Below are 114,477 nucleotides of genomic sequence, written 5' to 3' on the forward strand. Positions count from 1 at the left end.
TATCTCCAGTTTTCAGCATACAATGATTCCCATTGGGCTCTTAACGTTTAACAAACCCCACCCCACAACGTGCCTGCAGTGCAAATGCCTCCCAAACAAAAACTGGGGGACAAAAGAAAAAGGACAAAAAGATTAAGCAACGTTCAAAAGGTCATAAAACATCTAGAGTACCGTTTGGTACACAGAAATGCAGGCTCCTGCCCCCCAGGAGGCTCAACCTCAGCCAAAAGCAGCTACCAAAGAGAAACTTCCACTAATGGTGTGCTCCAAAGTGTTCAGTCCAGGTTTGGGCATCAAACTCTTGCAGCTAAGAAAAGGACATGCTACAGCACAGAAGCACCCAAGGGTGGAGGCTGCTGGGTGCATGCTTTGCCCCCTGGTGAACAAGAGACCTTACAGGTGAAATTAATCCAAAACTAGAGAAAATTCTTCATTAAAAAAACAAAGCTAAATTAAAACCAATCACCTGTTTGCAGTCACTGTAAGCAATCACACTGGCAGGAGCCCTCTTCCAATATCCAAGCCTGCAAGCTCTCATGCTCCTGCTGATGCTCAGAACACAGCTTTTGCACAGAACAGCCAAGGGAAACGGAAAGAGAAATTCACTGATGCTACTCAAGTGCTTGCAGAGAAGGTCAGGTTGCACTCACAGTGCAGAACAGACAAGCACAGGGACAGGCTTCACAGTGAGATTCAAGGAACTGAAAATTGATCAAAGGTGGACCCCAACACGAAGCCTACCAGGTTCAAACTGAGTGCCCACCTCTGCAGGTCTGGGCCCATCCTCCAGGTCATGTTCACGCAGCACCAAGCTCTCACAAGAGGCATGGACTCATAACAGAGCCCAAGTGGCTCTTCCATACTACCTTTAGCCACATACACCCAGGAAAAAAAACAAAGAAGTCTTATTCTTAACAGCCAAATACTGAGCTGTGCACTATTTCTCCTAGCTCCAAGGCAGGAAAACCAGCTATGAACCACTGCTGCCATCAGCATAGCTGTGGTACTGGGCAACTCTGCAGGAACCAGTAGGTTTCTCCAGCAGGTTTTGCTTGCTGGCACCAACTGCCCTGCTGTTAGAGTGACACTGCAAGCAACAGCCAGCCCAGCCACACTGCAGCTATTCCCAGTCTATTTACCCAGACTAAAAAGGAGCCTAAGCACATACTTTGGTGTCCCCAGGCTTTCAAATGTCTCCATGCACTACACGGAGCAGCAATATTCCATTAGACCTCAAGACAGTTCTCCTACTCAGCTCAGCTCATCTACTTCTTTGCAGCAATGACCCCACTGGAACGTTTTTTAACTTGCATTGTGGCATTTTGGCAGCTGCCTCTAGATAATAATGCTTCTCATTGAAGCCAGATTAGCAGAGTCCAACACATTCATCCAGCCCAAACGAGGGACACCCCACAGGGGTAGGAGGCGTCCCCAGTGGTTCGGTTCAGCTACACAATTATGTCCTTATTGCCAACAGGTTTTGAACCACGGGGGGGGTGGGGGAAAGAGAGAGAGAAAGAAGGGGGGGGGGGGAAGAGAGAGAAAGAAAAAGAGAAAGAAAAAGAGAAAGGGGGGGAAGAGAGAGAGAAAGAAAGAAAGGGAGGGAGAAGAGAGTAAGAAAGAAAGGGGGGGAGGAGAAGAGAGAGACAAAGAAAGAAAGGGGAGGGAAGAGAGAGAAAGAAAAAGAGAAAGGGGGGGAAGAGAGAAAAAGCAAAAGAGAAAGGGGGGGAGAAGAGAGAAAGAAAGGGGGGGAAGAGAGAGAGAGAAAGAAAGAAAGGGGGGGGAAGAGAGAGAGAGAAAGAAGGAAAGGGGGGAAGAGAGAGAGAAAGAAAGAAAAGGGGGGGGAAGAGAGAGAGAGAAAGAAAGAAAAGGGGGGGGGTAGAGAGAGAGAAAAAGAAAGAAGGGGGGGGGGGGATGGGGGAAAGAGAGAGAGAGAAAGAAGGGGGGGGAAGAAATAAGAAATAAAGAAAAGCCTTGAGACTAGCAGAAAACGCTCTCCTGCCTGGCTCAGCTCCGAGCTGTCACAGGAGGGCTGCAGCCGAGACCAGAATGCCGCTCCCCACGGGAGACGCCAGGTCGTGCAGGAGGAGCAGCGGTTTAGTGCCGCTACAGCATCCCGAGCAATAGGCACCCCACACCCTGAGCACCGCCATCCCTCCCGCGGCCAGCATCAGCCTTACCTGGCCAGCGGAGTGCCGCGGGCACCAGCCGAGAGCAGACGGCGAAGCGAGGCAGGAGCTCCCTCGCCTCGACTCACGCCGCGCCCGCCCGCGCTCAACCCCACCGAGCTCCCAGCAGCCGCCCCCGGGCTTGAGAGGAACCCCAGAGCCGCAAACGGCGCCTGGCTTGGATTGCCGAGAGTCACCCCCCTGCAGGCGGGGCGAGCCGAAGCGCTCCCGACCCTCCGCTCGGCGCAGGCGGGAGGCGAGGGCCGGCCTGGGTGTGGGGCGGGGGCACAGCCGCCGCCGGGCCGGGGGCTCTCGCTGCGCGGACTCGGGGGAAGGCGGGACCGGGACCGGAACCGGGCAGATACCAGCCGGGGCTGCTGCCCGAGCTCGGCCCCGGTAACAGCAGCTGTGGCTTGCTCCTTAGCAGCAGCCTTAGCCAGCCACCCCCGCCCACTGGCAGCTGGAGGAATAACGGGGGTGTCCCCGAAGGAGAGGTACCGCGGGTCACCCCAGCCCCGGAGAGAATTCCTCGGCAAACAGCTGAGGAACAGCAAATATCATTTTTTAATTTCCCTTTCTAAATAAAGGAGCTGCAAAAATCAAGACGTGGACAAACAAGTTTTATTTAAGAGCACACTGCTCTGGACAAATATTTGGACACGAAGGGTTTAGAGGCTGAGGAGGGCAAGACAAGCAAGCACAAACCAGGCAAGCTGCAGTGCTAGTGCAGGTCAGTGTGATGGTTTCACAATCCCTCCCCAAGCATAGACCCCACAGTCACTTCACCTCAGGAGCAGGAAAACATTGGCAATGTGCCCTTTGGGATGCAACTTCTTACTTCAGCTCCTCTTAAAAAGAGTTTGTTGAATGCATGCACCCACACCAGGAGCACATAGCTGTTCCACTCACATCCCAACGACTGGATAAAGCCTTAAGCCACAAAACTGGCTCAGCCCCCTAACTTCCTTCTGGTTCCACCAACTGGTTAAATCAAGTCGTAAGGAGTGCCACTCTGGGCTGTACTTTAATTCAATCTAGGCAATGCTGCAGGCTTGGGGCAGAGCAGCTGGAAAACTGGCTGGCAAAAGAGGACCTGTGGGTGCTGGTGGACAACTGGCTGAACATAAGCCACTAGTGTGCCCAGGTGGCTAAGAAGGCCAACAACATCCTGGCCTGCATCAGAAACAGTGTGGCCAGCAGGTCTAGGGATGTGATTGTCCCTTGTATGGGCACTGGGGAGGCTGCAGCTTGAGTACACTGTCTGCTTTGTGGCCCTGGACAGAAATGAAGAGAATGAATCCTTAGCATCTGCTGAACTCCTTAATTATTTCTTGTTCATTGGAGGTAGGCTCATTACATTAGCTAGACCTGAGTGTTGGGAGAGTGGTTTCCCTCTTTGAGAGCTGACAGGTTGGAGGTCAAAAAAGGGCTAATGGCAGTGTGGGTAAAATAATCCCTGGGCTGTGCTTCATCAAAGCTCCAGCAAGAAATGCTACAGGGAGCTACTGCCTGGATCTTACTCGCATGAAACCAAAGGTTAGTGCTGGTGAACAGAGGGTACTGCTGGTGCCAGGGTAGGGTTTGGTCCTTACGAGACAGGAACTCACCCCTCTGTAAAGTGGGAGGGGAGCAGAGCACACAGCCAGGCACTGGACAAGAGGCTAGCTGCTGTTGCCCATTTAACATCTAGCCAGGCATTGCTGTTCCCTCAGGAAGTAGCTGTGGTGACCTAGGGTTGTGTGGATTTCATCTTGACCAGGTTTCCATTTCAGAGACTTGGCCTCCCTCTGGCACACTGCAAGAGCTCTCTCTGATGCCACGTGGGACTGCTTCTAACAGTGGTGGGACTGCCCGCTTTATTTCCACCCTGAGGTGGTTCTCCAAGCTTCATCACCGTTTCAGCCTCCTCCCCAAGACTGAAGCTGGGCTCTCCAGCCCCAGGGAGCCCAGGATTTTCACAGCTTTTTCACCCAGAAAAGCAAACAGCTGAGACATGTGGAGAGGCAAAGAGGACTGCAGCAGCTGGATCCTCAGGATATTAGAGATCTGGAGCAAATGGCAGACAACGGTGCAGGTGAAAGAAGAAAGCATGCTGAACAACAGCTGGTGAAGAAAAGGTACATGGTATCAGCCACATACACCAACAGTTTCTATATGCAGTTGAATTAAATGTCTTACTTAAAGAGGATCAGGCAGCGATTTTCCCTGCTTCAGCTGCAGTTCTCAAGGAGTTTGAATGTGTGTGTATAGATAAAGACACATTTAAAGAGCACACAAACAATGGTTGTCTGGGACAGCTTGCTACTATCTGCATCTTGGAGTCATTCCAAACAGGGATGACAACCACACACCCCACCCCATCTCTTGTTAGTCCTTAACCAAGCTTTCTCTAACCCAAGAGACCAAAGAACTAGGCAGAGGTGAAAAACGACATCAGAGCTGAAGCACAAAAGCAGCAGAACTACAAAGAGGCAACCTGGTGACGCTACTCACCATCACCACACCACAGAAAGTGGTCTGGGGGGAATATCTTCTCTTCTGCCTCTGAAGCCAGTGCTTTGTGATCACAGCAAAAAGACTTTGCTTTTGGCTTTGGGGATTTGAGCTCAGATAAGCAGGTTTGGGACTCAGTGTTTTCCCAGATCCCCTGGATTGTGTCTCCTCTTGCATTCCTATACTGGAGGTCTCATTCTGGCTTTCCTCCTCTGATGAACCACCATCAAAGTTAGAGTCAGAGTCAGGCTGATCAGAAATTTGTTTCTTCATTTCTTCTGCACTGGGCATCTGTGCTAGAAATAGAATTTAAAAGAGCATGTAAAATAACCTGTATGGGACATTTTCTTCCTGGCTGTGACCTTGGTGTGCTCCATCTAGGAGTCAAGCAAACTTTTTCCTGAATCAATTTCACCTGAAATAAAGCTAAACCTAGCTAAGCCTCTACAAGTGTTTGATTTCAGCCATTTAGCTCTTAATCAGCAACCATATATAAAGCAGGAGCTGAAACACCTTCTTCCCCCTTTTCCTCGGTGCTTGTGTCTGCTGTGAGGTAGCATGAAAGAAGTAGATGTGACTGAATTTGTTTGTTATTAGAAAGTGCCAGTTTCTTTTTCTCCTTTAAGAGTAATTGAGGAAGAACTTTGATGCTATTTTTAGGACAGCAGGAAGCCATCATAATATCAGTCAGGGTTGGAAAGGACCACAAGGATCATTTAGTTCCAACCCACCTGCCATGGGCAGGGACACCCCACACTAGATCAGCCTGGCCAGAGCCTCATCCAGCCTGGTCTTAAACATCTCCAGGGCTGGGGCCTCACCCACCTCCCTGGACAACCCATTCCAGGGCTTCACCACTCTCATGGGGAAGAACTTCCTCCTCTATCACCTCAAGTTGTTCCAGTGGAGGTTTTGGTTGAACATTAGGAACAATTTTTTTTTCCTGGACTGGGGTGTCAAGCCCTGGAATAGGCTGCCCAGAGTAGTGGTGGAGTCCCCCTCCCTGGAGAGGTTTTGAAGCTGTGTAGATGTGGGTGCTGATGGACATGGTATAGTGATGACCTATCAGTGCTGGGTTAATGATGACCTTAATCTCTTCCAACCTGAAAAAACATCTATGATTGTAAGAAAAGCTGCATGGCTTTTTGACCCTTCATGCAGCAGTAACAAAACTTGGCCTGAGCAGCTGTGATAGCTGAGGAGCTATCAGTGTGCCTAGGAAAGGAAGAGTGAGATTGAACTGTTCTGCTTCAGTCCAGTTGTGATTGTTTTTTTTCCCAGTAAAACCTTTAGTAGAGCTAATAACAATCACTACAAGGCCAGAAATGGTGAAGGTATAATCTGAAAACCTCTTCCAAAGCCTCAAGAGATTCTGGTTAATTATTCTGCCCAGGCTGACACTGAAGTGTAAGTGCATGGCACAGCTGCTCTTTACCTGTGCCAAATAGATACTTAATTCTGATCTTCAGGATAAAATCAGCACTAAGCCAGGCCTGTGCTGCTTAGGGTAGCTTGTACTATTGTCACAGTCTCTTACAACCTTCAGGTTTTAATTACTCTTCTTGGTTACTCACTAGAGTGCACTTGAGTGTGTGGAGGGAAGACACTTTACTAAGGAAGCAGGCAGAGGCTGTTCTGAGCATCAGTTGTGTGCTCAGCCTGTCAGATGGGAGCTGAAAGTGTGTGTGGGGGGAAGTCAGCATGTATAGACATGCAGGACAGGAACAGAGGAAGGAGCACAGGCTTTGCTGGGGTTGTCTCCTGTTCCTCTGCTGTCTGTGGGTATTGTGTCATTGCTGCTGTTCCTACAGGACCTACTACAGGACAGGCTGCACAAGCTTCCATATGAGTAAGTAAAAACAAAGGGCACCAAACAGAAGTTGCTGAAGCAACTTTTTGTTCTTATTTTCCTTCCTATAGCTGTTCTGCAGAAGCTTCTGAAGTTAGGATTGATTCCTCAGCCAGGATTGCAAGGCTTTATCCTCCTGAGTACATCAACAAGCCTATTATTAGCCTAACTCTAAGCCTGCTATCAGTTACTGACAGGTTAGAAATAAGAATCAGTGATGGGTTGGAAAGAGGAGCAAAATGCACAAGTGAAAAGGCATGTCCTACTCCCTTCAAAAAGTCAGCATTGAGGAAAGAATCCCCTAACAGGCCCCCCCCCCCCAGTTACACCCCCAACTCCCCAGATAAGGAGAGGTGCAAGAGAGCTATAATGCCAGAGTTTGAGAGTGTACAAAATGACAGGGTTAAGTTTGCTCTTCCTTTCAGTTCTCTTTGTTGGCTTTTGTTTAACAGAAATATACAAAAGTTACTTTGCCTTTCTTAGATGAAATTACCCCTGAGGAAAAGGAAGAAGGGCAGACAGCTTGCGAGCTTGTCTGCTTGTGAATACTTTAAACAGAAAAGGATAATAATTGGAGTTTAGTTTTCCATATGCTCTCAACAGTACTAAAACCCCTTTATTTTCCTTCTGTGACCAGTGACATCAACCCAAAATTAGCTAGCAGAGTGCTTTAAAGATGAAGCTGCTGGACAAAGCCTTTGTGCAGGAGCATTTGATCTGATCAGCTGCAGAACTTACCTTCATCAAGCAGAAGCTGTAGCCAGATAATCGTCACGATCAACAGCATTACAAATGGCAAACAAAACCAGAAGAAAAGAAGAGGAAAGGTCAGCTCAGTCACCAAAGGGACCAGAGGATACTTCATGGCTTGCTTCAGGTTACACTAAGTTTAGAACAGCTTGCCTGCTCTGCTTTACTGCCTACCTTTTAATAACTCTCATTGCATCACTCTGTTAATCACCAGAAGTCGGCTGATTACCTCAGCAGGGGCAGCAGATGGGACAGTCCTGTGCTGGCCAAGGAGGGAATAATAAGGATTAAATAAGGGATAAGAACAACTGGTAAAATGTCTGATTTGATTGTCCTTCCTTCAGCTGCTGTTTAAAGGATAAATACAAGTTAGGAAGCGTTCAAAGCTTCTGGTAAAACAATAGTTAAAGGTATGGTCACGTCCTTAGATACAGGGGAGATAGCCAAGCACTTCATCCCCTTTGAAAGTGGGCAGTCAAGTTGCCTTTGAGAAGTCAGTAAACCAGGAGAGTGGAGGATGAATAGCTAAAAATTGCTTTTCCCAGGCTCTCTTGTTTGACAATGGAGCTTAAAAATGCCCCATATCAACATGGACTCTACTCTTTTTTTCCCACCTATTAATAAATCCATTGGGAAACCAAACCTTTGTATTGTAGTTGCCTTTCTATCTCACTTCCCTCCAAGAAAGGCAAGCTAGCATGGTTCAGGGCATATGTATCTAGAAATGTGTTACTTAGGAGTAAAGGAGTGACCAAAGTAAGAACAGATACCTGGCTTGATACTCATCTCCTTGTGTGGTTCTTTCTCAACAGAATAAACCCATTATCTGTCACTTGCCTCACAGTGGGGTGGCTGGCTAAATTGTTCTGCAGCTCTCGCTAAACCTTGACGGAGAGCAGTGCACTTTATGAATGATTGCAGGCACTTAACTTTCTTGCTCCTGTGCGTGTGTTTGTTTAAAGGTAGTAGCGGCCCCTTGAAAAGAGCTTTTTTAATCCCGAGCTCTAAACGAGTCGTGCACGTTCTTATTAATTGGCATTACTAAACCCCCCTGCGTGATAAAAGCAAGCTATTAGCCCTCCTTTGTGCATTGGGTAAACAAGTGAGAAAAGCCATTAACAACGCTAAATATTTGCGGTCCCCACTGCACGCAGCAGGGGGGGCAGGTTGGTGGCGTTTCTGAAGATCAGGCTCTTAGTGGTGTGTCTGCAGATGCAGTGACAAGAGTGACAGAAAGGAGCAGGATCCGTGATCTCTTCAGTTTGAATGGTTGTTTCCTTCAGTCGCTGGGACCTCTCAGGGTCCACCTCCTTTTACAACTACCTGAAGGGAGGGTGTAGCCAGGAGGGGGTTGGTCTCTTCTCCCAGGCAATCAGCACCAGGACAAGAGGACACAGTCTCAAACTGCACCAGGGGAGGTTTAGGCTCGAGGTGAGGAGGAAGTTCTTCACACAGAGAGTTGTTAGCTGTTGGAATGTGCTGCCCAGGGAGGTGGTGGAGTCACCGTCCCTGGAGGTGTTCAAAAAGGGATTCCTCTTGTCCTGTCGCTTCTTTCTTGGTAGAAGAGGCTAAACCCCACCTCATTCCAACCTCCTTCCAGGGAGTTGCACAAGTGGTACAGAACCCCTCAGCCCTGCATCTCCTCGGAGTCTGTCACCACGTACAGAAGGAAGCTGCCATCAAGTGTGGTGAACGTGATGCTCTTAGTCCTGAGGTAGCTTTAGGCGGGAGGCAGCTGGACTTGATGATCCCTAAGCATCCCTTCCAACTGGAGAGATTCCGTGCCCCCCGCCCGCCGTGCCCGGAACGTCTGTGGATGCCCGCAGCGTGTGTCCGTGCCCGGAACGTGTGTGGATGCCCACAGCGTGTGTCCGTGCCCGGAACGTGTGTGGATGCCCGCAGCGTGTGCCCGTGCCCGGAACGTGTGTCCGTGCCCGGAACGTGTGTCGGTGCCCGCAGCGTGTGCCCGTGCCCGGAACGTGTGTGGATGCCTGCAGCGTGAGCGTGTGCCCGTGCCCGGAACGTGTGTGGATGCCCGCAGCGTGTGTCCGTGCCCGGAACGTGTGTGGATGCCCGCAGCGTGTGTCCGTGCCCGGAACGTGTGTGGATGCCCGCAGCGTGTGTCCGTGCCCGGAACGTGTGTGGATGCCCGCAGCGTGTGTCCGTGCCCGGAACGTGTGTCGGTGCCCGCAGCGTGTGTCCGTGCCCGGAACGTGTGTGGATGCCCGCAGCGTGTGTCCGTGCCCGGAACGTGTGTCGGTGCCCGCGTTCCCGGCCGGAGAGAGCAGGGGCGGACCCGACATGGCGGCGGCCTCGCGGGTGTTCGCTTTCCGTGACGCTCGCTGGGCGCCGGACCCGGTGCTGGAGCCGAGCGCGGCCGTGCGCACGCCGCAGCCGGTGCCGCTGGTGATCGATAACGGCTCCTTCCAGACGCGGGCGGGCTGGGCCTGCGCCGACCCTGCCGTCCCCGCGGAGCCCCTGCTCCGGTTCCGCTCGCTGGCGGCGCGCAGTCGCGGGGCCCGCGGCGGGGCCGGCGCCGAGACGCAGGTGGGCAACGACCTGGGGAGCCCCGAGCCGCTGCGCTGGCTGCTCCGCTCGCCCTTCGACCGCAACGTGCCCGTCCAGCTGGAGCTGCAGGAGCTGCTCTTCGACCACGTCTTCCAGCGCCTTGGCGTCTCCTCGCAGGTACCGCCGGGCCGGGGCTGGGGGACCCTGGGCTGGCGTGAGGCTCAAAGCCGCCGGTGAAATCAGAGCCGGCCCTGTGAGGAGGAGGTTGTGGCTGGTGAGAATAGGTCCAGCATCAACCCGGTTGTCCTGGGAGGCAGTGCTGTCCCCCACCTCGCAGATACTCACGGCCTGGAGGTACGGACCCAGAGTGACTTGCTGTGGGGAGCCAGGCTCAGGCAGGTGCTCCCTAGGGGGTGTCTCCTGAACCCACTGTTCTCTGAATTTCTGGTAGTTCTGTGGTAAAAGGAAAGTGAGAGGCTACAGCTGCAGAGTGAGAGGTTTGGACCACAGCATCTTGTCAGGCTGTGGCTAAGAACCAGCACTCAGGGTCAGTTTTTTTCAGAGGGGCATTAAACATTATTAGTTCTGTGCAGTGCTCAGTGCCTACTGGTTCTGTACACCCAGCTGAGTTGAGTTACACCTCAGGACATGAAGACTTTTGCCTGTGTGACAGCACCAGTTTGGAAAGCTTTGCCTAGTGCTGAACCACCACCAGTTTTCACTCATTCTTCTCCTCATTGTCTGGATTCTGGTTGCTTAGTTTGTGTGTGCTTTAAAACCTAAATTAATCCATCTTCAGTCCACCCTCAGGAGTTTATTGCTGTAGACAAGACTTCTTTTTCACCCCTTTAAGCACCAGATATCATTTGACTGACATGATCAATAGCCTGCACGTACTTGGAGGAGTTCTTGCTGATGTTCAAAAGAAGCAATGATTAAGTGTCTCTGGATTTGCCCATCATACCTTTATTATTTTTCTCTTCCAGGGATGTGTTGATCACCCAATTGTTTTGACAGAAGCAGTGTGCAATCCTCTGTACTCAAGACAAATGATGTCAGAGCTCCTCTTCGAATGCTACCAAGTGCCAAAAGTCTCCTATGGTGTCGACAGCTTGTACAGCTTTTACCACAACAGAAAGCAGAGCTGGCCCTGCAGTGGCTTGGTCATATCTTCAGGCTATCAGTGTACCCACATCTTGCCAGTCTTAGAAGGCAGGTGAGTTCTTGGTGGTTTAAGTGTTGTGCAGCCTCTCTTTGTCAGTCATTGGCAGAGAGGCTTCTTAGTCTCAGAAAGCCTCGTTGACTTTTTAGTGATGCACATACCCATTCCTCCAGCATTCAGTATCCCAGCTGCTGCAGCATAAACTCTGATCAGGCCTTAATTTATACTGAGTTAAAACTAGGTCTGCAGATTTTAATGAAATCATAGAATCAGTGAGGTTGGAAAAGACCTCAGAGATCATGAAGTCCAACCTATTACCTAACACCTCATGACTAACTAAGCCATGGCTTCAAGTGCCACATCCAATCCTGTTTTTGAACACCTTCCAGGGAGGGTGACTCCACCACTTCCCTGGGCAGCACATTCCAATGGCCAATTACTCTTTCTGTGACGAGCTTTCTCCTCACCTGGAGCCTGAACTTCCCCTGGCACTTAACCACAACAGCATCACAAAATTGCTTCAGTTGGAAGAGACCTTTAAGATCATCCAGTCCAACCATCCTCTAACTCTGCCAAGTCTGGTGCTAAAACATGTCCCTCAGCACCACATCTCTGGGTCTTCTAAACACCTCAAAGGAGGGGCATTCAACCACCCTCCCTGGAGGACCTATTCCAGTGTTGGAGAACCCTTCAACTGAAGAAGTTTCTTCTAAAGCCCAACCTAAACCTCCCCTGGTGCAACTTGAGGTCATTTCCTCTTGTCCTGTCACAGAATCACCAAGGTTGGAAGAGACCTCAAAGATCATCAAATCCAGCCTGTCACCACAGACCTCACGACTGAACCATGGCACCAAGTGCCACCTCCAGTCCCCTCTTGAACACCTCCAGGGATGGGGACTCCGCCACCTCCCTGGGCAGCACATTCCAATGGCTAATGACTCTCTCAGTGAAGAACTTTCTCCTCACTTTGAGCCTAAACCTCCCCTGGTGCAACTTGAGGCCATTTCCTCTTGTCCTGTCACTTGTTATTTGGGGAGGAAAAAGTCCAACCCCCACCTGGCTGCGACCTTCTTTCAGGGAGTTGTAGAGAGCCAGAAGGTCTCCCCTCAGCCTGCGTTTCTCCAGACTGAACACCCTCAGCTGCTCCTTGTTAAGACCTGTTGTCCAAAAAGTCACTAATCCTGGGGAAAGCAGGTGGTCTGTTTTGTGCTGATCTCTCCAGTCTCAGTTGTGTCTCTCTGCATTTTCAGGCTGGATGCTAAAAACTGCAAGCGCATTAACCTCGGGGGGTGCCAGGCAGCTGTGTACCTGCAGCGCCTGCTCCAGCTGAAGTACCCAGGGCACTTTGCTGCCATCACCCTCAGTCGCATGGAGGAGATACTGCATGAGCACAGCTACATGGCAGAGGACTACATAGAAGGTAAAAGCAGCTGTAATTTCCCTCCAGGCAGCATTCATCTAAGCTTGCTTTTCTCTTCTGTACCGCTTGTGCTCACGGTGGCTGGGGCTAGGCCAGGAGTATTCTCCTGTTCTGCTTTATTTCATAGAATCAATAAGGTTGGAAAAGACCTCAGAGATCATCAAGTCCAACCTGTCACCCAAGACCCCATGACTAAACCATGGCTTCAAGTGCCACATCCAATCCCTTTTTGAACACCCCCAGAGATGGTGACTCCACCACCTCCCTGGGCAGCACATTCCAATGGCCAATAATTCTTTCTGTGAAGAACTGCTTCCTAACATCCAGCCTAAACCTTCCCTGACACAGCTTGAGACTGTGTCCTCTTGTTCTGGTGCTGGTTGCCTGGGAGAAGAGACCAACCCCCACCTGGAGCTACAACCTCCCTTCAGGTAGTTGTAGACAGCAAGAGACATCAGTGTGCACTTCCTTCTTGTTAGTGCAGTGTGCCTCTTGCATGCTGGAGATCAGAGCACTGAGAAGCACGTGCACTGAGGATGTGACTGGCAGGTAGTGCTCTGAACAGGGGAGCAGCTGCCAAGAGGTGGCAGAGTCATAGAGAATCACTAAGGTTGGAAAAGACCTCAGAGATCATCAAGTCCAACCTGTCACCCAACACCTGGGCTGGCCTGTTGTTCCCCTCTGTCTTCTATGTCTGACCTCGGTGTGGAGCGTGTACAGCATAGAAACCGTGGTTTGCAGCCTGGCCAAACAGTTCTCTCGCTTTCCAACACTCAGAGCTACAGAAGTGGCGATCCCCAGAGTACTATGAGAACAACATGCACAAGATGCAGCTGCCTTTCTCTAACAAGCTGCTGGGCAGCACTCTGACATCAGAGGAGAAGCAGGAGAAGAGGCAGCAGCAGCTGCGTCGCCTTCAAGAGCTCAACGCGCGTCGCCGAGAGGAGAAGCTGCAGCTCGACCAGGAGAGGCTGGACAGGTTGCTCTATGTACAGGTAATCAGGGCAAGGTTTTCTGTGTGCTCCTCTGGGAGAGGGAGGGCAAGCTGCCCTCAGGGCTTTGTCAGCAGGTTGTGCATTGCTGTAAAGAAGCTGCAGCTGCCCTGTGTGTTTGTTTTAGGAGCTTTCGCAGGTTGCTTGCAAGATAAAAGGGAGAGGTTGTTGGTGCAGAGGAGGCTTCCAGCTTCTGAACAGTCTTTCTTTTGTGAAATACTTTTGAGTGCTGCCAAAGCCTGCACACCACAGTACCTAGAAATGATGGCAAAGTGTTTGTACACACCCCATTGACAGAGAGTTGACTGCCCTGTCTCACTCCTCACGGCTAACTCTGCTCTGCCTACAGGAGCTCCTGGAAGATGGTCAAATGGATCAATTCCACAAAGCTTTGGTGGAGCTGAACATGGATTCTGCAGAAGAGCTTCAGTCTTACATCAACAAGCTGAGTCTGTCTGTTGAGCAAACGAAGCAGAAAATCCTCCAGGCAGAAGTCAATGTTGAAGTAGATGTTGTGGACAGCAAGCCAGAGGTGTGGTGTTTCTACCAAGTTAATGCTGCCCTTATCTCTGAGGGAATTAAGTTTCTTGCTTGAAAACGTGCCACTTGGGACTTCTATTGATGAGCTGAGCTTTTCTTATAACACACAGCAACTCCTTGATTTGACAGCTGCTGCTCTCTTCCAGGTTCTCTGTGAAGCTCCAGAAAGTGACAGTTTTGACTACGTAGCACATGCCTGAAAGATGTTGAGATGATGCTGGAAGGTGTCCAGAGAAGGGCAACAAAGCTGGGGAGGGGTCTGGGGCACAGCCCTGTGAGGAGAGGCTGAGGGAGCTGGGCTTGCTTAGCCTGGAGAAGAGGAGGCTCAGGAGAGACCTTCTTGCTCTCTACCACTACCTGAAGGGAGGTTGTAGCCAGGTGGGGGTTGGTCTCTTCTGGGTGGCCAGCACCAGAACAAGAGGACACAGTCTCAAGCTGTGCCAGGGGAGGTTTAGGCTGTATGTTAGGAAGAGATTCTTCACAGCAAGAGAGATTGGCCATTGGAATGTGCTGCCCAGGGAGGTGGTGGAGTCACCATCCCTGGAGGTGTTTAGGAAGAGACTGGATGGGGCACTTGGTGCCATGGTTTAGTTGCTTAGATGGTGTTGGATGATAGGTTGGACTTGATCTCAAAGGTCTTTCCCAACCTGGTTCATTCTGTACTGTGTAAAAGTGCTTTTGGTGTATCCAGTGTGCAGATGTTGGCAGCTGAAACCACCAGGAATTGTGTGGTGGCTTTGTAGGTAGCAAATATTTGTTTTCCACTCCCACACAACCCAGGCAGGGAATGTCATGGTAATTACAGAACAGTTAGAGGTGCTGGGAGTACACCAAGCTTTAACCAAGTTCAGAAGCTGTTTCATTCAGAATGTGTTGTTATATTTAGGACATGGCTGGCTAGACCCTGGCAGTCAGCCTCTTGACAAAGACCGTTCAGTTCTGGGCTGCCTTCACAATACATTTATTGAGATTTGTTTGGGTTTTATGCTCTGAGTCCATTTTAATGTCTGTTTCCTGGGTTGTTCCCCACTTGGGCATCTGGGAACAGCCAGCATTTTGGGCTTCAGGCATGTCAAAAGCTGAGATGTGAGGAGATGGATGTTGAAGTCAGAGCTGTGCCCAGCACACCCTGTAACTAAGTCACCATCTCACACCTCTTCTGTTTCCAGACTCCTGACTTGGATACATTGGGCAGTGAGCAGTCACTGGAGGATGTGGAGAGCATCAATGAGTTTGAACCTTTATTTGCTGAGGAGCAGCCTGAAGTTGAGAAGCCTGCTGCTGCAGTGCAGGTTTGATTTTTGTACCTATCCCTTGTGCCAGAGGTTTTCCAGCCCCCCAGTTGTCCAGCCAGTCTGCTGACATTCCTCTAAACATCTTGGAAAAGATGCTTAAACTAACTGACCAGGACACTGAGAGAGGAAGTCCTTCCAGTGTCAGCTGGTGGTGTAGAACATGAGCATGCCCACTTGGCTCACTCTGCAGGCAGTGCCTGGTCTAGCAGGGCCATGCTGTTAGGGGAAATATGTCCTGCTCAGTATTCTTTTGGTGTAACTTAATACCACATCCCAGTGGACAAAGCTTTCAGCTTGTGAGGTGGAGCCTTGGAAATGTGTGGCACCACACAGTATAGGACCCATCCCTGCAGATATTCAAGGTCTGAGCAACCTCTGATCTAGGGGAGCAGCCTCTGATCTAGGGGAGCAGCCTCTGATCTAGGGGAGCAGCCTCTGATCTAGTGGAACATGTCCCTGCTTACTGCAAGGGAGTTGGGCTAGATGACTTTGAGAGGTCCTTTCCAACCCAGACTATTCTATGCTTCTATATTCTATGTTGGCCTTTTGGAGCCTCTTACAGCTTGGCCTTTTCTCTGAGAGCACTGCAGCCTAGTTTTTTGTACAAGTGTTTGGGATATTGCTGTTCTTCAATGTCATTTTCCTGTACCTTCCATCTCCTCTCTGTAAAGCCTGTGTTTAACCTGGCAGAGTACCACCAGCTCTTTCTTGGCACTGAACGAATCAGAGCTCCAGAGATTGTCTTCCAGCCCTCCCTGATAGGAGAAGAGCAGGCTGGTATAGCAGAAACCATGCAGTTTGTCCTTGAGAGGTGAGTTTACAGAGCTGCTTGGTGCTTACTCCAAGCAGGCTGGCCTGGTTTTGGTGTCAGCTCCTGCCAGCCTGGGTGCTGAACAGTGCTTTGAGAGAATGTGTTTGGATGGTTAATTTGGGGGTGCTGAGGAGTGCAGGCTGCAGATGGCTTCCTGTTCTGAAAGCCACACATAACTCTGCTTGTAGTAAGCCAATGGTCTCTTTTCAGTGGGGCCCTGCGACAGGGCAAGGGGCAGCAGGCACAAGCTGGAACCCAGGAGGTTCTTGGTTTATGTGGTGTGGTGCACAGAGTACTTCAAGGATTTTTCTCCAGCCACCCTCTGAATTTCCAGAAAACAAATGAAAAGCTTTTCATGCTGGTGAGGTGAAGGAAACTTCCTAAAGTGAATCCTGAATCACATTGAAAGGAACCTTCAAGAGTCACTTAGTCCAATCCCTCTTCATCTGCCACTAGACCAGGTGGTTCCAAGCCCCAAACAACCTGACCTAGAATGGTTCCAGGGATAGGGCATCAACCACCCCTGTGAGCAGCCTGTTCTCAGACTGCTTAAACCCAGGTTATCCTCATTCCTCACCACTGTTCAGTTCACAGGATAGGTGTCCTTGAGGAAGGCTGAAGCTGCCTTCTCTTCCTTGCAGGTACCCAAAGGAACAACAAGCTGTTCTTGTCCAGAATGTTTTCCTCACTGGTGGAAATACAATGTACCCTGGACTGAAAGCCCGAGTCCAGAAGGAGCTCCTTGAAATGAGGCCCTTCCAGTCATCTTTTCAGGTAGGTGCATTGCCAAGGTGTTTGTGTTCAGCTGGTCAGAGGAGCTCAGGCTGGGAGAGGTGCAGAGCAGGTGTACTTGGAGCATGGGAGTGGAGAGTGGGTTGTGATGAGACCCTGAAACAGCTTTTTTTTGATCTGAGAAGATGGAGGTGAAAGCAAGGGCAGAGTTTCCCTTTCTGAAGGCATTAGAGTAAGGTGGATGCCTTGGAAAAGGCAAACCTGCTTCAGCTAAAGGCCTGTGCACACACAGGCAGGTTTGGCTGCAGATGTGCAGATTGCTTTGGCTGCAGATGTGCAGATTGCTTTGGCTGCAGATGTGCAGATTACTTTCTAGGACTGGGACATGGGGCAGTTCCTATCTGGAGCAAGTGAGCCTTGGTAGGATTAGTTGCTGGGGCAAAAACTGCTCCCTTCAAAATGAGATTGCATGTTCAGCTTGTGACATGTAATGACCCTCTGGGACAGCAGCTGAAGACATCCAGTGAGCATCTTGTGGGCCTGGGATCCTTTGTAACTGTAGCAAGCACAGTGCAAGCTGGGCAAGTCCCAGCCTTTGCTGTGCAAGAGTCTCCCTTGCTGTTCTGAAACCACCTTGTCTCCTCAGACGCAGGAGGTTGAAGGGGAATTGGACAAGGAGACCTTTAAAGGTCCTTCCCATAATTCTATGAAAGCTCTACCATCTTGGTAGATAGAAAATCAGCTTATAAAGTAAGGGGAGGGAAAAACCAATCAGCCTTGTGATTCCACAGCTCTCCTTGCTCTGAGCCAGGTGGGACAGGCTTCTAGATACAGCTATGTACTTGGGAGTGTTAGGAAGGATATTGCTTGCTAAGCTCTGCTTGTAACTTGTGTCTGCAGGAAGAAAATGAGGCTGGGTTTGTCTGCTTGTAATGTCACTGATTGTAACTGAGGAGGGCTTCCCTCTTCCCATTCAAATATGGTCCACAGTGTGCAGACATCCATCAGTTCCCAAACCTCTCACCTGGGATTTACACAGTGTCTGGTCTGGCACAGCTGAGCCAGGAGAGCAGTTCATGCTGCAGCCTCAGCAAGAGCACATGTGGGGCTGCTTGGCCTGCTACTTCAAGCAGGAAGAAAGTTTTGCTGGGGCACTTGATGCTTGCTTTGCTGTACCCCCAGCCCTTCCAGCTGTCAGGGCTGTTGGTTGTGAGCATGCTATGCTCAAGTGCTTTCTCAGCCTGTAGAAACAGAGCAGGCTCATAGAGAGTGGACCTCAAGTTGAAGGCACACTTGAAACCTGTTCCAAACACTGCTCTTCCCCCAAGGTACTTGGAGTAATCATAGAATCACAGAATCAATAAGGTTGGAAAAGACCACAGAGATCATCAAGTCCAACCTGTCACCCAACACCTCATGACTACTAAACCATGGCACCAAGTGCCACATCCAGTCCTCTCTTGAACACCTCCAGGGATGGGGACTCCACCACCTCCCTGGGCAGCACATCCCAATGGCTGACAGCTCTGTGAAGAGCTTTCTCCTCACCTCCAGCCTAATCAGCTCAACCTTCTGAAAGTCAGGGGTTTGTGTTACAGACCATAATAACCAGGGTCCAAAGGGCTTTTGTCTCCAGTGTTGAACTGATGTGGCTGTTGTGCTTTCCTCCCATCCAGGTTCACCTTGCTTCCAGCCCTGTTTTAGACGCCTGGTATGGGGCCAGGGATTGGGCAGTGGAATACATGAGCCGGGAGGAAGGCTGGATAACCAGGAAAGACTATGAAGAAAAAGGGGGAGAATACCTCAAGGAGCACTGTGCCTCAAATGTCTATGTCCCCATTCGTCTTCCCAAGCAGGCTCCAAGGACAGCAGAGGCACCCAGCAGAGCTCTGGCATCCAGCGCTGCCAACCCCTGCGAGCAGGCCTAGCACTGAGCCCTGGGCATGGCCCCGGGGCTGGAGACAGCAGGGCAGAGAGAAGAGGAGATACTGTTGTGTGCAGAGCAGACCTCAGCTGGCTGCTCAGCATGAAACATCTCACCCAGGACCAGCCTTGCTGGGGCAGCAGCTGGCACTGCTGCACTGCTGCACTGCACTTCGGCTCACGGTGCTGCCCGTGCAGGGCACAGCGCTGTGCATCAGCGAGGAGGAACACCACAGCAGGGCCTTCCAGGGGGAAATAACATCTCACAGACATTGCTAGGGAGGCTCAGGGGGTATGAAGAGTGTGTGTTTTATTTAATGCAAACATCCTGGGTTTGTACTGCTTGCCCTGGGTGATCCAGAAGCTGGAGCAAGGCTTGCACCGAGCGAGTCAGCCCAGCAGGCGGCCCCCTCGCTCCTCCCAGCCAGCCTCGGCCAGGACGTGTTCTGCTGTTGTGGAAGGGCTGATCTGTGCCTTTCCTCCTGAGGCCTCCTGTATTCACCTCTTGTTTGATTTCCTTCCTGCTGTATTTTGCTAAACCACCTCTGAACACACAGTGGGACTTCAGATACCTTTTTTACTTCATTTGTGAGAGCAGTCTCAATGTCTTGGTTGAGAGCTGGTCACATAAAGCACTGCTCAGCTATAAAACCACAACCTCCATAAAGTACATTCCAAGGACTGACAAATCCTGTGCAGCCCTGAAGTGCTGCTGCAGGACAAGTGGCCACTCCTGAGAGGAACTTTTTTTATCCAAAAGCTCTTTTAGCAATAAAGGAAACTCTTTGCTTTACCATGCCCTTATGTTTCAGTGAGCTGACCTCTTTAAAGAGAGCAGTAAGGATGTGCTTGACTCTGCCTTGCTGAGAAATGCAGGTTTGCAGCCAGGCTCCTGTGCTGCTGCTTGAATCTGAGTGAGGGCTCAGTGCTTGTGCTGAGCAGCTCACTGTTGCTCTCCCACAGGAGTGGTGGATATGAAATGCTGAACTGAAAGCTAAGCAGACCCTTGCAGTTTGGCAAGAGCTGTGAACTGTGAGGCTGAGAAAGGTGAGAAGAACTTCTTCAGGAAGAACTTTCTTCTTTAGGAAGAAGTTCTTCCCCATGAGGGTGGTGAGATGCTGGCACAGGTTGCCCAGGGAGGTGGTGGAAGCCTCGTGCCTGGAGGTTTTTGCAGCCAGGCTGGATGTGGCTGTGAGCAACCTGCTGTAGTGTGAGGGGTCCCTGCCCGTGGCAGGGGGGTTGGAACTGGATGATCTTTGAGGTCCCTTCCAACCCTGACAATTCTATGATTCTGTGATGGGGAAAACATCCAGGTCATAACTGGCATAAAGGTCAGGTGCTGGCTTACTGTCCCCAAGCTGTCATCTGGCAGATTCAAAGCCTGCAGGGGTTCTTGGTGCTGAAATGAGGAGTTTGCTGCCACAGGATGTGCTGGAGGTGTTTCTGGACACAAAAAGGATTGCTCAGACTTATGATCTAAACCAAAGCTCTGCTATCAAAGCCAGAGTCTGGCCTGTGTGTAGGAGGTCCTGCAGCCAGCAAGTGTGTGTGGGGAGTGTTGTCACAGACCTGCTCCCTTTACACTGTTTGGGTGGCATTCAGCTTTTGCTGGACCTTTACCCTGCCCCTAACAGCCTGTTGGGCAGGGGAGGAGGAGGAGGAGGGAGCCTGTTAGCTTCAGGTCATCTCAAGTTTGGACTGCTGATCCTTTCCTTAGCTGCCTGGAGGCCAGGCTGATTTTTTTTCAGGACTATTCAGACAATTCTATGAGTTGCAAAGAATGTGTTAAAAAATGTGCTGTGCTGAAACACCCCAGTTAGAGCCCAAGGATCTCAGCTCCTACCAGTGACCCGGAGCAGAGTCTATGATGTGTCATTCCTAGGTGATCCCTTTTGGATTCAACTTCAGCTGTTGTGGTAGAGCCAGCTGCTCAAGACACAGAAATCTGTTCCCAACCTGGATGTTGGTTGCTGAAATGAGAAGAGGATGCTGGGAATGAAACCTGCAGAACTAATCCAGATGCCTGAAGGGCACCTGCAGTGGATGGTTGTATTGCTTTAAACTGGCCAAATTGTGCCAGCCACTTAGCTTGCATTAATTGTGAGCAGAGCTGCCTCACTCTGTGCAGAGGTGCTGGGTCAGCTGCTCCAACAGCTCCAAGGAAGCATAGTTTCATAATCTCCTCGATATTAGCTGTTAATTTGTCACTTTATCCCCACCTGGGGGAAGTAATGAACGTGGACAACGTGATCCCAGTCACAGGCTGTGCTGAACGTGCTGCTGGGCACTCAGGTTGCTTGGAGAGCACCATGGAAAGCCTGAACGTTGCCAAATGAGATTCATTTTGCCTTCTTAAGTTCAGTTCCCTGCCAAAATTTGCTGCAGTGCTAGGTGAGCATTGTGCTGGCAGGAGACAAGCAGGAGGAGTGTGCAGTGCTAAGGGCAGGAGGCCCAAGGCTGTTACCTTGGGCTGCTGTTGGTTGAAGGCCTCCTGGAGCAAGGTTTTCTCATACCCCTGTACACACCTGGGTTGTTCTTCACATCATTGGTGCAGGGCTTACCAGAGAGGAGGAGCTGTGGAATACTTCTGCTGGGCCTTGGCCTCTCACAGAGTCCCAGCATGGTGGAGGTTGGAAGTGACCTGTGGGAATCACCCAATCCAACTCCCCTGCTCAAGCAGGGCCACCCACAGCAGCTTGCCCAGGATCACAATGGCCAGGCTGGTTGGGAATCTCTCCAGACAAGGAGACTCCACAACCTCTCTGGGCAGCCTGCCCCAGGGCTCCAGCATGCTCACAGCAAAGAATTTCCTCCTTATGTTCAGATGGAACCTCTTGGGTTCCAGTTTGTGCCAACTGCCCTATGTCCTGACCCTGAGCATCGCACCACTGGCAAAAGTCTGGCCCCATTCTGTTGCCTCCCCACCCTTTAGCTCTTGCTGAGCATTGCTCAGAGCCCCTCTGGGGCTGCTCTTCTCCAGGCTCAGCAGCCCCAGGGCTCTCAAGTCTTTCCCCCTCACAGAACTGCTCCAGGCCCCTCAGCATCTTTGTGGCCTCTGCTGGACTCTCTCCAGTAGTCCCCTCTTGAACTGCCACCTGAGAGGGGAGCAGGCCAGCCAGGCACCTGCTTGGCTCCTTTTTAATGAGCCTCCTGTTTGTGTGAGGAGCAGGGGGAGGGATTGTTAGGCTGACAAGACCACTCGCTGGGAGAGGGAAAAAGAAGATCATTCTGTGGACAGGAAACTTGAAGTGACACTGTGAGGACCTTTGCCAAGTGATCACAGAGCTGCTGTTGAGTGAGTTTGCTGTGCGAGCAGCCTTGCAATCTGTGCCGTGTTTATCCTGGCAGGTGTCCTGCCAGCTGACAAAGTGCAATTGCCAGCTCAGAGGTGGTCAAGTGGTTGCCGTTTGGTCCTCGGCAGATTAAGTTCAAAGCAACCTGTAACCCTGTTACACAATTCAGTGAGCGCCTAATTCAGGTCAGGGAACACAAAAGCAGAGCCGCAGCGCTGTGCTCGGCAGGCGTGGCCGGGGCAGCCGGGGCTCCTTAGCCCTAAAAGGCAGCTCCCGACTGGGGTCCCCCTTCCGCGCAGGGTCCCAAAGACCTGCGGAGAGAGGCAGCACCGCGGCGCTCAGCAGCCCTGCAGGCTAAACGCAGCCCGTGGGCTCCACCTCCCAGATTTCTGTGGGAGCTGCCTGCGAGCCTTGCTTTTGGTCTCCAAGGCTTCTTCGGTTTCCTGTGCCACAGCCACTTCAAACGGCAGCCGCTGCCTGCCAAAGCTCCGCTAGGACACCCAGATTAGAACTCTTTGCTCCGGTTATTAATCTCCAAGACACTTAATGTGCTGTGTAAGACAGCACTTCAGAAGAAAAGAGATAGATGCCCATGAACTGTCTCTGAGAATGTAGGATTATCCCTCCAGAGACAGCCTGCCACGATCCCCCAGCAGCCAGGCAGAAGCCAGAAGTTTGGGAGCTTTGTGTGGGATGAGCAGGGGAGGGGAGAACGCTGCAGTGGATTTAACATTATCCCCCAAGTCAGATGGGGGATTTCCACCAGGCACACAGCAGCTGTGCTCACTCCCACTGCTCTGTGCAGAGAGTGAGCCTGTTCCCCAGCAGCAGCTTCAGCAAAACTTCCCCTTTTCAGGGACTCAAATCCTGGCAAGCTTTGCCAAGAGTTCCTCAGGCTCCTCTCACTCCCTTTTGCTCAGGTGCTCACAGTCCTGTGTTTACCTGGCCAACACCTTGTGCATCCCAGGAGCCCAGCCCTACCTCTCAGGGCATTAAAGTGCCAGAATCTGAAGTGTGTTGGTTTGGGGTTTCATTGTATTGCATTTTTTGGTTTGGTTTGGTTTGGGGATTTTTTGAGATCCTTATGGATTGTCTTTCTCTCTTTCTCAGAGCAGAGGGCTTGATTTTCATGTCCTAATGCAGCAGAGGCTGTGATGAGAACGCTGCAGTGAACCTGGAGCCCTGCATTTTCATGTGTGTTTGCTCAGGACAATCTGTGGCTGTTTGCTCTGACCTCAGCTCTGTGCCTTGGCGTCTCTAACAGCAAAGCTCCCCTGAGAACGGTGCTAGCAGCAGGTTTCCCAGGGTGCACAATTACTGTAGAGGTCAGTAAGGTGGTGGAAGGCTGGAAAAGGGATGGTGAGGAAGGAGGGGAGGTCAGGTAAAATCGTGGAGAACAGGTCTGTGCTGTGCTTAATGCACGAGGGGGCAAGTGGAAGGTGTTCAAGCCACTCGATGCCTGGAGGTGGGGGAAGGATGTGGTGTGGTGGGAATCCCCCCGTGCAGGTATGCTCTTGTCCTTAACTAGCTCTTGACCACTGCCAGTCAGGAGGTGAAGCAAGCTGAGTTCATGGTCAGAGTCAAAAGCCTTTTAGCTCTTAACATTCCTGTGCTGGAGCAGGACAGTCTGGTGTCAGCTTTTTGTGTGTGTTTCAGGACTGAGGTGAAATACAGAGCAGCTTCTTCCTTCACCTGTTGATGGGGCAAGCACCTTTTGTGTGTTGCCAGTGGGATTCTGTGAAGGCATCCAGGCTCCTGCACTTCCAGTAGCCATAGCTGGGCTGCTGCTTCAGGAGGAAGCTCATCCCCAGAGAAGCTGAGTGCCCTGCCCTGGGTAGGTCTGGCTGGACAAACAAGCTTTAAAGCCTACAAGGGGAAAGTGTGGCTTCATTCATACCCACCCCATATGAATTCCAGAGGGAAGAGACCTTTGTATGGCATCTAAGATCATGTGTGAACTGCTTGGGAACCTGAGGGGTGAGAGAGTGTTGGACACAGAGAGACCATGGTGCATTTGGCTGCCTGCCTTACTTAGAGGAAGGGCCAGGGAGTGTGGTGAGCCTCCAGGTGGGAGAAGTTTTAAGGGGTAATGGCAACCTGCAGCCCTAAAGGCCTCATGACTGCTGTGGTGGTCTGTGGGGGTGGCACACAGGGCTGCTGTGTAGGCACGTTCCCAAGTGCCCTGATGCTCAGGAGGGGTGGGAGGCTGTTGGCATCAGCTGAGGCTGATGTTCCTCCTACCTAAAAGGCTTCCCTCTTTCTGCACCTTCCTGGAGCATCCTCCAAGCTCCTCAGTGGCTCTGTGCACATGCTGAGGAGACTGTCCTGGAGGAACAAGGCAGGCTGGGGGCTCACTGCCTCTCCTCAGACTTGCTTGGAGGTGAGTTTGAGGCTGTGAGAACAACTTTGGGGCAGTCTTATCATTCCACTGTAGATTTTGATGTGGAGATTTTGTTCTCCAGGCTGCTCTTGTGCTCTTCAAAGGCAAGCAGTCCTCAGTAAGAGCTCTAGCCTGTGTCACTGGCACTGCTTTCTGCATGTCAGCAGCAGCCCAGCTGCACCCAGATAAGAAACAGCTCTGCTGGGCTTATCTTCCTCTTATGCTTTGAGACTGTCAGGACTTTCACAGGGCTTCTCCACATGATTTTACAAACAACTTCAGCTGCTTCTTGACTGTCCAGATGCCCCCTGGGGTATGCATGCCCCCGTTCCTTGGGGGTCTCCTCCCCTGTCACCTCTCTCATCTTGAGCACCAGTGCTTTGTCTGCTTTGCTTAGATAAATCCACCCTATTTAGAGCCCAGCAGCTGGCATGCTGTGAGTGCTACAAAGTGCCTCAAGAAGGTCCCAAACTGCTTCCCTGGGTGCATCCACAACGACGTGCCCCTGGGATCCCACCATGCCCAGAGGAAGGAGGTCACAAGGCAGATGCCATCTGCTAGTGCTGGGTTGGAGCTGTCAGCAGGCTTCTGGCATAACACCTTGCAGAGCTCATCCAGGACTGGGCAAAGAGTCTCTGCTGGCTGACTGGGGCAAGGGTGGGTTCTGTCTTCTTTCAACTTGGTTTTGTGTCCCTTGGCTGAGGCCTTGTGAGGGTTACCCACGTGCAGTAACCCAGTGCTCCTGCCTGATGTTGCAGCTCAGCTCTGGGAAAGAAATTTCAGATCCTGAGCCTCAGATCACTACTTTTTTATTTGTTTTTAGTATTTTGTTGTGTGTCACCCTGCAGCTTGGTTAAAATATACCCCACTCCTCCTCCTCACCCCAGATTCCTGCCACATACCTGGCATTCCTTCATCCTTAATGAGATGAAGGAGTGGGGGATTTCACCCCCCTGGAATTTTAGAGGAATACTAAGTGGATCTCTCATGAAAAGTCCTATTTAGGGTACAAATCTCCCCAAAAGATAGTCCCTGCCTGGCAAACCTTGCTTGTGCTGCTCATGGGGAGCAGAGAATAGAATAGAATTAACCAGGTTGGAAAAGACCTTTGAGATCATCAAGTCCAGTCTATCACCCAACACCATCTAATCAATTAAACCATGGCACCAAGCACCCCATCCAGTCTCTTCCTAAGCACCTCCAGTGATGGTGACTCCACCACCTCCCTGGGCAGCACATCCCAATGGCCAGTCTCTCTCTCTGTGTAGAACTTCTTCCTAACATCCAGCCTAAACTTCCCCTGGTGCAGCTTGAGACTGTGTCCTCTTGTTCTAGTGCTGGTTGCCTGGGAGAAGAGACCAACCTCTTCCTGGCTACAACCTCCCTTCAGGGAGTTGTAGAGAGCAATAAGGTCTCCCCTGAGCCTCCTCTTCTCCAGGCTAAGCAGCCCCAGCTCCCTCAGCCTCTCCTCACAGGGCTGTGCTCCAGACCCCTCCCCAGCTTTGTTGCCCTTCTCTGGACACCTTCCAGCCAGAAGCAGCAAGCTTTCAGTTCCTTGTCCAGCAGGTATTTTCTGCATAGGTTTTGTTGGGAGTATTGCCTTTGGTGGAGACCACACTGGAGCAAGCTCCTGGCGTTGTGGATGAAGCAGAGGAGACTTGAGTCCTTGCAAGGTTGCCCAGGAAAGTTGTGGAGGCTCCAGCCCTGGAAGGATCCTTGAGCAACCTGGTATAGAAGAAGGTCACACTGCCCAGGTCAAAGGGGTTGAAAGTAGAAGATCTTTAAGGTCCACTCCAACACACCCCTCTCTCTGACTCTCAGAGCTCTGCAAGGACAGAGATTTTTGAAGTAGCAACATCACACTGGACTGTGGAGGTCCACTTTGGAGGCACTGTGCTGCCTTGTGGACGTTCAAAGCTGCTGTGATGGCCCCAAGCTGTGCTGCAGCACTGAAGGGCTGGGGCAGGACCTTGCATCTGGCCGGCAAGCCCGGCTCTGCCTCCTGCTTTGGGAGAGGGAGAGCTTTTACTGCAGCTCCACAGCACAGGCAAAGGCAGCCAGAGCCCTGGGTCCTGTTGTGTGGGGTCCTTGGGTCGCTTTCATCCAGCTCCCTGGTGGCAGAGGGCCATGGGCTGCTCTCACCACTGAGGAAACAATGGAGAGGAAAGCTTTGATTTCAGCAGTGATGGACACCCTCCTGCTCCAGGGTGGTGCAGATGGAAGGAACTGGGGGCCAGGGGCTCTTGTTTTTTCTTTGCTTTTATCCTTTGTTAACCACTGGTAACTTCTGGTTGTGGGGACTGCTGTGAGCTCTCTTTAGGTTTTGTTTGTGTGCTTGGCTGACATTGTTCACAGCAGCCCTTTGATATTCAGCCCCAGGAGTGTCCTCTGGCCTGGGAACAGGAGAGTTGGGCCCAGCTCCTCGCAGGATCAGCCAGGGAAGGAGACAGCCACACAGGAATCACAGAGTCACAGAATACCTCCAATTGGAAGAGACCTCAAAGATCATCCAGCCCAACCCTCAAGCCAGCGCTGAAGGGTCAACACTAAACCACATCCCTGAGCACCATGCACTGCTTAAGCACCTCCAGGGGTGGTGACTCCACCACTGCCACACAGCCAGGGACCTTTCCATCACCTGAAGAAGGCAGATGAGTCCCACACTGTCATGGGCTGCCCCACGTTGATGACTTGTGCCCAGCATCTGCCCTCTTCAGCCACAGCAGCAGCAGCTAAAGCAGGAGCTCTTGCTCAGGCAGGAGCAGCTGCTGGTGCTGCACTGCTGGCCGCTGGAGAAGGTGCCAAGAGGAATCTGGCATTTGTGGGACTCTGGTCTGTTTCTGTAGGAAGAGAAGAGCTAGGAGGCTGCAGAGCTTTTGCACTAGGTCCAAGCTGCAGGTTCACACCTGGAAGAGCTGGGGGATACCCAGCAAGTGTCATCGTGGGGAGCTTTGCTCAGCCCTCCTGCTCGCAGTGTCCTGGGGGTGTGTGGCTGCTCCACCAACCCGCTGGTCAGGAGAGAGCTGGAGCTGGAAGGGCTGATTTCCCAGCTCCTCCCCAATGTGCTGCAGAACACACACATCCTTACCTTTTGTGATAATCCCTGCTCACAGGAGGCTTGCTTCCTGCTCCTCACTGCCTAGAAACCTTTGTCTGGGTCTTGAGCAGCCCCAGCTTTTAGTCTGAGGCAAAGACAGAGAGAACAATTCACCTTTATGCTACCCCTGAGCCCCTTCTCCTGAAAGCACTTTAAACCCCTCAGTGAACACCATTCATCACAGCACAACACACTCTCCAGGCAGCACAGATGGCAGTTCCCAGGAGCCATAAACTCCTTGAGCAAGTTTCCCCAACTCAAACTGCACTTCATGAGATGCCATCACCCACAGCCTCCTCTGCTAGTTTCCATGCTGGGCTCTCAGCTCTGTGCAAGCTCTGGTCGTGGTGTCTGCCTGCCAGAGAGTGTGGAAATGGTTCTCCAGCTGCAGGTGTGGCATGCTATGGGTGGCAGCTCCTCTGAGCAGTTGTCATTTCTGCCCCTGGAGGCGAGCAGTCCCCAACAGCTGATGTTATCAGGTATCAAAGTCCAGCCTTACCTTCTGGGAACAAGGCTCATTGAGAGGGAGTTTCTGTCTAGCTCCAGAGGAAGGTTTAAGTAGGTGGTCACCCTATCAAGGATGGCCTGACCTGGAATGGTTCCAGGGATGGGGCATCTACCATCTCCCAGGGCAACCTGGGCCAGGGCCTCGCCACCCTCAGTGTAAAGCATTTCTTCCTTCTCTCTAGTCTAGGTCTCCCTCTTTTAGTCTCAAACCATCACCCCTAGCCCTCAAGTATGGGAGCATTCCTTCCACATTCCTGCTGGGAATTCAGCACTAATGGCTTCAAGCAGGAGCAGAGTGACACAGCTGGGAGGTGCCTTATTCCTGACCCCACGGTGGTGCCTCCACATTCCTGCTTCACTTCCAAGCTCTTAGCCACCAGCCCCAAGTTTTGGTGCAAGGTGAACACATTGGTGCTTTCCCCTCCCATGTCACTGAACACTGACAGCCACTTGCTCACCTCTCTGGAGGGAAAGGCCACTTTTACACCAGCATTTCACCCTCAGGAGAAGACAGCTGAGCAGGCTGTCATCAAGAGGGTGTTGAAACAACTCGTGCTCCAGAATGCAACCTGCACATTATGTGCTTGAGCTTCTGAATGCAGAGGGAGGAGAGTGTTCTTAGAGCTACCTGCTTCTGCAGGGCTGGAAGAAGGAATCAGTGTGGATTCCTGCTTGAGCCTGCTCCCTAGGCTGATTCCCCAGGAGCACTTTGGTTTGGAGTATCCCTCCCAGATCTCTGCTGGCATCATGAGCGATAATGGTCAGTTAGGTGGGAGCAGGAGGGAAGGGAGAGCCATGAACAGAGATGCCCATTTTAGCACTAGCAGGACAAAAGGAGATGATTGTTTGCTGAGCAGAAGGGATTTAGGAGCCTAGCAGGGAAGGGAGGAGAAGGAAAAACTGTAAACCTTTAGAGCAAGGAGTACAGAAGCTGCTGAAGGCTGCTTCTCAGGGCTTGCCAGAGAGGCAGGAGGCAGTGGAGCACTTTCACCTGCTGGCTCACGGGGCCTGGACCTTCGAGTCAGGTTATATAATGTGTTTGGCAGCCCAGGTTTTAAGCAGAGCCCGAAGGTAAGTGGATCCTGGGGGCCTCTGCATTGTGGAGGAGAGGAATGTGGGTTTGTGCTCTTGATAGAGGTGGAAATTTGCAGCAGATCAGGTCTGGGCTGCTGAGGGATTAGGTCAGTATCAGCTCTCAGTGCTGCCTTAAGGCAAATTGAATTTTTCAGAGAAGAAGGAAAGATGAAGAGAAAAACCCCTTCAACTTAACTAATCACCTGCCCCTAAATACAGCAGCCTGAGCCCTTCACCACCTCCACCTGGCTTCAAACATTGCTGCAGTAATTACATGGCACATGTGACCTGAGCCCTGCTAATCCTGGCAGAATAAAAGGGATTCTGCCCAGCTGAGGCTCTGCTGCTGGCTCTCAGGTTGCTGTGGTGGGACTGGGTTCTTGGTGGTGGGCTCAGTTAGAGGCTGAGGTGTGGCTAGGCAGAAGGTGAGCTCAGGGGATGGGGTTTAGCATGGGGAGCATGAGCCTGTGGGGTGTCCAGCTGGGATCACAGCTCTGGCTCCCAGGGGTTTTGTTCTCAGCTATGCCATTTCAGAATTGCTCTGGTCTGATGCTTCCTATCTGCTGATGGCTGCTGTTGGAGAGGTAGGAAACAGGATGCCTCATCAAATCCCAGCGTGGCTGGGGGTGGGATGGGACCTTCAAAGATCATCCAGTCCAATCTCCCTGCTAAAACAGGCTCCCCCACAGCAGCTTGCCCAGGGCCACAATGTCCAGGCAGGTTTGGAATCTCTGCAGGGAAGGAGACTCCCCAAGCTCTCTGGGCAGCCTGCTCCAGGGCTCCAGCACCCTCACAGCAAAGAAGTTTTTCCTCAGCTGACACAGCTACTGCTCCTCTTTGTCACTTGTTGCCCTGCCTTCTCTACTGGGCTGGCCCCAGCAACATCCCACCCCAGGTGCTCACAAGATGTGCTCTAATCAACCCCTGGCTCAAATCCCTGCTTGGCTTAAACTTAGTGGAGTAAGTGACTGCAGAGGGTGAGATTGGAAAGCTGCTTTTGCTGGGCAGGTGCCTCTGGCCTCTGTCCCCTGCTGAGCAGAGCTGCTTGAAGAAGGCCTGCAATGATCACAGACTGCTTTGCCTGAAGGAGGCTCACTCTAGACAGAAGATGTTTCCAGGCAGAAAGCACCAGGAGAGAAAGCTGCAGAGAGGCCTGAACCGATGTTCTGGCAACTGTGGAATTAAGAGAAGGCTTAATGATGACTCTCAGACAGCATTTCCTACTGCAGCTCCTCAGAGAGGAGCTCCCAGGAGAGGGGAAGCATCTCACCAGAGATCACCAGCATCAGAACAAGCATCTGCTTCCCTAGCTCCCAGCTGCCTGAAAATAATATGCAGCAGAGAGTCTCCTGTGTGGTGCTTTGCTCTTCCTGCTCCTCAGGCTGTCAATCCTCAGCTCTGGATCCCCTCCCATGCCTCTGCTGTAGCTGTTCATGGCCAGGCTGAACACCGAGGCAGTTAGGGGTAATAAAACAAGAGAAAAGCCAGGGAACAGCTGTGGCTTTGCTTTCTGCCCTTGCTTTGACACCTGTCACAGTGTGGACAACAGCCTGCTGGCCCCACAGGGTGTGAACACCTCTATTGCCACAGCCTCAGCAGTGCTGCTGAACTCCCTGATGAAACCTGTGCCTGCTTCTCATGGGCTTGGTGCCAAGCTGTGCTAGGAGGTCAGGGACCTGCCTGGTGGCTGTGGTGTGCGCATGGTAAGGCTTGGCTTCAAGCTGGACAAGTTTAGCCAGGTGTGCCAGTGACCTGAGCCCTCACTGCCCCACCAGTTCTGCTGGTGACTCTGAACCACAGCTTGGCAGTGGCCACGCTGGCCACCACTGCTGCAGGAAAGCCTCTTGGATGTGTGTGAGGGGAGGACACTGCAGAGGGCACAGATGAGCTATTCAAGCTGGGTTTCTGCTAGTGGTGCCTTGTGTGACCTGGAATAGGTGATCCTGCTTTGGTGGGGGGGTTGGGCTAGATGATCTCTTGAGGTCATTCTGTGTTCTGGGAGCTGCATTGATCTACACCAACATGTCTGGTCACAGACATTTTTGATGTGCCTCACAAATCTGAGCTGATGGCCTTGGCACATCGTGGAAGCCAGGAGCTGGTAGGACTTTAAGCAGAGGAGAAGAGCTGGAAGGATGTTGGCTGAGTTCTTGAGGGATTTGTGCTGCTGGTGTGGGTAGTGATGGAGCACTTTGAGTCTGGAACAGGAGGCCTCTTGGTTGTGTTAATTTTACAGCAAACAGAGGTCTCCTGTAGCACTCAGCTGGGGTGGCCAGAAGTGAAATGAGGCTGTGAGCCAGGGCGAGCCTGGGGCCACCTGGGTGCAGACCTGCAGTGTGTATCCACCTGGGATTTCTGTGATTCACTGTGGTGTTCCCTCAGCCTCTCCAGGCAGGGGCAGGTCTCCTGCCTGTCCAGTGGTACTGCCAGAGCTCTTGATGATCTCTGAGCTGAGCATCCCTCAGGCCATGGTGCTGCTTCCCATGCATACGTGAGAGCTAACCTTTCTCTTCAGTGCTGCTATGTGCCCACGTCAAGCAGAGAGAGAGAAAGCATCAGCTTTCCAGTAATGAGTTTATAGCAAACCATTAACTCCAGTTCTTGCCTTCAGAAAAGAAACAAAAGCTGCCTGCTTGAATTAGTTAAAAGGAGCAGGAGAGGATTTTTCTGTATCCTGCCTTACAGCTCCTGGCTTCCAATAGCACAGCTCAGCTCTGCAGCCTTTGTGCTCTCAGAGGAGCACTGCAGCATCTCCCCAGCCTTGGCCAGGCTCAGCAAGGTGGCTTCTGGGGATCACCAGCATCAGAGTAAGTGATTATTGCCCTAGGTGGCTTCCAGGGCTTTGTCCCTGTCCTGGGGCATGATGCAGCCAAGCCTGGAGGCATGCCAAAGCTTGGCTTCAAAGTGACTCTCAATATCCCTGCATCCATGAGAGCTGCAGTGACTTTGGGTTGGATGTTAGGAACAATTTCTTTACTGGGCATGGGAACAGGCTGCCCAGGGAGGTGGTGGAGTCCCCATCCCTGCAGGGGTTCAAAAGATGTGCAGACATGGCACCTGGGGACATGGTTTGGTGGGCACGGGGGTGTTGGGTTGAGAGTTGGACTCAGTGATCTTAGAGGTGTTTTCCAACCTCAATGATTCGATGATTCTGTCTTTTTAAAGCCAGAGTGCACCAGAGTTTCAGGTTTGTGGGTGTCTGTGTGCTTTTGTAGGTAGATATAAAACCAGGACTGAAAATCCACCCCACACACAGCAAAAGGCAAGATGTTGCCCCCTGACTCAGCAAAGTTAGGGCATTAGCAGGGGATTTGTCAGAGCTCAGCCTGATTCCAAGGCAAGGCTTCTGCTGCTCTCCATGGGGGCAGGCTTAAGCCAGGACTCATCACTTTTGGAAGTCTTATTTCTTCCTGCTTCAGTTCAGATATTTCCCTCCCCCCTCCTCCTTCTTGGTCAGGGCTGGCAATATCTCCTTGACACAAGGTACCAATATTGTAGCATCAGGCTGCTGTAGTCCAGGTGTCACCATCACTTCTTGAAGAGTGATTTGATGCACAGCCAAGGAAATCATTTTTTTTCTCCTGAGGCTGCTCCCCACTGCTGGGCATAAATCTGCAGTCCTGGTGACTTCACTGATGGCTTTCCTTCCAGGTGCCTCTAAAATAACCATCACCAAGAAAATTTGAACCCTTCCCAAGGAAGCTTGGCTCCAGCATCCTGGGTGATACATTATTCAGCATCCTGAAATGCTGAGTCAGGGCTTCTGAGGAAGAGCTGGGCAGATCAATCCCCCACACCTGAAGGCTTCAGTGGCTGGGTTTTTTCAAGCCTTCATCCCAAGCCAGCAAACCTGGGTGTAGAGCTCTGTCAGCAGGAGGCAGGGCAGAGATCTCTCCCTGTGAGTGCTGCAGGTGCTCCTTGGGAATAACTTCACCTGGGTGCCAGAGCAGCTTCTCAAGCTGAGGAGCACCTTGCTCACACTCCAGCCTGCTGGGATCCAGCCAGGGAGATAGCAGCCTCAAGACCTTCCTGAACTTGAAGCAGAGCATCTGCAGAGCTGTTTTCCCCTTGTGAGTATACAAACATTGCAACTCCTGAAGAAATTAAGGCTCCTCAGGTTAAACAGCAATCAAGACAGTGGCTGGAAGAAGAAAAGTGCTGATGACAACACACACTGTGCCACAGTGTTTGCAGCAAGGAACAGTGTTCCTAATCAATAGTAATTGGAAGTTTCCTGCTCTGGGAGCTCAAGTGCTTCAGAGTCTGCTTCCCCTTTGGTACCTGCTAGCTGGATAACAGACATTACTCTCCTTCAGAGTTTGTCTTTTGATTCTCTTTTGATTCAAGGTTGAACTTGTAAGAAAAATAAATGCTAGGGGGAAAAGGAACAAACAGCAAAATGATTCCCTGGATGAGCTTCCTTCACATACTGCTCCTTGAATATCTGCAGGGAAGGAGCCTCCAACACCTCCCTGGGCAACCTGTTCCAGTGTTCCACCACCCTCATAGTAAAGATCTTGTTCCTCACACCCAATCTAAATCTGCTCTTCCCTAGTTTGAAGCCATTGTCCCTTGTCCTGTCCCTGCAGGTCTTTGCAAACAGTCTCTCTCCATCCTTCCTGTAGCCCCCTTCAGGTACTGGCAGGCTGCTCTAAGATCTTCCCAGAGCCTTCTCTTCCCCAGCTGAACATTCCCAGCTCCCTCAGCCTGTCCTTGTAGCAGAGCTGCTCCAACCTCCTGATCATTTTCGTGGCCTTCCTCTGGACCTGCTCCATCACCACCGCTGGAGATGTTTAAGAAGAGCCTGGATGAGGCACTCGGTGCCGTGGGTTAGTTGATTAGATGGTGCTGGGTGATAGGTTGGACCTGATGATCTCAAAGGTCTTTTCCAACCTGGTTAATTCCATTCAAATTCTCTCCTCTTTCCTTCTCCTCCAGAATAATCCTTCTCCATGTGAGCAGGTTTAGGCTTGCAGAGCAGAGAGGGCCAGGCAGGTCCTGCTGCGGGCTGACCCTTTCCGTTCAGGGTGTGCTTCGTGCCACAAGTCCCCAGCTGAAGCTCTGCCGGTAACCAGCACTGAGTCATTAACACCCCGTTAACTCTGCTGGGATGCTGCACGGGGTGTTCAAGAGAGGACTTATTTCAGCAGCTGCTTTATTCCTTTGCCTGTGGGTGGAATTAATAAAAAACCAGAAGAGGAGAAATGAAATGCTAAGCAGTTAACAGGATTTAGAAGTGCCTCACGTGCTCTGCAGTCACTCTGCCCAAAGTCCTGCTCTGTTTCTATAAGGCCAGCTTCCTCTTCACCTCTTTGCTCTGCCCCGGTGGGACCTCCCCTGGGGTGCTGTGTACAGCTCTGGAGTCCTCAGTATAGGAAGGACATGGAGCTGATGGAGAGGGTTCAGAGGAGGCCATAAGAATGACCAGGGGATTGGAGCAGCTCTGCTATGGGGACAGGCTGAGGGAGCTGGGATCATTCAGCCTGGGGAAGAGAAGGCTTTGGGAATATCTCAGAGCAACCTGATCATCAAGTCCAACCTATCACCCAGCACCATCTAATCAACTAACCCACGGCACCGAGTGCCTCATCCAGGCTCTTCTTAAACACCTCCAGCAGTGGTGATGGAGCAGGTCCAGAGGAAGGCCATGAAAATGATCAGGAGGTTGGAGCAGCTCTGCTACAAGGACAGGCTGAGGGAGCTGGGAGTGTTCAGCTGGGGAAGAGAAGGCTCTGGGAAGATCTTAGAGCAGCCTGCCAGTACCTGAAGGGGGCTACAGGAAGGATGGGGAGAGACTGTTTGCAAAGACCTGCAGGGGCAGAACAAGGAGCAATAACTTCAAACTAGAGAAGAGCAGATTTAGATTGGGTGTGAGGAACAAGATCTTTACTATGAGGGTGGTGGAAGACTGGAACAGGTTGCCCAGGGAGGTGTTGGAGGCTCCTTCCCTGCAGATATTCAAGGAGCAGTATGTGAAGGAAGCTCATCCAGGGAATCATTTTGCTGTTTGTTCCTTTTCCCCCTAGCATTTATTTTCCTTACAAGTTCAACCTTGAATCAAAAGATATTCAAAAGACAAACTCTGAAGGAGAGTAATGTCTGTTATCCAGCTAGCAGGTACCAAAGGGGAAGCAGACACTGAAGCACTTGAGCTCCCAGAGCAGGAAACTCCCAATTATTATTGATTAGGAACACTGTTCCTTGCTGCAAACACTGTGGCACAGTGTGTGTTGTCATCAGCACTTTTCTTGTTCCAGCCACTGTCTTGATTGCTGTTTGCTCCTTGGGATCTCTGTGTAAAGATCCTCCCTTGCTGCCTCTCTGGCAGGAACAGAACTGGGGAAACATGTGAAAGCAACTAGAAATATCCTGACCTGCAGCAGCTGCAGAGCCCTGCCTGGCATAGCTGCTGAATCACAGAATGCATTGGCTTAGAAGGGACCCTCAAAGGTCATCCTCTTCCAATGTCCCTGCATTGAGCAGGGGCATCTCCAACCACATCAGATTGCTCAGGGCCCCATCAAGTTTGGCACTGAATGCCTCCAGGAATGGAACCTCAACCACACCTGTGGACAACCTGTTCCGGTATTTCACCACTCTCATTGTGCAGAACTTCCTCCTGGTGTCCGACCTAAATCTACCCTGCTCCAGTTTCAAACCTTTTGCTCTTTGTCCCACTGCTACAAGCCCTTCTAAACCTCCCCAGCCTTCCTGCAGGACCTCTTCAGGCATGGAAATGCTGCTCTAAGGTCTCCCTGGAACCTTTTCTTCTCCAGACTGAACAGACCAAATTTTTTCAGCCTGTCCCCACAGGAGAAGCTCTGCAGCCCTCTGATCACCTTTGTGGCCCTCCTCTGGACTTGCTCCAGCAGGTCCACGTCCTTCTTTGTGTTGGGGACCCTAGAGGAAGCAGAAAACATTCATCTGCTCTGCTAAAAGCTCAGTAAAGGTGAGCAAACCCCCAGGATGCTGTCCCATAACCCCCAAGCTCATGGCAGGAGTGACTTCTGCCTTCCCAGAACTGTTTACACACGAGGTTTGTTCTGCCTGCGTTCTCCTGCTTTGTTAGGTTGTCTTGACACATCATTAAACCAGGACTCAATAGCCTCAGGGAGGGGAAAAGAGGTCCTGGTGTTCCTTTGAGGGCTGTGTGAGTTGTGTAATACTGAATGTACAATGCAGGCTGAAGACCTTCACCTTGAGCCTGCGTTTTCGCTGTCAAACAGCTTTGATAAGAGGCTGAGCCCCTGACGCCTGTGTTGGTGTCACTTGGTTCTTGCTGTTCTAATTGCTGATTATTTGAATGTTAATTTATGGCTTTAAAGAGCAAAGGCATTGTGTCATCCCTGTTTGGAAACACCAGACGTGGGTGACAGGCTGGACTCTGACACCACCCAGAACATAACCCTGGACGTCTGAGTGCTGCTGCAACAGCCTCTTGCGTCCGTGCAGGAACATCACTATCAGGACACCTGTCTGGCAAAGCCTTCTTAGGGAGGAGAAAGTCCTAAGCATGGAATGTCTGTGTTCAGATCCCTGATTCTCACAGCTGGATGTCCAAGCTGAAGCTCTCCTTGCATGTAGCTGCTCAGGCCCTGTGTCCAGCCCTGCTAAAACTAACGGGGGACTTTCATTAACGTTAGAAACAAGATCTGGCCCTGAAAGATGGACAAAGGCTTCTAGCACTCCTGCTCTTGATGAGGCTTTTATACCTTCAGCTATCAAATGTGTCCTCTGCTGAGCAGCATCATTAAAGATGCATGAACTGTCAGGATCTCCGTTTCCCAGCGCAGCAGGCGCGGGTGCTGGCCAGGGCTCTGAGCAGCAGCTCCAGCATTTAAAGTCTCCTTGTGCTCTTTTGCTTCATAGGTGGTCAAAGCTTGGTGAACTTGGAGCATCTTTGAAGTCACACCAGCCAGATACAGCTGTCTGGTACACTGATGCTAGGTTGGATGGGGAGCAACCTGGTCAGGCAGAAGGTGTCACTTGCCTATGCCAGGAAGGGGTGGAACTAGGTCACCTCCAAGGTGATGATTCTGTGATTCACTTGGAGTCAAAGGGGGTGATGCTGGCCATTTATGGGGTGCTCTTTTGGGGTGCTGGTACAAGAAACTAACAGTGTGGGGCCACTCTCAGGAGAGGAAAAAAACCAGACACCAGAGCCATGGGAATGGGTGGAGATAAACTCCCCACTAATAGCTCATCTGCAAAGCAGAAGGATGGAGTTCCTCAGGCAGCAGAACTGGGGGACTGAGCTTGGCTTCAAAACACAGCATGGCTGACTGATCTCAAAGCAGAAGGATGGAGTTCCTCAGGCAGCAGAACTGGGGGACTGAGCTGGCTGCAAAACACAGCATGGCTGGCTGATCTCAAAGCAGAAGGATGGAGTTCCTCAGGCAGCAGAACTGGGGGACTGAGCTGGCTGCAAAACACAGCATGGCTGGCTGATCTCAAAGCAGATGATGGGGTTCCTCAGGCAGCAGAACTGGGGGACTGAGCTGGCTGCAAAACACAGCATGGCTGGCTGATCTCACTCAGGCAGCAGAACTGGGGGACTGAACATGGCTGGCTCATCTCAAGGGTACTGTGATGCAAGTGCCTGCCCAAACCAAGGGGTTTGGTTATGATTCAGGGAACCCATTCCAACATTTCTGTTCCAAAGGGCTTGGAAGGCCAAGCTTCTCTCTGAGACTGGATTCCAAACTGCACTGAATAGCTGTGTATCTAAACAGAAAGGCCAGGCACACCCTGAAATGCTTCAGCTCGTCAAATACCTGAATGCCGCAGAGGATTTTATGGCCAAGCATTCTGTGTGCCCAGTGCAAACCAGATTAGCACCCAGTGTTTGCTTAAACTGGGGGAGAGCTCACAGCCAGAGCACTGGGGAGATTCACGTGCAGTGCACAGCAGATGCTCACATGAATTGCCAGGCAGGGGGTGTCCAACAGCAGGCAGAAAGCCCTTTAAGGGTACCAGTCTGTGACAGCAGGGTGCAAAGTGTTCTGTTTCTCCTCTGGTGGTGCTCAGACCTTCCCTCTAACCATCTCAACCCCTCTGCAGGGGTGCTCTTTGCACTTCCCTCTAGACTTACTGACACTGCTCTGTGCCCATGGTCCAGGGGCAGTGCTGGGTCTGGAGTATTTCCCTGCATTTACTTTTATTAATGGACTAAAGAGACCAGAGGGCAGAGAACTGTGTAGTGCTGCAGGTGTTTGTTAGGGGGGGTGTAGAGCTCAATGGTCAGCTCTGCTCTAGATTTCTGTGCAAGTCTCTGCTCCCTCAAGGTGTAGCCTCCAGGTTGGAGAATGGGACCACAGCAATTCTTCTCCAAATTCCTCTTGGCTTTGTGAAGCATAGATGAAGGACCACCCCTGCTCCTCAGGCAAAGGATGGGCTGGATGGTTTCTTCAAGGGCAGAGAGAGAAATTCAAGGACACCCTCAGGAGCAATGGCTTGTTGCAGTCAAGAGAAGAGAGTGGACAATGTTTCAGATAAAATAGCAGCATCTCAGCTAAAAGCTAAAGCATCCTTCAGCAGTCCAGTGCTGAGATGGTTTCAGAGCATCTTGCTTTGCCTAATGTGATCTCTTCTTTCCAAAGGCCTTCAGCACTGGCCCCAGGGCTGCCCAGAAATGCCTGTTTTCAGGTAGCCAGAGGGTCTTGCTTTTGATTCCAGGTTCACTTGGAGGCTTTTTCATTTGAAATTCCACTCTTCATGACTTGCTGTCACTTTGAAACTCCCTAAGCACCTATGGCTGATAATTTGGTCCAAGGAGCTTGTGCAGTGCCAGCAGCGTGCCAGGCTTTCGTGGCTGGACTGTATTGAGCCCTTCAAATGTCTCCACCTCAAAGCTGCTCACAGGCACAGGTTGAACCAGCTTAATTCTGACCTTCACAATTTTCCAGCCAGATGCAAAGTTTGCACCTTGAGACAATCTTTCTAATTAATCTGCCCAACCTGCTGTGAAGAAGGTAAGGAACAGGCACTAGCTGCCATCCGAGGACTGGGGGGCAGGAAGAAGAGGCAAAGCTGTGATAATGGAAAAGATTTTCAGCCCTCAAATCCTAGGCAGAAAGAAATGCTGTGCTGTCCAGGTGGTGTTCCCCTGGGAGCTGCTGGAAATGGCCCCTGCAACACGTGTGTCTCTGCTTTGCTGCAGCAGGAGGAAGGCCACAGCAGGAGGCTGTAAGCATTAGGAAAGATGCAGGGATTAATTGTGAGGTTAAAGTCACTGCTATTTAAGGTCTGCTGCTGCTCTGCTGGGCTCTGCTCCACTGCAGTGTGGAACCACACAATGCAGGGGGCTGGAAAGGACCCTCAAAGGCCCATCTAGTCCAACCCCTCTGCAGTGAGCAGGGACATCTCCAACAGCATCAGGTTGCTCAGAGCCCCATCGAGTTTGACCTTGAATACCTCCAAGGATGGAGCCTCAACCACACCAGTGGGCAACCTGTTCCAGTATTTCACCACCCTCATTGTGCAGAACTTCCTCCAGGTGTCCAGCCTTCCTACCTGGCTCCAGATTCAACCCCTTGTCCCTCATCCTATCACTACCAGCCCTTGCAAACAGCCTCTCCCCAGCCTTCCTGTAGGTCCCCTTTCAGGTGTTAAAATGCAGTTCTAAGCTTTCCTTGGAGCCTTCTCTTCTCCAGGCTGAACAACCCCAACTCTCTCAGCCTGTCCTCATAGGAGACAATCCTCACTTGTTTGCTTCTCTGTTGTCAGCATGGTGTCTGCATGCAGCTGGGAGGAGGAAACCATCACCAAACCAATTCTCCTCTTCCCTCAGCCCCCAAGAAGCCAGCTCCCCACAGGATTCCATGTCAGGCACTCACCTATGGGCATGCTCACCTGACACAAGGGCCCTGGAAGTGCCTCTAAGGAAAGCTCTTGGTGCAGGCAGCAGTGCTGAGGTGGGGTGAGAGGTGCCCATTCCTCCAGCCAGAGGTGGAGGACAGGGGGAGCAGCGCAGTCCCACGCTCAGTGCTGGGCAGCTGGCCAGCTCCTAACCATAGGGATTTTAACTCCTGGCCTTGCAAGCCATGGATCTTTGCCCACCAGCCTGTAATATTTCTTTCCTGACAAGGCATGAAGTCTTCCACAGGTCAGCCCAGTCCTGGCTCTTTCTGTGTTTGGAGAGGTTTACTCTTCAAACCTGCTCCTGCCTTTTGCATCTGCGAGTGGCCCTTCTGGGACAGGCCTGGATGCTGACACTGCAGCAGTGCTTTGGGTCAGAGCTGGAGCTGGTACTGAATGCTTTGCTTGGAGAGGGCTGGCCTTTGTTCCTGCAGAGCAGAGGAGGAGTGAGTGGCAGCCTTTGATGAGGGTGAGTTGTGCAAATATCGGGGTTGATCAATTCATGTTTCTTCTTCTTTTTGTGTATTTGCAAAGTACAAACTTCCTCTGGCAACATCCCAGCTGCTCTTAATCTTCCTGTGGCAGTGAGGATGCACTTGGGTAACTTGTTGGGAAGTCACTGTGGCAGTTTGCTGGCTCATGCCCAGTTTGATGCAGTCTTTCCTAGTGTGGATGGAGCAATGGTCCCCAAGGTTGGGGCCCCTCCTGCCAGCCTTCACAAAACTATTTTGTACTCATTTGGTGCTTAAATATGAAAGATTAGTTGCTGTTGTAGCACAGCAATTTCCTCTTTCTGCTGTACCACCTTGGAGACAGATCTGTGCACCCTCTCTATTTGATTTCTGGCTTACTCTTCATCTGACTTTTCATTTCCTGTCATGGTCTTCTACTGAATGAAGCCTGAATAGCCCAGATCTACCCCTCCATCTCTTTTAGCCCCACATTTCTGCTACTACTTTGAGCTTTCCATTGATGTCCTCCTGTGTCCTCTCTTCTCTTACTGACTGACTTCCTCTATTTTTCCTTCTAAGTCAGCCTCTGGTTATCCTGTGTGCCCTTCTGTAGGACATTTGAGAGCCTTCCCATGACTTCAGCACTTTTCAAGCCCTTGAATCTGTTGTTTGTTTGCTTGTTGTTTGTTTCTAACAATGAATAACCAATGTCAATGTCCTTGCTCATGTATCTTTCTCCAAGAGAGTGTCTCCTCACTGGTAGCCTGCTGGTTTGAGCATCACTTCCTTTTCTTGTTCCTTATTATTTCCTTCTAAGCAACCCACACACCCCACAGCTGAATCACTCCTCCCCTGCCACCAGCCCACAGTTTCCCCTGCACCTCCTTCCACTCATAGCCCCTTGCTGTCATCATCATGCCTGCAAGATTGTCCATTTCCTTCTGTTTCCCCATCTTCATCTCCCACACCCTCCCAGTGTTCTCTGTACTTCCCCTTCCCAGTTGCCTTTACCTCCTGCTCTGAGCCATCCTAAGTGTTTGAAGCAGCCCAGGTTCACCAGCTGTGACCAACTTCTGCCTTCACTTCTTGTCTTGTGATTTGTTTCATCTCCTCAGCCCTTACTGTGCTGCCAGGTGTTGCCCACGAGCATTGCCCAGCAGTGCAGGGACACCAGGGTGTAGGTGGCTCCTCTGAGAAGGTTGTGCTTAGGATTAGGTATCACAGAATCAGCCAGGTTGGAAGAGACCTCCAAGATCATCAAGTCCAACTGATCACCCAACCCTATCTAATCACCCAGACCATGGCACTGAGTGCCTCATCCAGTTTCTTCTTAAACACCTCTATGGACATGGACCTCACCACCTCCCTGGGCAGCCCATTCCAATGGGCATCACTCTTTCTGTGAAGAACTTCTTTCTAAGATCAAGCCTAAACTTCCCCCTGCACAGCTTGAGACTCTGTCCTCTTGGTCTGTTGCTGATTGCCTGGGAGAAGAGACCAACCCCCAGCCTGGCTGCAACCTCCCTTCAGGTAGTTTGGACAGCAGTAAGGCCTCCCCTGAGCCTCCTCTTCTCCAAAGAGGTATGGGCATGGTCTACCTGCTTGCCATCAGCCTTGCCTCTCAATGGCAGCAGCTCTTAGCTGGCATAAAACACATCCAGGAGACCCTGAGAGATCACAGAAAGAAAGCTTCGCCAGGGAAAGAAAACTGGTGAGATGGAAGCGTAAATTGAAGAGGAGAGGAGGGAGACGGAGCAGCACTCTCAGCTCCTGCATGGTGCTGCGGGCAGAGCTCCTCCTCCGGCGCTCGGCTCCGGTGGCAGCCGACCTACGCTCCGCCGCTTGCTGCTGTGACAAGCTGTCGCCAGGCGAGCGGCCGAGGGAGCAGCAGTCGCAGCCACACGCTCTCCCTGCCTGCAGAGCAGGGATGCCATCTCATTTGTATGTTTTCATTTTGCCTGACTGTCCCCTCCTCTCTATATGTATCATATTTTTGTTTAGCTCCCAGCACAGCCCAAGTCTGGTAGCTCCTTCTCTGCGCCCAGATTGTGGCAATTACAGGATCACAGAATGCGCTGGGTTGGAAAGGAGCCTCAAAGGTCATCTTGTCCAAGCACCCTGCAGTGAGCAGGGACACCTCCAACTAGAGCAGGTTGCTCAGGGCTACATCAGTCTGACCTGAAGTGGGATGGGGCCTCAACCATACCAGTGAGCAACCCACTCCAGTGTTTCACCACCCTTATTCTAAAGAATTTCTTAATGTCCAGCCTCAATCTACCCTGCTCTAGTCTCAAACCATTGCCCCCAGTCCTGTCACTGCAAGCTCTTCGAAACAGTCCCTCCTCAGGCTTCCTGTAGGTCTCCTTCAGATATTGAAATGTTGCTCTAAGGTTTCCCCAGAGCCTTCTCCAGGCTGAACAACCCACAACTCTCTCAGCCTGCCTTTGCAGGAGAGGTGCTCCAGCCCTCTGACCTTGTGGCCTCCTCTGGACCCATTCAAGCAGGTCCATATCCTTCCCATGTTGAGGACTCCAGAGCTGGACACACTGCTCCAGGAGGTGTCTCACCAGTCTGCTCAGTGTTCTTCCATCCCTGCAGCTTCCTGCCTTCTTTCTTAATCCAGAGGGCTCATTTGGTTGCCGTCATCTGGTCTGACTGCTGAGTAACTTCTGTATTACAAAGGCTGCTCTTAGAAGCTGGGTGAAATCTTTCCAGCAAACAGTGGATTTGTGAAAGGATCTTCAGGGACCAAACCTAGCTGTGAAATTGGATTGGGTGCTGGGTGAGGAAGGAGACACCAGGTACCAGCTCTGTGGAAATGCTGGGTGTCCAAGCAGTGCTTTCAATGAAGCTTGGCTTTTGAAATACCTTCTTTCTTAACCTAGATCTCTGTCATCTTTTCAGTTTTGCCCTCAAAACCACAAACAAACAAACAGAACCCCAACAACAAACAAAACCAACCCAAACTTGATGCAGTGGGGTTTGAATGTACGAAGCGGTGGTATACACCATAGAAACTGGACTTCTGTTCTCCCTCCAAATCTTTGTGTTGGCAACTGAAGGAAGAACTTTGATTTGCCAGCAAAAAATACAATGAGGGTGCTGCAGAGGCCCATGGGCTCTGCCTGCTGCCTTCAGCCCCCACTTTGCCCTGAAGATCTCCACCTTCCTGGGCTCTGGGCACAGAAGAGCCTGCTGACGTGGTAGCTGGCCTTATCTTCCCAATTGCAGTGCTCATACCCAAATTTGAACAGAAAATGAGTCTCTCTCCCTTTTTTTTGATCCCCTGACTGCTAAGCTGCATTTCAGCTCCTTGTGCTTACTCACTGGTCTGGCATGGAGCCAGTTTATTTATGTGACTCCCCCTATCATTACCATACGTGCCTCAGAAAGCAGCTGTGCTTACAACACATTTTAAGTCAACAGACAACTGAATTATGGACTTCAGAGGCTGCTCCAAAGTTGCTGGGCTCTCCAGTGCCCTGGGCTAAGGCTCCAGCTGCCAGGCTCTCGCTTTGGAAAGCCTCCTCCACTGCAGGCTGCCCAGGGCAGCCAAGGTCTCCAGCTGGTGAGGATCTAAGTCTAGTCCCAGATCTGTAACTAACCTTTAACTTGGGTTAAAATATTCCCATTCCTCCCATCCTGCACCTACACCTCTGTGGAGCTAGTGAGGAGGGGGGCATGGATGTATTTTCTTCTCAACATCTTTGTTTTCCAGGACAAGTTTATACAGTTCAAGCACATCTCCAGGGGTCGCTTGGTGACTCTTCAAACATGGTTCCGCTGTGTTATGGCAGTAATAGGTTCATTCTGGACAGAGCTCCCAGTTTTGGGTTCCTTACTGCAAGGAGGGCATTGAAGTGCTGGAGTGTGTCTGAAACTGGTGAAGGGCATTGAACACAAGTCTTAAGAGGAATGACTGAGGGAACTGGGGCTGCTTAGTCTGAAGAAGGGAAGGCTGATGGGAGACCTCATTGCTTTTTGCAAGCCTCTGAAAGGAGCAAGGCAGGGGTCAGTCTCTTCTCCCAAGTTACAAGTGGTAGGACAAGAGGCAAAAACCTCAAGCTGTGCCAGCAGAGGTTTAGGTTGGACATTAGGGAGAATTTCTTCACAGAAAAGGTTATCAAGCATTGGAATGGGCTGCACAGCAAGGTGATGAAGACACAATCCCTGGAGGTATTTAAAAGCTGTGTGGATATGGTGCTGAGTGACATGGTTTAGCAGCAGTGGCTTAGCAGTAGGGGTGGGATTGCAAGCTCTAGGCTAACGATTGGCCTTGATGACCTCAAGGGTTTCTTCCAACCTCAACAGTTCTATGATTCCTCAGAGGAGTCTCCTGCCTTCATCAGACCTACACACTCTGGATGCTGTCTCACACACACAGGTACAGCTGCAGAGATCCATGCTGGTTGCCCATAAACCCTTCCACACTCTGGATGCTGTCTCACACACAGGTACAGTGGCAAAGATCCATGCTGGTTGCCCATAAACCCTTACAGACTCTGGATGCTGTCTCACTCACACAGGTACAGCTGCAGAGATCCATGCTGGTTGCCCATAAACCCTTCCACACATGTTGTCCTGTCCAAAGGAGCAAGTCCCACTGCAAACCAGAATGTTTTAACAGAAATCCACAGCACAATGGCCAGAGCTGTGTGCCTGTTGATCTGCTAGCGCTGGGTGGAGGCCCTTTCCCAAGGAGAAACAGGGCTGAGGGTGATTAATCCTTAAACCTTCCGAAACCTATTTCACCCCGGAAAAGGCCACAGGATCCCAGGCACAGCCTCTGACAGCAGCATGAGGAATCCTCTCTGCTCCCCTCCCAGCCCATGCTGGGTTGTGTGTGGGCTCCCCAGTGCCGCTCCCTGGCCCAGGAGGCTTCTTGGCTTCTCTCCCAGCTCCGGTGACTGGTTTTGGCTCCTGGCAAAGACTCTTATCTGCCTCTCTCTGTCTGTCTATCAGACGGGCGTGAGGCACACTTCGGGAATGGCGTTTGTTTGGGGCATGGGGCGCTGCGCTCTCACAGCCTGACCTGAAAGTTACACTGCACTGGGGGTGGCTTTTGGTTTCTCCTCGTCCCTAGCATCGCCTCGCTCTGCAGCAAACAGGAACCTGCTGCCGGGCGCAGCTATTTACACCGAAAAGAGAAGGTCAGAAGGGTTTTTAACCCGGATATCCTCCCCAGCCCAGCCAACACGAGTGCAGGCAGCAGCATCTCCCATCTCAGAAGCCAGGGCAAAATCTTATCTGGGGCTGCAGTCGGCAGCTTCAGGAAGGCCGAGGCGTGGCTGCAGCCTTCCACCGAAACGCCAGGAGCTTTTTTTATCCCAATATTTATTCATCTATTTATTTATGTAATTCAATTACCCTGCTTCCCCAGCCACACCACCCACTCAAATGCAGACGAACCCTTCAGCCTTCCACCAGAATGCCAAGACCTTTTGTTTATCCCCATAGATATTTGTTTAATATCTTATTTATTTTAATTACCATCCCCCCCCCAACCACAGGACCTCCCTGAACACGGACAAACCCCCTCATTTTCCCAACCCCTCAGCCCCTTCCCCAACCCCTCAGCCCCTTCCCCAACCCCTCAGCCTTCTACTGGAATGCTAAGAGCTCTTTTTTTCTTCACCCCAGCACTTGTTTATGTGTTTATTTATGCAATTTATTTTAATTGCACACCCCCCCCCCCAGCCACACCACCCACCCCGACACGGACAACCCCTTACAACGGAACGCCAAGAGCTTTGTTGATTTGTTTATTTATTATTTCATTTATTTTAATTACACTCCCCCCCCCCCCCCCAGCCACACCGCCCACCCGAAGGCGGACAAACCTCTCTTGTTCCCAAGTCCCCCTCCCCCCCCTCCGAGGATGCTCCTGGGCTCGATGCCTTCCACCTGCCGGGGCCGGCGGAGGGGCCGGGCTGTGGATCGCCGGTACCGCGCCTTCCTCCGCGGCCGCGCCCCCTCCGCGGTCCCTCCTCGGGGCGGAGCTGCGGCCGCAGCCGGAGCTGGAGGCGGGCGGGGGCCGGGGCCGGGGCTGCGCGGCGCCGGTGCCTCCTTCCCTGCCTCCTTCTTTCCTTCCCTTCGTGTTTGCCGCCGGCCGGGCCCACTCCTACGGAGCTACCGCGGGTAAGTGCGGGGCTGCGGGGCCGGCCCGGGCAGCGCCCGAACGGGATGCGCCGGGGCTCGTCGCTCTCTTTCCAGAGGAGACTGCGGGGGGCGGGGTGGGCGAACGTGTGTCCTGTGTCCCTCATTCTGTCCCCCGGGGCGTGGGTAGGGCCGCGGAGCGCTCCGCGGGGTCCCCACCGCGGGCAGGGCAGCGGCCGCAATCACGGCGCGGAGTTTGGGTAACTCCATCGCGGTGCGGTCCCAGCGCTTCAGGAGCGCAGCCCCTGTTGGAGCCCCCAGTGAAGCCCCCCAGTAAATTGGGCTGAGCCCGCCCTGAGCGCGTCTGGGGCTGAGGAGGGAATCGCCGCTGCAAGGCAGATGTCACTCCCGCTGGCTTTGGTTTTTCGTCCCTGCCTGTGCCGTGGAGCATCGTGCCGAAGCCAGAGGCACAGGAGGTGCGGATCCCTGGGGTTTGTTGTGTGTCGGGGTTCCTGGTTGTGTTTAGAATTCCTCTCCCCTTCGGCGTGATTGGGGTGTGGAGGGAATATGCTGGAGGCAGCAAAAATGCAAGGAACCGTCATTCCTGCAATGGCACCGGGATTGTCACTGCTGGTTTCTGTGCGAGATGGTGAAGGTCTTTCCCAGAGAGAGTCTCCTTCAGGTACTGGCTCAGCAGGCAAAGTTCACCCTGAACTTCAGCCTCTTCTACAGCTCCAGGGTCTGAGATGTCAGTGGTGGTAGAAGTGCTTTGGGTTGACTCTGTTGACAAGCCAACAAGTTCATGTTTCTCTCCTTGCTTACCTCTCACGAAAAGACCTTTTCTGCACTGTAGTAACTGCTTGAGGAGGATGCTCCAAGCTACAGCAGAAGAGTAGCAGAGAAAGTGGCTTCTCAGAAGCCCCTAAGGAAAGCGGAGGGCTCACAAACGTGGGGAAATCCTCCCCCAAACCTCTTGAGCTCTCCTGTGTCCCTACCATATGCTCCAGGAGCCTCAGGATAAGCGGCTGCCCAAGGTTTCACCTTGACCCAGCCCTCGCTGACCTGCTGCCCTCAGCCCTGCCGTTACAGCTGGGTGCTTTTTCACCGCTGGGAGGGCCAGGTATGGCAGAGGCAGGAGGGTTTCTTCCTGGCTGACACTGAGGTTAGTCTGGAGGGGGGAGATCGTGTTCATTGTGAGAGATGTGGTGTGTTAAATCCTGAACGTGAGGAATGCTCCTTTCTTTCTGTGTGTGTTTGGGTTTTTTGCCCCTTCCTTGTTTAATCTCTGCAACTCTGTGTTGGACCAGAACCTGGGGCTGATCTTGAAAGTCCTCTCACTGCGTTATTTTTGGGGGGGTGGTGGTGGTGGTGGTGGTGGTGTGGAGTTTACTTCATGTCCTGAGATCTCCCAGGAGGTTAAAAAGAAAAGCCAAAACAAAACAGAAAAAAAAGAAAAACAAACAAACCACCACCAGCAACAACAAAAAAAAAGGTGCTTATTTTCCTTCTGAGTGGAAAACAGAAGTGACTACTTCACAAGGAAAATAAGGTCTGAAGCGTTGAGCTTGAGCTGGCCGTGGCGGATGCGATGAACCGCTGAGATACCGCCGGCTGCTCCTTGCCACCCGGGACCACGTGGCCAGGCTGCCCATGCCTAACAATGTCTTCTTGTTGAGCCTCTGGTTGGCAGGAGAACTGACTCTTGTGTGCCTGAGCTGGTACCGATTGTACTGGCTGCTTTGGTGCTACTGCAAGCCACTTTGTTGGGACCTTATTTCCACCACCCCCCCTCCCCTTTGGTTTAATAATTTATGAACCGCCGGTTGCCTCCAGGCACGTTTCATCCAGTAAGAAGAAAAACACCAACCAGTGTTTACTGGTTGTGTAGCCTGAGGTTGACAAATAATGAAGCTTTTGTGGATGAGGGGATGGCTCACTTTCATTTTTTTTTCTTACTCTTATGTAAACTCAGGGAAATGCAGGCTTTGTGCTAGAAAGTCTTCTGGGGATGCTACTCCGTGCTTCTTCCCATCCTTAAAAGGGTCTCTTGCAGGCTGGTGATAAAGTGAGTGTTAGCTGTGACCTTCCCTTAACCTGGTTTTGGGTCTGCTTCTCCTTTCTGCTGTTACCTACATCGGCAGCTTTCAGGTATGTAATGGTTGTGAAGCGAGATGGCAAAGGCAGGTCCTACATCTTCTCAGGCTTCGCTGGCTTGGCGTGAAAGAGGTCAATCTCTTTTTGGGCAATAAATTGCTATCTCGAGTCCCCTGCCAGATACTTATGAACCACTATCATTAACTGCAGCTTGAATCACTCCTTGGGCTGGAGGGGGAAGGTTAGCCTGCAGTTCATCCTGGCTCCTCTGAAACTGCCAAATGATGATTCAGTGACCTCAGTGGGCAAATTATATCACCAGCTAATTGGCCTCAGAAGAAAAACTTGCCTGGTATCAAACAGACTGGCTGCTGCTCTCCTTCCCTCTGAAACCCTCACCTGCCCCAGCTGATCCCTCCAGTTCCAAACACTTATGGGGCTTTGTTGAGGCCACTGGAAATGGGACATGTTAGCTATACCTGGGCATAGTGCCTGCTCCACCTCCAGCAGAGCTCGAAGGTGTTGTCCCTCAAAGTATAAAACCCTTCACATTTCAAGCTTGCCTTCAGCTCTGGAGAGCCCTCTCCTCTTCCTCAGGCAGTGAAACTGCTCGCTGTGGGTAATGTTTTTGGAGGACTCGTCTCTGCTGGGGACCCCAGCAAAGCTGAGTTTAGAAAGGAGGCGCAAATCCTGATGCTCATCACCTTGCTGTTCCCATCCTTGCTTTGGCAAAGCTCTTTTCGGGAGCAACGTGCCTCTCTCCAGCTGTACCTGGGGAGCTCAGCTTCCTGGCCCTGACAGGGGTCAGGATTAGCCCTGCGTGGGCAAGGAGACGTGCTGGGTCAGGCCTGGGGAGAGCAGGCTGGGAGGGCTCAGCCAGCAGTAACGGTCAGCCCGACCTCGCCGCCTGTTTGCTTGTTGAGAATGGTTCAGGGCTGGTGGCTTCTCTGTGAGGAGGGCAGTAATTGCAGGTGAGTGCTGGTGTAGAAGCATCCAGGCATAGCAGACTCAGCCCTGTTTGCTTAAAGAGCTGCAGGAGTGAGCCAGGAGGTGTGAAAGGGGTCAGCTGTTGGCTTTTTGCAAGGCTGTTAGTGGAGTTACACCACCTCCTAGGCTGGCCTTGCCAGCTGGCTCATCCTTTAGGGAAGTTTAAAGAGGCTTATCACAATCTTACTAGAAACCTGTCATCTCCTATCAATCTCCTTGGGGCTCCTCATCTCCTCCCCACATGCTCCTTCGCTCATTCATCCCCACGGCGCCATCCTGCCCGCGCCGCTGCCGCTCGACACCAGCTGTGCCTCTCACCAGGGTCTTGGTTAGGGCACCTTCCGCTGTGGGCTGTCACTTCCAAACTGTCCAGTGGTGGTTTTTCTTGAAAAATGTGTTATTTAGCTAATTTGGGTTGGTTTGAGGGTTTTTTTTTTTGAAGGTGACGCTCCTGAAAGGCCAGCAGAGTCCAGGTGCTTTGCAGGCTGGGGTGGAGGGGTTGGAGGAACGGGAATGGCACTGCCCAGGGAGGTGGTGGAGTCACCATCACTGGAGGTCTTTTAGAAAAGATTGGATGTGACACTTAGTATCACAGTATCATTCAGGGTTGGAAGGGACCACAAGGATCATCTAGTTCCAACCCCCCTGCCATGGGCAGGGACAACCCACACTAGATCAGGCTGGCCAGAGCCTCGTCCAGCCCAGTCTTAAACACCTCCAGGGACGGGGCCTCGACCACCTCCCTGGACAACCCATTCTTGGTGGCATGGTTTAGCTGATGTCATGGTGTTAAGTCATAGGCTGGACTTGATGATCTCAGAGGTCTTTTCCAGCCTCCATAATTCTGTGAGGACCATGGTACCATGGCTCTGAGTAAGCCAAAGCCCACCCCCAGCTGGGTGCTTCTTGGTGACACGCTCAGCGTGGAGCACAGCTTGTCTTACTGCCAGCAGCACGATAAGGGACTGGTAATTGTGGCTGTGAACAGCTGGCTGCCTGCACCTTCCACGCTGGAACTGGGATTGTTCCTGCTTCTTGGGGGCAGCAGTGCACTTGGTGTGAGCAAAGAGCACGGATGAAGGGCAGTGGAAAAAAACTGTCCAGCTTTGGGAGGTGAGAGGAATGAGTGCTACAGCCTGAGTCTCATGGCAAAGTGGGGAAGGGTTCATCAGTGAGAGCTGGTGATGCTGGGCTGAGTCTGAATCCAGTGGCACCTTTGCTAGCTGGGGCAAGTGGCACTTTTAGAGCACTGCAGCTCTTCCTGAGTGCTCTTTTCCTTGCACACCTCACAGCAGCAGTCGGTGCTGGGGTTAAGAGCCACGTAGGCACTAAGGAAAAAAAAACAATAGCCCCAGGAAGGCTCAGCCTTAATACCCATACAAAGCAAACAAATGTTGTATTGTTTGATGTGGATTAGGTGAGTTGCAAGATCTCTGGACCTGGAGGCTCAGGTAGGAAATTCAAAGCCTTTGACAGCAGTGGCTTGGATGTCCCTCCGTCCAGAGGCAGCATCCGTGTGCTGGTGCTACCGGGAGCCACGCATCCGCCTCTCCCCTCCGCTGTCACAGGGATGTGCTTCCTCCTGCACAGCACTCTGTTTGCTATCCCTGAACATTGCTAGCTGACAAGGAAGGAGATTGGTGTGTTTTCCCAGAATAGTCAGCTGATTTCATCCCATGGGAAGTGGTTGAAAAGCATGAGACAGGTGGGCTGGCATTCCTGCTTCGGAGCCATCCCCAGTTCCAGCAGCAGAAGGCCTAGCCTAGGCGTGCGGTTGTTGGCACTTTCCTGTGTTTGCATTCGAAGGAGTGTGATAGGCTGTGATTAATGAGGCTGAATGGGAGCCTGATAAATCCAAATGAACAGAAATGGCTTTGTGAGAAGGCTCTTGGTTGCATGCAAAGTGCAGACTGTGAGCTTCCCTTGGTGCTGTTTGGTTGAGGATTGGCAGGGCGCTGGGTGAGCTGTCCCCATGCCTAGGTGTCCCCCCTCTGCATACCTGCTGGAGGGGTAGCTGCTGTGTGGCAGATCCTGCCTGAGCAGGCTCTGTGCAGACCCTCCTGCCCACAGTTGTTTCTTTCCAGGACTGGGTAAATACCACATTTCCAAACATCCTGCAGCACCCCATGTCCCCATATCCAGGGTCTAATTAAGGCTGCTCTAAAAGCAGTAGGCCAGCTACCATGGCCTTGCAGATCAGAACCACTGGCCCAATCTATTTTTGAAGGGAATTAAACTAGGAAAAGGTACTGCCACTCTAGAATAAGAAGCCACCTGGGGAGTTAACCCAGAATAGTTGTTCTGCTTTGAATTCACACCCTATCTCACTTTCCAAATATGCAGGCTCTGAAAGTACAGAATAGAGGGCATGACTTCAGCAAGAGCACCCAGCAGAGCTAGGAAAACACCCTTTTGTGCCTGAGGTTTTCCCTGTACCTAGCACTGGTGAGGCCACACCTCATACCGTGGTCAGTTTTGGGCCCCTCACTCCAGGAAGGACATTGAAGTGATGGAGCAGATCCAGAGAAGGGCTGGGGAAGGGTTTAGGGCACAAGTCTTGTGAGGAGCAGCTGGGGGATGTGGGAGTTTTTAGTCTGGAGAAAAGAAGGCTTAGGGGAGACCTCCTGGCTCTCTATGACTGCCTTGAAAGGAGGTTGGAGTGAGGTGGGGTCAGTCTCTTCTGCCAAGTAATAAGTGGTAGGAAGAGAGGGAATGGTCTCAAGTTGTACCAGGTCTGCCTGCCTGTCACTGAAAGAGTGGTCAGGCATTGGAACAGGCTGCCTGGGGAGTGGTGGAGTCTTCATCCCTGGAGGTGTTCAGATCATGTGTAGACATGGCACTTTGGGACGTGGTTTAATGGGAACAGTGGTGTCAGGCCAATGGTTGGACTTTTGGTCTTTCCCAGCCAAAACTGTTCTGTGACCCTTTTCTGTGATAAATCTGCCCCATTTCTTGCTCAGTGCCCTGCAGAGATCTGCACTCCTTTCCCCACCCCCAGCCCTGACTGCCAGCTCCCCACATCCCCTCTGCTTGCCTCCCATCCTCTCTCCAGCTGCTGTGCTGCTTGCGCAGAGTGAAACGAGCATCCTGCGGGCTCATCCCCCACAAAGATCTTTTCTTAGGCTGGATGGGACCTTATCACCTTTCTTGGGTGAGTCAGTGTGAGCAGTAGGTAAGCATCAGGTGCCTTTTGCTGAGCTGGGGCTGATAACCTGAGCTGGGCACCGGTGGCAGGCGTAAATTATTTGCAGCGGGCGCCGTGGGTGCTGCTCTCGTGCTGCTCTCATCTTGCGTCGGCCAGGAGGAGGAGTGGAGATGTTTGCATCACGGTGTGAGTTGTGCTGAGACACTCCACTCTTTACACTGCTGCCTGGGGTTTGTCAAGCTCAAGTGAAATGTATGTAATTTTCACATCTCATGATTCTTTGGGGGCTGACTCATGGGTTTTTTGGCCTGAGTGAATCATAGCTCCTGAACTCCACTGCTAAATTCATTATGCAACAATTACAGGGTTGGCAATGCCACCCTAAGTGCACACAAACATGCTGGCAGCACTTTCCCCCCTCCTTTTCCCTCACCCTGTGTTGCCAGGAGACCTCCCTTGTGAGTGTGCTCGCTAGCTCTTGCCTCTCCTCTGTAGGTGAGGGGCTACTTCACACGCCATGGCTTGATGCTCTGCCCTTGAGCTGGAAGGGATGGGAATTGCAGAGGGGTAATTCTGGAACAGAAGAGAGGGGCCAGCCTAGGAGGGAAGCCTGGAGATGCACAGCTTCACTGATTGATGCCAGCTGCCTCCATTGTGTCCCAACTGCTCCACACAACATTGTGTATGGGGAAAACCCCAAGTGCAAGCATTGCTCTGCAGTGGCTCCATGTGGCCATGTTGGACGTTGGCAGCATCTCACAGCCATAAACTCTGCTTGGTTACTTGCTCAGCAGCTCAAAGGTCAAGTACCCATCCAAGGAGAAAGACCAGGCAAGGCTTAAGCCTTGCACTGGCTGTGAAGTGTCCTGTAATAGCCACCACTGTTTTCCCTGCTTGATGGTGCTAAGCTGAGATTTGGGGATTTGTGTAGGACTTGACTTCTTGTTACTGAGGTCTGGAGCATGAGTTCATCTGGTGTGTGAAATTAAGAAAGGGCTTTGTACTGGGTGGGCTTTGCTTGCTGACTTGCCTAGCCCATCAAAGCTGGTGGGAGCTGGTGCTACAGAGCTGTCAGTGGGATGCAGAAGGGCCATCTCCACCATCTGTGGGATCAGAGCAGATTGCTGGCTTTCAGATGCCCCTGCTGCCCAAATTTACCGTTCACTACCAGGACACCATCCAAATAAACCTGCTTGACAGAGCAAATACTCAGCTGAGGTATGTTCTGAATGTCAGGGTGGGGACCTGTGCTGGGGGACACCCTCCAGAAAGTCTTCCTCATGGGCAGCTGTTCTTCCCAGCTAAGTTCTTGACTGTTAAACCTCAGTATCTTTGGGAAGAGTCTCTCCCCTGGGGGAGTCTGGCTGTTTGCATATCCATCCAGACAGGAGAGAAGGAATCATAGAATCAATAAGGTTGGAAAAGACCTCAGAGATCATCAAGCCCAACCTGTCACCCAGTACCTCGTGGCTGACCAAACCATGGCTCCAAGTGCCACATCCAATCCTTTCTTGAACACCTCCAGGGATGGTGACTCCACCACCTCCCTGGGCAGCACATCTCAATGGCCAATTACTCTTTCTGGGAAGAGCTTTCTCTTCACCTCAAGCCTAAACTTCCCCTGGTGCAGCTTGAGACTGTGTCCTCTTGTTCTGGTGCAGGTTGTCTGGGAGAAGAGACCAACCCCCACCTGGCTACAACCTCCCTTCAGGTAGTTTGGCTAAACCTTTTGCTCATGGATGGGTGCAGCAATCCCAGAAATGGCAGAAGCAAAGCAGACTGTGAGGGAGGAGAGCAGCTGCCAGCGATTCTGGCACCCCACTCCCATAGCCCGGTTAACATCAAGTACCCAAAGGCAGGTTTTCAAACTAAGGAGTGGTAAATATTTGATGGCACTGAATGTCAGAGGGAACTGTATTGTCAAGTCAGGCCAACATACCATCTCTGGCTGTGGCCAAGAGGAGATGCAGAAAAACAGAGAAAGTAGGGCAGGGATGGTGACGTGGGGGTTGATAACTGCGCCTAAAAATAAGGTACTTTAGAAACACACAAATCTGCCTCGCAAGCAAGGCAGCGGCAGAGCTGCTCCCAGCCTCTGATTTCAGCTTGAAGCCGGTGGTGTTGGCACTGCAGAGAGCTGTGCTAACGTTTTGGGAGCGTTTTGCTAGCAAAACATTTTGTTGCAGTTGGATGGTTTGTGCCTGAGATAAGGCGAGTTCCTCCGGAGCTGTGCCTGGGTAGAGGCGGAGGCTGTTGGCAGAGATGCTTTCCCCTCAGCCGAGCCCCACCGGCAGCAGCCTGCTTCCCGGGCAGGGTTTGGGCTGATTTGAATTTTAAGGAGCTTTTGTCCCCTTGAAGTGTGATGGTTCAGCTTTCTAGAAGATGTGCTTATAATATTCCTGTGGGCTTCAAGGGAGAACAGTCTGGAGTGCCTGGAGGTAGCAAGATGTGGTGGAGCTGATCGTCGCTGCTGTCGCGAGTGGGCTGATCAGAGAGTCACAGAACGGGTTGAGTTGGAAGAGACCTTTAATGGTCTCCATTACTCCAAGCCTCCTGCAGCCAGCAGGGCCATCGAGGCTCGAGGTGAGAAGAAAGTTCTTCACAGAAAGAGTAATTGGCTATTGGGATGTGCTGCCCAGGGAGGTGGTGGAGTCACCATCCCTGGAGGTGTTTAAGAAGGATTGGATGTGGCACTTGGAGCCATGGTTTAGTTGTCAGGAGGTGTTGGGTGATAGGTAATAGGTTGGGCTTGATGAGCTCTGAGGTCTTTTCTAACCTGGTTGATTCTAAGATCCCCATCTAAAGCAGGTTGCTGAGAGACCCCACCAGCCTGACCTGGAATGGTTTCAGGGCTAGAGCATCTACTACCCCTCTGGGCAGCTGGGGTCAAGGTCTCATCACCCTCAGTGTGTTAAAGGAAATAAAAATTCACCTTCTCTCCACATTAAATATCTCTTTTAGTTTAAAACCATCACCCCTTGTCCTGTCCCAACAGACTGCTACCAGTACCCTATAGCAGCTATAGGATGCTGCTGTCCATGTGCTGCAGGAAGGTCTGAGCTGCTGTGCTGGAGGTTTGCTGGTGTCAAATCACCAGCTTCAGGCCCCCCACTCTTGCATGCTGGTGACTGACCTTGACCTGCTAGGTGGACTGGAAGATGAATTTTTTGGAGTGCTGCCATGCATGGTTTAGCAGTGAAATAATGAAGTTCTTGTGGAGTTCACCAAGGGACAAGAGCCTTGCCTGAGACAGCAAATCCAGATGGTGGAGCTGTATGGAGCAAACATAGGATCACAGAATGACAGGGGTGGAAAGGGATCTCTGGAGGTCATCTAGTCCATCCCACCCTGCCAGAACATCCCACACCACAGTGGGGGTGATTAATTTTTCCCAAAGTCTTAGCTCTTTACCCTCCCAGCAGAGCCTGTTGGTTCCTGGGTGGCAGAGGCAGGTGGGCAACACCAACCTGAGCAGATGTATTTGGCTCCCTGATGGAAGCAGGGTGGCTCAAGGGGCCACCTTTGGTTAAGATCTTCTGAGGACTATTGGGATGGTGGTTGATACACTCAATAATGTCCACAAGCATTAGAGCTGAAAGCATTTTGTCAGCAACAATTAAATACAGCTCTATTTTAAGTGGGTAAATCAGGTTGTTGGGAAGAACATCCTCTCTTAAATTTCCCACAGAATCAATATTCCTCCTGTCAGATGTGCAGCTCTCACAGATCCTGCCAGTGGGATCCCAGCCTACCACAAAGCTGACCCCATCATGCTGACCACAGTGCTGCTTGCCTCTCAGAACCTCTTTCCATGCCATGGAGGGATGTTTGGCTTTGGCACTGGGTGATGATTGTGCCCTGCTGGTGACGTCTGTCCCATGGCTGCAGTCTCAGGCTGCACCAGGGGAGGTTTAGGCTGGAGGTTAGGAGGAAGTTTTACACAGAGAGAGTGATTGCCCATTGGAATGGGCTGCCTGGGGAGGTGGTGAAGTCACCATCACTGGAGGTGTTCAGGAGGAGACTTGATAGGGTGTTTGGTTGCATGGTTTAGTTGATTAGGTGGTGTTGGATGATAGGTTGGACTTGATGATCTTGAAGGTCTCTTCCAAGCTGGTCTGGTCTATTCTATTCTATTCTATTCTATTCTATTCTATTCTATTCTATTCTATTCTATTCTATTCTATTCTATTCTATTCTATTCTATTCTATTCTATTCTATTCTATTCTATTCTATTCTATTCTATTTGCTAGTGCTGGCAGTCTGATGTTTGCTCCTCTGGTCTGGCAGTCTGGGGTCTTCTCTTACCTTCTGCATCAGCTAGTACACCCTGCTAGACTTGACCCTTGATCATGTGTGCCATGCTCTAGGTGTCCAGTTTGGCATTAGATACCTCCTGGCATCAATGCTGGTGTAGCAAATTCCAGTCTGGATGTGCCAGGGACACAAGTCTCATGCACACCAGCATCATCTCACAGCATGAACCCAACATGTGTTGTCCCTCCCAGCATCACACAGGGGTGGCAATGAGAGCAGGTATCCCCTGGGGAAAGGCACAGCCCGGAGAGCAGCCTGCTGAAGCCCTGCTGCTGAAAGGTCCCCTGCTGGCACGGCTCGAGGGGCTGGGGAGCTGGAGATGGAAAATCCAGGCTCTTATCTGGCTTGTTGCTGTGCCAGGATAGGGCTGTTCCCAGGGTTTGGGGTTTTGTTTTTTTTCCAGGGGCCAAAATGTGTGTAAGTGACTGTAAACAATGGAAGGATTCCTGTTAACGAGGCTGGGTGGTGGGTGGCTGGGGCTTTAATTTCTATCTTAGGGGAAGGGTGTGGGCCTCTCATGAGGGTGTTTTTAAGGTTCTGTTGGAAATGAGCTTTGGGTTTGTTTTTCTTGATTATAATTTGGGTGGTTTTTTTTTTCCCCCTCTCCAGTTTTATTTTAAAGCCTCTTTTTTTTTTTTTTTGGGGGGGGGAGCAAATTTGTTGTTGCTTTTTGTTTTGTTTTTCAAATTGCAGGTCTCTACAATGTGGGAGTTGAAAACATGGGCAGGAAAGGGAGATGCAAAGTGGGGAGAGACTCCTCACATCTGAGGAAGTTTTACACATGGAGAGTGATTGCCCATTGGAATGGGCTGCCTGAGGAGGTGGTGGAGTCACCATCACTGGAGGTGTTCAGGAGGAGACTTGATGGGGTGCTTGGTGCCATGGTTTAGTTGATTAGGTGGTGTTGGATGATAGGTTGGACATGATGATCTTGAAGGTCTCTTCCAACCTGGTCTGGTCTGGTCTATTCCTATTCTATTCCTATTCTATTCCTATTCTATTCCTATTCTATTCCTATTCTATTCTAGCAGGACTGATTTAAAAAAAACACTAAAATGGAAGCTTTAACCAGGAAAGAAAGGGGGGGTGGGGGGTGGGGAGAAAAGGGCAGAACAAATAACCAACCAACTAAATAAAAGGAGGTTATATCACTGTCACAGATGGGTTGGGCTGCTTTTCCCTGCAGGTGTCTGCATTGCAACCCACACTCCCCTATAATGTGCCATGGAAAAAACAGAGATGGAGAGCTGAATCGGAGCCTTATGCCCTCAATTAATGTCTGTTCCACATAATGGGAGCTGCTGCATGGCTTTCCTTCAGCAGTGAGCTGCCTGGCTGAGAGGATGGGGCTGCTCTCCTGTGAGGGAAGTTGGGATTCGGTTCATGTTTGCACAGAAATCCCGTTCTGATCTCCCTCTCTTTGCCTAAGGGCAGAGATCCTGCTGCTTCTCTGATGCTGGAGATAAATTTTGTTAGCAGATACTTTTCTCTGGGAGAGCAAAGGGGAGAGGGGTGTGGTGTGTAATGAATTCTTGAAGGAATACATTCTTTTCCCCCTGCCCCCCCTTGTCTTCAAGCAGCATCTTCTCTGGAGTCCTGTGTGCTGCCTGCAGCCTGTCTGCGCTGTTGCGGTGCAGTCGGTGGGGAGCAGAGGGGGAGAGAGCTTTGCTCACAGCTGGATGTATCCAGCCCTCATCTAAGGTGAAAAATAATAACAATAATAAAGAATTTATGCAATTAGTGTCTGCTCTCTGCAGGTTTGCAGGCTGCTGAGTAGTTTCCTCTTTGCACTAAGTGAAAAGGGGTGGCCTGCTTTGGTGTGGGGTTTGAGCCCTGAGCACAGCCTCTGATGTTTGACTTGATTCAAAGTCACAGTGAGGAGAGATTTTGCAAGCTCACACTGACTGAGATGTGCCTCTTCCTTCTTTGGTGAGCTGAAGGCCAGCAGCCTGGGGTGTCTTTTTTTACTGATTCATCATCAACCTGAGAGCAGGAGGAGAACCCAAGGTCCCACCCTGGGAAAGCAAAAAGGGGCTGAGCAGCTTCTGCAGCTCCAGGACACCCTCGAAGGTACACCCAGCCCAGAGCTATGCCTTAAACTGGGGCTGGAAGAGCCTGAGCTGCCTGTGGATGTGGAGGGAGAGGCAGATCCAGCTAGATCAGAGCCTGGTTGATAGGTGGAACATTGGAGAATGAAAATGTAGAGGGGGTGGAACCCCCCAGCCTCATAGTGAACATAAAACCCATCCATGTAAAAGTTGTGGATTTGAAAGTCTGCGTAGGCAAGGACAGTTCAATGTTAGAAGAGTGGCAGCCTTGAGGGAGTTGTGTGGAGCAGGCATCAAAAAGAACATTTGCTCTATGGAGCTTCAAGATTAAGGTTTTCTAAACCTCCTCCAAGTCCTGCTGCCTTATGCAGGGAATAGAGCTTGAGGAGTAGCTCTGCACATGGAGGCAATCAAGCACTGAGCTTCAACACTCTGGCTTGCTCCTAAATCATGTGTGTAAGCCAGGGGAGGTTTAGGCTGGATGTTAGGAAGAAGTTCTTCACAGAAAGAGAGATTGACCATTGGAATGTGCTGCCCAGGGAGGTGGTGGAGTCCTCATCTCTGGAGGTGCTTAGGAAGAGACTGGATGAGGCACTTGGTGCCATGGTTTAGTTGATTAGATGGTGTTGGGTGACAGGTTGGACTTGATGATCTTGAAAATCTTTTCCAACCTGGTTAATTCTATCCTATTCTAAGCTGTGCTGGGGCTTGTGTACCTGCTAAAGCACAGCCCTCTGTGGCTCTGGCCATGTCCAGTGAACCCAGAGACACAGCTCTTGATGGGAGCTTCATGGGCTAGCCACCAGCAGGTTGATTTGAACGGGGACCACCAGCAGGTTGATCTTGCTTGTTGCTGAGGTGCCACTGGGAAGAGCGTCCTGTTTCCAAGCACAGTGGTGTGGGGGAGGACTGCCTGGCACAGAAGGCCTCCACTGAAGCCCACATTGAAATATGGATAGGAAGAAGAAGCTGTATGGTGCTGTGTTGAGAGTTCACAGGAAACATCTACTGAAAATACTGAGGGGCTTTCCTCAAACAACTGCTGGGATTGTGAGGAGTGGAGCAGCTGGGAGGAGAAAAGAATGCGGCACTGGATTGATTGATTGATTGATTTCTTTATTAGCAGCATTGGCTCCAAAGAGAGATTTTTTTTTCCTCTTTCCTTGCTGTTTTGCTTTTCTTCCTTCTTGTTCCTATTTCATTCCCACTGCTAGGAGGGAGCTCACCGGAGTGGGAGAGATTATCTGCAGCTAGAGATAAAGCAGCCAGACCAAAATGCTTTCAGTTCTCTGGGGAAGAATTTAGCTTTAAATTCAGAGCTTTTTCCATAAAGCTTGAAAAATAACTGGTGTTGATTCATCTCCAGCCACCCAATTTCCCCTTGCATCGAGCAGCAATGAACCTTCCTTTGCTGCAGACAGGTAAAAGAGCCTCCTCACTTTAAGAAGGTAATTGGGGCACAGATTAAGTTACTTACTTTGCATACAAGAAACCTGTGGGAAGGCCAAGAATCTCTCCTGAAACTCCCAATTTCTGATGTGATCTCTCACCCAGAAGATTCCTGTCCCTGCTTTTCTTTCTCAGTGCCCCAGGGCAGATAGAGGAGCTGTGTTCCCCGAGGGGTCTTGGGTGAAATTTTTTCTTTAGGCAGGGTTTCCTGCCCCTCTCCCCTTCATTCCTCCAGGAGGAACCATTCACTTGGAAGCACTGAACATCTGCTGCTTCGATTGCTGCAGAAGCCCTGGGTGAGGGAAGGGGCTGCTTGCTACCACGATGCCAGGGAAATTAAATCATGCAGCGACAATTTTCCTCATTTCCACAGCTCCATGTGGTTCACCTGCAGGTGCTGCAAGGCTCCAGCACAGAGCTGGGAGAACCACACGGTGTGTGCAAGAAGAATTTGCTCTTAGAAGCAGCAGCCAGTGCTGCAAGAGTAGCACCCAGGGGTGAGCAGGTTGTCACTGCTGCCTCATGGAGCACAGGACTGGAAGCAGAGCTGTAGACTGCTTTGGGTTGGAAGGGACCTTTTAAATGTTATCTGCCAAACCCTCTGTAGTCAGCAGGGACATCTGCAACTAGAGTAGGCTGCTCAGAGCCCTGAACAACCTGATCTGGAATGGTTTCAGGGATGGGGCAGCTACCACCTTCCTGGGCATCCTGGGTCAGTGTTTCACCACCTGTGTTGCAGTCAGTGCGCAGAGATCCAGGCAAGGGGGATGGCACAACTGGTCTGGCAGAGTGTGATGACTGAAGAGATATAAACTTCAGTTCCAGAAAAGAAAGGAAAGCCTTCAGGAGGTGAACTGCAGCATTTTGAATTGCTTGCTGCTGCTGCAGCCTTTCACCACAGGTGTTCTCTCCTCCTCCTCTCTGGGCTGGGTAGGAGACGTGACTGTCTTGCAGCATTTCAGGGGAGAACAAATGTTTGGGGACTGGAATTCCTCAGAGGCACAAGAGTGTCTCTTGTGATTTGAATTCCCCTTCCCAGTTGCTGTTGGTGTCTGACCCTTTGCCTGTCTCCATTTGAAAACCCAGGGGCTGAGCTCTCCCATTCTAGGTGTGTGAGGGTGTGATGGGTTGGGTGGTAGGGCTCAAGACAATGTCAGTGTTGATGGTGCTCTAAAGAGATGCTTTCCCAAAGGCAGGAGGTGACAGCAGTTATAATAAGGAGAGGAAAAACTTGTTCCATGGTCTTCTCAGCGTGGAAGATCCTCTTGTTTTGATGCACCCTGTGCTAGTGAACCCAAGCTCAACATGAGCCAGCAGTGTGCACTTGCAGCCCAGAAAGCCAATCACATCCTGGGCTGCATCAAGAGAAGCACAGCCAGCAGGTCGAGGGAGGTGATTCTCCCCCTCTGCTCCACTCTGCTGAGACCCCACCTGGAGCACTGTGTCCAGTTCTGGAGCCTCTGTTCCAGGAAGGATCTGGAGGTGCTGGAAGGTGTCCAGAGAAGTGCCATGAGGATGAGCAGAGGGCTGGAGCTGCTCTGCTATGAGCACAGACAGAGAGAGTTGGGGCTGCTCAGTCTGGAGAAGAGAAGGCTCCTGGGAGAACTAATTGTGTTCCGTGCTCGGCAGGGACAGGGCTTAGGAAATGGCTTGGAACACATTCCCCTGCAGAGGGTGGAGTAGGCTGCTGCTGCCCTTCTCACTCTCCTCTGGGCTGTGGGAAGGAAGGGAATGGACCTTGGCTTTTTGTGCAAGGTCAGCCCCATGGCACATCCACGTTTTGGGAAGCTCCACTGCATCCCTTGCCTTGCTCTCCCTTGGGGATGGTTAACTCCTGTGTCTGTCTTTCCCTGCTGCTCCTGCCTGCCCCTCAGTCTGTCACCCCCTCATCTTGGTGCCTTTCTGGCTCTCTCTGAGTTGTGTTATAGCTGCTGGGCTGCCAGTGAGCTTTTCCTCTCAACGAGGAGTGAGTGATGAAGAGCTGCTTTGCTGCTTCCTCCAGACCTTGGGGAGAATGTGGCCAACAGCAGAGGCAGCAGTGCAGAGCATGCATCTTCAGCTGCTTTGGATCTGCTGAGGGGGATGCCCAAAAGAGGAGCTGGAAATTCTTCACTGGTGGTCATTTCTGGAGGGTGGGTTCAGCAGAAGGGCTGTGGTGGGCTTCTTATGTAGCATTTTATGGGGCAGGAGCAGCTTAGATTGTTTTGGCCCCCTTAGGAAGCAGAAGGGGTCAATGTGACAATCCCTCACCTTGGAACCCCACATCCAACAACTTGCAGTGGTGCAGGAGTTGGCTCAATGAAATAAATCAGGCAGCCACCTCCTCTGCAGGCTGCTTATGCACCCAGATCTCTGCTATAGGCTTTTGAGCTTGGTTTCCAATTCCAGCTAAGAGATTAGCTTGGAGTGAGGAGGAGAAGGCTATTTCTGTCATGCCACTGACTTGACTTTGTGCTGCAAACCCAGACACTTCACCTAATTGGCTGGGCCCAGTGCTGCAGGTGATTCTCCACAAGCAATCCAGTGAAGGAGGGCAATCTCCTTGACATCACAAGCAGCTGCTCACAAACCTGGGTCTTGAATTTTACCTTTGCTTGGAAGTTGCACAGCTTAGAAGAATTCTCTAGTTGAAGTATTTCACTTCAAGGTGTCCCATTCGAGGGTTGCTCTTCCCTGCTTTGTGTTTGTTTGTTTTTTAAAGTGGAATAAAACCCAAGCCAATTGATGACACTCCAGTGAAGGACTCTTCAAGTGTTTGTGTTCTGATCTGCTGTCATGCTGTGCTTTAAGTAGTGCCTTGGGGAGATGTGTCAGAGGATTTGCAGGTCTTAGCTCCAGCTTTGCCACTCTGGCAGGGAGGTGAGGAGGCTCTCCACCATCCCTCAGCAGCGTGGCTGCTTTAACAGATCCAGCTCCAACCGCAGCAATCCTGTGGCAAAGTGTCTGCAGGCTGACTGCTTTGTAGGGAGGGCCAGGAGGGGCAGCTCCAAGTGGTGGAACAGGAACAGAAGTGCACTTTCCCTTTCTCCTCTGTGAGTGAAAATGCCTCCCTCTAAATGTGATATGAGAAGTGTGCACTTGGGTCCCTCTCAGGCAGGGTTGATGGTGTGGAGTGGACTGATTCGTGCAGCCACAGCCTTGGGAACCTCTCCCTTCACAGAGTCATCCTTCTCTTCTTGTGCTGCAAGGGATTAAGCAGAGCCCTGGATGTCCTTTTGGGCTTAGTGGGGCTGTTTAGTTTGGAAAAGAAGAGGCTGAGGGGGGAGACCTCATTGCTCCCTACAACTACCTGAAAGGATGCTGTAGAGAGGCTGCTGCTGCTCTCTTCTCTCAGGTCAATAGTGATAGTTTGAGGCCATTCCTTCTTGTTCTACATCTGGGTAGGTTTAGACTGGACATTAGGGACAAAAATTTCACAGCAAGAGTGGTCAGGCACTGGAATGTGCTGCCCTGGGAGGTGGTTGAGTCACCAACCCTGGATGTGCTGAAAGGTGGTTTGGAGGTGGTGCTGGGGGCTATGGTTTAGGGGTGGACTTTGTAGAGCAGGGTTCTGGGTTGGACTTGGTGATCCTGAGGGTCTTTTCCAACCTGAATGTTTCTGTGATTTCTGTGAATCTTGCACTAAGGTGGGACAAAATGTTCAGGAAATGCAATCTCAAAGGCTTCTCTCAGTCAGCATTCACATGCCCTCTGCATGGACTGGTGTCTGACACAGCTGGAGCAGGACTTTCCCTGCTGCAGTGCTGAGAGGACAGCGATGGCCCAAGCACAGTGTAACAGCAGGCAGCTCACCTTGCTTCTGGCCCCTGAACTAGAGGTGCCTCTTGGCCCCACAGGGCTGGGACCTGTGTGTGTGGGGCAGGATGTCCTCAGCACAGTGACAGCAGATCTGCTGAGCTCATGGAAATGCAGCTCTGTCAAACACGAGGAGCAGCATTTTTATACCTTCCCCCCCCCTCCCCCCCCTTCTTTAAATAAAACAAACCCAAATGAGATGCTTCAGAAACCACAGCCACCCACACAGCCAGCTTCTGTGTTGCTTTGCAGGTAAACAAATGCTGGGGCCTGAAACCATGCTATAGTTAGACCCACCAGCTTGTGTCATGAGAAGTCAATGTGCCTTTGGGGGGGTGGGACAGAGAAGAAATGAGGTCACTCCAGGCAGCTGGAGTGATGGAGCCAAAGTCTTTCTGATGCTTTCAGGTCCATGGAAGGTGCTAAAGGACTTGTACCTAAGCTGGGAGAAGTTGAGGGGTGCCCTCTTCATGAACACCTCCGAGGATGACCTCTCTGCTCTTTCAGAAGTTCATTTGCTGGTTGATTTGAGCAGACACTGGTGTCTGGTACTTCAAAAGGTGTCTCTTGGTGCTCCCAGATCGCTGCACTTTGCTTCTGCAGGTCATTCAACTCCCCTTTATGTTTCTGCTGAGAGCAGAAGAGCTGCTGGAGGAGAAGGTGCACGTAGGAGAGCTGAAACACGGGCAAACAGAGCAAGCCATGTTTCTCTCCTTACAGTTTAATGTCCTCCTGCTCTTTCCAAGGTGCAGTCCTAAAACCACCACCAAAGCTTTCTGCTTTTTTTGCAGGGGGGGTAAGCAAGGCAATGCTGAACTAAAGTTTCTTTGCCTCACTAAACCTGCAGAGTTAGGTCCTCCTGATCCCTTCAGGTGTGTTTTGGGAAAATATTTGTTCATCCTTCAGCAAACAATGGCAGAAAATGGCCCGGAGAAAGGAGCAGGGTGGGAGTGGCTGTGTGGTATGCCGAGAGGCATTTCCTGCCCTCGGCTCCCCTCCTTGGAGGTATTGTCAGCAGGGCTTCAGATCTGCAGCCTGCAGTACTGCGGCCGAGATCGCCAGCAAAGATACCTTCCCAGAGCGCCTGCGAGGGGCAGGAGCTGGGCTGCTGCAGCTGGGGTCACCAGCGGTGCTGGGCAGCCTCCAGGCGAGCCTCTGTGCTTGGGAAATGCCTCTGCCTCCTGGGAAAAGCACTTGGGCAGCTGGACTGTGTTTGCACCTCTCTTTCCTGCAGGGTTTCTGGGGGCTGGGCTGAGTCCTGGGGTGCATTAAGAACAGTGTGACCAGCAGGTTGAGGGAGGTTCTTCTTCCTCTCTGCCCCAGTGAGGCCACATCAGGACTATCAGATCCAGCTCTGGGCTCCCCAGTTCAAGAGAGGCAGGGAGCCGCTGGAGAGAGTCCAGATGCTGAGGAGCTTGGAGAATCGCTGTGAGGAGGAAAGGCTGAGATCCCGGGGGCTGTTGAGCCTGGAGAAGAGCAGCCCCAGAGGGGATCTGAGCAATGCTGATCAATAGCTAAAGGATGGGGGCAGGCTCTTTTTACGGAGCTTGGTGACAGGGCACAAACTGGAAACCAGGAGGTTCCATCTGAACAGGAGGAGGAACTTCTTTGAGGGTGCTGGAGCCTTGGTGATGGTTATGCTGGCATGGGCTAAATGGAGAGGTCTCAGTACTTGAATCTCTCCTGAGATGTCTGAATGCTATGGAAGATCTTTGCTCATTAGGACTTTCTTCAGCTCATAGGAGAGCTGTGGATATGAGTAAATTGCACCCTGAAATGCTGCTTAATCAAGAGAGATTTGCCTGGGTGTTTGGAGGGGGTGAAGGATGGAGTCACAAAGGTCTGTAAGAACAACCAAGCAATTGCAGCACAGCTCAGCAAGCTGCCTTCTGAGATGGTAGCTGAGATGGCCTGGTCTTAGTTGCTTGTCTGCAGAAGCTGGACATGAGCAGGCAGGGTGAGCTTGGAGCCCAGAAGGCCAATCACATCCTGGGCTGCATCAAAGGATGTGTTGCCAGCAGATCCAGAGAAGTGATTCTGCCACTTTGCTCTGGTGAGACCTCTTCCAACCTGGTTGATTCTGTGTGTGTGGAATACTGTGTACAGGTCTGGAGTCCTCAATATAGGAAGGACGTGGACCTGATGGGGAGGGACACAAAAATGATCAGGGGGTTGGAGCACCTCTGCTACAAAGACAGGCTGAGGGAGTTGGGGTTGCTCAGCCTGGAGAAGAGGAGGCTCTGGGGAGACCTAATAGCAGCCTGCCAGTACCTGAAGGGGGCTACAGGAAGGAGGGAGAGAGACTGTTTGCCAGGGTCTGTGGTGACAGGACTAGGGGCAATGGCTTCAAACTGGAGCAGAGCAGATGTAGACTGGATATCAGGAAGAACTTGTTCACTATGAGGGTGGTGGAACACTGAAGCAAGTTGCCCAGGGAGGTGGTTGAGGCTCTTTCCCTGGAAATATTCAAGGGGAGGCTTGAGGCAGCCCTGGGCAGCCTGATCTAGTTGAGGATGTCCCTGCTGACTGCAGGGAGGTTGCACTCGATGACCTTTGGAGGTCCCTTCCAGCCTGGACCAGTCTATGATTTGATGATGATGAGACTTGATTCCTCACCCTTCCCTCTCATTTCAGGTCCCCACCATACTCTCCTCAGCCCCTGGGATGGGCCTGCCCCAGCCTGGCCTCAAGATGCTGGAATAGCAGCAGGCGGCGGCGAGCCAGAGGACCTGCGGTGGGACGTTGCTTCCCGCTGGCACATCCTTCGCCCCCTCTCTCTCAGCAGAAGCAATGGATGCCCACGTGGACCTGCTGACCGAGCTGCAGCTGCTGGACAAGGTGCCCACCCTGGAGAGGCTGCGGGCAGCCCAGAAGCGGAGGGCTCAGCAGCTGAAGAAGTGGGCGCAGTATGAGAAGGAGATGCAGCACAAGAAGCGGAAGCACGAGAAGAAGAGGAACGCTGTGAACAGAAAGAAAGTGTCCTTTGAAGCCAGCGTGGCTCTGCTGGAGGCCTCTCTGAGGAACGACTTGGAGGAAGGTACAGCACTTAGCATCATCAAATGCTTTGGGTTGGAAGAGACTCTTTAAAGGTCATCCAGTCCAATCCCTCCCCTGCAGTCAGCAAGGGTGTTGCAACTAGGGCCCCAGATAACCTGAGCTGGAATGATTCCAGGGTTCATTTGTGTCTGTGGTGTGCAGAGGACTACCACGGATATGGTTTTGGTCCCGAGAGCGTTGCCATCTCTGCTGTAGCTGTGGGGACCTCAGAGCACTGTGTGACAGCAGCGTTACCTAGATTGACATCGGGAGTGGGCACAGGAGTGCCAGGATAGAGCGGGAGTCGTGGCCAAGATCTGGGGAGAGGGAGGCAGCCTTCATCTGTCCTTTTCACACTTTCTACTCACAGAAGGTGTGAAATGCTTCTTTGCCTTCTGGGTGTGCCTGGTTTAGTGGTTTTCTGGAAGTCTGTCACAGGGATTTTCATGTCAGTGTAAATCTCCTCAGCTTCCCTGCTTGGGGGGATGGTTTGAAAGCCACACGGATGTATGCATTTCTTTTTCTCTCTTCCAGCTCCTGAAAAGCATAGGCTCTGCTTAGTGCTTCCTACAGGAGAGAACTGCAGGTTGTTCAGAAATTGGTTTAATTGCACATTTCAAAGTGGATCAAAGTGCTTTGGTTTTGCTTCAAAGTCTGATAGGAGGGGGAAAAAAACAACCCAGTTGAAAAGTCAGTCTCCATTAGCCTCAGCACAGCACGGTGGGGGAGAAACCTGTAAGCTCTGGGGAGCTGGAGCTTGCTTCTCAGCAGGAGACCTGAAGCAGCCTTTGGAGTTGCTGCTCTACCAGGTAGCAAAAGTGCTGTCATCTCCTTGGTCCCTTGGCATGGCAGAGACAAAGGGGGTGCTTAGGAGATCTTGCCCACTTGAGTTGCATCTCTGCTGGTGAGCGCTGCTTTGGTGTCCAGCATCTCTTGCAAGAAGCGATATATGCTTCACTGGTAGGGGTGTGGAAGGCAAGGATCTCACCTTGTCTTGTGAGGAATCTACCCAAAGTCCTGTCCTTGTTTCTCAGAAGGCCTTTTGTGCACCATGCCTTGTCCTTGTGCTCCTGATTTGCACCTGTCAGGGAACGCAGTGCTTCGGAGAGCAGCGATGCCTGCCTGGGCTGCGTGTTACAAGCCCTTGCCAAGCCCTGCTGTGTGTCTGTGCCTTTGTGTGTGTTTGTAGCCTCTCTCTAGGAGAGCAGAGCTGTGATAATGCTCTGCAAGCTGCAGGCTTTCATTTGCTTCTTCCCTGCCTTAGAGGTTTAACAGTTGCTTGCAGCTCTTTGCCGCAGTGGACCTGTGCTTCTGTCTAGGAGCTGTCGTAGTCTTCTAGGAGAGCCCCAGTGGTGAAGCCCAGCAGAGCCCCACTGTGAAACTGTGTCTAGTGGTACTGCCTGGGATGACAGAGTTCAGGCTGATATCTGCCTGTGCTGGCAGACTCTTGACAGGGTATAGCTCTGGGGGTTGTACCCCGTGAATCACAGAATCAGCCAGGTTGGAAAAGACCTCAGAGCTCATCAAGTCCAACCTATTACCCAATACCTAACACCTCCTGACAACTAAACCATGGCTCCAAGTGCCACATCCAATCCTCTTTAAACACCTCCAGGGATGGTGACTCCACCACCTCCCTGGGCAGCACATTCCAGTGGCCAATTACTCTTTCTGTGAAGAACTTTCTCCTCACAGTGACAAGTGGCAGGGCTGGGGTGAGTAACAAGTGCTTCATCAGTGCCTCTGGGCAGTGCTTGGGCTGGAGGGTGTGATGGGGCCATCAAGGGTGTAAGAGGCTCAGCCTTGTAGTTTGGCTTTCTGCACTTCTCCTGTCTGGATCTGTGTGGCTTGGAAGGAGGAAAGCTCCTTCCCTGTCTGCCTTTCAGACACTTGCTTATGTTTGTGCAGAAGTGGTGAAGCTGTTTGCAGACATGGCACCAGTGGAGGGGGGTTGTGCACCCTGATGGTGGGGAGCAGGCAGGGCTGGCAGCTCTTCAGGCAGCAGCATTAACATACTGGTGTCTGAGGTCCTGTGGCTGATGGTTTTGCACCACGTGTGGACAGAGATACTTCGTGCTGGGGGTGCAGGAGCTGAGCTTTCAGCTCACAGCTTTGCTCCTTTCATCCTGTAAGGAAAAGCCCTCTGCTGCAGATCTCCTGGTGCTGTAATTGTGGTGACCTCTTTCTATAGCCCAGCCCAGGCTTTAACCATCCTTGCTCTTTCTGATGGGATGCTGGTCACACCAAACACGATGCAGGCACTTCCCTGCTCAGTGGAAAATCAACCTCTCCCCCACCAGACTGGAAAGAGACCCTATCCCTGGTGGCAGAGGTGCTGGACTCCACATCTGGATTCTTCAGATGCCTCAAGCTATTAAATTCAGTTTGGCTTGTGGTCAGTTAAGGCCTCAAAACCAAGTGTGGGCAGCTTCTGCCCCTGGTCTGCCCAATCTGTGCCGTGGGACGAGGGCAGAGGGGAGCAGGGCAGAGTCAAACCCAGATGCCAAAGTGGGAAAGTTCCTTACCAAGTGCCCAAGGCCAAAGTGAGGGAATTCGTGGGCTTTTGGAGGTCCCAGGTGATTATTCCATCTATGAATCATCTTTTGTTTCCACGTGGGAAGTGGAGGGGGAGGTGAAATATAAATGATTAAGCAGCTGAGAAGTTAGCAGGAGGAAGGTTAGAGCTGGGGGTGCAGCTGGCACGTGTCACCTCCCAGCTGCCTCGGAGAGGGTCGGGTGTGCCACTTCCAGCTTTTGATTCTTTTTGGTTGTTTTTCTGCACTTTTGTATTTATTCTTAACGTTCTGACTCCTGGAGTGGGAGAGGGGATGCAGTAGGCGTTGTGCAATGAAACTGGGGTAAAGAGAGCAGAGCTGGGTACTGAGCTGGCTTTGTGTTGGGAAGGAGGTGTCTCGTTGCTGTGATCTAACCTCCTGATGGAGGTGGGTTGAGCACTGTGGGATGGAGTCAGGGGGTGCCAGACCTTGCCCCTGCTCTTCAGGGAGCACTCCCATGTCCCTGAGGACCTGGATGTACCAACTTCATTGTCCATTGCCTGTGCCTTGCCCAGGTGTAGCTGACAGAGCAGCACTTGCTGTGCTCTGTGCCCTGTGGCACCTCCCCTTGTCCCTTTTCCTTCTGCTGTCGATGGCACGGCCCCAGGGCTGAGCCACCCCTCCTTCCCACCCACCCTGTGACCTCTCTGGCTCTGCAAATGTGACAGCCTCACAGGAGAAGACTTCTTTCCCATGTAAGAAACCCATTTTGTCTGCATCTGATGAGTCCAGGGGTGACAGGGCACGTCAGGGAATTGCTGTGTCTCAGTGTGGTGGAGAAGCAGGACTGAAGGCAAGAGCTCCAAGCCCTGGTGTGGGCAGGAGCTGTGAAGGGGTGACAGCTCTTGCCTGCTTGTTCCTCACATCTTCTGCAACAGATCTGTCAAAATATCCCAGGGTTAACAAACAAGTTGCTATTAAAAGCTCCTGTGGGTCTCTGCTGACAGAAGCAGGGTAGGGAGCACATAGCAAGCATGCTGGCGGCAGGTGTGAGCAGACAGACGCTCTGGGGAGAAGAAGGTGATGGGCAGTGACCCAGGACCTAGGGCAGGGGTCCTGCTGGACTGCAGCATCCTGGCTGGGACCTTCTGTTTGGAGAGCTGAAATACCTACAGACAGTTCAGGGGTGAGCTCCAAGGTGAGAGCAGAATACTCCCAGTTGCCACACTGGAGCCACTCCACTCTGCCCGTGGAGCAGCTGGGAAAGGCATCACACACTGTGACTGGCTTAAGTGGAGGTATGTTCAAGCCCTCACCCAGCTGTAGGCAGGATCTGAGCTGGCTGCAGGAAGACTGTGCAGAGGGGAGGACATATGGTCCACTCAGAGCTTGCAGGGAGCAGCAGTGTACAACCTTGGGGCTGTTGCAGTGGCTGTGGAGCAGAGTTACTTTACAATCCAATAAAGCAAGGCTTTACAAGCTGCTGTGCTAATTGCAAAGAAATAGGGAGGGCTGCTGAAGGCTGTCACCCCTTGAGGCCACTCTGCAAGGTGAAGATCTGAAACCATGGGGAGGAGGCTGGTCCCACTGTTCCCAGGGCAGCGCCTCATCCCCAAAAGCAGCCCTGGCTGCTGCAGGGCTGTCATGTCTATGTCTTTCTACATCACTGAGCTCCCATACAAGCAGCCCCAAAGTGCAGGAAGGTGAGCTGGTGTCCTGTAAATAGAAAAATGACATCCCCAAAGGTGGGTAAATGGCTGCTCTGCAGACGTGTGGCATTTGCTGCCTGGACAGCCCTTTGCACACCTAACTTGTGTGCAGCGGGAGCTCCCACTTGAAGCTGGAGCTGTTAGTGTTAGCTGGGGGGTGAGCTGTGCTCCCTTCAGTGAACCAGCAGAGAAATAAAGCCCCCAAAGGACTGACTCACCTTCCAGCAGTGCTGGAGGTGCCCTGGTTTCTCCTGCTCTGGATGAGATCTGCCTCCCTGCAGGCACCCTCTGCCCTCCCCCTCCCCAGCCAGCGCTCTGGGAAGCCTCGCTGCAAAGTCCTTCAGCTCCCAACCTTCTGGCACTTCATCCTCCAAGCAAAAACTTTGTCAGAGCCAGAGTGTTGCATAAACCAACTCTTCTGCAGAAGTTTAACCATGCAGATCCTTATGGCTGGTGAGCCAGAAAGTGAATGAAAACTTGGGCTTGGCGACCTTGGAGCTGGCAGCCGTCAGAGCGGTTCCCGTTGGCAGAGCAGCGGGCACAGGCCTGGGTGCTGTGCCAGCGTGGAGAAGATTTCCCCAGGGAGGGTGTAAGTACTGACCACTTTATTTGTGTAAATCCACCACCCCTCCAGACATGTTTCTCTTCTTGCCTCTTTCAACCTGCTGTAAGCATGTAGTGGTGCCCAGCTTGTGAACTCTTCCAGGAGCCATCCCCAGGTAGCTCCTGCCCTGCTCCCTCTGCGTCTTCCTGGAGCGAGCCCAACCTTGTCATTTGCAAAGGCACTCTAAAAAAGAGGCCCTAATTAGTGTCTATAAATTGCTTTCTCTAACCTTTCCAAGTTGATGTGATCTGTTCCCTTGTTACTAAAAACCTTTTATGAGGTGCCTTAATTTTCCACCCACATTATTCGTCTCCTGAAGCTTTTTACATGGGCTTCCTGTGTCCAAGTCTGAGCGAGTGCGTTTATCTGTCTGAGAAGACTTTTCTCCTGGGCTTTGTGCCCTTTGAAGGGCTCTGAGAATTAGAAAGAAAGGAGGAAAAGAAACCCACATCTCTTTTATCCCCAGCAGTCTGCGTGTATCTCTGGGTAGTTGGGCAGTGACTCCAGGCAGAAAGGAAGAGTTTCTGCTCACTTAACAAAGGCATTGCTGGAGTTTTCAGCTCCATCGGCGTGGAAATGAAAGCTGTCCTCTCTGGGAAGCTGTGTGTGGGAGCCCTTGGCAAGGCTGGGGTTTGTTAATTTTGTTAATGGGGCTTGGTGTCTCTTCCAAAAGCACATATTTGGCCATGTTTAACTTGGCTTTTTCGTGCAATCTGGAGGTGATGCCAACGCAGGGTGGTTTGCATATGGCAGCTAACTAGGTGGCATCTGGGAGCACGAGCAATATTGAATGTGCAACTTCCTCTGTTGTCATAACAAGTAAATAATCTTTTTTTCCCCCTCCCTCTGAATTCCTGTCATTTCAATCAAGTGGGAAAATTACTTCCATAAGAGTTTGAGATGCCACTTTACCTCTTTGGAAGGAAAGCAGTGCATAAATGCTCCCCTTCTCTGGGCCAGCCCCAGCACCTCAATGTCTGTCTTGCAGTGAGGGGCTCAAAAACTGAAGCCAGTGTTTGAGGTGTGGCCTGACCAGTGCTGAATACAGGGAAACAATCACATCCTTCCTCCTGCTGGCTACACTGCTCCTGAGACAGTCCAGATAATTAATAAACATTGGATTTAGAATAGAATAGACCAGGTTGGAAGAGACCTTTGAGATCATCATGTCCAGCTTATCACCCAACACCAATCAACTAAACCATGGCACCAAGCACCCCATCCAGTCTCTTCTTAAAACAGCTCCAGTGATGGTGACTCCACCACCTCCCTGGGCAGCCCATTCCAATGGGCAATCACTCTCTCTATGAGGAATTTCTTCCTAATGTCCAGCCTAAACCTCCCCTGGCGCAGCTTGAGACTGTGTCCTCTTGTTCTGGTGCTGGTTTGAACCACTTGCCCCTCCTGTAAAGACAATCTGTTGGGATTCAAGGTGTTTTACATCAGAGACTGACCACTAACTGCTGCCAAGCCCAGGTTTTGGGTTTTCCTGATCTGGATTAATTGGAGGATGAGCAGAGGGCTGGAGGTCCTCTCCTATGGGCAGACTGAGAGAGTTGAGGCTGTTCAGTCTGGAGAGGAGCAGGCTCCGAGGAGACCTTCTTGTGGCCTTCCAGGATCTGCAGGGGGCTACAAGAATGCTGGGGAGGGACTGTTTAGGGTGTCAGGGAGTGGTAGGACTGGAGGAATGGAACAAAAATAGAAGTGGGTAGATACTTCTTCCTAACATCCAATCTGTTCTTCCCCATGAGGGTGGTGAGAGCCTGGCACAGGTTGCCCAGGGAGGTGGTGGAAGCCTCATGCCTGGAGGTTTTTGCAGCCAGGCTGGATGTGGCTGTGAGCAACCTGCTGCAGTGTGAGGTGTCCCTGCCTGTGGCAGGGGGGTTGGAACTAGATGATACCTGAGGTCCCTTCCAGCCCTAACAATTCTATGATTTAATTGGCTTCTAAAATTTGGCTACAGTGTGTTTTGGAGGAGAAACTTGGAGCTGTTGCTTCCTTGGCTGCATGGGAAAGGAAGACAGGCGAGCTGGGCATGGCTTTGGTTTGGGGGTGGTGTCGATGGTTGCTTCTTAATGCCACTATGAGTAAAGAGTTTCCCTTCCAAAAGGAGAGCTGGGCACTGGGGAGTAACAGCTGAAGCTCTCAGGGTTGTGCATGCAAGGTGCAGTAGGCTGTCTGCGTAAGGTCACCATCTGCTCTGCAAACCCTGCTCGGCCAACTCACGGCAGGGAGAGCTCAGGACGCAGTGCTGGGGATGTCAGACTTCTGTCAGCCCAAGGCAGGTTGTCAGTGGGACACCTTAGTTCAACCAGGTGCCCAGGGATGTTCCTGCATATGACCAAGGGCTAAATCCTGGTGTTTAACCTTTCCCTTCCCTGTCCTGGTTGCTCAGCATCCGAGGGCATGGAGGCAGCTTTGTGTGGCTGCTAATTTTCTGCTTGCTGCAGGCTCCCAAGTTTCATAGTTTCATTCAGGGTTGGAAGGGACCACAAGGATCATCTAGTTCCAACCTCCCTGCCATGGGCAGGGACACCCCACACTAGATCAGGCTAGCCAGAGCCTCATCCAGCCTGCTCTTAAACACTCCCAGGGACGGGGTGTTGAAGCCAGGACTTCCTGACCTGAGCTGGATCACACCTGCTGATGTATCAGTGGCTTTTTCTAGCCAGTAACTTCCCAGTTTGGTTGTGAGCTCTCTCTGGGAGGAATCACTGCCTGCCACCAGCACAAGGGACCATGGAACCTTCTTCACAGAAGGAGGAAGAGTCCCAGTCAATAAAGCATAAGGATGGGATGCAAAGCAAAACACAGGAGGATAAATACAAGCAAGTAGGAAAACCATGCAGAACTGAATGAGGAGGTGCAGCCATGGCCCTGGCTGTGGGCTGGATCAGGCATGGAAAGCAGCAAGCCAGGCTGCCTGCTCAGGGGGATAACAGTGTGGAAGGGCTGCTTGCTGCAGCCCAGCCAGCTCCTCGCTCCAGGGGGCTGTGACATGGGATTTCTTGCAGGCAACATATTTCTTGCCTGCCTGGCTGCCTTCCAGCTATGTGCTGTTTCCTCTGCCTGCTCTGTCCCACTCCAGTAACGAGGAACCAGAGAGTGCAAACAGCAGCTCAGCTGGGGACCTCTGCTATCTTCTGTGTGATAAGCAGCAGCGACCTGGAGTGAAAAATCTTCTGTCTACCCACCCTGGGCATGGCCTCTGACAGCCATGGCTCTGCCTGCCTGCCTGCCATGCTGTGTTGTGATATCTGATCCAGCTCTGTCTAAAGGACATGGGATGTGAGCCTGGTCCCGGCCAAGAGCTTGCTGCTACCTGGCATTTTGCAGCATCATTCTGTTCTCAAGTGCACTGTCAAAACCAAACCCACAAACAGCCCACAGCTCTGCAGCCAGCTATCAACTCTTCTTTGCAAATGAGTACTGGTGAGGAAGTGGTTCTTTGGTGGGGGGGGTGAAGCCTCCTTGCAGGTCTAAACCTCATGTGGCTGTGTTGCCCTGATGCAGTTGAAACTGCAGTGCTTGGATGTATTTTCTGGGCAGGAGGAACTTGGCTGTAAGCTGTGGCTGCAGGCTCTGCTTTCTGCCCCTTCTCCAGGTCAAGGAGAGCTTGAAAAGTGGATTCAAGCTACTTTATTGGGGCTTTCCCCCCACCCCAGATTTAAACTCCTGCCTCTCTGGGTTGGGGCCAGCTCAGCTGGTGTAGATTTCTTCCCCTTGGAATCGTGGAAAATAGAGGTTGAGAGGGCTTCAGGAGGTCATGTAATCCACCTCCTGCCCCAAGGCAGGATCAACTGTATCTAAAATGCTTGCTAATGAGGTTGGAGTTAGGTATCTCAGTGTATTTATAGGCACCTCCACAGCACAGGAGCATACATACCTGTGCACATGGCCCTGCTTCTCATTCAGGTGCTGCATGGTTTTCCTACTTGCTTATGTTTCTCCTCCTGTGTTTTGCTTTGCATCCCATCCCTACTCATTACTGCCTGGGACTCTTCCTCCTTCTGTGAAGAATGTTCCAGTTCTTTGAGACTATTTGCTATGGCTGTGCCTCAGAACCTCGTGCAGAGCTGCTTTGACATACACTATCACTGCTTGTGGGTTTTTTGCCTCTGGAGCCTGGCCAGATCTTTGGGAAACCTTATCACCCACTGCAAATGTCTGGACAAAAAAGAAAATATTGAAGGGGAAAAAAAGAAAGAAAGGAGGAAAAAAAAAAGAGAGCTCCTGGCAGCTTTGCCTACCCCCTAACCATCACCCAAAGGATGCTAAATAGGCCAGGAAGCAAACTGTTTAATTCTGCCTGCTGATGCCTTTGTAATCAAGAGCCAAGATGCAATCAAGCACCCTGCACTCCCTTTAATTCAGGGAACAAGAGCCCATGTGCAGCTACTAGCAGGTGGATGCAGTTTCCACTGAGGTCCCTGCAGTTTGCAGCTGCCTGTGGCTGGATTTGGCCTCTGGATTTCCCCAGGCAGCCCGAGGCAGGCTTGCTGCAAACATTGCTGCTGCAGGAAACTGGCTGTGGGCTCCTCTGTTGTGTTTCTCTTGCCCTGCATGCATTTTATAAAGCTTGCAGCACAGAACCAGGAAATCATTTGGGTTGGAAAAGACCTTTCAGACCATTGAGCCTAACCATTCACCAGGGCAGATATCAAAGGTGTGTAGAGGTGGTGCTGGGCCACACCTCGAGTACTGTGTCCAGTTCTGGGCCCCTCAGTTTAGGAAGGAGGTTGACTTGCTGGAGCGAGTCCAGAGAAGGGCAACAAAGTTGGTGAGGGGTTTGGAACACAGCCCTGTGAGGAGAGACTGAGGGAGCTGGGGCTGCTTAGCCTGGAGGAGGCTCAGAGGAGACCTTCTTGCTCTCTACAACTACCTTAAGGGAGGTTGTAGACAGGTGGAGATGGTCTCTTCTCCCAGGCAAGCAGCACCAGAACAAGAGGACACAGTCTCAGGCTGTGCCAGGGGAGGTTTAGGCTGGAGGTTAGGAGGAAATTTTACACAGAGAGAGTGATTGCCCAGTGGAACAGGCTGCCTGAGGAGGTGGTGGAGTCACCATCACTGGAGCTGTTTAAGAAGAGACTTGATAGGGTGCTTGGTGCCATGGTTTAGTTGATTAGGTGGTGTTGGATGATAGGTTGGACTCAATGATCTTGAAGGTCTCTTCCAACCTGGTCTGGTCTGGTCTGGTCTATTCTATTCTATGCTAAGGGATGTGCCAGGTCATCACTAAACCACATCCCTCAGCACCACCTCTACACAGCTGTGAAACCCCTCCAGGGATGGGGACTCCACCACTGCCCTGGGCAGCCTGTTCCAGGGTTTGATAATCCTTTCATGGAAGAATTTTTTCCCCTGATGTTTCTGTCAGAGTGGCCAAGGATTTCAAGGTGGATTCTGGATTCCCTTTTTCCTGGTGGTCTTGTCTGCTTCACCTGGCTCTGCTTTCAGAGTGGCACAGAGGACTGGTCCCTGCCATGAATGTAAGGGCACCAGGTTCTGAATTGGAACAGGGCACTTCCAAGCTCTCATTTATCTTTGTGTGCCTTTACCTGGGCTGATGAGAAATGCTATTAGTGTTAAAAAGCCAAAAGAAATCCTCCCCAAACAATAAACCCCCTGAGGGCTTACTGCTACAGTGTCTGCCTCTAAAAAAGGGGAGACTAAAGCAGGAATTAACCTGAAGGTCAGTCTCCCACACTGGTTGCCCCATCCCTGTTTCAACCCAGTTGGCAGCTGGTGGTTTCCACAGCAGAGCAGCGTTATCTGCAGGGAGCTTGTGTTCTGTGCTGTGTTACACCCACAGCTGTCTGGAAACAGCCCCAGCTGGAGTGGGTGGGGGAGATTCTGGCACCTTCAAACTGTTTCCATTCTGGTCTGATTCAGAGCAGCAAAGGTTGGAGATCAAATGCTGATACCTGTCTGGTTCTGGTTGAAAGGATGACAGCAAGATGTGATGGCTTGGTGTGTTCACAGAATCATTGAATTGTCAGGGTTGGAAGGGACCTTAAGTCCCTTCCACCCCATAGTTCCAACCCCCCTGCCATGGGCAGGGACACCTCACACTACAGCAGGTTGCTCACTGCCACATCCAGGCTGGCTGCAAACACCTCCAGGCATGAGGCTTCCACCACCTCCCTGGGCAGCCTGTGCCAGGCTCTCACCACCCTCCTGGGGAACAACTTCTTCCTAGCATCCAATCTGAATCTCCCCATTTCTAGTTTTGCTCCATCCCCCCCAGTCCTGTCACTCCCTGACACCCTCAAAAGTCCCTCCCCAGCTTTCTTGTAGCCCCCTGCAGATCCTGGAAGGCCACAATGAGGTCTTCTTGGAGCCTTCTCTTCTGCAGATTGAACAGCCCCAACTCTCTGTTTGTCTGCCTAGCAGAGCAGCTCCAGCCCTCTGCTCATCCTTGTGGCCCTTCTCTGGACACCTTCCAGCACCTCCAGAGCCTTCCTGTAATAGGGGCTCCAGAACTGACCACAGTACTCCAGCTGGCTTCCTTGTCCTATGCCATTGAGCAGACCATAGACATCCTGCAGCAGAGGTGCCCCATTCCAGTCTGAGGACTTCATGGTTTCCATTGAATATGATCCAAAGCCTTTCAAACTCTCTAATCTGAAGAGTTCTCTCTGCCCAAACCATCTGCTTCAGTACAGGTAAAATTTTGCCAGCAGGTTATTGTTGAATGGAAATTCTGAAGTCCTTAGACTGAACTGGAGCAGCTCTGCTGCACTGAGGTCTCACTGCTGCACGTCTGCTCGATGGCTTGGGACAAGGAAATCAGCTTGGCAATCCCTGGGAGTTGTCAGGAAGGAGCAGTGACTGCTGTAGATCAGAGCCATCCCACTCCTGCTAGGAATGTAGAGAGAAGAGCCTTGGGCTCAGCTCTGTCAGAGGAGACAGGTGCTGTGATTAACCTTCTGCAGAGTCCATCAGCTCTACAGAGCCCAGCACCTGACCTAGAAACCTGGGCTTGGACAACATGTGGCACTCCCATGGAGAAGGAGCTTCAGCCTGCTTCAGCTCAGACTCTTCCCATGGCTCTCAAACTTTTCAGACCTGCTTTTGGTTTTACTTTTTTTCCCCGCTTCAGATCCTGTCAGTTTGTCTTTAATTAGCAAGGCTACAGCAGGGCTCGGTGGGAACTTAAATGGGGCTCTCCCTTTAATTACAATTTTGGTTTGGTAGCCTGAAATAGCAGGAATGGGAAAGAGCCTGAGCTCCAGCAAGGAGGACACTCCCTGTAGGCTGGCAGTGCCATCCTCTTGGCTCTCAGGCAGTTGGTCACAGAATCACCAAGGTTGGAAGAGACCTCAAAGATCGTCAAGTCCAACCTGTCACCACAGACCTCATGAGTAAACCATGGCACCAAGTGCCACATCCAATCCCCTCTTGAACACCTTCAGGGATGGGGACTCCACCACCTCTGGACAGCACATTCCAATGGCTAACAACTCTCTCTGGGAAGAACTTTCTCCTGACCTTGAGCCTTAACTTCCCCTGGCACAGCTTGAGACTGTGTCCTCTTGTTCTGGTGCTGCTTGCCTGGGAGAAGAGACCAACCCCCACCTGGCTACAACCTCCCTTCAGGTAGCTGTAGAGAGTAAGAAGGTCTCCCCTGAGCCTCCTCTTCTCCAGGCTAAGCAACCCCAGCTCCCTCAGCCTCTCCTCCCAGGGCTGTGCTCCAGACCCCTCCCCAGCTTTGTTGCCCTTCTCTGGACACCTTCAAGTGTCTCAATGTCCTTCTTAAACTGAGGGGCCCAGAAGTGGACAAGGTGGTCATAGAGGTTTGTTTCCTTCTGAAGCTGATCCTGTCAAGACAATAATGAAAGTCCTGGCAGTGGCATGAGGCTCCAGCCCAGGCTGTAACCAGTCAGCTTCCAACCTGCTGCTGGCTGCTGTGCCAAAACTGCAACATCCCTGCGTTGGTAGGGTGAGAGCAGGTCATGGAGAGCTGCTGCAAGTCTATTTTGCTTTTATTTGAAGGGTCAGTGAGCTCAAAACTTCATCTCATAAGAGCATATAAGGATTCCCTGGGTGCTTTCATAGCAAATTTATCCTCCCATAACTTTAATCACGCAGCTGTGAAATCACAGATAGCTGTGAACGAGCTGCTGCTCTGCCCCCTGACCCAAAGTATTCTCATCTGCTCTGGCAATTTCCCATTGCTGTTCAGAGCAATGAAAACTGTCACTGGAGTGCTGGTCAGCACTGAAGCTGCAGCGTGGAGCCAAGCTTTGGGTCATCACTGCGCTGTGCCACTCAGCTCTGAGGTTTGCCATGTACCGGGGATGCCTGCAGCGTTGTTCTGTGTGGTTATCCTGAGGGGAGCAAGGGAGCAGGAAATATTCCATTCAAAGATTTGCCTCCCAGCAGAAGGGCAATACTTTTTTTTTCCTCCTGCTTGCCTCCTGTGAAGTGGGACTGACAGCTTGGATTGCAGCTAGAGGTGGAAGGAGCTGTGCCCAGAGCAGAGCAAGGGTGACGAGACAGAGGTCTGGCCATCTGGCTTTGCTTCATCCCTGTGGCATTCTCTTGGATTTGAAAGCTTCCAGAAACAGGTTGTTCATTCAGCCTTCCTGGACCAAGCTCTGACAGGAGCACATTCAGCTACCACTAGCTGGATGGTGCCCTGGCTGATGCAGATCCCACTGCGATACTGTGTGTGGACTACCCTGGGTGCTCCTGCTTTTGGCAGGGGGGTTGGACCCCATGATCTCTGGAGGTCCCTTCCAATCTCTAATGTACTGTCCTACTGTGATACCAGGATCAGGCTCCCCCTGAGAAGGCAGGCATGGTACTCCTAGGGAGTGTGTGTGCATCATATTCCCATGAGATACAGCACTGTGAACATCCCAGGAGAGCAGGGACATGCCCTGCCTCAGTCTGAGCGCCAGCTTGTGTCAGGGACCACCTAACCACACCAGCACACCCCCTGGGAACAGGATGCTGGGGGATCCACGTTGTGGGCATAGCCAGGGTTTGAAACAAACCCTTCCTGTGTGGCACTTCTGAAATGGGCTGAGCCAAGAGCCTTGGTGTGGCGCCCTGGCTTCACCCTGCCTGTAATGGGGACGAGCTGCTTGGCACAGGGAGAAGGACACTGCCACCAAGCATCACTTACTCTAATTAAGTTGGGGGGGACTGGTTTGTTGGGGTTTTTTTCTAATGACCTATTTTATCTCTTTGGACAGCTGCTTAACTGGGAAAGTAAGCTGGGGGCAGGGGGAGGGAAGCTGTCCTTATTTAAAAGGGTCCCCCACTTTAGCCTGGAAATCTGGGCCAGATCCGCTGGTACCTGCAGGCTGCTTTCTGTGACCCTGGTGAGGAAAGCAGCCAGAAATGTCACTTCAGAGCTGTTGTGCTTTGCTTGATGAATCTGGATCAGTGTCTCTCCCCTTCCTAATCAGGTTAGTTTTCCTTTGATCTACCCCTGTTAAGAGAAACCTAAACTGATTTAGCTGCTCCCATCCCTTTGCCATTTGCCTGCTGGCTCTTCCCACGAAGCCCCCTCGGCTCTGCCTCAATCACTGTGGAGCTGCCTGATGCTCTAGCAGGTGACACTCCAGTGTATAACTTAGCCAATATCCACTGGGAAGGTTTTGCCAGATGTTTTGTTTGATTTGATTTGACTTTGTTTTTTGGACAGATGAGCTTGGCATTGGCAAATGCAGGAGAAGACAATTGCTGGTAGCTGTCAGAAGGAAAGCACTAATTGTCAGTCATGTTTTATTGAGCCCCTGTTGAACTGATTTGCTGTGGAACACATCATTTCCTTGCACTCTTTCTTCAGGAAATCTGATTTGTTTATTTTGATGTGAGCTCTGCTCTCTTGGTGATGGTGATGTATGCCAACATAGAAGGGGGTGGTGGAAACTAGCTCAGGGTTACAATCTGTGACACCTGGAAATTTAAACCACCCATTTTTAGGAGCACAAAGCCTTTATCTGTGCTGGTGTGCCATAAAATCATTGCAGATGTGTCCTCCCTGTCACTTTTCTGTGTTAAACCCTTTCCATGCCTGTGATTGACAGCACTGCTAGAGCACAGAATGGTAGGGGCTGGGAGGGACCTCTGGAGATGGTCGAGGCCAACCCCTCTGCCAGGGCAGCTTCACTTAGAGCAGACATCCAGGCAGGTTTGGATGGACTCCAGAGCTGGAGACTCCATCACCTCTCTGGGCAGCCTGCTCCAGCGTTCCACCACCCCCAACGTAAAGAAGTTTCTCCTCACGTTTAGATGAAGCTTCCTGTGTTCAAATTTTGGGCTCATTACCTTTTGTCCTGCCACTGGGCAGCGCTGAAAACAAAACAGTCCCTACCCTCCTGCCACCCACCCTGTAAGCACTGATAAGAGCAGCAGGGTTTAGTCAATGCAGTGGCTCGTTTGATTGCTCTGAACGGGTTTGAGAAGGGCCCTCCAGTTACCGTGGGACGAGGCAGGGCTCGCTGGGGCAGATTTGGGCTCTCCGCCTCGCTGCGGAGCTTGGCTGCGGCGCTGTCCTTGCCGGGGCTCGGAACAGCAGCGAGGCAGCAGCGTCCTCGGGGATCGCTCCCTTAGCAAAGCTGCTGGGGCAGTCGAGAAGGAAACAAGAGTTTTGTAGCGAGTTATCCACCGTGGTGGTTGTGTGTGATGTCTAAAATGTGCTTAATGCACTCAAGCAGGCTGGAAGGGCAGGTGGAGGAAAGGGACACCTTCCCCCGATGCTCACACAGCCCCTCCCTGCCTCCAGACTGGTTTGGGTTTTCTCTTGTGGTAAGTTGAGCAGGGCTTAGCTGAGCTCTTTTCCCTTGAGAAAGGGAAGTGTTGCCTGTCAGGGGAGAAGTGGTACCCTCTGTGACATGGGCATGTGGGGAGCTCATCCAGGATTGTGGCCAAATAGGACCCATCAGTGGGTCAACATAGCCTGGCCCCTGCCCTTCACTGCTGGTTTAGTCCTGGGGATGTGCTTCAACAGCACATTTCTCCTCTGGAAATAGCAGAAAGTTTGGGATAGCCAGGCAAGAAGTTGAGGCAACCTTGTCATAGAAGTTTGGTCCACTCTCTGAAGAAACAGCTTGATTTGAATGCTCTGAGGTGGAGGAAGGAGGGAAGGGCCAGATGGCTGCAAAGCATCCTCGAGCTGCTGACAATGCAATGATCTCTTAGAAGAGTCCCCTGAAGAACCTTTTCCAAACGCTCTTGGATGTTGACTGCAGAACAGAAATCCAGGAGGAGGGGTTGCACATCTTGCCCAGCTGCTCTGGGACTCAGGTCTACCTCAATTCCCATCAGGTGGGGGCTGTAGTGACTGGTGCTGGTGGGCTGGTGCTGGGGTGGAGGAGGTGGCTTTGCCTTACGTCTTGTTCCCTTCCCACGGTGACTCTGCCTATCGCAGCTGCTGTGATTTGTTCCTCTCCACCTGCAGTGGGGATGGCCTTGTTTGAACCTCACCCTCGTGTGCTGAGCAATCAGAGAATCAATAAGGTTGGAAGAGACCTCAGAGATCATCAAGTCCAACCTATTACCTAATACCCAACACCTCCTGACAACTAAACCATGGCTCCAAGTGCCACATCCAATCCTTTCTTGAACACCCCCAGGGATGGAGACTCCACCACCTCCCTGGGCAGCACATTCCAATGGCCAATCTCTCTTTCTGGGAAGAACTTTCTCCTCACCTCCAGCCTAAACTTCCCCTGGCACAGCTTGAGACTGTGTCCTCTTGTTCTGGTGCCTCTTGCCTGGGAGGAGAGACCAACCCCCACCTGGCTCCAACCTCCCTTCAGGTAGTTGTAGACAGCAAGAAGGTCTGCCCTGAGCCTCCTCTTCTCCAGGCTAAGCAACCCCAGCTCCCTCAGCCTCTCCTCACAGGGCTGTGCTCCAGACCTCTCCCCAGCCTTGTTGCTCCTCTTTTATGGCTGCTTTATTTACTGAGCTCCCTGGTGCATACATTCTCCCCTTTCACCTTCTTGGTGCTGTTGTGAACAGAGCATCTCAAACCAATTTGCTTTACTGGGTGTCTCTAGAGATACAGCCCACGTGAGGAACAGCCTCACTGGGGACCATGGCTCCAGCAGTGAAGAGGTTAATGTCTGTGCCAAGAGCTGGCTGTGCCTCATGCCAATCCTGATTGCCATCTTGCTCCTTTTAGCCCCCACAGTTGTTCTGTCCCCAGAGCACTGTACGTGGCCATTTGATCCAGGAGGGACAAATGCTTGTTGGGAATCTGTTCCCTGCTCCAGTGCTCCTGGTGCCCTGTTAGGGTGGAAGAGGAGCCTGCTGCTCCTTCTTGTGTCTTTATTTATTTAGAATAAACCAAACCAGGTTGGAAGAGACCTTCAAGATCATCGCATCCAACCCATCAACCAATCCAACCCACCCAAACAGCTAACCCATGGCACCAAGCACCCCATCAAGTCTTCTCCTGAACACCTCCAATGATGGTGACCCCACCACCTCCTTGGGCAGCCCATTCCAATGGGCAATCACTCTCTCTGTATAGAACTTCTTCCTAACATCCAACCTGAACCTCCCCTGGCACAGCCTGAGACTGTGTCCTCTTGTTCTGGTACTGGCTGCCTGGGAGAAGAGACCAACCTCTGCCTGTCTACAACCTCCCTTCAGGTAGCTGTAGAGAGTGATAAGGTCACCCCTGAGTCTCCTCTTCTCCAGGTTGAGCAACCCCAGCTCCCTCAGTCTTTCCTCACAGGGCTTGTGTTCCAAACCCCTCCCCAACTTCGTTGCCCTTCTCTGAACTCATTCCAGCAAGTCAACCTCCTTCCTAAACTGAGGGGCCCAGAACTGTCCTCCAACTGAAAGGACCTGGTTATGGGTGGAGATCTTGGCCAGCAAAATGTGCTCCATCCCTTAATACTGAATCACAGTTCAGGCAACCAGGACCTATTTTAGCTCACATTTTGCTGGTGATCCTCTCCTTCCCAAGTGTACTGGATGGAGGAAAGGTGTGTGGAGCCCAGCCAGAGGTTCCAGCTGTAGGAGCTGGCAGCAGCCAGGGCAGCAGCAGCCCTGTGTTTGTTTTTCAAAGGGGAATAGCTGCAATTTGGTTCAAGGTTTGTAGGTCAGGTTTCCATTATACAACTGTACTGGTTGCAGCTGCTCCTTGTGAGATCCAGACCTTGCTGGATCCTCCTGGTCTGGGGGGTGCCTTTCCCCAGGAATTATTCTTTGTACAATCCTAGAATAGTTTGAATCAGAAAGAATGTTTTAGAGGTCATCTGGCCTGACCTCTCTGCAGTGAGCAAATGGGATGGACACCTTTATGATGAGGTGCACAGGGACAACCAGGATTTCTCTGTTGTAGCTCTGACTGGGGTGGTAGTGGAGGCTTGGAGTGGGGTTTGCTTCTGTGACATGTGGGAAACATCTCAGGAGTGTTTGTTACACACAGCTGCTGGGGAAGAAATCTAGTCTTTTAAGACTGTTGGGGTTTTTTTCAGACCAAGTAGGAGCAAAAATAGTGGAGGCAAGGATGTGATTGATCACAGGTGTGGTAATGGGGATCAGATCTCCTGCAAAACAGGTACAAGTGCTCTTGGCACAATTCTCACAGAGCAGGCAGATCTCTGCCTCTCTTTGAAGGACAGGATAGCTTGTGTAAGGAAGGTTATAGCCCTGGTTTGGTAAGGGAAAGTTCAACCCTCCCATTTCCTTTCCTAAGGGGTAGAATGGTCTGTGGTGTCTCCAGGAACCAGAGCATTTGGACTCTTGTCCTCCCTTGCTCTTGCAAGGGGTATTAAGATGCTACAGGCCTCTTCTGCTGGGTGTTGATCAGCAGAGCCAGCATCTGGTGCTCCTTCCAGAAAACCAACACCTGGTATTCTCTCCAGAAGCTGGCCCAGTTGCTCAGCTGGGCTCAGTGCTGGAGATGCTGCATTTGGGGTTTAGTGGCAGGGAAATGTCGTGGAGTGCCCAGCCCAAGGGGCTGCATGGAGCTGCACTTCTTCCCAGTGCTGTGCCTGAGCCTTGATCTGACTCCCAGGTTCCTGTGCTGGCAGTGGGATCCACCCCTGCAACCTGGGAAGCAGTGCTGCCAGCAGAGCAGTGCAAGCAGCCACTTAAGCATTAATTACTTTAATGAACTTACTGAAGGGGGGTTAGCTCCTAAAGCATTCTGTGGCTACTGTGAATGTTCAAGTCCAAATACCAGACTGTGGGATTGATGGGGGAGGTGAAAGGGAGCTCAGGCCTGGCTTTTCTCTTGTCTTAATGTTCCAGGTGTGGGGCTTTCAGGTAATTTAATGATGCAGCTTTTTCTCCTGTGTGGCACAGAAGCAGCCATGGCAGAGTGCTAGGAGGTCCTTCCCTGTTTGCTCCAGTGTGGGTGTGAGGGATGCTGTGAGTACAGGACAGCCTGCCAGTCAAAGCCCAGGAGATGGATGTCACCTCTCTTGCATTGTGACAGCTGAAAGGTGTCCCCATGATGCTTGGGCTCTTGCAGTGGTAAATATGTGATGAAATCCCCCCCTGCTGTGAGGGATCTGCTGCTCTCATAAGCAAACAGGAAGGAATAAAATGGCTCATTAACAGGACTGGGTTTAATAGAGAAGTAAGCAGAGCTTTCACCACTGTGGAGAGGAGAATGGTCCTGCCCTTGCTGATGGCAAAAGCTAATGGGGAATTGCAGTGCCTGTTAATTGTTTGGCAAAGCACAGTTTTTCCTGGGGAATGCAATTCTCTGGCAAACTGAAGCTGCTCTTCACTGCTGCAGACAGGAAAACTCTTAACTCCTCTGCTCTGACTCTGGTTGAAAGGAGGCATTCCACTTGCAGTACCAACATGGAGAGCTGGACAGGGGCTTTCATCCCAGGACAGGAGACCTTTCCCTTCACCCCTCTGAGAGAAGTGGGATATGTCGCTCTCCCTCTGCAATTATTCCTTGTCCCCAGCACTGAGGTTCTGGGATCTGAACACCTTCAATGTTGAGAGCTACTGCTCTGATAAATGGGATGCTTTAAACCTGCCTAAGAGCTGGAGCAATGAGGTGTACTTTAATTTGCTGGTTCAAACGATTTAATTGATCAGCTCAGCATGTAAATACAAAATAGAATCAACCCCTGTACGAGCTGAGGCTGAAGAGCTCTTCTCTGAAACATCACTGACCTGGTCTGAAGCACTGAGGCATTTCACATGAAGTATAAAAACCTCAGACTGACCCCAAAGGCTGTCAGAGCAGTCTTGCAGGTGGTGGGAGCCCTGAGCTCACAGCCCCAGTTTGGGTCTGCACCATCCCTCCCCTCCTGTGAGGCAGCATCCATCTTCCTCTGCTGCCACGTACACAGCTCCTCAGCCCTCTGTGAGAGGGAGCTGGTTTCTTCTCTCTGCCCAGCTCTGATCTGAAGGGGGTTGCTGAATTCAAGCTGTACTCTGCAGATGAAAGTTTTAAGCTGCCTGAGATGGCCTTTGAAAGGGAAGGAGTCACTCACTACAAGAGAAAAGTGCTCCTGCCCCCCGTGTGTGGTTTCTTTCTTTCCTACATCAAAGTGCAGGAAGCTCAGCAGAGGGGAGCTGGCAGCAGGCTCTGTCGTGTGGTGAGCCCACACAGGGCTGGCACCTGCATGTCTGCATGGTGGGACTTGGAAAGGACCTCTGGGGATCAGCCAGTCCAAGCCCCTTGCTAAAGCAGGGTCACCCACAGCAGCTTGCCCAGTGGCCAGGCTGGTTGGGAATCTCTCCAGAGCAGGAGACTGCACAACCTCTTTGAGCAGCCTGCTCCAGGGCTCTGGCACCCTCACAGCAAAGAAGTTTCTCCTCCTGTTCAGATGGAACCTCTTGGGTTCCACTTTGTGCCCACTGCCCCTTGTCCTGTCCCTGGGCACCACTGACAAGAGGCTCCATCCTTTTGCCCCCCACCCTTTAGCTCTTGCTGTGCATTGCTCAGATCCCCTCTGGGGCTGCTCCTCTTCAGGCTCAGCAGCCCCAGGGCTCTCAGCCTTTCCTCCTCACTGAGATGTTGCAGGCTCCTCAGCATCTTTGTAGCCTCTGCTGGAGTCTTTCCAGCAGTTCCCTGTCTCTGGGCTGTGGCTGAGGTGGCTGAAGGCAACAAGTGGGACTCTTTTATTTCTCCACTTTCTGATAAGTCTAAATGACCTGCCAAGTGCTCAGGCTGCTTCCTCGTGGGCTAATCTCCCAGCAACCATGAAGTTATCTATATTGCATCATCCCAGCCTGGGAACACTCATGCTGAGATGGTGGGAAGCAGAAATTACACAGAACTTGTGACAGGAGGAGTTTGAGGGAGCTTTCAACTTTGTCTGCTGGGGCAGGTGAAGGATCTTTTAAATCAAGGCAGGCTGCATGCTCAGCACTTGACACTCAGGTTATAGAGCAGCCCAGGCTGGATCCCTGTGTGCCTGCTTGGTGCTGAACTAATGTAAAGGGTCTTTTGTGTAGTCCCTGAGGTGTCATGGAGGGCATCTCAAACCTCCTTTGATAAATGAGCAATTGCAGTGTGCATCACTTCTGTCTTGGGTATCATAGAATCAATAAGGTTGGAAGAGACCTCAGAGATCATCAAGTCCAAGCTGTCACCCAACACCTCCTGACTAACTAAACCATGGCTTCAAGTGCCACATCAGAGCCTTTTCTGAACACCTCCAGGGATGGGGACTCCACCACCTCCCTGGGCAGCACATTCCAATGACCAATTACTCTTTCTGGGAAGAACTTTCTCCTCACCTCCAGCCTAAACCTCCCCTGGCACAGCTTGAGACTGTGTCCTCTTGTTCTGGTGCTGCTTGCCTGGGAGAAGAGACCAACCCCCACCTGGCTACAACCTCCCTTCAGGTAGTTGTAGACAGCAAGAAGGTCTCCCCTGAGCCTCCTCTTCTCCAGGCTAAGCAACCCCAGCTCCCTCAGCCTCTCCTCACAGGGCTGTGCTCAAGGCCTCTCCCCAGCCTTGTTGCCCTTCTCTGGACACCATCAAGTCTCTCAATGTCCTTCTTAAACTGAGGGGCCCAGAACTGGACACAGGACTCAAGGTGTTGCCTAACCAGTGCTGAGTACAGGGCAGAATGACCTCCCTGCTCCTGCTGGCCACACTGTTCCTGGTACAGGTGAGGATGCCATTGGCCTTCTTGGCCACCTTGGCACACTGCTGGCTCATGTTCTGCCAGTTGTCAATCAGGGGGTTGCTTTGGGACTGGAGGTGCTGGAGCTGTAGAGCCAATGGGATGTGCTTAATCCTTAAAGTACAAGGGGAGTTCTAGACTGTGTGAGAGCTGCTGAAGGGGAAATTGGAAGAGAAGTGATATGAAACTTGGGGGCAGTAATGGCATCTGAGCAGCCCTGGCCACTTGCAGGCATCTGGGATCTGGGTTTGTGAGAGAGGAGAGGGGGGAAGATAGGTTGTCCTGGCTGGGTTGCTAGTGCAGATCAGGAAGGGTTGCCACGTGTGGGCTTGCTGACCAAACATGCTTCCTTCTCCACCTCAGTGACAGCATCATGCCTGATTTGTAACTAGACCAAGTGTGCTGACACACTGCAAGTCCTTCAGTTCACCTCACTCCTCTGCCTCCTGATACTTCCTCTCCTTGCCCAACCCCAGTCCTCAGTGTGGTCAGCAGACAGGTCCAGGCTGAATGCTGGAGAGCTTCCCAAGGGAGCAGCACCAGCTGGGAGCTGACACCAAGCCAGGGCCTTGGGGTTCTGTGTGGAACATCCATGGACACAGCTACTGAACTCTGTCAAACACAGTGTTCTGCTCGGGGTCTGGTTGCTCTTGGAGCTGTTAGTGTTGAGACTGCAGCTGCTCTGCCCAATTCCTCTTGGCTGAACAACCGAGAGAGCAGGGGCGAGGGAAGGAAGAGTTTTCATTGTGCTTAAAGGGCAGAGCTGGGAGCTGGGACTCAAGGGCAATGTCACAGCTGTGCCATGGACTGTCACTGCGACCTTGGCAAAGAAACCTGAGCCTCCAGAGCCTGGGAGTAACTCAGGGCTGAGATGTCACATCTGTGAAACGAGGCAGATACTGATTGTCAAATCCCAGGAGACAGCCTGCAGCTCACTCTGCAGCTGGCAGCAGGGTTTTCAGACATCTCTGGGTGAAAGGCTCTGCTGAAATCCAGATCTCTGGAGTTGAGTAAAATTTGCTGCTGAATCATTGCAGGCTGCAAAAGCAGAAGAGGTGCTGGAGCTAAGGACCACTTGGTGCTTCCGTGGTGGAGTTCAGGTTGCTGCTAAACTTGCACGAAGGTAGCTCTGGCTTTTGAAAAGGAAACCTCAAGCTCTCTTTCTCTGACCAAAAATTAAAGAAAGGGGAGGACTTCCTGCTTGGTAGGCACTTCCCTTCCAGCACTGCAGGGCCATGCAGTGTTTCCAGTAAGAAGTGGTGCTGCCTGGCAGGGGGTGATGATGCAGGAGATTGCACTTTAACTCCTGGCGTGGCCCCTTCTGGGGTAATGGTGTGAGATACCTCAGGGCTGGCTTGGACCTGGGGGCTGGCACCAGCTCCCTCTGCTGCCATGTCACACAAAGATGTGCCTGAGAGGGCTGCACTACAGAGTGTGTCACACCACACTTCTGCCTCACACAGGCATTGAGACCTTGGCTGCCTGGCACCCTGTTCTGTGAGCGATGCACGGGAGCAGACCTAAGGCTGTGACGTGGTCCTGCATCTCTTAGAATCATGGAATCAATAAGGATGGAAAAGACCTCAAAGATCATCAAGTCCAACCTGTCACCAGTCTTAAAAGATCTTCATCCCCAATGTACTCATCCTAAACTAAAAGGAGACAAAGTTGGAGGGGGAAAAAAAAGCCCACCAAAACGTGTTGATCCATAGAGTCAGTCAGGGTTGGAAGTGACCACAAGGATCATCCTGTTCCAACCCCCCTGCCATGGGCAGGGACACCCCACACTAGATCAGCCTGGCCAGAGCCTCATCCAGCCTGGGCTTAAACACCTCCAGGGACGGGGCCTCAACCACCTCCCTGGACAACCCATTCCAGGGCTTCACCACTCTCACAGTGAAGAACTTCTTCCTCACCTACAGTCTGAATCTCCCCACCTCCTGCTTCAGAGTGGATGCTGCTGAGAGTGGAGGAGGTACCAAAACAACCAAAGCAGCTGGAGCTTCTCTAAAGACCAGTGCAAGGTGAGGGAAGCACAACAGAAAAATGGATCTGTGAAGTGAGACAGGCTGAGGAGCAGAGGAGCCAGAGAGCCCAGGCTGCTGGCAAGCTCCTGCTCTGTGGTCAGCAGGCTGTCACCCCAGGGAATCCTTTGGTATCAATCCAGAGCAGCTTGAAAAGCAGGTATGTGTTTCCTGAGCCCTCCACCAAAACCTCTTTTCCGTTACTCTAAATAGAAAGTTTCCTGTTTTATAACTGAGGCTCTTCAAACACATTCATGTGGCTCAGGTCAACACACAGCTGCTGAGCTGAGGCCCTGAAATGCGAGCTGGGGCAGAGGCTGTCGACTCTGGAACCTAATAACACTTTCAAATGGCAATAGGAACTATTTCCTGCTGCACAGAGCATATTAGGGTATCCTCTTGCTAGCAGGGGCAGGCTGGCTCTGCCTGGACCTTGGGGGTTATTGCACTTCTGTGGTTGGACCACAGAGGGACCTGGACAGGCTGGAGAGGTGGGCACAAGCCAACCTCATGAGGTTCAACAAGAGCAAGGGCAGGGTCCTGCAGCTGGGTGGAGGCAATCCCAGGCACAAATCCAGGCTGGGCAGGGACTGGCTGGAAAGCAGCCCTGAGGAGAGAGCCTTGGGGGTGCTGGGGGAGGAGAAGCTCACCAGGAGCTCTCAGTGTGCACTTGCAGCCCAGAAAGCCAATCAGATCCTGGGCTGCATCAGGAGAAGTGTGGCCAGCAGGGCAAGGGAGGTGATCCTCCCCCTCTGCTCAGCCCTGGGGAGACCCCACCTGGAGTTCTGCCTCCAGTGCTGGAGCCCCTATTACAAGAGGGATCTGGAGGTGCTGGAAGGTGTCCAGAGAAGGGCCACAAGGATGATCAGAGGGCTGGAGCTGCTCTGCTGTGAGGACAGACTGAAGGAGTTGGGGCTGTTCAGTCTGGAGAAAAGAAGGCTCTGAGGTGACCTCATTGTGGCCTTCCAGGACCTGAAGGGGGCTACAGGAAGGCTGGGGAGGGACTGCTCAGGCTCTCAGGTAGTGATAGGACTAAGGGGAATGGAATGAAGCTGGAGGTGGGGAGATTCAGGCTGGAAGTGAGGAGGAAGTTCTTCCCCATGAGAGTGGTGAAGCACTGGAATGGGTTGTCCAGGGAGGTGGTTGAGGCCCCATCCCTGGAGGTGTTTAAGCCCAGGCTGGATGAGGCTCTGGCCAGGCTGATCTAGTGTGGGGTGTCCCTGCCCATGGCAGGGGGGTTGGAACTAGCTGATCCTTGTGCTCCCTTCCAACCCTGACTGATTCCCTGTATGATCTCAGACCTCTTTTCCAACCAGAACAGTTCAATGATCCTGCTCCTCAGCTCACCTGTAGCTGTGTTCATGCAACTGGCCAAGCTCTTCATGTACTCAGCTGCAAAATTTACCTCCTGACCCCGTTGCTCTCTCTTCTCTCAGCACTTATTAAGTTGCAGTTTCTATTAAAGCCAATTATTTATTTATTCATGTTAATTTGGGGCTGCATTGCCTTTTTTGGTAACCTGCAAGATCTCTTTTTCCAGTGAGCTCAGGATAGAGAGCAGAGGTGATGGCTGCTGCAGGGCTCAGTGGATAGGGTTTGGTCCAAGGCATCCAAAGGAGTTTCTGGGCAGGCTACATGTAAGTGGGCTGCTCTGGGCTGCTCAGAGCAAAGGCTTTGATGTTGTGTCTCTGGGTGGGTTTGCATGCATGACTTCCAGGAAGAACTGTTTGTAGGAAGAAGGCTGGAAGTAGCCTGAGCTGCAGGAGAACAGGAGGACTTGGCCCAACATTTCCTGGCTCTGTAAGTGCTCTTTGTCTAACTGCCTGAAACATGGAGGGAAGTGAGGTGTGCTGCTTGCATCTCCCAAACCCAACATTCCAGGTGGGAACTCCAGAGATGCAGGTTCCTACATGGCTGTCCCTCAGTGTGTCAGTGTCCCTTGCTCAGGCCCCTGGCTCATGTGGATCTGACTGCAGCAGGACAATTCCCTCTGCAGGTTCTCAGTGCTGTCTGCTGAGTATCCTAACAGCTAGCACTGATCTGCTCATCCCTGCAGCTCCTGAGTCATCCTGGGGAAACTTGGCCTTGGTCTTCTTGATCCATACCTCCACAAGTCTGACTTCAATTTGGGGTTTTTGTGCTTTTTAAATCAGGATCTGTTCAAAATACCTACTCCAAAATGCCTCTTAAAGAGAGAAGAGGCTTTGGCAGCCCAGGTGTCCCTGTTGTAATGGTATTGGGGAATCTGCTCTCCTGGCTCCCTGCCCACAGAAATCCTGCTGCAGGCAGCTGAGCCCAAGGGTTATGTAAAGCATTCCTCCCTTTTCAAGCCCAGCATCTGTGTAAAAGAAAACCATAGCAGAATGATTCCTTCAATAACAGGCAAGGAATGGGAAACCAAGAAACTAATCTGTGGCTTTGGTTCTCCTCTCTGTCTTTCATGTCTCTTGCATGGACCAATTCCACTGTTAGCCTGAGCAGCAGGAGGTGAGGAGGATGCTTTTGAATATGATGCTACATCCTTAGAAAGTCCTTGTCAGATGGCAGCATCCTCTTACATTATTTTTCCCCCCTCTTGAAATGAATTTGGCTTTGTTTCTGCTGTGTCCTTTGGGCACTGCTGGTTGCAGATGGGTAACTTGCACACTGAGTAATCCCAAGTGGATGACAGCCATACAAGAAAGCTGCTTCTGCATCACTGGCACTAAGTTGATTATCAGAGCCTGAAGCCCTGGAGATGCAGAACTGGAAAAATATGGGGTGCAGCAGGGTTTGAGCACCTGCCTGTGGCCTGTTCATCCAAGATGTGGCCATGGAATTGCAGCATCACAAAATCATTTTGGTTGGAAGAGACCTTTCAGATCACTGAGTCCAGCCTGGCACTGCCAGGTCGCTCCTAAAGCCTGTCCCTCAGTACCACGTCTCCATGGCTTTGAAACCCCTCCAGTGCTGGGGACTGCACCACTGCCCTGGGTGGCCTGGTCCTGAGCTTGACAACACTTCTGGGGAAGAAATTGTTCCTCATGCCCAACCTAAACCTCCCCTGGTGCAACCTGAGGCTGATTCCTCTTGTTCTATCACTTGTTACTAGGGAGAAGAGACCTCAGTCCAGCCTCCTTTCAGGGAGCTGTAGAGAGCCAGAAGCTCTCCCCTCAACCTCCTCTTCTCCAGGCTCAACACCCTCAGCTGCTCCTCCCCAGCCCTGTTCTCCAGACCCTTCCCCAGCTTTGTTGCCCTTCTCTGGAGCTGCTCCAGCACCTCAGTGTTCTTCTTGGAGTGAAGGACCCCAAACTGAACCCAGTATTTGAGGTGCAACCTCTCCAGTGCCGCAGACAGCTCTCCCCTTGCTGTAGACAGCTCTCCCCTTACAGGGTTGGTCTTGGTGCTCTGGTGCTGTGCACAATTCAGGTTGGACTCGATGATCTTTGAGGTCCCTTCCAACCTTGGTGATACTGTGATACAATCATAGAATATTTTGGGTTAGAAAGGACCAGTGCTGGACAGGGGTCAAAGCAAAGGGCAAAAAATTGATTGAAAGAGACACAAAGAGGGAGAGAAGAACTGGGCCTGATGCATGGAGTACATTAGTGAGCTGCTGGCAGCTCTCACTTGCTATCAGAATAAAACTGGAGTACAAAGCAGACTCTGCAGGCAGAGGCTCCTTGGGGAACGTGTCCAGAGAAGGGCAACAAGGCTGGGGAGAGGCTTTGAGCACAGCCCTATGAGGAGAGGCTGAGGGAGCTGGGCTTGCTTAGCCTGGAGAAGAGGAGGCTCAGGGCAGACCTTATTGCTGTCTACAACTACCTGAAGGGAGGTTGTAGCCAGGAGGGGGGTGGCCTCTCCTCCCAGGCAAGCAGCACCAGAACAAGAGGACACAGTCTCAAGCTGTGCCAGGGGAGGTTTAGGCTGGAGGTGAGGAGAAAGTTCTTCCCAGAGAGAGTTGTTGGCCATTGGAATGTGCTGCCCAGGGAGGTGGTGGAGTCACCATCCGTGGAGGTGTTCAAGAGGGGATTGGAGGTGGCACTTAGTGCCATGGTCTAATCGTGAGGTCTGTGGTGACAGGTTGGACTTGATGATCTTTGAGGTCTCTTCCAACCTTGGTGATTCTGTGATCAAGGGTGTGTCCTCTTCAAATCAAAATCAGACACAGATTATTTTTGTCCTGGACAGAAGCAGCACCTGGGGCTGAGTGTAGCTGTGTGCAGTGTCCCTGCCTGGGGCTGAGTGTAGCTGCATGCAGTGTCCCTGCCTGGGGCTGAGTGTAGCTGTGTGCAGTGTCCCTGCCTGGGGCTGAGTGTAGCTGCATGCAGTGTCCCCTCCTGGGGCTGAGTGTAGCTGTGTGCAGTGTCCCCTCCTGGGGCTGAGTGTAGCTGTGTGCAGTTTCCCTGCCTGGGGCTGAGTGTAGCTGTGTGCAGTGTCCCCTCCTGGGGCTGAGTGTAGCTGTGTGCAGTGTCCCCTCCTGGGGCTGAGTGTAGCTGTGTGCAGTTTCCCTGCCTGGGGCTGAGTGTAGCTGCATGCAGTGTCCCCTCCTGGGGCTGAGTGTAGCTGTGTGCAGTGTCCCTGCCTGGGGCTGAGTGTAGCTGTGTGCAGTGTCCCCTCCTGGGGCTGAGTGTAGCTGTGTGCAGTGTCCCTGCCTGGGGCTGAGTGTAGCTGTGTGCAGTGTCCCCTCCTGGGGCTGAGTGTAGCTGTGTGCAGTGTCCCCTCCTGGGGCTGAGTGTAGCTGTGTGCAGTGTCCCTGCCTGGGGCTGAGTGTAGCTGTGTGCAGTGTCCCTGCCTGGGGCTGAGTGTAGCTGTGTGCAGTTTCCCTGCCTGGGGCTGAGTGTAGCTGTGTGCAGTGTCCCCTCCTGGGGCTGAGTGTAGCTGTGTGCAGTGTCCCCTCCTGGGGCTGAGTGTAGCTGTGTGCAGTTTCCCTGCCTGGGGCTGAGTGTAGCTGCGTGCAGTGTCCCCTCCTGGGGCTGAGTGTAGCTGTGTGCAGTGTCCCCTCCTGGGGCTGAGTGTAGCTGTGTGCAGTGTCCTCTCCTGGGGCTGAGTGTAGCTGTGTGCAGTGTCCCTGCCTGGGGCTGAGTGTAGCTGTGTGCAGTGTCCCTGCCTGGGGCTGAGTGTAGCTGTGTGCAGTGTCCCTGCCTGGGGCTGAGTGTAGCTGTGTGCAGTGTCCCCTCCTGGGGCTGAGTGTAGCTGTGTGCAGTGTCCCCTCCTGGGGCTGAGTGTAGCTGTGTGCAGTGTCCCCTCCTGGGGCTGAGTGTAGCTGTGTGCAGTGTCCCCTCCTGGGGCTGAGTGTAGCTGTGTGCAGTGTCCCTGCCTGGGGCTGAGTGTAGCTGTGTGCAGTGTCCCTGCCTGGGGCTGAGTGTAGCTGTGTGCAGTGTCCCTGCCTGGGGCTGAGTGTAGCTGTGTGCAGTGTCCCCTCCTGGGGCTGAGTGTAGCTGTGTGCAGTGTCCCTGCCTGGGGCTGAGTGTAGCTGTGTGCAGTGTCCCCTCCTGGGGCTGAGTGTAGCTGTGTGCAGTGTCCCCTCCTGGGGCTGAGTGTAGCTGTGTGCAGTGTCCCTGCCTGGGCCAGTGTGGCACGGAGCAGATGGGGCTCCGCTGGCCTCCTTCCAACCTTCCCAGGTTTTGTGGCTGTGTTAGGAGGAACGTGTGTGCCCAGCTCTGAACTGGGTGGGAGGTGTCTTAGCAGGCTTTGAACCTTCCTCAGAAGGCTGGGTGAGCCATCATTATGGGATGGCTCTGCTGTGGTTCGGCAGGCAAAAGGGGCCATGTGTATTTTTAGCTGCACTGAATGTTTGAAGCTGCCTGAGTGTGGGATTCTGTTTTCTGTGGGTGGGGTTCTTGTTGTTGTTGTTGTTTTGGGTTGGGGTTTTTTGGTTGCTTGGGGTTTCTTCTTGTTTGTTTGGGGTTTTGTTGGTTGTTTGGGGTAATTTTGGCTGTTTGTTTGTTTGTTTTAGTCCTTGAAGAGGTTAGCATGGCCCAGGATGGGCTCTCAGCTGTACCTTGCAGCGAGTGGAGGGTGAGGCTGAGTTGTTGCATCCTGTTGTTGCTCAGGGCTTAGTTATGCTCTTCAACAGGGATACATATCAGAGTCTGCTGTGTTGGGAAGCTGGCTGCTTTGCTGGCAGAGTGCTCCCAGCTTCAGTGCTCTTTTCCTGGCAGTGTTTCTCCTGTGTAATAACTGTCCTTGCAAAACCATAGCTGTAAACATGCAGCTTCGAAGTAGCTGAGCCCATCCATAGGACCATGCCTGGCAGGCTGGGGACCAGGCTCTCTAGACCTTTGCCAACACATCACTGTGGCACAGACATCACTGGTATCTCATGACAAGTAGTTCTGGGCAGGGTTTCTTCTGCTGTGCTGGGTTTTAGACTAAAGCTACATTTGGAGAGCTGGGCAGAGGGCAACCCAATGAACTTTGGCAAGGCTAGGGAGGAATGATGCCCTGAACCAGTAAGGACTGACTTGAGGAAAAGCAGCTCTGTGGAGGAGGATTTAGGAGTGCTGGTGGACAACAAGGTCACCATGAGCCAGGATTGTGCTCTTGTGTGGCCAAGAAAGCAAATGATCTCCAGGGGTGCATTAAGAAGAGTGTGGCCAGCAGGTCAAGAGAGGTTCTCCCTCTGCCCTAGTGAAAATGTACCTGGAGCACTGGGGTCAGTTCTGGGCTCTCTAGTTCAAGAGAGAGAGGAAACTACTGGAGAGAGCTCAGCAGAAGCTACAAAGCTGCTGAGGGGCCTGGAGCATCTCTGTGAGGAGGAAAGGTTGAGAGCCCTGGGGCTGTTGAGCCTGGAGAAGAACAGCCCCAGAGGGGATCTGAGCAATGCTCAGCAAGAGCTAAAGGGTGAGGGGGCAAGAGAATGGGGCCAGACTCTTGTCAGTGGTGCCCAGGGACAGGACAAGGGGCAACAGGCACAAAGTGGAACCCAGGAGGTTCCACCTGAACATGACAGGACAAAAAACTTCTTTGCTGTGAGGGTGCTGGAGCCCTGGAGCAGGCTGCCCAGTGAGGTTGTGGAGTGTCCCTCTCTGGAGAGCTTCCAAACCCCCCTGGGCAACCCCCTGTGGGTGTCCTTGCTTTAGCAGGGCTGTTGGGCTGGATAGTCCCCAGAGGTGCCTTCCAATCCCCACCATGCTGTGACTTCAGCAGCGTGCTCAAGCACACATCTTCATCCGAGGGAAACTTCATTTGGTTGGGTGGCATCAGGTCTGAACACACCAGAATGGTTCTGCCCCATCGAGACCTCAGGGCACCAGCAGCTCTGAAAGGTGGCCTGGGAGCCAGGGAGTGACCTAGAAGAGTTCCAATGCTTTCCAAGCTCAGCCTCAGCCTTGAAAAGCTGATGGCCTGGGTGTGTGTAAGCTTGGATGACTCAGGCCAGCCTGCTTGCCAGTATGGACAACTTACCACTGTATTTTTTGGGGAGGAATCAGGACCTCCTGTCAGGAAGGTGGTGCTGGGGATTTTCCCCCCCCCTCCCTGGTGCCCATATCCATTTCAGGGGGCTTTTAATTATTATTTTTCCTTCTTATGAGTTATTAATTCTTGAGGTATGCAGCTGCTGGCTGTAGATGGGAGGGTAACAGGAGCTGGGATTCTGTGCTGTAGTTTATTGACATAGAGGGAGCTGCACTGACAAAGGGATATTTTTTCCCCCAATTCTAATTTAAGGACTTCTCTGGAAAAGCTGTTTCTAGTGCAAGCTCAGTGGGAAGCAACATGGACAAACCCCAGAAGTGCTGAGATATCTCTTCAGGTGGTGGAGCTGATTACCTCCCACTGAATCCTCCTCAGGGCCTCTCCAGTGGGTTGTTGTTTTTTGTGTGTCCTGCCCCTGACTTATTGGTTTGGGGGGAAGAATAAGTGAGGCTTGGACATGCCTGGGAGGGGAAGGGGCTCCTGAGAAGCAGGTTTGTTGTGTTCAGGGAGGAGAATCTGTCTGAGGCTGCCCTGGCACACGTGATGGAGAGTGACTTAAAACCTAGGCTGTATTTTCACAGCTGCTGTGGGAGCTTTCACCCCCCATTTAAGACAGCACAGATGTGAAAGGTAAAAATGTAAAGGGATGATTAATGTACAGCCTCCTGGCATGTGAGAGGTTCAATTATCAGCAGAGCAGGCAGAGTGATGACAAAGACACTGGAGTGATTGTTCAGTTAATATCATTTGCAATGAATTATTCACAACAATTTGTTCACCCAGCTCTCATTGTAATCATTTGCAGCCCTCCATTGGCTGGGAGGTTGGAAGCTGCTTCCCACAGCTTGTGCCTGACAGGTAATCAGCTCTCTCCACGCACCGAAGGATCTCCACAGATCCAGCCCCTGCTCCCCACCTACACATCAAGGACACATTTTCAAGAGCTCAGCGTTTCAGGACTGAGCTCTCTTTAAGAAGTTAATCAGGAGTGTTAAAGTGGAGGCTGCTGCCTGCTGGGCCCACTGATGGGACCTGTCAAAGCCCGTTCTGCTGAGCATTCAGTGACCTGGGCTTGCAGAGGGGGCTTGCAGAAGACCCATTTCCAGGCTGTACTGGTTTGGGAGGTGGGGGGAATCTTCCTCTCAGGAGGGGTGTGCTGAGGCTTGAGCCAACAGAAGGTGATCAGCTGGCACTGAGTGATTAATCCATGTCTCTGAGAGCTGAAGCTCAAGGCTGCCCACCTGTATGGCATCATTCATGCTTGGTGGTGGGAGGAGAAGGTGTTGAGGTTTTTGCAGTGAGGCATGCAGCTCTGGCATGCTTAAGGAGGAACACTTTGCTTGCTCAGGTCCCTGTCCCTGCTTTAAGCAGAACAGCTCAGCAGTGGAAGTGCCACGTTACTCAGAGCCCTGAACAGCCTGATGTGGCTCCAGGGGTAGGGCAGCTACCACCTCTCTGGGGATCGTGGGCCAGTATCACACCACCCTCAGTGTTCAAAAGTCTCTTCTGTCTAGTTTGAATCTCCCTCTTTTGTTTAACCCATCACCCCTTGTCCTGGCACAACAGGTCCTGCTCAAAACTCTGTTTCTAGCTTGCTGATCTACCCCTTAAAGCCACCAGAAGAACTCCCTGGAGCTTTCTCCAGGCTGAACAACCCCAACTCTCTCAGCCTGTCCTTACAGCAGAGGGGTTCCACCCCTCTGGTCATTTTTGTGATGTCCTCTGCCACCTCTCCAACAGGTCCAGGGCTATCCTGTGCTGTTCTCCCTTCATGTCCCTCTTCAGGTCTGTCTGCAGGGAGCAAGGTGTGATGATGCTGCTCTTTGCCACTCAGTTCTCTGCTGCTGGAAGTGGTGGGTAGGAACTGGGGCTCCATTCTGCTGTGAGCTTGGTGGGACTCTGGGTGAATCTCCTCACTTGTAATAGGAAGCACAGTTCTTGGATACTTCTGCCTAGATGTTGGGATGTGCTGTCTGGAGCATGAGGAATACCAAAGGCAACATCCATCTGACTTCAGGACTCATTTCTGCCCAGCCCTGTGCTCCTCTGCTGAGCACTGAGATGCAGCCTTCATCTTAGGACTGTTTGGACAGGAGTTTAATCTCTCTTCAAGCCATGTTTGCCTGGACTCATGGGTGCCACATCCATACCTAGCTTCATTGCCTGACTTTTTCCTGCCTTTCTTTTCTGGCATCTTGTGGTTGTCAGTCTTTTGGTGTTTTGGGCAACACTGGGAAGTGTTTCAAGGGCTGTGGTGAGCTGGTCCCAAGGGCAGATGGGAAGTGTGCTACAAGCTGCTGCAGGGGCTAGTGGAGAATTCAAAGCTGCTTTAGGGTAAGGCAAATCCTTCTCTGAATCTTAACCCTTCAAGAGCTCTTACAAGCTCTGTCAAGCCATGATTGCAGAGCCTTCAACAACCCCCCACCCAGACTCCATAACAAGCTGGGGTTTATGCTACTGCTTCTTCCCATGGAGGGACAGCACTTGAAAGGTTAATCTGCCAGCATCTATTTGTCCAAGTCTCTGTAATCAGGCAGAACTTGATTGTGGAGCTGCATGTCATTAGTACCCAATGGCTTTGAAACGACTGAGATTGAATTAAAACCCTAATGGCAGAGCCCCCAAAGCAAATCAGAGACAGCCAGCCCCACTGGTGAAGGACTCAGCCATCTCTCAGCTGGGATTAGGAGGGAAGGAGCTGGGGCTGGCCAGGAACAGCAGAAGCATGGTCATTAAACTGGATGTGCTGGCTGGGGTTCAGCACTCCTGTTGCTTGGAGATGCGCGGGGAGGGGGGATGTGAGCTGAGCTCGGCGTGGGCTTCCTGCTCTGCCCTTCCAGCTGGAAAAGCTCCGGCTCTCCGGCCTGGCTGTGCTGGGAGATGAGTTTTGCTCTTTGCTGTATCTGTCTCTCTCGTGTCGGTTTCAGTGAGCAGGTGGCAGTGCCTTCAAGTAGCTTCCACCCGGTGTCAATTCCAGCGTTGGGGTCGGGTGAAGCAATGCTGTCATAGAAACATTCAGATTGGAAAAGACCCTCAGGATCTCAGAATCACCAAGGTTGGAAGAGACCTCAAAGATCATCAAGTCCAACCTGTCACCACAGACCTCATGACTAAACCAGAACCCTGCTCTCCAAGCTTCCCCCCTAAACCAGAGCTCCCAGCACCACACCCAAACCACCTTCAAACACCTCCAGGGCTGGTGACTCCACCACCTCCCTGGGCAGCACATTCCAGTCCCTGACCACTCTTGCTGGGGAAAAATGTTTCCTACTGTCCAGTCTAAACCTACCCAGTTGTAGCTGGAGGCCATTCCCTCTTGTTCTGTCACTAATTACCTGTGAGACGAGACCAGCAGCAGCCTCTCCACAAGGTCCTTTCAGGTAGCTGTAGAGAGCAATGAGATCTCTCCTCAGCCTTCTCTTTTCCAAACTACCCATCCCCAGCTCCTTCAGGCACTCCTCATCAGATTTATTCTCCAGGCCCTTCCCCAGCTTCCTGTCCCTCTTTGTTGTGTCCAGCTCTTTCAGGTCAGTTTCACTGAGCAGGTGGCAGTGCCTTCACGTCGTTTCCGCCTGATGGGTAAACCCCAGCCTGGGAAGCAATTCTGTGATGCAAAGTGGTTTATTTCCTTTCCCTCTGGCTGCTTTTTTTTTCAGACCAAACAAAAAGTTCTCTTTGGGTTTGAGTTTGCTGCTCTTCAGCGTGCATGGGGATGGAAGGGCAGTGGATGGAAGTTCCATGGAAGCAGAAGGAAAAGTGTTTTCCCTGTGAGGGTGACAGAGCCCTGGAACAGGCTGCCCAGGGGGGTTGTGGAGTCTCTCTCTCTGGAGATACTCAAAACCTGCCTGGATGCATTCCTGAGTGATGTGGTCTAGGTGATCCTGCTCTGGCAGGGGGGTTGGACTGGATGAGCTTTCGAGGTCCCTCCCAGCCCCTGGCATTCTGTGATTCTGTGCCTCTCCCAGAGCTTTTAAACAAAGCTTCATAAACCCACACTGATGTCACTGTGGATGTGGTTTCCCTCTTCTGCTTTGGGTGCCAGCAGTGCTCTGTGCCCAGGGACAGCCCTGCAATTTGGTTTCCCTCTGGATGGGATGTGCTGGGGAAGGAGCCTCTAAGAGCAGGACAGTGAGCAGTCAGAAGCAGCAGCAGCAGAGGCTGCAGGGTGCTTTGAGAGGCACCAGCCCTGCATTCATTTGATTGCCAGCTCTGGGGATGGTGATTGCCCTTTTAGCTTTGTTGGTGTTGCTTTTTCTGCAGCTCTGGTTTCACTTTAGTGGTTGAATGTTTGCCATCAAACGTGGTGCCACTCATTGCTACCCTGGCCCCAAGGAGATGATTAAGAACCTCTGGCTTGTGCCTGTGCTGTCAGTGACATTTGAGGTGGGAAAAGCATTAGGCAGTGAAATCTCTGGAGGAAAGCAGGGAATGAGCAAGTAAACAGCAGAAGATGGACATAGATCATCAAGATCTGTCGGCAGCCTTGAGTTTGAAGAGTTCCTGGTGTTGCTATTAGTTTACATCCCCTGCCAGTCATATTGCTGTCACTCCCTGCAAGATCTGTACCACAAAGCACACTTTATTTTTCACCTGGGGGCTAAGGACTCTTCCTGTGTTTCAGAAGTTTGCAGTGGAATGGACTAAATCTTTTCCTTTCTCCCCAAAGCAACAAATCAAAAACAAAACCTCTGGGAAGATTTCTTCAACTACTCAACAGCTGATGTGAAGTGTCCAAAGCAGCCCTGCTGTATTTTAGATGTGGGAGCCCCCTGAACATATTAGACTTCTCATCTCAGATTGTAACTTCTTGAGGCAAGACCTCATCCCTCCCACTGTGAGAGATCTCTTATGGTTGTAACTCAGGACCCCAGAATATCGCCTCTGAGCTCTCCTGGGCTGCAGCCTGCAGAGGCTGCCCTGGGATGCTGCAAAGCACAAGATAAAGCTGCAGCCTGCTCCATCACAACCACACAGCAGTGCCAGCTGCAATAATAGCAGCCTCCTGTGGAAGGAGGCTGGGGAAAGTTGTATGCTGGTGCTCTCTGCTGGATAAAACCGAGGTGGCTCTTTCCTCACCAGCACTGCCATGGCTATGGGCTCATGCCAGTGCTGGGCTCTCGGTTGCAAGGTCTCCTGCAGCGCTGCCCCCACTGGGACACCCTGTCTTGAAGTGTCTGAGAGCAGGAGATGTGCTAGGAGTGCTGGTCTGACTTCTCTCCTCCTGTCTCCTTCCCTTACAGTATGTTACCTGCTGAAGAGCAACATCAGCCCGGACCTGTGCAACGAAGATGGATTAACTGCACTGCATCAGGTGAGGCATGGCAGGAGGTCACAGCTCTGTCCTGCTCCACACTTTTGTCTTCCTCCTACCTCCTGAGCAAACCTGTTGGACAAAACACAGGCAACTCTCATACTTCCCTTTTGAGCTCAGTTACAGCAGTGAAGCCTCAGCATGTCATGCTGGCAATCCTCTTTCTCGGGGAGCAGACTGAGATCAAACCCTTCTGTGCTGTGTCCCAGGCTTGGTTCAGTGACAAGAGCTCAGGAATCAGTGCTGGATGTCAGACATGAACAACATTTCTTCTTCCCTTCAATTGTTGCAGGGGCTGGGCTGTAAACTCTTAAAGCAAATTAACTCAAAGGTAGGGACTTTGGTAACCCATGGCTTTTGAAACTGGCATAGATAAATGATGCACAAGATGCTGGAGATGCTCTCTGCAGCCTCAGGGGCTTCCAGAATCATAGAATGGTCCAGGCAGGAAGGGACCCCTGAAGGTCATCCAGTTGGACCTCCCCTCCCTGCAGTCAGCAGGGACATCCCCAACTAGGCTGCCCAGGGCCTCATCAAGCCTCACCTTGAATATCTCCAGGGAAGGAGCCTCAACCATCTCCCCAGGCAGCTTGTTCCAGTGCTCTATCAGCCTCATAGTAAACAACTTGTTTGTAACATCCAATCTAAATCTGCCCTTCTCCAGTCTGAAGCCACTGCCCCTAGTCCTGTCCCTGCAGACCTTTGTAAACATTCTCTTTCCATCCATAGAAGCTTGTGTGACATGGGAGCAGCTGATGGCCAGCAAAACACAGACTTACTGTACTGCTGTGTGAGTCTGTGTCCTTCCTCAGAGCCTCTGCACTGATGCCATATGGGTTGTTCTATTGTTCTTAAGGCCTGATTCTCAGTGTGAGAGCCCCAGGCCAGTCAGCCTGCAGCAGAGCCGTGGCCCTCGCCGTGCCTGGCAGCTGCTGCCTCCACTGCCACCCACAACAGTGCCACGTTTGTCACACTCCCTGCAGGGGTGGCAAGGGGAGGGGACTTGTGGTTCTCTCACCATCAGTGTGCCTGCTGAGCCATGGTTTGGGATTTGCTCTCTCCCAAGCTGGGCAGATGCTTGTTTAGAAGTGCAAATTGGCTTCCAGAAGAATAAACAGTTCCCAGCACCACCTCTTCCGAGAGAGGTGACTGCACACAGAGAAACTGTCACAGCCTCACTGCTTTCCCTGCCAGGCACTGAGGCCACAGAGAGCCCCACCTTGCCCACTGAAGGGTTAGATCTTGTAAAGATGCATTTCGGAGTTGAGGTGGGAACTTCTCATCTACCAGAGTTAATTGAATCCCTGATGAGAGAGAAGCTCCTAAGTGAACCCCAGTGCCTGTTGGCAGTGGCTCCCAGTGAAGGATGCAGCAGCACTGCTGTGCTAACCTGGCTGTGTCACAAGTGTGATTTTACCTTGGGAACAGAGACACCTGAAGGCTGCTTGTCACTCAGCTGCTGAGATGCTTGTGGTGGGCTGGAATTGAGCCCTGTGACAAGCCCAGCTGCAGAGCTGAGCTGTGAGTCTCCTGTGTGGCTCTGCAGTCACGTGCAGATCACGCACTGGCAGCTTGCACAAGGATGAATCTTGGTTTAGTGTCTGACCTTACACACATTCATGCCAAGAAGTGAGCAAATTCCATCCTCATCTTCCCAAGGTTGAAAAGCCCATCTGTCTGTATCTCTTCCTCACCAGTGCTGCATAGACAACTATGAAGAGATAGTCAAGCTTCTCCTCAGCCACGGGGCCAATGTCAATGCAAAGGACAACGAGCTGTGGACTCCATTGCACGCAGCAGCTACCTGTGGTCACATCAACCTGGTGAAGATCCTCATACAGCAGTAAGTGGCTTTTTGTGACTGTCCCTTTCTGCAGAGCTGATTCTGCCCACAGCTCCTCTGGATGGAAACCAAGACTGCTGAGTACCTTGTGAGATGTGTGGCAGTGGTGGTTACTGCCTGCTTTCAGGCTGGTCCTGGGACTCCTTCCTGCTTGGAGGGATAGGATAGGATAGGATAGGATAGGATAGGATAGGATAGGATAGGATAGGATAGGATAGGATAGGATAGGATAGGATAGGATAGGATAGGATAGGAATAGAATAGAATAGACCAGACCAGACCAGACCAGGTTGGAAGAGACCTTAGAGATCATCAAGTCCAACCTATCACCCAACCCCATCTAATCCACTAAACCATGGCACCAAGCACCCCATCCAGTCTCTTCCTAAACACCTCCAGTGATGGTGACTCCACCAGCTCCCTGGGCAGCACATCCCAATGGCCAATCTCTCTTGCTGGGAAGAACTTCTTCCTAACATCCAACCTAAACCTTTCCTGGCACAACTTGAGACTCTGCCCTCTTATTCTGTTGGTGGTTGCCTGGGAGAAGAAACCAACCCCCACCTGGCTACAACCTCCCTTCAGGTAGTTGTAGAGAGCAATAAGGTCTCCTCTGAGCCTCCTCTTCTCCAGGCTAAGCAACCCCAGCTCCCTCAGCCTCTCCTCACAGGGCTGTGCTCCAGACCCCTCCCCAGCTTTGTTGTGGGATTCATCTTCTCCATCCACAGCTCCATGGCTTTGCTTCAAATCTTTCTTCCCTCATACAAATCCTGTCGAGGTTTGGGCAGCTCTTTAGCCCCAGCTGCTTGCTGCTGAGCATTTCTCCCAGTGTTTGGCACTGAGCTCTAGGATGCCTGAGGTCCTTTCTCTCTTCCTCCCTGCAGTGGAGCAGACTTGTTGGCAGTGAACGCAGATGGCAACATGCCGTATGACCTCTGTGAAGATGAGCCAACTCTGGATGTCATTGAGACCTGCATGGCCTATCAGGGTAAGGAGAGGGACTTCATGTGAAACACAAAAAATGGGTCAATGTAGTACTAAAAATTACCTTGTTCCTCAGCTCTTGATTTGCCTCTGGAGAACAGCAGAGAGCTGCTGCCTGGCATAAATCCTTGGCACCTGACTCTGCCTAGCTTCTCTGGTTCCTGAATGATGATATGCATGAATCATAGAATCAATAAGGTTGGAAGAGACCTCAAAGATCATCAAGTCCAACCTGTCACCCAACACCTCATGACTACTAAACTATGGCACCAAGTGCCACATCCAGTTCCCTCTTGAGCACCTTCAGGGATGGGGACTCCACCACCTCCCTGGGCAGCACATTCCAATGGCTAACAACTCTCTTTGGGAAGAACTTTCTCCTCACCTTGAGCCTTAACTTCCCCTGGCACAGCTTGAGACTGTGTCCTCTTGTTCTGGTGCTGGCTGCCTGGGAGGAGAGACCAACCCCCTCCCGGCCACAACCTCCCTTCAGGTCATTGTAGAGAGCAATGAGGTCTCCCCTGAGCCTCCTCCTCTCCAGGCTAAGAAACCCCAGCTCCCTCAGCCTCTCCTCACAGGGCTGTGCTCCAAACCCCTCCCCAGCCTCATTGCCCTTCTCTGGACACATTCAAGAGTCTCAATGTCCTTCTTATATTGAGTGCCCCAGAACTGGACACAGGACTCAAGATGTAGCCTAACCAGTGCTGAATAAAGGGCACACTGACTTCCCTGCTCCTGCTGGCCACACTGCTCTATGAAGGCCAGCTGTCAGTGCCCTCAGCCAAGCAGCCTCTGAAAAGGATTTGAGGTCCTATCAAGCAGGAATGATGAAGTCTAACTTTACTCAACCAATGGAGACAACTCCCAACTCTTCTCTCTCTCTACCTGGAATTTGAACAGGGATCACACAGGAAAGGATCAATGAGATGAGAGCTGCTCCAGAGCAGGTCATGATCTGTGACATCCATGACATACTTGCAGCTGGACAAGACCTGAACAGGACAGACGCCCAAGGTGCTACTCTGGTGAGTGAAACGTTGCTGCGGCTTCACCTCTGCCTTCCCCCAGCCTGCAGGTTGCCAAACCTGCCCTGTGGCAGCAGTTAGACCAAACCAGCACATCCAAGGCACTGAGGGGAGTGAGCAAGACATTTGGATGTTTGCCCCTCTTTCAGCTTGTTGTCACATAGGAACAGGCTCTGTCCCTGGGTACAGCTGCCATCACTTAGTGTCTAGCCCTGTGCTTTTTGGAGCAAATTCCTTGCTCATGAGAGTTCCCTCAGCTGTCCAGCTGGGAAACTTCACTGAGATGTGGCCTTGCAGGTGGCTCATGCTCTGTTTCTTATCTCCTAGCTACATATAGCTGCAGCCAATGGTTATCTGCATGCAGCTGAAGTGCTGCTTGACCAGGGGGCAAGCTTGGATGTGAAGGACTGGGATGGCTGGGAACCTCTTCATGCTGCTGCTTTCTGGGGACAGGTAATGGTTTTGTTCAGATGTCATGGGTGAAGGTGGCATTTCTTGCTGCCTGGACAAACTGAGGAGTAGTCTGCAAATGGAATAAATCTATGCTGGGGCTGGCCTACTCTGAACAACGTCAGAGGAGGTCCTGGGGTCTGCAAAAAAGAACCTGGTGCTAAGAAAGTTCAGGGAGACTATGTCTGTGCAGTTGTATGGGAGGAAGTGTGTTGAACATCAGTCACACAGCAGAGTAATTTGAGGTGAGTTGAACACGAGTGCCAGGGCTTCATCTCCTATTCCAGCTTTTCAGCTTTGGGGAGGAAAATGATTGCCTAAAATAACCTCTCCCAACTTGGCTTTCTTTCCCTTTCTTTAGATGCAGATGGCTGAGTTGCTTGTGTCCCATGGGGCTAGTCTGAGTGCCAGGACATCTTTGGATGAGATGCCAATAGGTGAGCTTACCAAGCTTAAGAAAAGAAGGAATAGCTAAGCTAAGCTTTTCCTCCTAAGCTTGCTGGAGTCTTCACATGGTGCTTTCAGGAGCAGTAATACCATTTTCCTTGGGAATCAAAGTTGCAGTTACTCTAGTGGGGATTGAAGTTTTAAAGCACCTACTTTGTTACTTCTGAAAATCACAGAATCAATAAGGTTGGAAAAGACCTCAAGCATCATCAAGTCCAACCTGTCACCCAAGACCTCATGACTACTAAACCATGGCACCAAGTGCCACATCCAAAATGCTTCTCTCTGCCTATAAAAACAAGAGAGAGTTTCTCCAGCAGCAAGTCCTTCTCCTGTGTGTTTCCACTCATGCTATCCCTGTGTCCCTCTGCTTGGGAGTCTCCCTGCTCTTACACTGTCATCTTGGAGCAGGGCAGCTATTGAGTGCAGCCCAAAAGTCTAACTTTTCTCTGTTGTAATGACATGTGTTAGGCTGTGAGGGATTGGAAAGAAAAAGCACACACAGCCCTAGAATGGCTTAGGCTGGAAGGGACCTTAGAGCTCATCTACTGCAACCTCCCCATCATGGGCAGGGACACCTCTCCACTCGACTTGGCTGCTCAAGGTCTCATCCAACCTGGCCTTCAACACCCCAGGGAGGAGACATCCACAGCCTCCCTGGGCAGCATGTTCCAGAGTTTTATCATCCTTGTACTGAAGATCTTCTTACTGTGATCCAGGTTAAACCAACTCTCCCTCAGCTTCAAGAGATTCCCTTCTGTCCCATTGCTGGACTCCCCCATGAAAAGTCCCCCTGCAGCCTTCAGCTATTGGAAGGCAGATGTGAGGTCCCCCTGGAGTCTTCTCCATGCTGAACATTCCCAGCTCCCTCAGCATGTCCTCATAGCAGAGGTGCTTCAGCCCTTGAATCATCTTTGTGGCCTCCTCTGGACTCACTCCAACAGCTCTGTGTCCTTATGCTGGGGACACCAGAACTGGAGGCAGGATTCAAGGTGGGGTCTCACAAGAGCAGGGCAAAGGGGCAGAATCACCTCTCTTAACCTGCTGGCCACACTCCTGTTGCTGCAGCCTAAGATATGGTTTGCCTTCTGGGCTGCATGAGAGCACTGCTGGCTCACAGTGAGCTTCTCAGCAATCCATACCCCAATCCTTACCCCAATTCTCTTTCTTCAGAGCTGCTCTCAACCCACTCTCCACCCACTCTGTATTTGTGCCTGGGATTGGCCCAACCTAGATGCAGGACCTTCCACTTTGATTTGTTGAACCTCATGCAGTTGGTACTGGCCACCTCACAAGCCTTGGAACAGCCTGGAAGTAAAAATGCTAACATCTGGGCATGGCTATATCTTCCTCCTAGCACTTGTGGGTGCACATGCTGAGGAGGCACAGTTGGTAACATAGTGTTAATGGTAGCACGTTTGACCTGTCTGATGGATGGCTTGGTTTGTGCATGCCACAGATCTGTGTGAAGAGGAGGAATTCAAAGTCTTACTCCTGGAGTTGAAACACAAACATGATGTGATCATGAAGTCTCAGATGAGGCACAAATCCTCCCTGAGTCGAAGGACCTCCAGCACTGGCAGCCGGGGGTAAGTGCGTTGCTCCCCGTGGGTCCCCTGGTGCCCAGCTTGGCCACCCAGACCTGGTTGCAGAGCGCTCTATGGTCAGAGAGCAACCTGCACATCCTGTCTGAATGGACTCTGAGAAGTGGAAGCAGAGCTCCTTTGAATAAGAGGCTCTTTCACTAGAGAGAGGTGGTGCTTTCTGTGCTGTTGTGGTTCAAGAACCGCTCTGAGGAGAGGAGCAAGCGTTGAGAAATGACCCTGTCACACCACTGCTACTGGTGGCAAAGAGTCAGAGCCCCAAGTGGATTTCCTTGAGCTTATCATTAACAGGTCTGATGGCCAAGACACTGTGCTCAGGCAGGGTTTGCACAGCTCTCTCTCTTTACTAGACAACAAAGCAGTCCTGCAGACCATGAAACTCCCTGGCCAGCTCATGGGCCCTTTCCTTCTACATTTGCTCCACTGGGTTTAGAGCAGACTCGTTAGGTGAGCTGTGTGACATCTGACACAGATTTGCTTTGAAACACCTTAAAATTCCTCCCACCTTTCATACCCACACTGGTGCCCTTGTTTTGTGTGGGTGCCAGGAAGCCAAGTTCCCCTTCCATACCAGTGGGGGAGGCTGTGAAGCTCAGGGAGGAGATGAGAAGAGCTACGCAGGGTAAGAGGAGATGTCATGCCCTGCTCACAGCTTTGCTGTGCCTTCTCCTGTCCCACAGGAAGGTGGTGAGGAGGGCCAGCCTTTCAGACAGAACCAACCTCTACAGGAAGGAGTGTGAGAAGGAAGCCATCGTCTGGCAGCAGCTGGGGGCTGCAGAAGAAGGGAGAAGTTCAGCTCTCATTGGAGAAATTGGGGAGACTCGCCCTGACCAGGAGAACACAGACCCTGTAAGGAATCCCTTCCCTGTTGTGGCAGTCACCCAGGAGGGCTGCTGGTGCGAGTTCAGCAGTCATAGCAGCAGTGGGTGCCCTGGTATGGAAGGTGGCAGAAGCAGAAGACTTCTCCTTTGGCATAAATGGGGATGTCCCACTCAAGTGGAAGGACTGGTTTGGATTTACAGCTGCATAAATAGTTTTGGGACAGTGGGGCAGTGGACACCCACTGGAACACAGGAGGTTCCACATAAGGGAAAAAATTAATCTCTGGAGCAGACTGCCCAGAAAGGTTATGGAGCCTCTGTCTCTGGAGGCACTCAAAACCCACCTGGATGTGTTCCTGTGTGAGTTACTCTGGGTGATCCTCCACTAGCAGGGGAGTTGGACTGGGTGGTCTTCAGAGACCCCTTCCAATGCCTACCAGTCTGTGATTTTGTGAGACTAGTGAGGTGGGAAGTCCAGCAATGTGGTGTGTGTATTTCTCCCTAGTGGCCACCACAAAAGACCTGTGATCTTGCTTGGCAGTTACTGAACTCAGTTGTAGCCATGTTGTGTTAATATGCTCATCTAGCTATATCTTTTTATTTTGGTGAGTCCTTCTGAGTTAACATTCCATGGTTCTGGGTGGGAACCCGCTCCTGACTGGGGCTCACAGCATTACAGGGTCCTGTTAGTGAGTGAATGCAATGTTTGAGCTGCAGTGCCTGTCTGGTAGAGGGGCTGAGTGTGAGCAGGCTAAGGAAGTCGTGAACCATGCTAAGGGGGGATGGTCAAAGATGCTTTGCTTTCATATCTTCTCATTACAGAATTCAGTGCTGGAGAACTCTTCTCTCCTTCCGGAGTTAGCAAACAAAAGCACCCAGTGTGACTCTGAAATCCCCCTCCAGAACGGACTCATGGCCTCTGCCAGCCCTTACCAGTACACCTTTTCCAACGGGGACATTTGGAGCATGCACCCCGACCTCGAGAGCAACCCAGGCCACATGCTGCCCTACGGCAACCCCGGGCTCCCTGACACCCAGCAGTTCTGGGGGCCCTACAAGGAGCCCAACCACCAAACGCTCTCGGAACTGAAGCGGCAGCGGGCTGCAGCCAAGCTCCTCCAGCACCCTTTCCTCAGCACCCACTTCAGCAGCGGCATGGGAGGAGTGGCTGAGAACGGGGGTGAGGCCAAGTCACACCTCATTGCATCCAGGACTTCTCCCTACAGCTCCAACGGGACCTCAGTGTACTACACAGTGTCCAGCGGTGATCCGCCCCTCTTGAAATTCAAAGCTCCCATGGAGGAGATGGAGGAGAAGGTGCATGGCTGCTGCAGGATTTCCTAGTCCCAGCTCTTCCTCACCCCAGAGGAAACCAGATGCGGGTGGGCTGGTTGGATCTCTCGCAGCAGCCAGGTTGTTTGCATTCCAAAGGGAGAATTTGGCTATGGACATCCTGACTGTGGTGGCCTCCTTCACCTCGAATTGTACTTCACCCTGCCTGCTGCTTCCATTGCAGCTGAATGAGTCATGCAGGTGGAGCAAGGCTCTTAGGAGAGGAAGGGATGCACATCAGCATGATGTAAGAGTCACCCTAGCCTTGCTCCCTGGAGAAGGAGGTATGGTGCACTGCCTCCTTGTCCTTGGGAAGTCATGAGATGCCCTGGAACAAAGGAAGGATCTGAATTAAAGTCATTGCATCTGAGCCTCTTGCTGTAAGTCACCAAGCTTGTGGAAGGTGACAGTTCCAAACCTGAATTTTCACTCTTACCCTGGAGGGGAGGTCAACCCCACAGTGAGGTTTGCAAGAGTGGACAGAGCTGTTGTCCCTCCAGCTGGATCCAGCACTTACAGACCCTGAGCAGCATGCCAGCAGAGGTGCTGCCCTCGCTCTAGGAAGTTTGCAAGGTGTCACCTCCTTGCAGTGAGAGCTCACCACCAAAAACTCTGCACTGGCTGGGTCCAGTTCTGCTCAGTAAGCTCATCACTGCAGACTACCACCAGGTTTGAAGCAGAACTTTGCCTGGAAGAGGCTTCACTCAACAGGCTTTAAAAGTGATGTTGCAATAAGGGGCCCTGGCAATAGAATTCTCCTGCAATAAAATACTGACAAAGGTCTATACTGGGATAAGTAAGTTAAAAACACAACAAACCACAGACAAGTTCTTTGTACTCTTTAGACTCTTCATTTGTTAAAACTGAAAAGACTTTTGCTGATCTCACTTTCCTATTGGTTCTCTTTGTTTACTCTCTACGCTCAACACAGCTACTAGGGGCAGTGTGCTTTGCCTTCTCATTGTCTCTTCTGGGTTTCCAGAACCACAGGGCTGAGGAGGGGATGAGGAGGACAAGGCTTGCCAGCACTAACCTAGAAACACCATGGAAGCATTTCTGATCTCCCTAGGTGTTACAGCACTCCTGTTCCCCCTGCAGTCTTTGGCTGATAAATAACTGTGAAATCATTGCTCGGGTAGATAAACATTGCAGCAAGGCAGGAGGGGGATGTGGGGCGTGTGTGTGTGGCTGCTTTCCAGCTCTCATGCTGGGGTCATCAGCAGTGGTTAGCAGCTGTCAGAAGACAACTTAAATTGCCTCTGTGTATGAGAGTCATTTAGTGCCATGCAGTTGTCAAAGCCTCTGCAGGGCAGCTGGCACACCAGGCGCCAGTGTTGCAGTGTAGCTCAGGTTAGCTCTGATTATCTGAGCAACATTAGCATGGCATAACCTGGGACTTTGGCTCTTCAGCAAGCTAAGGTTTTGTGCACCTGGGGGAGGTGAAAGGAGGGTGTCCCATAAGAGACAGCTCTGAGGAGCTCATCACAGTTGAGTTAAGAAGTTGTGTCTGCAGAAGTAGATCTCGAGCCTCTTTCTGCACAGAGGGACACACAGCTCTTTGCCTGCACAAATATGTGTCCTCCTTGGACAGTTTAAATTGCAGGCTCTGAAAATTATAAAGCCTATCTGGGGCTCTGCAAGCCATCCATGGATTAAATCCAGCTCGTGTAGTTGTGCTTCAACCAAGCAACAGCAAATGCAGCTTCCACCAATCTTCCTTTTAGCTGGTGGCTGCTGGACATCACCATTACACTTCACATGTAGGCTGCCCTGTGGGGTTCCTCACAGCCTTCCCTTTTTTCTAGGCTATGAAAAGCTGATTTAGGCTGCCAGTGACTGTTAAGTGCTCCCTTCTGCTCCATATCAAATCTAGCTCATCACAGGGGCTGGCTGTATTATGATGCAGGGCTTTGGGCTTATCATTCTCAGCTCCTGGAGGCAGCAGATGTGGCTGCTTGTCACCATCACAACCACACTCTGCAGGAAACACCTTGGGACCTGTGAAGCTGGTACCAGGCTGACTCTAAAGATACAGTTCTCTTCTCTCACCAGTTTTTAGGAGCAAACAGAAAATGGGAGCA

At 51.8% G+C, this 114,477-nt stretch overlaps 2 protein-coding genes across 2 annotated transcripts; both read left to right on the forward strand.

Annotated features, from left to right (window-relative positions):
* Nucleotides 1-9,561: 9,561 nt before the first annotated feature.
* On the forward strand, nt 9,562-19,441 carry ACTR5 (actin related protein 5). The gene is made up of 9 exons (XM_068150127.1): nt 9,562-9,945; nt 10,755-10,984; nt 12,181-12,350; nt 13,128-13,345; nt 13,692-13,874; nt 15,052-15,174; nt 15,849-15,988; nt 16,630-16,762; nt 18,397-19,441. The coding sequence occupies exons 1-9, from the start codon at nt 9,562-9,564 to the stop codon at nt 18,646-18,648; spliced, it is 1,833 nt and encodes a 610-aa protein (XP_068006228.1). The 3' UTR covers nt 18,649-19,441.
* Nucleotides 19,442-46,356: 26,915 nt separating this feature from the next.
* On the forward strand, nt 46,357-113,286 carry PPP1R16B (protein phosphatase 1 regulatory subunit 16B). Its single transcript, XM_068150128.1, has 11 exons — nt 46,357-46,441; nt 66,867-67,269; nt 103,820-103,890; nt 105,588-105,733; nt 106,618-106,721; nt 107,618-107,742; nt 108,070-108,195; nt 108,554-108,629; nt 110,099-110,228; nt 110,924-111,092; nt 111,887-113,286. Exons 2-11 carry the CDS (start codon nt 67,023-67,025, stop codon nt 112,406-112,408), a joined length of 1,716 nt encoding a protein of 571 aa, XP_068006229.1. The 5' UTR covers nt 46,357-46,441; nt 66,867-67,022; the 3' UTR covers nt 112,409-113,286.
* The last annotated feature ends 1,191 nt before the right edge of the window (nt 113,287-114,477 follow it).

Source organism: Melanerpes formicivorus, unplaced genomic scaffold (genome assembly GCF_026170545.1).
Source record: "Melanerpes formicivorus ecotype bairdi unplaced genomic scaffold, bMelFor1.0.p_v2 SCAF_19, whole genome shotgun sequence".
In the NCBI taxonomy this organism is placed as follows: domain Eukaryota; kingdom Metazoa; phylum Chordata; class Aves; order Piciformes; family Picidae; genus Melanerpes; species Melanerpes formicivorus.

What these genes read in the sequence shown, in the direction of transcription:
- PPP1R16B (XM_068150128.1), top strand. Translation starts at nt 67,023, where the DNA reads ATGGATGCCCACGTGGACCTGCTGACCGAGCTGCAGCTGCTGGACAAG. An exon ending in GATTAACTGCACTGCATCAG is followed by an intron (nt 103,891 to 105,587) that starts GTGAGGCATGGC and finishes CTTCCTCACCAG; the next exon opens with TGCTGCATAGACAACTATGA. An exon ending in TCCAGCACTGGCAGCCGGGG is followed by an intron (nt 110,229 to 110,923) that starts GTAAGTGCGTTG and finishes CCTGTCCCACAG; the next exon opens with GAAGGTGGTGAGGAGGGCCA.
- ACTR5 (XM_068150127.1), top strand. Translation starts at nt 9,562, where the DNA reads ATGGCGGCGGCCTCGCGGGTGTTCGCTTTCCGTGACGCTCGCTGGGCG. An exon ending in GGCAGAGGACTACATAGAAG is followed by an intron (nt 12,351 to 13,127) that starts GTAAAAGCAGCT and finishes TCCAACACTCAG; the next exon opens with AGCTACAGAAGTGGCGATCC. An exon ending in CCTTCCAGTCATCTTTTCAG is followed by an intron (nt 16,763 to 18,396) that starts GTAGGTGCATTG and finishes CCTCCCATCCAG; the next exon opens with GTTCACCTTGCTTCCAGCCC.